This window comes from Chiloscyllium plagiosum, unplaced genomic scaffold (assembly GCF_037043375.1).
Source record: "Chiloscyllium plagiosum isolate Xiang-an unplaced genomic scaffold, Cpla_swu_hap1 HiC_scaffold_1, whole genome shotgun sequence".
NCBI classification, from domain to species: Eukaryota; Metazoa; Chordata; class Chondrichthyes; order Orectolobiformes; family Hemiscylliidae; genus Chiloscyllium; species Chiloscyllium plagiosum.
In genome coordinates, this window is record NW_028270139.1 from 10,062,622 (window position 1) to 10,188,541 (window position 125,920).

General features: G+C 41.6%; 1 protein-coding gene, 1 long non-coding RNA gene and 1 pseudogene across 2 annotated transcripts; 2 read left to right on the forward strand and 1 right to left on the reverse strand.

Annotated features, from left to right (window-relative positions):
* Nucleotides 1-1,341: 1,341 nt before the first annotated feature.
* On the reverse strand, nucleotides 1,342-12,000 carry LOC148152066 (uncharacterized). Its single transcript, XR_015751854.1, has 3 exons — nucleotides 11,879-12,000; nucleotides 7,728-7,912; nucleotides 1,342-2,259 (listed from the first exon to the last, which is right to left on the reverse strand). It is a non-coding gene; the product is annotated as an uncharacterized LOC148152066 (long non-coding RNA).
* Nucleotides 12,001-12,147: 147 nt separating this feature from the next.
* otud4 (OTU deubiquitinase 4) lies at nucleotides 12,148-120,549 on the forward strand. Its single transcript, XM_043699024.2, has 18 exons — nucleotides 12,148-12,465; nucleotides 38,014-38,097; nucleotides 44,826-44,876; nucleotides 51,436-51,482; nucleotides 60,893-60,965; nucleotides 64,806-64,887; nucleotides 72,160-72,310; nucleotides 75,310-75,376; nucleotides 77,027-77,147; nucleotides 77,238-77,302; nucleotides 82,295-82,392; nucleotides 99,243-99,352; nucleotides 100,695-100,893; nucleotides 105,556-105,703; nucleotides 109,915-110,071; nucleotides 111,346-111,570; nucleotides 114,691-114,731; nucleotides 116,023-120,549. The coding sequence occupies exons 1-18, from the start codon at nucleotides 12,274-12,276 to the stop codon at nucleotides 117,646-117,648; spliced, it is 3,537 nt and encodes a 1,178-aa protein (XP_043554959.2). The 5' UTR covers nucleotides 12,148-12,273; the 3' UTR covers nucleotides 117,649-120,549.
* LOC148152067 (centrosomal protein cep57l1-like) lies at nucleotides 96,841-98,235 on the forward strand (annotated as a pseudogene).
* Nucleotides 120,550-125,920: the final 5,371 nt, after the last annotated feature.

Sequence of the window (125,920 nt, forward strand, 5' to 3'; positions counted from 1 at the left end):
CGCAGAAGATGCTGACAAAGTTCTACTGTGCTGGGTCTGTGATTAAATGTGGACTAGTGCAGTCATGGACTAGTGTGCCTTTTCATCTGATGGCAACTTTCTGCTTTTAGGTCCTGCGTGGAGGACCTAATGGAGAGAGAGAGAGAGCCATATATATACACAAGGGTTCAAACAAATTATTCCAGAGGTATTGTTAAATTTGTTCTGAGCAACCTCTAACCTTTCTGATTTTCCCTAATGACCCAACTCATCTTTTTCTACGGTATGAAACCCACTTCTCACCAGTTCCAAAGAAGTCATTTTGGATTTGAAGTTCTGCCTCTTACACCTTTGTTGCTGCTAGATTTGCTTAGTTTCTCTAACACTTTATTTCCAGCATCTGCAAATCTTTGCTTTTGTACAAATATTAAATTATCCATTTTGATATCTTACTTATTTAATATCACTTAAAAAGTTGTTCCTTCCAGTGACAGCCTGACTTTTTTTTCCTGTGAACTCATGCAGAAGCTAGCACATATCCATCACATATAGTAATTAACAGAAGCCAATCTGGTAACTTAACTCCCTAACTTAATGACAACTAAGGCAATTTTGACTCTCTTACTAGCACCCTAACTGATTTTAATTCAACACACACTGGATTGAATCAGTACCTTTACTTACTCCATCATTCACCTAGATAAATTGAGATATCTGGAGTACCATAGAATTAATTACATTTAAAAATTGCTGTTGATCACATTTCTGTAAGGAAGCATTTTTTTAATTGGATGAGGTGTTACATCACAATACATTAAGTCTTCAAGACACACTAAGCACTTTGGGAGAATATCTCATCTCCAGCGTGTGTGATGGGATTTACTAGACAGAAAACACATTGGGTTAGAGGTGCTCAGTTACATATGACAGCACCAAAGATCATGGAACCAAGCTTGACCATAAGGCCACTTAGCGTATTTGTGAACATTAATTACTGCTAAGCCTGAAGTCACTGTCACTTTACAGCAGGATCTTGAGATATTCTATGACACAGTTCTCAATGAGCACTTTGAACATAGATAATAGTTGAGGGAAATTATAAAGATGTATTATAGGGAAAGATAATTTGATCACGTTGGATGAAGAGTTGAGATGGAGGTTTATGTGGAGTACGAATAATGGAATCGACTAATTACACAAACTATTGTCAACACTTTGTAATTCTTAGTCCAAAAATGTGGCGCTGGAAAATCACAGCAAGTCAGGCAGCATCCAAGGAGCAGGAGAGTCGACATTTCAGGCATAAGCCCTTCATCAAGAATTCCACATTCCTGATGAAGGGCTTATGCTTGAAACATCGACTCTCCTGCTCCTCGGATGCTGCCTCACCTGCTATGCTTTTCCAGCACCACACTTTTCAACTCTGACTCTCCAGCATCTGCAGTCCTCACTTCCCGATGTAATTCTTATTTAAGTTCAGGGTTACTTCCATGTTCTTGTGTTTTGTGATCGTGGAAGTTCGAGGAGGGGGACTCCATTGGTCTCAGAGCTTCAAGACATGATTATAACCAACTTGTCTAAACCTGACATAAGCCAGTTAGTGGTTGAATGGTAGGAGCCCATGAGAGGTTCCTTAAGGTAGAAGGACAGGTGGATAATGTAGTCAAGAAAGAATATGGGATATTTGCCTTTATTACCTAATGCATTAAGAGCAAACAGGTTATGATAGAACTGGATAAATCTTTGGTCAGGTCATAGGTAGCATTATAGGAAGGATTGTTTGCACTGGAGAAGCTGCAGAAGAGATTTACCAGGATGCTGTTTGGACTGGAGAGATTTCCTTAAGGAGCGGTTAGATAGACTGGGATTGGTTTCCTTGGGGCAGAAGAGACTGAGGCGGGCAGGATGTCATTGGCAAGTATAGAATTATGAAGGGCATAGACACGGTTGATAGGAAGGAACTTTTCCTTTGGTGAAGGGATCAATAACCAAAGGCATAGATTTTAAACAAGTGGCAGAAGTGGCTCTACAGTTACATTCTGATAGATTTCATCTCAGACAGGCGTCTTATGGGGTCGGGAGCGTTTTATGTCAGTTCTCCTTCCTGGGGCAGGTCTCTCAGGTTTCTCCATTTTCCGGTAGGCCCCAAGCCTGGGGCTCGTGTAGGCTGCCTCTAGCTGGCCTGGCCTTCTTCTGGGGTGGTCAGATGGGTCGTGGGCAACACATGGTCTGCTGCCTTCATCCAGTAAGCTGGCTTGGAGGATCGGAGGAGCTTCAAACCTGTGAGTTTAGATAAAACATAGTTAATAGTAATTTTAAGAAGTATGCTATTAAGTTTAAGGAGTGTAGAACGGTTGCAGGAGATAGGAAACTTAGATCTGCACGCAGGAGCTCGCAAGGAGTCGACCATATCAGGCGTCATCTTGCATTAACCGGTGATGTCAGCACTCCGGTTCTGTCCAGAATCGGCTGACTGGGCCATGTTTGGACAGTCTGCAGGTACATTGGATAAGTACACCACCACCGTCACAGACTTTATCAGCAAGTACGTGGAGGACTGCATACCAAGGAAGTCAATCGAGGAAGTGTTCCCCAACAGGAAACCCAGGATTAATCAGGACGTACTGAACCTGCTAACAACCAGGGGTGAGACCTTCAGATCAGGAGACCCACTCAAATATAAGGAATCGAAGTATGACCTTCGCAGAGCCATTAAGACAGCCAAGGACCAATACCGATCCAAACTAGAGACCCAGACAGACACCCAGCGACTATGGCAAGGACTGAATGACATCACAGATTCTAAAAAGAGACAGTGCAAGATAGCAGGCAATGACACATCCCTCCCAGATTGTCTCAACACCTTCTATGCTCTCTTTGAGCAGAATTTCAGTGGAGAGGTAACACCTATTCTGACAAGTCCTGACGAACCTATCCCAACAGTCAGATCAGTTTTCCTTCGTGTGAATCCAAGGAAAGCAGTGGGACCAGACGGAGTACCAGGCTGTGTACTCAGAGCATGCGCAAATCAACTGGTAGAGGTCTTCTTGGACATCGTCGACCTCTCCCTGCAGCAGATTACGGTCCCTGCCTGTTTCAAGAGGGCCAACATCATCCCTGTGCCTAAGAAGGCTCATGCAGCATGTCTCAATGACTACTGCCCAGTGGCCCTAACTTTGGTGGTCATGAAGTGCTTTGAAAGGCTGGTCATGGCATTAATCAACTCCAGCCTCCCCACTACTCTTGAGCACTTTAATTTGCCTATTGGGCCAACTGATCCACATTAGATGCCGTATCACTTGCTCATCACTCCTCCCTCCTCATCACTCCTCCCTCATCACTCCGTAAGAATCCTACTCAGTTCAGCCTTCAACACTATTATCCCCTCGAGATTAAATACCAAACTTAGTGATCTCGGACTTAGTGATCCTACTCTCTGCAACTGGATCCTCAGTTTCCTGACTCACAGGCAACAATCAGTGAAGACTGGGGACAATATTTCAATCCTAACTCTCAACACTGGAGACCCTCAGGGGTGTGTACTCTGCCCTCTACTATACTTACTGTATACCCATGACTGCATCTCCAAATATCAGACTAATGCTATTTACAAATTCGCTGATGACACCACCAGTTGGTTGAATCTCAGATGGACTGAAGGGTCTGTTTCCATGCTGTACATCTCTATGAGTCTATACTCAACCAAGGACTGCATACCTTCAAAAGGTCTCAAAAGGAAAATGCAAATTTTATTGAGGCTTGTCCAGAATTTTCTAAGGAAGCTCTTCCCCAATATAAACACTTTGAACTAGCTATGGCCACATTACTAGAATTGAAAAGACAGAAGTGGGAAAAATGATTTTCCTCTTCATTTAATTTTGAGGGTTTGTGATTACAATTAACTAATATAAGTATTCGGCCATTTGTAAGCAATTTTTGGATAGTTTATGCAATTTAATCAACAGTTTAGGTATGATATGTTAGTTATTTAGAGGAAGAAAATACACAACTGTTACAGTTGGGAATGGCTCACTATAGCAGTGAACGGCACGTGCGGCACGGTGGCACAGTGGTTAGCACTGCTGCCTCACAGCGCCAGAGATCCGGGTTCAATTCCCACCTCAGGCGACTGACTGTGTGGAGTTTGCACGTTCTCCCCGTGTCTGCGTGGGTTTCCTCCGGGTGCTCCGGTTTCCTCCCACAGTCCAAAGATGTGCAGGGTCAGGTGAATTGGCCATGCTAAATTGCCCGTAGTGTTAGGTAAGGGGTAAATATAGGGGTATGGGTGGTTGCGCTTCGGCGGGTCGGTGTGGACTTGTTGGGCCGAAGGGCCTGTTTCCACACTGTAAGTAATCTAATCTAATCTAATCTAATCTAATCTAATGAACAAATTGGCAGAATTTGTCAGTCTTGCTAAAGTTGCAAAGGAAACATACTGCTCTCTAGCCAAACTGTTAAGGAACTCTTCTCCAGATATTCTTCCTTCTCTCTGGCCCATCTTCCACCTGGAGAAAACAGCTCCCTGTCGAGGACTGCTACCTACACGAATTGCCTGATGAGGATCCCCTTTGCCCATAATATTTGTTGACATACCCTATTGCAAGATGGCTAGTAGCTTACACAGTGTCAATTGTCTGAATTCTTTTGGTCAATGGCCATGGGCAAGTTACTCATAATGCTAGATAACCATTGTTCCCTTGCTCACCTCCATTTGAAAGTTTCCATTTCTTCTAGGAACGAAGGCTGTTTATTTTAGAAATCACAGTATTCATAATAGGATATAGTGTGGTAGAGATAACTCTTTTGTTTACACTTGTATAAGGCTAATTACTACTGGAACAATTGACTGATGACTTATGCTACACAGGAAATACTAGGTATGAAATACGAAATGGAGACCCTAAATTTGCAACACTTACTTGGTCTGTTCCCTAAAAATCTATTTTGACCCACAGATTTAATTTTGGAAATTAAATGTAATGTTTTATGAACATTCTTGTCAGAAAGTTGCAGATAATTTGCTGTTGATGCTACTTTGTTCAGAAAATGGTGAAAACAATTCATGAAAGGGGTCGCTGATGAATTGCTGGATTCCTGCAAGTATTCATCCATGGCAAGATCCTACTTGTTATCTGAAACAAAAGCAAAGCTCTGTTAAGTGAGGAACAGAGTTAACATTTCAAGTCCAGTGACCCTTTGTCAGAACTGGAAGCAGATGGGAAAGAGTGGTATTTATGCTGATCACAGGAATGTGGTGCAGCAAAAGGCACTTGGGGAAAGATTGAATAGAATACATGAAGACAGTGTCCCAAGTGGAAGTTTTGGCATGGGCATTAGATTACTTACAGTGTGGAAGCAGGCCCTTCGGCCCAACAAGTCCACACCAACCCGCCGAAGTGCAACCCACCCAGACCCATTCCCCTACATTTACCCCTTCACCTAACACTAGGGGCAATTTAGCATGGCCAATTCACCTAACCTGCACATTTTTGGACTGTGGGAGGAAACCGGAGCACCCGGAGGAAACCCACGCAGACACAGGGAGAATATGCAAACTCCACACAGTCAGTACCTGAGGACTGGAGGATTGCAAATGTTGTGCCCTTGTTCAAGAAGGGCAGCAGAGATAACCCAGGTAATTATAGACCAGTGAGCCTTACATCTGTTGTCAGAAAGGTTTTGGAAAGGATTATAAGAGATAAGATTTATAATCATCTAGCAAGCAACAATTTGATTTCAGATAGTCAACATGATTTCGTCAAGGGCAGGTTGTGTCTCAAAAACCTCATTGAGTTTTTTGAGAAGGTGACCAAGCATGTAGATGAGGGTAGGGCAGTTGACGTGGTATACATGGACTTCAGTAAAGCATTTGATAAGGTTCCACATGGTAGGCTGTTGGAGAAAATGCAGAGGCATGGAATTGAGGCTGATTTAGCAGTTTGGATTAGAAACTGGCTTTCTGGAAGAAGGCAGCGAGTGGTGGTTGATGGAAAATATTCAGTCTGGAGTCCAGTTACTAGTGGTGTTCCACAAGGATCTATTTTGGGACCACTGCTGCTTGTCATTTTTATAAATGCCTTAGACACAGGCATAGGTGGATGGATTAGTAAATTTGCAGACGACACTAAAGTTGGTGGAGTATTGGACAGTTTGGAAGAATGTTGCAGGAGGATTTGGATAAACCGCAGAATTGGGCTGAGAGGTGACAAATGGAGTTCAATGCAGCTAAATGTGAGGTGATGCACTTTGGGAAGATTAACAGGATGGCAGAGTACTTGGTCAATGGAAAGATTCTTGGTAGTGTGGATGTGCAGAGGGATCTTGGAGTCCATGTGCATAGATCCCTGAAAGTTGCCACCCAGGTGGATAGTGCTGTTAAGAAGGCATACGGCGTGTTAGGTTTCATTGGTAGAGGGATTGAGTTCCGGAACAGCAATATCATGCTGCAACTATACAAAACGCTGGTGCAGCCACACTTGGACTATTGCGTATAGTTCTGGTCGCCCCATTACAGGAAGGATGTGGAAGCATTGGAAAAGGTGCAGAGGAGATTTACCAGGGTGTTGCCTAGTCTGGAGGGAAGGTCTTATGAGGAAAGGCTGAGAGACTGGGTCTTTTCTCATTGGAAAAAAGGCTAAGGGGGGATTTGATAGAGACATACAAGGTAATCAGAGGATTAGATAGGATAGACAGTGAAAGTCTTTTTCCTAGTGTGATGACGTTAGCTTGTACGAGAGGGCATAACTACAAATTGAGGGGTGATAGATTTAAGACTGATGTCAGAAGCAAGTTCTTTACACAGAGAATGGTAAGGGCGTGGAGCGCCCTACTTGCTGAGGTAGTCAACTCAGTCACATTAGGGAGATTTAAACAATCCTCTGATAAGCTCATGGATGATTTTGGGATAGTGTATGGGGACAAGCTGAGAAAGGTCCACAGGTCGGCGCAACATCGAGGGCCGAAGGGCCTGGTCTGCACTGTATTGTTGTATGTTCTATACCCATGGCCGCACTTTGATCTGAAGAAAGTGAGAAGAGTTAAAAGGAGAAGTTGTTCAAAGTGAGGATGAATTTGGCCAAGCATAAGAGGGTGGAGATGGATGAGGACAGTTCATACTTTCTTTCAAGGAAGAAGCAGAAAGACCTCAGATCATCCTGATGAGGGATGAACATGTTGACAGATTGCATTTCCATGATGAAGAGGAGGCGGCTGGTCCCAGCAAACTGGAAATGTTAAAACCGACGTGAAGCATCAGAAGAATCGTGATTCCAAGTGGGAAGGACTGACAAGGGGAGAAAAAATACATTGAGTCAAGATAAGAAGAAATAGGGAGTGAAAGCAGAGTTAATGTTTTACAGAGTGACTGTAGCTAGAAAAAGATGTTCCCTGGTCAACATCTGTGTCTTGGGCTTGCTGCAGTGGTTCAGTGAAGCTCAGCGTAAACTGGAAGAACAGCACCTAATTTCACACATGGGAACCTTGCAGCCTTCTAGACTCAATATTGAGTCCTTATTCCAACTCCTACACACAAAGCCTTGTCATTCCTTGAGCTGCCACCAACGACCTACTGTCAGCCACGAATGGTTCCCATTAGTAGTTATTCACATTCCCAGGCTGGCTTCTACACATTTTTTTGACTACCCACCTGTTTTCCTGAGTGGGCTCCATCACCACTGATCATGTACTTCGTCAAGCCCACTCCCACCCATCCCACACCCTACCTTTCGCCAACGTCCCTCTATACAAACCGTTTCCTATGAACAATCATTTCTGAAGGAGGATCACTGGACCCAAAACTTTAACTCTGCTTTCTCTTCATCCATGCTGCAAGGCCTGCTGAGTTTTTCAAGCAATTTTTGTTTCTGATTTCCAGCATTCACAGTTCTTTGTTTTCTTTTTGTTAAGAAGGAATTTTTCTGTGGGGCAGGAACATCTGAAAAATTCAATATAATATTTATGAAAATACAGTGAGATGTGTATAAGTCACCACAACTAGGCACCATTTTAATTATGGAAATAATTGAGATAAATTATGACAAAGTTTGTCTTTTGTTCACTCCGTGGCTCCTGGTTATCTACAGTGGCAATGGGATGGTGTCATCGAAGCTGCCTGAGGCTGCCAAAGCAAGGATTTCTGGACTGGACCCACCATGCTCTCACCAACATGAAGTCACTGTATTGTCACCATAGCAAGGAGGGGCAGACCAGGCTCACCCAGTTGCTGACGCTAAAGCCATTGCCAACCAAAGAACCAAATTGCTGCCATAGTCATGAGGAAATGAGGAATGGACCAAAACCACCATGCCACCACTATAGACTCTGCTGAATCTGCTGCAATGCTGCCAGGAGGAATGGACCAGACCCACTTGTAATGAAGCCTCTGATAAAGCTGCGGCCACAATGGCCATGAGAAATGGATGTTCAGATTCACCGCGCTGCTGGCGTAGCAGGTCCTCACAACTGCCCTTCTGCACCGCAGCTGCAGAAAAGATGAAAAGGTGAACTTTGATACTAAAGCGAAATTAAGAAAGAAACAAAAAAAAACACAAAGAAGAATGTGGCTGGCCAAGTGAGTGGCAGCATAAGGGTACAGAGCCTGAACATCTACTCTGCTGCCGCACCAACAAAGGGTCTGCTCACCCCTTCAGGATTTTGGGAGGAAGAGAGAAACAGGCTGTATAGGGTTAGGGGACTATGATATGGGAAGTTATGGGAGGGGAGATTTCCAGATGAGATTAGTAATCATTACAGAAACAACAGTTTGATGATCAATGAAGGGATCATGGTCAAGGCGAGGAAGGAGAGGGTGACGGAGATCTGGCTCTCATCCTCTGCATGGTAGATGTTAGTACACCTGACAACAACAGCACCATCCTTGTAGACAGATTCCAAGACAAAGTCAGTTTGGATCTAAGTGCACAGAGATGAGCAGGTTCACAGGAAGATAGGTCAGAATGGGTGAGGAGAGCAGAGAATTAAGGAGACTGATGTTAAGTTGACAGCTGTCAATGAACAGGTCAAGTGCATATAAGAGACCAGAAGGAGCAGTCCAGGTATAAAGAGAGTGTTAAAGGCATCTGTGCAATGGGAAGAGGATTCCTGTCCAATGGCAACAGAAGAAGCATTGTTACATCATATTGTGACTGAAATTCATTGATAAGAGGGCGAAAAGGAATAAAATTAAGTCCATTGTTGACTACAAATTGTTAAGAGACCATAAGGTCAGAAGGAATGGTGAACACCTGGTAAGAGTTGGGGTTAAAGGAAGAGATGTATTGAGAGGGATTGGGAGGGGAGGAAGATTCCAGAGGAATGTGAATATCACTGAATTGTTGCAGCTTGCATTCCTTAAAAGGAACTGAGAAGGTTTCTTGTTAATACTTTGAACTAGGCCAAAGAATGAAGTGGAACGCAGCAGGATGGCTTTGAGTTGGTGTGAGGCTGTGGTAATGGAGAGAGTTGAGAAAGTGCCACGCACCGCCACACGTAGAGTGTGTGTGTCAGGATGCAGCTACAACAGCTGTCAGAGAAGGGCTGTACATCATGGAGATACCCATGATCCTGGATGGGTTTAAAACAGGAAGGGCAAAGTTTTATTTGGAATTCAAATAGGGTATGTCTCAGCTGCAGGTAGTCATTGAGGAAGAGCTGCGGCTATGAAAGAGAGTTTTGGCAAATATTTTGACAACACTAGGAAGGAAGGCAAACATAATGGTGGTCAAGAAGAAGAAAAATTCAAATGGAAGTCTTCTTGGTGAGAGGAGCAGAACTTCTTTGAGGTGGGCATACCTGGAAATATACTTAAGTGAATTAAACAATAAAAATAAAGCAATGAACTGCAGATGGTGGAAATCCAAAAAAAAACACAAGTGCCAACATTTCTGTAATCAGGCCTGTTGCAGTGAAACTCAATGCAAGCTGAAAGAACATATCTTTTGCCAAGATACTTCACAGTCTTCAGAACTCAATATTGAGTTTCATAATTTCAGAATGTGAACACTCTCCTCCATGTTCGTCATCCACCCCCACACTTTAGGTTTTTTCGCATCGGTTTCTTCCAGCACACTTCTCAATAGCAATCTACTCAGCATTAATCTCCTTCTTTGTTTATCGTCAGCAATCTCTTTGTTTGCCTCCTCTTTTTTTCTTTCAGCACCATCTATAAGTATTCCATTCACTCCTTTCCTAATCCCACTCTGCTGCTTACCCCCTCCCCCCCCCTCATCAGCATAAATACCACTCTTTATAACAGAAGGTCTCTTGCCTCCAAACATTAACTCGGTTACTCATTCTACAAATGTTGCCAGACCTGTGGAGTTTCTCCAATGTTTTCTGTTTTTGTTAAAGATTTCCAGCATCTGCAGTTCTTTGTTTTATCCTGTTTGTTATTCCTTGATGACATCATAAGTAATGTCAGCTTTCATTCTCATTCTGTTGGCATCCTACTCAACCTCATCATCACTTTTTTGCTTTGTCAGACACTGCAACTGATATTGAGTTTTTGATAAAATATAATTTTCTCCAATTAAACATTGGGAAGCATAACTATACTTTTAGGCCCCAACATAAATTGTGTTACAACACCACCAATCCCAGTGCTCTCCAGGGCTACGGTGACATAATTTGGTTAACTGATCACAACATGTGTTGTATTTTAGCTTGAACTGAACCATAACCTCATTATATCAGACCAGCTACTTCTATCTTCGAAATATATCTGACATTTACCCCTGCCGTAGGCTCCTTTGTTGCCAAAAACCTCCTCCACACTTGACAATGCCAATTAATATTGGATTAATTTTCTATTTTTCATGCTGTGTTGAATGCACCCAAATATCATTGTAACCCATTTAACGAGCCTCCATGGTTCCCTTGACTGACAACAGATTTTAAATTTCTTTTTTTTTTGTTGCACATTGCCATGCACATCTCTTTTCCATCTGTTCAGATGAATTGTGACACAGAGTCATAGAGATGTACAGCAAGGAAACAATAAAAAATAATCGACCTAGCAAAGGGAGAGGCTGAATAGGCTGGGGCTGTTTTCCCTGGACTGTCGGAGGTTGAGGGGTGACCTTATAAAATCATGAGGGTCATGGTTAAAAATCACACAACACCAGGTTATAGCCCAACAGGTTTACTTGAAAGCACTAGCTTTTGGAGCACTGCTCCTTCATCAGGTGGTTGGACTATAACGTGGTGTTGTGTGATTTTTAACTTTGTACACCCCAGTCCAACACCGGCATCTCCAAATCATGAGGGACATGGACGGGGTAAATTGATAAGGTCTTTTCCTTGGGGTGGGGGAGTCCAGAACTAGAGCACATAGGTTTAGGGAGAGTGGGGCAAGATATAAAAGACAACGTTTTCACACAGAGGGCACTGCGTGTATGGAATGAGCTGTGTGTGGAGGCTGGCACAATTACACATCTGTAATTTAAACCGTACTAAGTGGCACAAAGGGAGGGGCACATCCTCCAGGAAGCCCATCCCTTTCTTTACAACTTGCTCCAGCCGCTGAAAACCCTGCGTTCCGTCAATGTTGGCCGATTGTGAACCCTCCATTTTCTATTACTCCACCTTTCGGGGCGGGGTGGGGGTACACCTCACCTAAAGGATCTTCCTTGCCCCAAGCCTCGCATTTCTCTAATTTAGTCTCTGGGCACCTTAACTCCAAGGCTCAGCTTGAGGTCACTTGTACTATCAGCCCGTTTGGCTTTGGGACGACACTGCCAGGTTTTGTTTTGGTTGGAAGGATTTACATCAACCTAAAGCTTCAATCGTGACATTTACCTCCCCATTAAAACACAATCCTGATGTCAAACACTTGTCCTGATGAGGGGATTTTTGACCGAAAAGTCGATTTTTTTTTCCCCCAGCTCCTCGGATGCTGCCTGACCTGCTGTGTTTTTCCAGCACCACTCTAACCGAGACTCTGATTTCCAACATCTGCAGTCCCCACTTTTTGATTATTCCAACACTTGCGTTTACTTCGACGCCGCTGAAAGGGACAACTTCCGGCTGTCCCCGCGCGACAGCTTCCGGCCAGCGACCTCGCGACGCGCTCCGCGGGCCTTGTAGTCCTTTCCTCACCCGGCGCCTGCGCGGTAGGGCAAGAGCGCGACTACATCGTCCAGAATGCATTCTGTCAAAACAAATGGCCGCGCGAGCAGGGTCTCCCGCTCCGGGATAATTGGATCTCGAGCTGTGGAGCGCGGCGCTGGAGAGGGAGCGCGCGGTGAGGAGCCGGTGTAACCATGTGCTCGGAGAGCGGGCGCGAGGCGGCCACTTGAGATGGAGAGGGGCGGTGCTGCTGCTGCTGCTGCTGCTGCTGGCAATGGCAAAAGCCACCAGGCCGTGGAGCGTTGCAATAGCACTGCTCATCCCAACGAACTTCTGCTTGATGAGTACCTGAGGAGTCAGGGTCTGTGTCGAAAGAGAATTGCTAAGGATGGATCTTGCCTCTTCAGAGCTGTTTCTGAACAGGTATGCAGCACGCCTGGGGGGACCCCCCTCATTATACATGGTTAGAATTGAATAATATTATTTGCTATATGCAATCAAGGTCTCCAATAACAGCTCATATTATCTCACTTGCCTTGCGCGATCGGTTGCCACTCCTGTCTAGAAAAATATGCTGGCCACATTTTGCTTTGCGGTTCTACCCAAGACTTGAAGGGTGATTGGTTGTAAAGCAACTCGTTGGTGATCTGTTGAGAAATTGAACATTTTTACTGTCATGCAGACGTGTTAGTGATATGATTGTTTCTTTGACTTTTTAATGTTTGCCACTGATCTTGAACGTAATGAAAACGTAGTTATATTCAGGTTTTTAATATCTGGTGTAACATGCTGTTGCTAGACTGCCTGCAAATTGTGCTCAACTTCTGCATTGTAACTGGCTGGAGGTTTGGACTTGTAATGGTGTGTCAAGGGGAAAGTCACATCTGGGACATCCAGTCAATGATTTATCTACTTAAGAAACAAGATTTAAGGATTGAGAAAAAGAACAAGAGTGATAAAGGCTAAATCAGAGTCAAGTAAAGTACCAAATAGAAAGAAAAAGGATTGGGAGGCAAAGAAAAAAGAGTTAAACACGAGAAGTTCATTTATTAGTTTTGACATTTTTAAGAAATATAGCAATTGACTACACAGCGGAACAGGAATATAAAAGTTGGTTACAGCACACTTAAATCATTTTCCTTTTGAGTCAGGTGATTGATGTTAAAATGTCATTACAGTGAAGAAAGTTTGCTGCAGTTTGACAAAACATTAATTGGACCACATCTAGAATACTGTGCAGAATTCTGGACAGCATACATTAACAAAGATATCTTGCAGAGCCTTCTGTGGCAAGATTTACTAAAAGAAATCCTTTCCATCAAGGAATGGGAAATGTGGAACCTCATGAAGTTCTTTGTGACAAATGCAATCTGTCAAATGGCAGGCTTTGAACTACACAGAGTTGTTCTTGCTTAATATGTTTGAACAGTTCAGGGCCCCTGAGCAGCCAAGTTCTGCTGTTGGAACAAATCCTATTTACAGTTGGAGAAGCCTCGAGTAGTGCGGAGGAATGTCCCCTGTACAGTCTCGGTGATGGATTAAATAATTTTAGTTCAGTAAATGAGGCTTAGTTTTGGGGATTTATATTTGCTAAATAAATAAAAATCAATGTTATAAATGCATCAAGAATTAAATAATAAACCATGGAATATAGAATATTACAGGATGATTATGGTTAAGGTTTTGAAAAAAAATTATAAGATTGTTGAGAGCTTTCTGTTTGGCTTATTCCTTAAAATTAGGCAATGACTATTTAAGAGAAAAAAATAGGAAAGCTGTTTTCACACAAGATATGTTAGAAATGTCAGACTTATAGCCAGTGTATTTTATAAGCTATTCCATAATTCAAAGACACAGTGGCTTTCATTGAAAGTAAGCATATGTTGTATGTGTACCATAGTTAGTTATGGGTATAAATAATCATTACCGAATACAATAACGCAATTAGGTCCACAATTCTGATCTAGTATAAAGGGAATTTAATCTTGTATGGTCTGGAGCATGGAGCTTGAGATGAGCAGAAAAAGGTTTCTTGAAGTCTGAAGTAACTATTCTAACATGCATCCCCCCATAACTAATATATTTCTTCTCTTGTGTACCCCATCTTGTCATGCAATTATTGACTTCAGTGTTGTAACAAATAAAGCTCTTATACGTTATCAAGGACTCATGTTGCCCAAATTCCCCAGCAGTGTTCTTGGAAGAGTTGCCATCTGATTGAGAAAAGGTAACATGTAGCTTCTGCTGCCCTGTATTTGCTTTATGCGGGAAATGAAACTGAAACCTACAATTCAACCTTTCAAAAAAACCGTTCAGAAGAAGAATCATACCAGACTCAAATTGTTAACTCTGTATTTTCTCTCTATCTGTTGAGTTTCTTCAGCATTCTATTTGTTACAGATTTCCAGCATTCACAGTAATTTGCTTTTGGTTGAACATAGTATTGCAGCTATGCAAAGAGCAGACACAATTTCAACATCGCCATCTTTTAATTTGTAGGTCAAAGCCCTCCAGTAATCACCACACTGGAACTTGCCTGAGAACATTGAGCTCGTAGCTTCATGACATTTGTGCCAAGTACATAATGATTTTATGCCATCTATTTACGGCAAAATAAATAATATCTGTTGAAGAATAACTTGTTGCATCCTGAGCCATCCATATTTTTTCACAAAGTAAAACATTGTAATTAATGTCTCAGATATATTTAATTGAGATTTGAAATTGAGGCTTTTTGGCTTGAATTCACCAGAACTAGGTTGCAAGAAACAGACTTAGAAAAAGAGACATCATGTTATATAGCATGAAAAGAGGAAGGTGATTGGTTGGGCTGTGTTCGAGTGGGAATGCAGCAGGAAAAGCTAACTTAATTCTCACAAAAGGCAGGTAGTTCTGATTGGGTGTTGCTGTGGGAAAGCAGCAGAGCTTGACATGCCCAATGACCCCTTTTGGTTTTGAGAAACGTACAACACGGACAAATTATTTTTGTTGTTGTAAACCATGGTTCTGAATATTTTTATATGTAACTTATACCACGTGCAAATGCGTCACATTGCCAGCTGCTCAAATTGATATTGAGCTGCATCAAGCAACACATGCCATTGAATGTCGCAGCGAGCGGCATGCTGCTTGTACTCAACCAGCCCATGCTGGCAAGTCTCAGAAAAGTATATCTACCGTTAGATGTGATTCTGTTATTGAACATCATTTGTTAAATAATCTGGACTGTGCTAACGGATACAGGAATATTAATTTAAGATCACTGGCTGGGCTAGCGGTGTGATACCTATGTGCATAAATACCCTGTTTTTTGTAGACACATGAATTGAGACATTTTTTTTCCACAAAAAAGAGATTGTGGAGGCAGTCAGATTTTGCATCTCCATGACAATATCTTGACCAATTAGAATCTACCGGCCTGGTCTAAGAATTAAGATTGACATTTTGATGTTCTTGTAGCCAAGCCAATGACTGCTTAAGCAATCAGCACCCTCCCTCTTTCTGCATAAAATTATGTGCATTTTTTCTAGCCTCCTAGTTCTGATAAGTGCAATTCAAAGTTTTCAACTTCTAATCTTTTTAGCATGCTTTACAGTCTGTATTACCAAATATTTAATGAATGATTTGGCAGGCAGTTTTGTACAGTTATGCAGACAAAGAGGCCCTGGCCTGGGTTTTGCATTCATCAGTAATTGTGGTTGATCTTAAAAAAGAATTAATCCAATAAGGTTTAGGAATCTTTGTTGTGAGGGTTTCAATTTTCTCAATATTCGATTCTGGCACCAGAATTGGGGGAATACAAGGTAATAGCTATAACATGAATCAAGCAAAACAGTTAATTACCCTGAAGGATTCTCATTCATATTTATGGATTTTCAAGGGTAAAATAAAGATCAAGACCAATGGCTATAAAGTCAAAGTGAAAATATGATAATCAGTTTAAAACAAATCAAATTTGAGCCAATATTTAAAATAATGTGGCAATTTTACAAATTTATTAGTTTTTCAGGGCCTTTGAGGTTGTTCAAAAGTGGATATGGCTTAGGACGTCACAAAAACCGAACTAGACCTTATTCACTAATGTGTAACTTATTTGAGGGATTTTAAATAGTGTCATTGCATTGTGGAAAGGGAAATTCATATTGGTTCAAGTGATTTTCTTTGTATCTGCAGAGACTTCAACAGTGTATTCACTGACAGTAACTTCTGGAATTCACTGCTCCGTTCCTTAATTGAAATGACTGATCAATGACAGTTTTGCCACCTTGTACAAGCACAATATGGGCTTCTGTTTTTCAATATTGTTTTTGAGTATTTTTTCAAAATACTCTGAAAACAGTTTTCTATACCTTCATAAAATGTTTCTAATGGTGGCTTAGACTTTGATGTCTCTACCATATAACATGAAATATTCCACAATATTCTGAAATTACTGTGATATTTACTTTTTATGAGCTATATCTTTTTTTTTCAAAAGTATCTTAAAACTGAGTTTGATCATATCAATATTTGGAAAAAGGTTCATGTGGTCTTTGCTGTAAGTCATATTTGTTTTGCAAAGAAATAAATACATATAGACTTATGATATAATAACCTCAGGATGTCTCAGAGCTCATTACAACTGATGAGTTACTTTTGAAGTGTAGTCACTTGGAATATAGAAAATCTGCAATAAATGTGTGCAGAACATCTGCAAATTTAATGAGCAGATTGTCAGTTTTAGTGATATTGATTGAGGGATAAATATTGGCCAAGACCATTGGAAAATCCTATCTTTTTATGTACTATAGTGTTACGGAATCTCTTCATCTACTCGAGATGGTCATTGGAGCCTGTATTCAAACTTTGGAGACATCTATCCATTCAAAAGACTGTTAACAGTAGGGAGGAACAGATTTAAGAACAGTTTCCTAAGTGCTTTCAAAATGTACCTGTGTACATGCTGAAGAGGGACTGTTTGACATAGCCAACAAAGAGGCAGGCGTAGCTAGAATCCATGCGAGTGCCCATGGCCACCCACTGGATTTGGAGGAAATGGGAGGAGTTGAAGGAAAAGTCATTGAGGAAGAGGACTAATTCGACAAAGTGGAGGAGTGTATTGGCGGAGGGGGACTGGATGGGTCTGTTGGAGAGGAAGCAACTGAGGGCAGTCATTGTGTGGAATGGACGTGTATAAGGACTGCCCGTCCATAGTGAAGATTAAGTGCTGGGGTCCAGGGAGCTGGAAGTTTACAAAGATGTGGAGGGCATGGTCAATGTCCCAGATGTAGGTGGGAAGTGCCTGGACTAAGAATGGAGTTGAGTGAGGAATAAATGAGTGCAGTGGGGCAGGAGCATGCCGAGACGATGGGTTGGTCGAAATGGTTGGGCCTGTGGATCTTGGGAGCAGGTAGAACTGGGCAGTGCAGGGCTGGCGCACTCTGAGGCTGGAGGCGGTGGAGGGGAGATCACTGGAGGCAATGCAGTCATGGACCACATGGGCATTGGTGGCTGGATGGGTCATGGCGATGTCGTGGTCAAGGGGGAGGTAGGACATGGTGTCGGAGAGCTGACATTCAGCCTCTGTGACATAAAGGTCCGACTTCCAGACTACCACCGCCCTGCCATTGTCAGCGGGTTTGATGGTGAAATAGCGATTGGTGCGGAGGGAATGGAGCACTGCACGTTCGGAGGGGTGAGGTTGGGGTGAGTGAGTGGGGTGGAGAAATTGAGGCAGCTGATATCAACTTGACAGTCAGCAATAAAGACGACTAAGGCAGCTAAGAGGCTGGGATGGGGTGTCCAAGTGGAAAGTAAGGTTGGTGGGGGGAGAAGAAGGGAGTTTGGGAGTCTTTGTCAAAACAAAGTGGTGCAGAGGTGGTGGGAGAAGAGCTCCACGTTGTGGCGGGTACAAACCTCATTGAGGTGGGGGCAGAGGGGCACGAATGTGAGCCCTTTACTGAGGACAGACCGTTTGGCCTCAGAGTTGGAGGTCAGGGGGATGGTGAATATGAGGCAAGGTTTGGGTGGGGTTTCGGGTTTTGGGCGGGGGGCAACTTTCAGAATCTCAGCATCACTCCAGGGTCCTGCTGCCGATCTACAGCACTCCTTTCCCTCATCGTTTGTCCAAGCCCATTTATGGGAAGCCTTCAAAAATGAGATAACGAGAGTCCAGAGAGAGTATGTTCCTGTTAGGGCGAAAGGCGAGGCTGGTGGGTGTAGGGAATGCTGATGACTAGAGAAATTGAGGGTTTGGTCAAGAGAAAAAAGGAAGCATATGTCAGGTATAGACAGGAGAGATCGAGTGAATCCTTAGAAGAACGTAAGGGCAGTAGGAGCACAAGTTAGAAGGAAATCAGGAGGGCAAAAAGGGGACTTGCGATAGATTTGGCAAATAGTGTGAAGGAGAATCCAAAGGGATTTTGTAAATACATTAAGGTCAAAAGGGTAACTAGGGAGGGAATAGGGCCCCTCAAAGATCAGCAAGGCAGTCTGTGTGCAACCGCAAGAGATGGGGGAGACACTAAATAAGTATTTTGCATCAGTGTTTACTGTGGAGAAGGATATGGAAGATATAGAATGTGAGGAAATAGATGGTAACATCATGAAAAATGTCCATATTACAGAGGAGGAGGTGCTGAATGTCTTGAAATGCATAAAAGTGGATAAATCCCCAGAACCTGATCAGGTATACCCTAGAACTCTGTGAGAAGCGAGAGAAGTGATTGCTGGGCCTCTTGCTGAGATATTTGTGTCATTTGATGGCCACAGGTGAGGTGCCGGAAGACTGGAGGTTGGCTAACGTGGTGCCACTGTTTAAGAAAGGATCTTAAAGACAAGCCAGGGAACTATCGACCAGTGAGCCTAACGTCGGTGGTGGGCAAGTTGTTGGAGGGAATCCTGAGGGACAGGATTTGCATTATTTGGAAAGGCAAGGACTGATTAGGGATAATTAGCATGGTTTTGTGCTTGGGGAATCGTGTTTCCTGAACTCGATTGATTTTTTTTTTAAGAAGTAATAATGAGGGAGACTCGGCAAGATGGCGGCGATTCTGTAGAACTGCTGTGGACAGCTCTGCCTAACAGCCAAGGTATACTGGTGTTTTTTGCCATCCCTGGCCAACTTATGTGGTGGAATTATTAGTTTAAAACCTTATAGAATTCATATTTGTTAATATTTGGGAGTGGGAAGGATGCCAAAGGGAAAAGGAGCAAGCAAACAGCAGCAGGGAGGACACTCCCCTGCAGCACCCACCACACCAGAGACTGCAGCAGCAGCCTCTCCTGAACCCCTCGGGGACCTGACAGACTCACAGGAATTGGCTGCGGTGATGGAGAGATTTACCTTGAAAGTTGGGGCTGCGATTGAGGAAATCCGTGGGGAGATTCGTGCCCAAGTCCAACCTATCACATCTATGCTGCAGAAGCATGAGCAGAAGATCCAGGGCCTCGGGGAGAGGCTGGAGGAGGTGGAGGGTCGAACTAAGGCCTCGGAAGCTGCGATGGAGTCCTCATCCAGTCGGATCCAGTTCCTGGAGCGAGAGGTTGTGGGTCTTGAGACCATATCGACGACCTCAAAAATAGAGGTCGGAGGGTAAATCTCCGAATTGTCGGGCTCCCTGAAGGTGGGGAAGGTCAGCAGCCAGTCAGCTTCTTTGAAAGCTGGCTGCCGAAGTTTTTGGGCCTTCACATCGAGTCCAGCAGGCTGCAAGTTGAAAGGGCTTATTGGGTTACAGGGCACAGGTCAGGCCCAATGCAGTGCCACCCTGCTCGGTCCGAGTGCACTTTTATTCTCTGCAGCTTTAGTTTTAAAGAGGAATCCTAGGCTGAAATTAAAAAGAGGCTGAAGACCCTGGGCACCCAGTACTCCATGAGATTTCCCGCAGTGCTCCATTTCAGCCACGAGGACTCAGTTTATACATCTGACTCAGCGGATAAAGCTAAAAACTTTGTGGACACTTTAAAATAGATGGTTTGGCCTGAAGAATACAGTTAATGTTTGTTCTCTTTTCTATCTTTCCCCATGTTTCCCTTTTTTTTTGTTCCTTTCTTTCTCCCTAATAATTTCTTTTTTGGAAAGGGGGGAAAAGACTTTGGAATAAGTTGTTCCTTTTTTTTAATAACTGGATTTTCTGATGGGAAATTTTGTGGATATTCTTTGTTGTCTTACCCCCTTTTTTTTGTTTGTTCTGCTTCTCTTTTAGTCACAATTATTGGTGACATGAAGCCAGGGAGGGGTGGAGTGCTCATCCTGACTGTCTTTTTTTCTGTTGATTTAAGAATCAACTCCTTGTTTTTCTTTCTGGCCTAAGGCTGGGGCACAATCTGGGTTTGAAGGAGCTGTGAAGGAGGAGATGGGTAGGATGAGTGCCCCCTATGGGCAGGGGGAAGAGTCTTCCATTCAAGGTTTAATAGTTGGTTTTCTTTGTAGTTTTTTGGTAGTAATAGTTGTTTATAGTTATGATAGAGTAGTTTTTGTAGAAATAGTTTTTCGAATCTATTAGTCTTCATTTACTGATGCTCGGCACTTTGTAAGCAGGGTTCTTCCTCCCAGGGGTACAAGGGCGTCTGAAAGGGGATATGGCTAAGTGTCTTATTAAATGGTGCGCCTGGAATATTAAGGGAAGTCATCACCTGTTAAAAGTAAAAAAGTGCTTTCTAGCCTTAAGAGGGAAAGGGTTGATATCGCTTTGTTGCAGGAAACCCATCTTGATGATGGGGAACACCTGAAATTACAACAGGGGGTTTATGACTGGGTCTTCTTTTCATCCTTTACTACTAAAAGTAGGGGAGTGGCGGTACTTATTCAGAAAAATCTTCCGTTCACATTATTAGAGCAGGTGAAAGGTGAGCAGGGACAGTTTGTGATACTTAAAGCCCTGATACATGGGGAGGAATATGGCATTTTAAACGTCTACTGTCCTCCGGCGCATCCCCTCAAATTTTTGATTAGTGCTTTCTCTAAGTTGAGTGCTTTTGGAACACGGCACATTATTATAGGAGGGGATTTTAATTGTCTTTTGGATCTGACAGTGGGCAAGTTGCCTTGTGGGCCCCCAAATATTTCTTCGCAGGCCAAGCAGGTGGTTGACTTATGCGAGGAGTTGGGGTTGGTGGATATTTGGAGATGTCTTCGCCCTACCTTCATCTTTTTTTTCAAAACCACATAAATGTCACACAAGGATTGACTTCTTTCTGGCTCCCTCAGCCCTTCTAGATTCGATTATGGGTTGTAAAATTGGGAATATAGCTATCTCCGATCACGCGGCGGTATATTTGGAGGTGAAGGCCAAGAGTGAGGGGCTAGGTTTGCGGCACTGGCGTTTGGACTCTTTTTCTCCTTAAGGATTCCAAATTTGTGGAATACTTTTTGAAGGAGTTTCAGGAATTCTTGACTATCAACTCAGGCACGGCTAGTAGTCCATCTATGGTATGGGAGACTGCTAAGGCCTTTGCTAGGGGATTAGCTATATCTTATTCGACTAGCCGGAAATGACAGAAGGAAGAACAGCAGCGTCTACTTGAGACGCGGTTGAAAGCCGCGGAGGCGGCACATTTTGTGTGGCCTTCGGTGACTAAGTTACAGCGGATCACGGCCCTCCAGGCTGCCTTGAATTCAATACTGACACAACATGCGAAGAAAGAACTTGCTTTTGCTAGACAAAGGCTGTTTGAATATGGGGATAGGCCAGGGAAGTATTTAGCATACCTGACTAGGAAAAAGCGTGCTCTCCAATCCATTACTGCAATCAGAGACAGCGCCGGGGTCCTTACGATGCTAAGAAGATTAATGAGGCTTGTCGGAGCTTTTACTCTGAATTGTATTGGTCTGAAGGCTGTCTGGACAGGAGGGCTAAAATGGAGATCTTTTTTAAGAACCTGGACCCCCCCCCAGGGGTAACCTTGGAACAGGCCTCTCTCCTTAATGCCCCCTTGACAGTTCAGGAAATACATGAGGCAGCTAGGCAACTTCAGAGTGGGAAAGTGCCTGGCCCTGATGGTCTCCCGGGTGAGCTTTATAAGGAGTTTATAGGGATTCTGTCAGGGTCGATGTTGGAAATGTACAATCACTCCTATATACATGAATGCCTACCACCATCTTTGAGAGAAGCTAATATTTCCTTAATTCTTAAGATGGGGAAGGTTCCTGAGGATTGTGCCTCATACAGGTTGTGGTGTAAAATGAATGTGGTGAAACGGTTAAAAATTATGTCCCAATACATGTGTGAATCTAACCGGAATGGAGGTGTTGCTTAGTCCCGTGTGAATCTTATTACACACCTCCCCGTGTGAATCTTCTTATCTGTATGTAACCAGAATGGAATGTGTTTTTTAGCCTTGCTCTGCTGTTCACATGAATGTTTATATCTGGAAAAGAGTATATCAGCTGGAAAAGTCTCCAGTTCGGTGAGTCTGCTCCGGGGTTACGTTTAACCGCCGAGCGTGGGTTGTTGGCAACCGCTCTACGAGAACTGACGGCTCCCAGTTCCGGTAACATGTAGAGTGAGTAAAAACCAGACCCGTTGTGCCGACGCTGCGGGGAATAAAATGCCCATATTCTAGCAGACTCGCCTCTTGGTCGTTTGTTCTGTGTCAGACTACTCTCCTACGAACCTGACCTTGAGAATTTTTTAAAACACAGGCCCATCTCTATTAAATTCAGATTTCAAGATTCTGTCCAAGATCCTGGCACTGAGATTGGAAAGGGTGTTGCCCCATATTGTTAAAGTGGACCAGACAGGCTTTATAAGGGACTGTAGGTCCTGTAATAATATTAGAAGGTTGCTGAATATGGTCCAAGTTTGTCAGCAACGATCGATTCAGGGGTTAGTGATTTCCTTGGGTGCAGAGAAAGCATTTGACTGAGTGGAATGGCTGTTTTTTTTTTATGTCTTAGAACAGTTTGGGTTGGGTGGAGTCTTTGTTAGGTAGGTGGAGGTTTTATATCGCCACCCTCTGGCCGTTCCGCCCAGTCAAATGCTTTCTCTGCACCTAAGGAAATCACCAACCCCTGAATCGATTGTTGCTGACAAACTTGGACCATATTCACCAACCTTCTTATCCCGTGAGTATGCTCCCGAAAATGTTTACGAGGTCAATGCTACGGAAGCTTATGGAATGGTTTGATTCCTTTGGCATTGTGGGCGGCCCCTCATCAAGCTTACGAAATTTCAGTTGCTACAATGAGGGGGAGGAGTTGACTTCCCAGATATCAGGAGGTATCATTGAGTTCCCTGCTCTCCTTTGTCTGTGATTGAGGGTAGGTAGTGATCCAAACTCAGTATGGCTGGATATATTGAGGCCTCCCAGGCCAAGTGACCTCTCATTAACCTGTTGTTCATGAATAAGATGAGGACAGTTATGGACCATTGCCGGAACCCCATTGTCATTCGTATAGTCAAGGCATGGAGAGCGAGGCGTCAGAGTGAGGGTTGTTTATCCAAGACTTCGCCACTTACACCTAAGGTGTCATGCCAGGGTTCCAACCAGGGATGATGGACTCGGGGTTCAAATTATGGGCAGTGAGAAGAGTTTCTAGTTTGGGAGACTTGTTTGAGGGGGAGATCATGATGTCTTTTGAGCAACTGAGCCGCAAATACAGGTTGTCTAGTAGAGATCTTTTCCGTTTTTTTCAGGTTAGGGATTTCATCCAGAAGAAGATTACGCTTCTCATTAAGCCCTAGAAGCCCGAGACGGAAAGGCTGTTGCTACGTCCCACAAGCACCCTTTTGGTTAGTGCCCTCTATCGTCTGCTGGGTGGCAGGGCCTGGCAGGATATTAACCAGTTATGCGAGGTCTGGGAGCAAGAGCTAGGAGTGGAGATCTCTTCTGAAACATGGGAAAACATATGGGAGAATGCTCGAAAGATCTTAATCTGTAATAGGACCTGCGTTACGCAGTTAAAAGTCCTACACAGGGCTCATCTGGCACCAGACTGTCTGGCCAAGTTTAAAAAAGGGGCATCTTCAGTGTGTCCCAAATGTAAAATAAGTGTAGGTACTCTTACCCATTGCTTCTGGACATGCCATAGGCTCCATGTTTATTGGAGCACTGTGGTGGGAGGGATTTGGAGGGTATTGAGGACTGAAGTCAAAGTAGACCCGATATCTCTCCTCTTAGGTCTACCAAATTTACCATCTTTAGATGGGTATGGGAAGAAACTATTTAATATTCTTGCAAACTGTGCACAGAAGAATATACTGATGAACTGAGTCTCTGACAACCCGCTGGGCTTGCTGGGATGGCGGAAATTAATTATGGAGCACATTCCCGTAGACTTTTTTTACAAACATGGTACAAACACACCGAACACAACTAAATAAAGTTGAGGAGTCGAAGAACTATATATACAAACATGGCGCACCACACAACAGACCATTTTTATAAGACATGGCAGCCCTACTTGAGTTATTTGGAAATAGATTTGTCAGTTATCTTAACTAGGGTGTTTGTTTAACCAGGATGGTTAGATTTTCAAGCCCTGGGCCCTGGAGCGGGTCTCCTGAGTTAATACGGGTATATATGCAATGCTCCCGTTCCTTTGTTTGGGAGCTTTGCGCTAAGCATAGCTGTTCTGTACTTTGTGGGCTCTTTTGTTTTCTTTTGCTTTACTTTTTTTTTTGGTGTTGCTTTGCACAGTGTTAAGGTTTGTTTTATATTAGAGGGTAGCTTAATAGTTAGGAGACAGTAGTTGTATTGTAATTTGTGTTTTTTTTTCTTATACTGATATTTGTTATTGATTTGTAGTTTTCAATCATTTTATATGTTTGTGAAGTTAAAAAAATTTTTCTAATAAATATATTTACACAAAAAACAGAAGTAACAAAGAGTATTGATGAGGGTAGAGTGGTGGACGTGATCTGTACATACTTCAGCAAGACGTTCGACAAGATTCCTCGTGGTAGACTGGTTAGCAAGGTTAGATCTCATGGAATACAGGGAGGGGAGCCATTTGGATACAGAATTAGCTCAAAGGTAGAAGATAGAGGGTGGTGGTGGAGGCCGACCTGTAGTCCCATTTCCCTGTCCCCACATCGGACGAAGCAAAACGCTCGGAGACACAGTTTTCTTCTATCTTCCTTTATTCCGGGCCCTGGAGGGAGAGAGAACGATACCCATGTGCATGGGGGAATGAGTTCTTGATCTTGTCTGGAACAACAGATTCTTAATGAATTATATAGCCATTTTACAGGGTGCAATATCCAAATAAGGCAACATACATTATTGATTGGGTGATGTTGCAAACAGCGAGTGTCAATGGTAAAGATTAAGCCATCTGGCGTTATACAATGAATGTTCTTAACCTTGTTAACTGGTTTCACATAATGAATGCTTCTTCATCTTGTTAAATGGCTTTACATAATGAATGCTTTTTCACCCTGTTAAATCACTACCCTTGCCTCCAATATCTCATTGTTTATGCAAGTTCTTACCTGATCCACGTCATGCGAGCTGAGCCTTTCTCTCACACGACGCAAAATTTAACCCTTTCCCTACCTGTTCATAACAACTAGGAGAAAATGAGGACTGCAGATGCTGGGGATCAGAGCTTAACAATTTGTTGCTGGAAAAGCGCAGCAGGTCAGGCAGCATCTAAGGAGGAGGAGAAGGAGAATCGACGTTTCGGGCATAAGCCCTTCTTCAGGAATGAGGAGGGTGTGCCAAGCAGGCTAAGATAAAAGGTAGGGAGGAGGGACTTGGGGGAGGGGCATTGGGAATGGGATAGGTGGAAGGAGGTTAAGGCGAGAGTGATAGGCCGGAGAGGGGGTGGGGGCGGAGAGGTCGGGAAGAAGATTGCAGGTCAAGAAGGCGGTGCTGAGTCTGAGGGTTGGGACTGAGATAAGGTGGGGGGAGGGGAGATGAGGAAGCTGGAGAAATCTGAGTTCATCCCTTGTGGTTGGAGGGTTCCTAGGCGGAAGATGAGGCGCTCTTCCTCCAGGCGTCATGTTGCCATGGTCTGGCGATGGAGGAGGCCAAGGACCTGCATGTCCTTAGCGGAGTGGGAGGGGGAGTTAAAGTGTTCAGCCACGGGGCGGTTGGGTTGGTTGGTGAGGGTGTTCCAGAGGTGTTCTCTGAAATGTTCCGCAAGTAGGCGGCCGGTCTCCCAAATGTATAGGAGGCCACATCGGGTGCAGCGGATGCAGTAAATGATGTGTGTGGAGTGCAGGTGAATTTCTGATGGATATTGAAGGATCCCTTGGGGCCTTGGAGGGAAGTGAGGAGGGAGGTGTGGGTGCAAGTTTTGCATTTTTTGCGGTTGCAGGGGAAGGTGCCGGGTGTGGAGGTTGGGTTGGTGGGGGGTGTGGATCTGACAAGAGAGTCGGGGAGGGAGTGGTCTTTCCGGAACGCTGATAGGGGTGGGGAGGGAAATATATCCTTGGTGGTGGGGTCCGTTTGGAGGTGGCAGAAATGACGAAGGATGATCCGATGTATCTGGAGATTGATGGGGTGGTAGGTGAGGACTGGTGGGGTTCTGTCCTGGTGGCGGTTGGAGGGGCGGGGTTCAAGGGCGGAGGAGCGGGAAGTGGAGGAGATGCATTGGAGAGCATCGCCAACCACGTCTGAGGGGAAATTGCGGTCTTTGAAGAAGGAGGCCATCTGGGTTGTTCGGTATTGGAATTGGTCCTCCTGGGAGCAGATGCGGCGAAGGTGAAGGAATTGGGAATATGGGATGGCATTTTTACAGGGGGCAGGGTGGGAGGAGGTGTAATCTGGGTGGCTGTGGGAGTCAGTCGGTTTATAGTATACGTCCGTGTTGAGTCGGTCGTCCAAGATAGAGATGTAGAGTTCTAGGAAGGGGAGGGAGGAGTCTGAGACGGTCCTGGTAAATTTGAGGTCGGGGAGGAAGGTATTAGTAAAGTGGATGAACTGTTCAACCACCTCGTGGGAGCACGAGGTAGCTCCGATACAGTCATTGATGTAGCAGAGGAAAATGTGGAGGGTGGTGCCAGTGTAGCTGTGGAAGATGGACTGTTCCACATATCCAACGAAGAGGCAGGCATAGCTGGGGCCCATGCGGGTGCCCATGGCTACTCCTTTCGTTTGGAGGAAGTGGGAGGATTGGAAGAAGAAGTTGTTCAGAGTGAGGACCAGTTCAGTCAGTCGAAGGAGGGTGTCAGTGGAAGGGTACTGGTTGGTACGGCGGGAAAGGAAGAAGCTGAGGGCTTTGAGGCCTTTGTGATGGAAGTGTATAGGGACTGGATGTCCATGGTAAAGATAAGGCGTTGTGGGCCGGGGTAGCGAAAATCATGGAGGAGGTGGAGGGCGTGGGTGGTGTCCGGAACGTAGGTGGGGAATTCTTGGACTAATGGGGACAGGACCGTGTCAAGGTATGTAGAGATGAGTTCGATGGGGCAGGAGCAGGCTGAGACGATGGGTCGGCCGGGGCAGTCAGGTTTGTGGATTTTGGGCAGGAGGTAGAAACGGGCGGTGCAGGGTTGTGGGACTATGAGGTTGGAGGCGGTGGATGGGAGATCCCCTGAGGTGATGAGGTTATGGATGGTCTAGGAGATGGCCAAACTACCACCGCACACCGATCTTTATATTTCTGAGGCTAAACGCCAGCTAGCGGACACCTCCTCTGACTGCCCCCTTGACCATGACCCCACCTCCCGCCACCAAACCATCATCTCCCAGACCAGAGGTTGAACAGTTCATCCACTTTACTAACACCTTCTACCCCGACCTCAAATTTACCTCGACCGTCTCAGACTCCTCCCTCCCCTTCCTAGACCTCTCCATCTCTATCTCGGACGACCGACTCAACACGGATGTATACTATAAACCGACTGACTCCCACAGCTACCTAGGTTACACCCCTTCCCACCCTGCCCCCTGTAAAAACGTCATTCCATGTTCCCAATTCCTTCGCCTTCGCCGCATCTTCTCCCAGGAGGACCAATTCCAATACCGAACAACCCAGATGGCCTCCTTCTTCAAAGACCTCAATTTCCCCTCAGACGTGGTTGACGATGCTCTCCACTGGATCTCTTCCACTTCCCCATATCCGCCCTTGAACCCCGCCCCTCCAATCGCCACCAGGACAGAACCCCACCAACCTCCAGATACATCGGATCATCCTTCGTCATTTCCGCCACCTCCAAACAGACCCCATCACCAAGGATATATTTCCCTCCCCACCCCTATCAGCATTCCGGAAAGACCACTCCCTCCGCGACTCCCTTGTCAGATCCACACCCCCCACCAACTCAACCTCCACTCCCAGCACCTTCCTCTGCAACCGCAAAAAATGCAAAACTTGCGCCCACACCTCCCTCCTCACTTCCCTCCAAGGCCCCAAGGGATCCTTCAATATCCATCAGAAATTCACCTGCACCTCCACACACATCATTTACTGCATCTGCTGCACCCGATGTGGCCTCCTATACATTTGGGAGACAGGCCGCCTACTTGCGGAACGTTTCAGAGAATACCTCTGGGACACCCGCACCAACCAACCCAACCGCCCCGTGGCTGAACACTTTAACTCCCTCTCCCACTCCGCCAAGGACATGCAGGTCCTTAGGCTCCTCCATCGCCAGACCACGGCAACACGATGCCTGGAGGAAGAGCGCCTCATCTTCCGCCTAGGAACCCTCCACCCACAAGAGATGAACTCAGATTTCTCCAGCTTCCTCATCTCCCCTCCCCCCACCTTATCTCAGTCCCAACCCTCAGACTCAGCACCGCCTTCTTGACCTGCAATCTTTTTCCCGACCTCTCCGCCCCCACCCCCTCTCAGGCCTATCACTCTCGCTTTAACCTCCTTCCACCTATTGCATTCCCAACGCCCCTCCCCCAAGTCCCTCCTCCCTACCTTTTATCTTAGCCAGCTTGGCACACCCTCCTCATTCCTGAAGAAGGGCTCTTGCCCGAAATGTCAATTCTCCTTCTCCTTAGATGCTGTCTGACCTGCTGCGCTTTTCCAGCAACACATTTTTAACCCCTACCTGTGCATACCTTTATATGCTTTCTCATGCCTTTCAGACTTGAGGCCCCTGACCAGTGGGGTGCCACAAGGATAGGTGCTGGGTCCACTACTTTTCGTTATTTATAGGTTACCTCCAAGTACAACAGGATCTTGATCAAATGGTCCGATCGGCTGAGGAGTGCCAGATGAAGTTTAATTTAGATAAATGCGAGGTGCTGCATTTTGGAAAAGCAAATCAGAGCAGGACTTGCAAACTTCATGCTAAGGTCCTGGAGAGTTTTGCTGAAAAAAAGATTGCAGGTTCATGGTTCCTTGAAAGTGAAGTCGCAGGTAGATAGGATATTGAAGAAGGTGTTTGGTATGCTTTGCTTTATTGGTCAGGGTATTAAGTACAGGAGTTGGGAGGTCATGTTGCGGCTGTACAAGACATTGGGTAGGCCACTTTTGGAATATTGTGTGCAGTTTTGGTCTCCTTATCGGAAGGATGTTGTGAAACTTGAAAGGGTTCAGAAAAGATTTACAAGCATGTTGCCAGAGTTGGAGGGTTTGAGCTATAGGGAGAGGCTGAATAGGCTGGGGGTGTTCTCCCTGGAGCATTGGAGGCTGAGAGATGACCTCATGGAAGTTTATCAAATCATGAGGGGCATGTGTAGGATAAATAGACAAGGTCTTTTCCCTGGTCCAGAACTAGAGGACGTAGGTTTAGGGTGAGAGGGGAAAGATTTAAAAGGATGTAAGGGGCAAGTTTTTTGCATGCAGATGGTGTGTGTATGGAATGAGCTGCCAGAGGAAGTGGTGGAGGCTGGTACAATTACAACATTTAAAAGGCGTCTGGATGGGTATATGAATAAGAAGGGTTTAGAGGGATATGGGCCAAGTGCTGGAAAATGGGATTAGATTAGGTTAGGATATGTGGACGATTTGGACTGAAGGGTGTGTTTCCATGCTGTGCATCTCTGTGACTCTGTGACCCGACTGTTCCACCTCTCTTCCCTCTTTACCTCAAACACACCCCCCCCAACCCACTCCCCCATCCCATTCGTCAGACCACCCTTCCTTACTTTCCTTTCCCTCCTACAACTACTCTTTCCCTCCCCGCCCACCACATCCAACCCTCATCCATCACATGCTATTGCCGCTCTCTCTGTCCCTCTACCCTCCCCTCCCCACCCACCAACCATTAGCCTCCTGGAGACCACCCCCACAAACCCCACCCTGAGCTACACCTGCCTCTTTGTTGGCTACATTGAACGGTCTCTCTTCAGTATATATACAGGTAGTGCTCTCTAACACTTCTGCTGTTAAACCAATGCCGAATCATGCAGCCAGGCTGAACTGGAGCAGTTCATGGACTTCGCCAACAACTTCCACCCTACCTTCGGATGCACTTGGTGTAGCTCAGATATCTCCCTCCCCTTTATTGACCTCACCATTTTCATTTCTGGGGAGAGTTTATGGATTGACATCTACTTTGCATCTGCTCTGACGAGGAGACGTTCCACTCCCAAGCATCCCAAATGACTGACACACCCCACACAACACCTTGCCCCTACCTCACCTCCATCCAGGGCCCCAGACAGCCCTTCCAGGTGAAACAGAGGTTCATCTGCCTCTCTTCCAACCTAGGCTACCGTATCCAGTGCACCCGATGTGGCCTTCTCTACATTGATGCAATCAAACATAAACTTAGAGAATGTTTCGCCACGTATCTCAGCTGGGCCCATATGGGCCAGCCTGACCTCCCAGTCACCGCCCTCTCCAACATATCCATCCTCTGCCTCCTCTATTGCCGCAGTGAATCAGATCGCAACTTGGAAGAACAATACTTTTATCTTTCTGCTTGGGCAGCCTACAACCCGGAGGATTCAACGTTGCGTTCTTCAATTTCAAATTACCTTCCCATCCTTTCCCAGTACCCTTTCCAGCCCCCATCCTTCCTCCCATTCCATCGACTAACCTTTCCTTCCAGCTACCAAACAGATTCATCCCTCCCATCAACCAACCAGGTCATACCTACCAATTGTGTTCACCTCATCACTCCTCTCCTCTCCTCTCTGCCCTCCCAAAACCCTCCGTACCTCTCTTTATCTGCATCTCCGCCTTCCCTCACCTCCATTCCTGGAGAACCCAAATCATCAACTTCTCCACCTCCTGATGCTGCCTGACTTGCTGTGTTCTTTCAGCCTCCTGTTTGTCTACTTTAGATTCCAGCATCTGCAGTTTTATACATCTCTAACTGCTTGCTTACTGTCATTCCTGCCAATCCATTTGCTCCGTTCTCTGTAACTAAGTCAATGCTCATTTCATCATAATTCTGTTTATTTAAGTGAAACACAGCTGTTTTCAACCCAAGATTCTGAGTCTTGAACTGAATTAAATTCGGTTCTGCCTCTGGGACTCTTGATCCTGGCCCCACGGAACTGTGTCTATTCTCCTGATTATGCTGTTGCTGATTACAGCTACATTTCTCTTTTAGTTTCTCTCTGCATCATGATGCTGTGTTCGGTTTGCTCAATCTCTCTGGAGCCCCCCCTCTCATCAACAAAAGGAACAAGAATCTCAGCCCTATTCGTTAAACTCAAGGGCTTGAGCTCCTGCAAGACTACTTCCTGGAGCCTTCTTCCTGCCTCACTTGTAGTCAAACCCTCCTGTCCCTGGCCACTGACCAGATTGGAGATAGTTAATCTAAGGGATGTGGCTGCCTCCTGAATCGGTGTTGGGTAACTCTCCACCCTGATGTGTGACAGTGTTCGAAGCTCAGGCTCCCACTCATCATCTTTGAGCTGGATTTTCTCAAGCAACATTTGTTGTGGATGTGGTCACTACGAATTGCAACGAGGTCAACCAGCTCCCACGTCCTGCAAGTATAACACGCAGCCTCCCCCTGCATGTGTTTTCTTTACTTTGTTCTTAATTTGTTGCTTTTAAATTTCCAACTGTCGTTTAGTTTTTAATATGTATCTCCTATTTACCTTTTAATCTGAAAGTAACCTCTAATAGTCAGATTAGCAGTTAGAGTTGGTGCTGGTATAATGCGTGTTTCTTCAACACCAATTGGTATTAACGCAGTTGAAGAATTTAGACCGTTGCTTGTCGAACGTAAACTTTCCTTACCTATCCTGGCTATAATGTGACTCGATCCCATTAAATTAGATTGCGCAGCTATTGCACAATTTTTTTATAATGCGAGATCGCATGAGAACAGAACTATCGCATCTTATCAGAACCGACTGTATTACAAATAATCAAACTAATGGCTTTCCTATGATGTTATCTTTGCTTTGTGCTGAGTCCCCAGGCCTGTGTTTCAATTTATCCTATTAAAAAGGCCTTACAAAGTATGAACTGATGAAAGCAAGCAAAACGAATTCCCAAGTTTTAAATACTTACATTCTTCTAATATTTTTATATGCTCCACTATTAGCGCCTGTGTTTTCAACTGCAAATGATTTAAATCCTGGAGTTCCCTCCTACACTTCTCCACCTCTCTGCCTTACTCTTTCAAACTTGCCTCTTTGACCAAGCTTTTGATCATCTACTTTAATCTCACTATATATAAAAAAATTGATTGACGATCACTTCTCTAGAGTGCCTTATTGTCTTTAGTTGGTATATATGTGCAAGTTGTTTTCCTACATTCCACAATGATTCAGTGCACTGCCAGTAGCATCTAGATTGCTCGATTGTCTGACCTCTATATTTTATTTTAAATTTGCCTCTTCTCCAATAATAAACTCGACGGTCTTGCTGTTGTAGTGAAAAATAATCTTTTGACTTTCTGTGTAAGTGCTCTGAGCCTTGAAGTTTTGAAAAGTTATTGTAGCCACTTCATTTTGTCTGTTGTAATTGTGCATTGTTTGTTTTCATATGGAGTCTGGCCACTGTAGCTTCCTAATGGATAAACTGGAATATTCTCATTGCCACAGCTTTTGGAGGACTGTGCATTGACTCACTGTGTGAACTTGCTGAATTTCTAGGGTTGGTATGTTATTGGCAGTGGCCATCATTTACCAGTACTTTTGTGAGTTTCGTGAAAGAGCAGAGTGAATTGGGAAGCATGGGAACCCTGCTGTTGTAACAGTTTGCCAACTCTCCTGTCCTATTTGACCCTTCCCGATGAAGGGCTCCTGCTCGAAACGTAGATTTTCCTGCTCCTCGGATGCTGCCTGACCTGCTGTGCTTTTCCAGCACCACTCTAATCCTGACTCTGATCTCCAGCATCTGTAGTCCTCACTTCCACCTGTTTGTGAGAGGGTCCAGGCGAGAGATTTCAGAAATACCACAGTAGGGAAGAATCGATTAAATTAGATTAGATTACTTACTGTGTGGAAACAGGCCCTTCGGCCCAACAAGTCCACACCGACCCGCCGAAGCGCATCCCACCCAGACCCCCATTCGTCTACATTTACCCCTTCACCTAACACTATGGGCAATTTAGCCAGGCTAATTCACCTAACCTGCACATTTCTGGACTGTGGGAGGAAACCCACACAGGCACAGGGAGAATGTGCAAACTCCACACAGAGAGTCGCCTGAGGCAGGAATTGAACCCGGGTCTCTGGCGCTGTGAGGCAGCAGTGCTAACCACTGTGCCACCCACTTTTCTTATCAACAGTTTTTTTTATTTGAAAAATTCACTACTCCGAGTGGCATAAGGTTAATTCCACTTGTCGTTGCTTTGGTACCTCTTTTTTAAAAAAAAGACATATTTTGGATTCTGTTTTGTTTATATTATGGTTAAGAGTAACAACTTCCAGCATGTAAAATGTGTGTGAAGGGAGTCTTTGTTTTTGTGTGCGCGTGTGAACCTGCATGTATTCTTTCACTTTCATTCAAATTTGCGCCGAAAAGATATAGATGGAATTGATGTTCTTCTGAATTAAGAATTCTCAGTGCATCAGTGGTAGGTACATGTTTTATCAGGTGATCTCTGGGTTGTTCTTGGATCAGTTATTGGCTTCTTAACTTCATTAGTGTAATGGACAAGTTGGAATAATATGTGGATGTCATGGAGGGGTCAAGCTCCGATCCTGCACTAATGCAACTTGAGGTCAAAGTAGCTGTATTGAAGTTCAGATGTAAGGAGGCAGCTTGTAACTATGGGCTGATATATGACCAGAGAGTTGCCCTCCTGGGAGTAAAATAAAAAGACTGGACTGAAAGTCACAGTTGCATCCCGGGCAAGCTATATTGGGAGTTCTCTGTATTGAACTATCATCCTACAAATATTCAGTGTCATATTGGTGTGCTTTTAATTAATTGACCTCTTTCTGAGTTTCTGTTTGGTTAAGATGTGGTCAGTACGGCTACAACGAGAGCTGATTATTATTTTAGAAAAGGTGAGATTTATGGGTGGCACGGTAGCACAGTGGTTAGCACTGCTGCCTCAGCGCCAGGGATCCGGGTTCAATTCGCGCCTCAGGCGACTCTCTCTGTGGAGTTTGCACATTCTCCCCGTATCTGCGTGGGTTTACTCCGGGTGCTCCGGTTTCCTCCCACCATCCAAAAATGTGCAGGTTAGGTGAATTGGGAATTAGGTGTAGGTGTAGGGGAATGGGTCTGGGTGGGTTGCGCTTTGACGGGTCGGTGTGGACTTGTTGGGCCGAAGGGCCTGTTTCCGCACTGTAAGTAATCTTAAAAAAAACCCCTCCATAACACTAATATTGCTAAATGTAACTATCTAGAATGTGACAGTGGATGCGTCAGCAAATCTATTGGCATTTCTAAGGTTGGGACTAGAGTTTTAAAGCTGTATAGCATGGAAACAAATCCTTTGGTCCAACTCTTCCATGCCATCCACATATCATAAATTAATCTAGTCCCATTTGCCAACATTTGACCCATATCCCTCTAAACTCTTCCTATTCATTTACCCTTCCAGATGCCTCTTAAATGTTGTAATTGTACCACTTCTTTTGGCAGCTAATTCCATACACGCACCACCCTCTGTGAAAAGTTTGCCTCTTTATGTCCCTTATAAATCTTTTGCCCCTCACCTTAAACCTCAGCCCTCTAGTTCTGGATTCCCCTACCCTGGGGAAGAGACCTTGGCTATTCACCCAGTCCATGCCCCTCATGATTTTATACACCTTACTGAAGTCAGTATAGATCATGTTCACTACTCCGCCTTCATCAATCCTCTTTGTTACTTCTTCAAAAAAACTCAGTCTTGTTAGCGAGACATGATTTCCCGTGCGCAAAATCCTAGTCAGCCCTGATAAAGGGCTTATGCCTGAAATGTCGATTCTCCTACTCCTCGGATGCTGCCTGATTTGTGCTTTTCCAGCATCACACTCTTGACTCTGATCTCCAGCATCTGCATTTACTCCTTTCAATCACTTGTAAATCCTGTCACTCAGGATCTCCTCTGGCAACTTGCCCACCACTGATGTCAGGCTCACTGGCCTTCAGTTCCCTGGATTTTCCTTACCAGTAGTAAGAGATGAGAGTCTCTTCATTGCATTTGGTAAAATGAGCTGTCTGTCGCTGGGCGTAGAATTGCTTAACTTACAGTGCATGCATGAATTCTTTTGATTTGAAACTTGAGTTCAAATGAAGTAAAATTTGACACTGAAAGCAAAAAATGCTGGAAATCACGGCAGCTCAGGCAGCATCCATGGAGAGAGAGAGAGAGAGAGATAATGTTTCACATCTTTTTCTGCCCTTGACTTTTTTTGTTTCCTATCCCACCAGTTGAGAAAGTAATCAGTTGCTGTGATTTTTTTTTTGAATATTCCAACCCTTGCTGGGCCTGGGTAGTTGGGAGTGTAGAGGTGGTGTTACCTCCTTCATGCATCCTGTTGCATTGCACTTGGACCGTATCAGGACTGCTGACAATACTTGTTCTTTTTAGTCAAATTGTCCATGTCCATGCAGGAAGAATGACCACACTGAGAAATGCAAGTTTACGTTACAGTTCTCTCCTGGACAGGATTGGGAATGGCTGATATTCTGAGCATATTTCAAAGTGTTGTGGTCTATCTCCAAACTTGTATCTCCGTACTTAGATTTGTACGTAATTCTCAGTCTAGATTAGAGTGGTGCTGGAAAAGCAGGTCAGGCAGCATCCGAGGAGCAGGAGGATCTCCTCTACATTGGGGAAACTGAACACCTTCTCGCAGAGCGCTTTAGAGAACATCTCCGGGACACCGCACCAATCAACCCCACCACCCCTTGGCCCAACATTTCAACTCCCCCTCCCACTCTGCCGAGGACATGCAGGTCCTGGGCCTCCTTCACTGCCGCTCCCTCACCACCAGACGCCTGGAGGAAGAACGCCTCATCTTCCGTCTAGGAACATTTCAACCCCAGGGCATCAATGTGGATTTCACCAGTTTCCTCATTTCTCCTCTCCCCACCTTACCCCAGTTTCAACCTTCCAGCTCAGCACAATCCTCATGATCTGTCCTATCTGCCAAACTTCCTTCCCAACTATCCACTCCACCCTCCTCGCTGACCTATCACCTTCATCCTCACTCCCATCCACCCATTGTACTCTTTGCTACCTTCCCCCACCTTCCTCTCTGACTTATCACCTCCATCCCCACCCCCATTCACCTATTGTACCCTTTGCTATCTTCTTCCCAACCGCACCCCCCTCCCATTTATCTCTCCACCCGGAGGCTCCTACCTTCATTCCTGTTGAAGGGCTTTTGCCTGAAACGTCGATTTTCCTGCTCCTCGGATGCTGCCTGACCTGTTGTGCTTTTCCAGCACCACTCTAATCTAGACTCTGATTTCCAGCATCTGCAGTCCTCACTTTCGCCTACGTAATTCTCAGTGCAAGTACAGAAACCGATGTTCCTGTTGGTATGATGATGTTTTAAATGATTCTGTCTTGCTGAACAGTGTAAAAACAGTTCTGAATTTCTGTTGCAACCCACGGTTCCAGTTTTGGGGAAAAACAAAGTGGAATTTTTATGCGTTCCCACTCGCTGGCAATGAATAAGTCTCGATAAGCAGTGTTTGTTCTCCTCCAGTTGAAACTTTATTGCTGGAACAGCATAGCAGGTCAGGCAGCATCCAGGGAACAGGAGATTCGACGTTTCGGGCACAGGCCCTTCTTCCTGAAGAAGGGCCTGTGCCCGAAACGTCGAATCTCCTGTTCCCTGGATGCTGCCTGACCTGCTGTGCTGTTCCAGCAATAAAGTTTCAACTTTGATCTCCAGCATCCGCAGACCTCACTTTCTCCTTGTTCTCCTCCAGGACTTGCTAACTTAAAATCCATTCTTTATAAATAGCATTTGTGGAAAAGTACCTCTGGAAATTTTGAAGCAGTAACAATGACCTGAATCTGTATGCTTACACCATTTCTTTCTCATTTTCCACAACTCCATCGATCAAAATCGAGATTGTCACTCCTGCCTTTCAGAGATGCTGAACTGAGACTCCATCTGCATTTTTGGATGGATGTAGAAGAACTCCCAGGAATACTATGAAGAACACCAGGGGAGTTCACCCTGGTCAGTAGCTATTGCTGAGTACATGAAAAGACCGATTATCTGATCAGATCACATTAGTGTTTGCAGAACCTTGTGTGTGAATTGGCTGCAGTGTCTCTGCTATTACAAAAAGTACAACACTTCATAAGCACTTCCTTGGCTATAGAGTACTTTGGCACAACTTGAGACATAGAAAGTAAGGGCAAATTATTGTAGATGCTGGAATCTGTATTGAAAACAACAAATGCTGGAGATCACAACAGGTCAGATAGCATCCATGAAGAGAGAGAACCTAATGTTTTGAGTCTAGCTGACTCTTCATCAGAGCTGAAGCGATGAAGAGTCATCTAGAGTTGAAATATTAGCTTGCTGTCTCACCATGGATGCTGTCTTATCCACTGTGATCTCCAGCATTTCTTTTCAGTTGAGACATTGAAAGTCGATTTATAAATCCGTGTTCTTTATCCGTGTTCTTTATTTGAACATTAACTTAACAAGGTAAGGGTAGATTAAATGTTAGTGTCAGCACCTCAATTTATGTCAACAAAGCTGTAAGTAATTTGATTTCAAATAATCTTTTGAACAACATCACAGGAACTATCAATCTGTTATCTTTTACAGGTATTCCACACACAATCGAAACATCTTGAAGTGAGGAGAGCCTGTGTTTCTTACCTGAGGAGGAACCGTGATAAGTTTGAAGCGGTGTGTTCTCTTTGAGGTTTAAAACTAAATTGAATTAATTTTTTATTTTTATATTTAGCTGCATTTTTATCATCTAGCCGAGAAGTGTTGTGAATGGTATTGGCTCCGAATTGAGCCCTGACCAGTCTGCTGATGTTACAGTTTCTGGATGGAGCATCAGTTTTATTCTGGTGTGTTCCCCGATAGAGGAATACACATCTCCTACTTATTTGTAATAATATGTATAAGAATTAGTTAATGTGTACATAGTTACTGGCTCAGTGTTTAGCACTGCTGCCTCACAGCACCAGGGTCCCAGGGTTGATTCCAGCCTCGGGCGACTGTCTGTGTGGAGTTTGCACATTCTCCCTGTGTCTGCGTGGGTTTCCTCCGGGTGCTCCGGTTTCCTCCCACAGTCCACAGATGTGCAGGTTAGGTGAATTGGCCATGCTAAATTGCCCATAGTGTTAGGGGCATTAGTCAGAGGAAAATGGGTCTGGGTGGATTACTTGTCAGATGGTCGGTGTGGACTGGTTGGGCCGAAGGGCCTGTTTCCACACTGTAGGGAATCTAATCTAAATCTAATCTAAAATATGTAATACACTACATGGTGTTATGTAAGAAAAGCTTCTGCTGAGACTTACTAATGATATATGCTTCACATCAGGCTACTGAAGAGCCCCTTTAAGTAGCATGAGAAGAATAATTGGTGGCAGCATTATATCCCAATCACAAGCTGTCAGCTTACTGATAGCCATATCATGTACTATAACAAGGTGAAGTGTGGTGTCGATGCCTGATAGCTGCCTTGTATAACTTGTTGGCAGTAGCATACGCTTGTGCAAAGTCCTGACGCGATCAACATCAAAGAAAAGCTAGAAGAACCTGAAGGAAACGAAGCTTCATTTTTATCAACAAGTATGTTAGAAACTCTTAAGAGTTTTAAGAAATGCTCAGTTAATCAGTCAGCAGCTGAACCCTTTTGAAAGGTATTAGTCAGCACTGGCTCACCGAAGCAGAAATTGCTTGATAGTTGTACTCCACCAGGGAGGCGAAGTAACCAGACGTGGAGGATCCAAAAGGACAATGAAGCCAGTGTGGGCTGCAGGCAGTCACAGCTGGGCAGAAGGAAGCAAATTTGAGTTGGGATTTGGCTGCAGAATGACTTGACACATGGGCCTCCCGCAGTATATTAGATTTCTAAGGATAAATGGTACAATGCTTCCTACTGCCAGGAAGTGCGTGTGTTGGAGGTGTGTGAGAAAAGCCAGAACATCGTCCCAACGAGAAAACGGCATGAATTCTCAATTTGATTTTTTAAAAAGTGAGAAACTTCCCAAAAAGAAGCACAAAAAGGTGGAAATCCTCCATTTTGTTTCCTAAAACTAGGAAGATTATCCGACTAACTCAAAAAGGATGCCATTTAAGAACATTTACACCTTTTGAAATGCTTAAAATAATTTTAAGCTTTAGTAGAGTATTGCTATAAGCACAGAATTTTAAAAGTCTAAACAATTGTAAAAACGGAAGGGTTTTATAAGAAAAAAAACCGAAAGCTGGAAGTTGAAAATCACTACTGAACAACAGTAACTACAAATCCAAATACTATGATTAGAAGAATTTGATACAGTTCGACAGTGATACAGAATTAACAGACCGGTAAAGGAAAAAAAAGCTGCAAAGACACGAGCAAACATAGTGATTTAAAATTAAAATATATTCCTGAATACAAGAAGTCAAGCTTACTGAACATCAGATTTAAAGCAGTATTGAAATTGTACAGATTTGAAATTATACAAATTTAAACAATCTCTAAAGTAGAAGATTGATGGAAAACATTAAGAAGAAATGAAAAAAGTCATAATACTTCTGAGCAGATTCAAAGTCAGAGATGGTCCTAACAGCACAAGATTGGACTTCATGGGGGACAAAATTCCTGAAGGTACAGAATTGCTTCCAAGTTAAATCAGAAGCAGAGCCTGTTAACACACTAATAGGCCCTATAGCAGAGGATGTAACAAATCGCGACAAGATAAAATGCTGCCACTTTTGATCATGTTACAAAAGCTTTTGCTAATTACATTAAGTTCAGAACAAATATAATTCCTGTGAGTAAGATTCAGCAGAAGATTATAACTTCAAGGAGAATTTAATACATATGAGTTCAAACCTGTGAATATGGCAGACATATTGAATTATTACCATGCCTCAGTATTTACAGTAGAAGAGGAGGTTATAATGCTGGAAGTCTTGAAGAACTAATAGTGGATCGGGAATGGACCTCACACTTACTTACTTTGAACTCCATCTGCCCTAGTTTTCATTTAGCATAAAATTACAAAAGCATATTGATAGTCTATCAACTACACTATTCACAATGTTGCCAGAGAAAGAGAGACGCTGGTGGTGGTTTAACCTGAAGGTCACCTTGCCTCCGGTGTGGGGAGAGGTTGAGGACGAGAGTTCTTCATGGTAATCTCAGACAGTGCTGGAATTGAACCCACGCTAATGGCATTACTCTGCATTGCAAACCAGTCCAGCTGACTGACTCCCAATGTTAATAATAGTTCAGGCACTCCTATCAAAATAATATGCCAAAAGACAGATACTTCCTGTATTAAATATTAGACTTTCTTTCACAAGTAGGGCAGCAAACTTGCTACTGCATACCTAATAGTCAGCTCAAGGTTGTTTCTGTTATAAGTCAAAGCATGTCACCTGTTCACCTTTCTGTTATAAAATTACTTGATGCCTGGGTACCAACCACTTTTTTTGTGGTAGAATCTTTCTTCTTAGTTGAGTCTTAGGGGCTGTTCAGTAGTTTGTGGTGGAGGATGGATCAAGAACAAGTTTCAGGAGGGGCTGTTGTCTTAAATAAAATTATGTAGTTTATTGCATCTCAGTAACTATATATATGTTACAAATAGTATTACTAACAAGAGGTAGAGAAAATGGGTAACAGCAACTCTTTTACATCATTGCCTTATATAACATCTCTCCTCAAGTATTTTTCCAACCTTGTATAATCAGCTCTGAAGAATAGTCACTGGACTCAAAATGCTAACTGTTTTCTCTCTACAGAATTTGCCATATCTGTTAAGTTTCTCCAACAAGTTCTGTTTTTGTGTGGTACAATATTGTATACTTGTCTGTTATATTTGCTAAAACGACCCTCTTCCAAACATTCTCTCTCTCTCGCTCTCTCTCTCTCTCTCTTTCCCCCCTGCCAATCTCATACATTCAAGCAGTGTAGAGGTTTCACAATTCTTCTGCATTGTGTTTGTTTTAGACTTTGATTGGTATTGTGTTTGGCGTGAGAACAGTTGAACTCTATTCTGATATTTATCTTGAATAGTCTGTGAACTATTATGCTCTTGACTGTCTTCATTGAGTTTGTCACAATGAAACATGAGTGGAAAATAGTTGCACAGTGAAACAAGGTCCCTGTAGTTTCTCCTTCCAATTCCACCATTGGGAAGATGTGAAACCAGTTGGTCTACCACACACCATTCCTGTGGAGGTCCCATCTCCATACATGTTGGCTTTGGTCCAGCTGTGGAAGTGCCCTACTACTGTAGTAGTAGTCTGCTGCTATTGATAAGACTGCCCCTTGTTCGAAACATTTTTAGAGTTTTGTACACACTGTGAAAACTAGCCTCTTTATAAAGCTTAGGAGCTGAGTTTTCAGTTTATTCCCCATCAGTAACTCTAACACATTGGAGTGAGATAGATGAGTAATTTTAACAAGGCCCTGTGAAAGTTAGCATTTTTTTCCAAAAGCGATTTGATTGCTTGTATTGTATGCTCTACATATCCATTTGACTGCGCATATCTTGGTGAGCTGATTATATATATATATATATATATATATATATAGAGAGAGAGAGAGAGAGAGAGAGAGAAATGCAGTTGTGGCTGAAAGACTCATTAGCAGGCCAGTACAATGGCTCACTGCTGCCTCACAGCACCAGGGCCTCTGCTTCAGTTACACATTGAACTGTCTGTGTGGAGCAGCACACTCCGGGTGGTTCAGTTTCCTCCCACAGTCCCTATATGTGCACGTTAGGCAGGTTCGCCCTGCTGAATTGCCCATTGTGTCCAGGGTTGTGTAGGCTAGGTGGATTAACCATGGGAAATGCAAGGTTACAGGGACAGCATAAGGGGTGGGCCTGTGAGTGATGCTCTTTGGAGGGTCCATGTGGAAAAGGCATCTGGATGGAAACATGAATAGGAAGGGTTTAGAGGGGTATGGGTCAATTGCTGGCAAATGGGACTAGATTAATTTAGGATATCTGGTCAGCATGGACAAGTTGGACCAAAGTGTCTATTTCTGTGCTAAACATCTCCATGGTTCTGTAAATCGATGGGCCGAATGGCCTGCTTCCAGACCATAGGAATTCTATGTTCCAAACTGTTGTCCAAAATACAAGACCCTTGCAAATGCATCTTTGATTGAAAGGGCATCCTTCTCTAGCACTTTGTCTTTTGTGTCCATATCTAACAATACCTGAAGATATTATACAACAATTTCCAACATCCAGTTGATGGCTCCTCAAACAGGACTGCTTCAATGCCCAAAGTTGGAGAATCCACAAGAATAATTATTCAGAGGGGTGAATCTGAAATGGACTAGGACTCCATGAATGTCAGCATTATCTTGATCTTTTGGAAGGCATTTTCCTGATGCAATTCCCAACGCCATCCTTGTGTCTTCTGAGTCGGCATCTCAAGCGTTCAATTATCACTGTCAAGTGAGGGAAGGATTTTGCCAGTTCATTAGGAACATAGGACTTATGAACGTAAGAACATAGGAACAGAAATAGGCCTTACAGCGCTTTGCACCTATACCATCATTGAATGAAAATATGGCCAATCTCTGGTCTAATTCCATATAAATGCCTTTTGTCCATATCCCTCAATATCTTTGCTTAACAAAATACATCAAACTCAAACGTGAAATTAACTGATCCATCATCCACTGCCAATTGTGGAAGAGCGTTCCAAACATATTCCACCCTTTGTGAGGAGAAGGATTTCCTAACATCTCTTTTGAATAATCTGACTCTAATTCTCAGACTATGGCCCCTAGTTCTAGAATCCCCAACCAGAGGAAATAGTTTTTTTATTTTTATCAATCCTGTCTTTTTCTGTTAATATTTCAAACACCTCAGTCAGATCACCCCTTCTCCACCCACCCCCCCCCCCCCCCCCCCCCCTCCCAATCCCCACACACCTTCCAAATTCTAGAGAAAACAGGAATGATTTGTATAATTTCTCCTCATAACTTATGAAGTCCAGGTATAATTCTTGTAAACTTACATTGTACTTCCTCCAAGGTCAATATATCTATCCTAAAAAGTGGTGCCCAGATCTGCCCATGGTTCTCCAAGAAGGGTCCAACCAGGGTTCTGTACGACTGTAGCATAACCTCTGCGTCCTTGTCCTCCCATCCTCTAGACAGAAATCCCATTACCTTTTTTGATTATTTTCTGCAACTGTTCACGGCATTTTAAAGACCTATGCACTTGAATTGGAAAGCCTCTTTTGACATGCACTGGATTTATTTTCATACCATCTATAAAGTACCCTGAACTAAATTTTGTTTTCTGGCCAAAATGGTTAACCTCACACTTGCTTAAATTAAACTCCATCTGCCAAAGTTTTGCCATTTCACTTGGCATAAAATTACAAAGGGATGTTGATAGTCTATCAACTACACTGCCAACATTGCTGCCTAAGTTTGTCATCAGTAAATTTGGATACATGACTTTCTGTGCCATTATCCAGGTCATTAATAGACAATGTGAATAATTGAGTGCCGAGCACAGATCCTTGTGGGACACCACTGGTCACATGCTGACAATTTGAGCACCTAGCCATTTACTTCCTGTTGCTTGCCAAGCAACCAAAATTTCCCATCCGTGTCAGTAATCTGCCCTCAATTCTGTGGCATCTACCTAAGTTAATAACCTCTTATGTGGAACTTTATCAAATGCCTTTGGGAAGTCCATATATATATATATTAAAAAAAAATCCCTGTCCACTACCTTAGTCACCTCTTCAAAAGTTTCAGTGAAGTTTGTCAGACATGACCTTCCTGTCATGAATCCATGCTGGCTTCCACGATTAAGTGAAAATTTTCTAGAATGTTCAGTGACACCATTCTTATTTATACAGTCCCAACAATTTCCACACCACAGATGTTAAGGTAACTGATCTGTAATTCCCTGGTTTTGCACTTTCACCCTGCTTAAAAAGGGGAGTATCATGCAGTTTCCTAATCCAGAGGGACAACTCCTGTTTCTAAGGAACTCTGGAATATTATAGTTAGGACATATACAACGTGTGCCCCTACTTCCTTTAACAGCCTCAGAGAAAACCATTAGAGCCCAGGGATTTGCCACTCTTTAATTTTAAAACTTTCCTCATTACTGACAGTTTACTTTAATTTTAGCATTTGGTAAAGTTCCACATAAGAAACTAACTAAGGTCGATGCCACAGAATTCTCCTCCTCCTCAATCTCTCCCCAAGCCTGAGGCATGGTGACCCTCAGGTTAAATCACCACCAGCCTCTCTCGCTCCCTCTCCACTCTTACCTAACAAAACTCCACCAGGCCACCTTAGAATTAAGATACAAATTAATAACTATTTTGTTGAATGGTGTAACAAGTCTGAAAGTAGCTTACATTTATCTGATGTATTTGTTGCATAATTTGTAATATTTCATTTTTTTACATCATTATTACAGTTCATCGAAGGATCATTTGATGAATATTTAAAACATCTTGAAAAACCACAGGTATGACATTGATATTTTATATATTTTTATGAAAGCAAAATGTTATCTGAGCTCTCAGTGAATGGTATCCAAATTAATTCCTGGAAACTTTGTGAAGCTAAATGTTCTGATCCTAAGTGATATTCAGAAGAAAACTTGTGAAATGTCACATTAAGTTTACTCTTAATTCAACAGGTCACTTGCCTGATAATTAAATATTTTTAAGCACTGTGTTCCCAATTTGCAACATTACACTGTTTCATTCACATTGCTGGGTGATTCAATTTTTTTTGTATGTACTGACGAGCTCTAAAGCAAAGGTTAGAATAACTGGGGGATGACTTGAAATTTTTTGTGAATTGGAAATTACATAGAATTAGGTGCAGTGCTACTTTTACAAACCAATTGACTTAACTGCCATGGACTTCTCAAATACTCTATTGGCTCTGTTATGAGAAGTGTGGGCGCTGGAAAAGCACAGCAGGTCAGGCAGCATCCAAGGAAGAGGAGAGTTGACGTTTCAGCATAAGCCCTTCATCAGGAATGTGAAGGGGAAAGGGGACTGAGAGATAAATGGGGAGGTGGGGGTGGAGCTGGGGGTAAGGTAGGTGGGATGGCGATAGGTAGATGCAGGTGGGAGGTAATAGTGATAGGTCGGTGGGGAGGGTGGAATAGATAGGTGGGAATTTGTAAATCTCTCCTTTTCCCCACCTCATCCCAGATCCAACGCGCCAACTCAGAGCCGCCCTCTTGACCTGTCCATCTTCCTTCCCATCTATCAATGAAGATTCAGCAAATAACTTTTAACACCTCCAAATTAGCCTCCTATATCCTGGGAAGCAGAAGGCTGCATTATTTACCACATTTAAATTATATGTTCCAACTCTTAGAACTTGATCTTCTATTTGCCACATTGATCCACTTGCATAGTGAGCATGGAGGCTCACTATGGAGGCTAGTGATAAGATGTAATTCTGCTGAAGCCTTGCCCCCTCTTGACACCATTAACTGAAGATACACACCATTTGTGGTTTGTCCTCAGTGTAATGACAAGTGAGTGTTCATAATGAATGTAAATATCTTTGATTAATTTTCAAATCTGGCTCTCCAACTGACTTTGCTTGGCGCTGTTCTCCTAATATTGATGGGTGTAATGGGGCAGGATTGGAAGGGAGGAGGCATAGAAGTGTTTTTGCCATGATTAGTACAACAAGTTCGGCGTCAGTGTATTTCCGTCATTCATAATAGTTTTGCAAACCTGTTACAGCATAATATGAGAGTCGACCCAGAAAAGCTCAGTTCCCTCGTTCACGAATTTTGTAATCGGGGTCGTGCAATTCTGATGCCTCCCGGCGTGTTAAATATGGTTTCTAAAACAGTTTCCCCAAGCAAGCTGACTGACCTCTTCAACAAGACGGCGAAAGTCAGTCTGCTTGGCTAGAAGGTTTATCTGCTTTGGATATGAGGTTGGTTAGCATAATTCACTGGATCGAGAGAGTGGTGCTGGAAAAGCACAGCTGGTCAGGCAGCATCTGAGGAGCAGGAAAATTGACGTTTTGTCAGGAATGAAACAGTTCACTGGATGGTCAGTCTCCAGTGAAAGTTGATGCCAACTGCGTGGGTTCAATTCCTGCACTTTCTGAGGATATCAAGAGGGAATTTACTTCTTAAACTCTTCCCTCACCCGAGAGAGCAACCTTTGGTTCGGTAGGATTATAGTGACTGAGCAAAGAGGAGAGCACCAGTGGGAGGTATTGCTAAACGTAGTTTGGGTGTCACTTTTGTAATTTGGCTTTTTGTAATGGCTGTTTCAATGTAGCACTTAAAGAAATTTGAATTAAAGATTTTTAATGTTAGATATTTTAAAGTGATAAAGTGAAAGATAGAAGGTTTGGAGAGGATTTGAGGATAAACATTTTGATCCAGAGTATGGTGGGGGTCTGGAATACACTGCCTGAGAAGGTAGTTGAGGCAGTAACCTCACAACCTTTTAAAAAGTACTTGGATGACCATTTGAAGTGTCCAAGGGCCAAGTGCTGGGAGGTGGGATTAGGGTAGTAATAATTATTTCTGATAGTATAGATGGGCCAAAGGGCCCCTTCTATACAATACGATTCTATGATTTTTTTGTGGTATTGCCCATCTTAATTCAGATATATTATGGTCATGCAACGTATTGGGATTTTTGTCTGTGCCTTGAGGGTTTCATCTCATGTCTTTGCCCATGATTCTGTGAAAATCAACATTACATTCTCTATTTCTTGAATCACGACTGGATATGGACTGATTTCTGAGGAACAAATTGGAATTATAATTTGTTCCTCAGAACTAAGTCCATATCCAGCAGCGATTCAATGCTATATTGACCCCCTGGCAAATTTTAACCATGTTAAAACTTTTCAAGAATTCATGTACATGCACTCTTCCTGGAACTATCCTGTACATTATTATATTAAAACATGCAACAAGAAATAGAGAATGTAATTTTGACAGTTCAATTGTGAATTGTGTTCTTTTAACTGTTTTCAATGTTTGAAGCGTGTAAAGGATCCTGCATAATTCATTAAGAAAATTATGGACACAACTCCTCTTTAGTGTTCATTCTGGACAAAAACTCTGGACCACTTTTGTTTGTAGCTCAAGGTCCAGTTCAATGAATTTTCAATTTGGTTGTTTAAGAGAAGGAAAAATCGTATGAACTACAATAGATTGCCATGGGTTCTTTCCTCAGTTTTTAGATCTTGATGTAGTTTATTTCAGTGTTAGGCAGCTACATCTACATTATGGATATGAAGTCTGTGACGTCCTTTAATTGAATTAATTGTTTATTCAGTGCCCAAGTAGGATATAGAGTCATAGAGATCTACAGCACAATCAAGGCTGTTCGGCCCATTGCATCCATGCTGATCAAAAATAACCACCAAACTATTTTAATCCCATTGTCAGTATTTTTTTGTATGCTTTTCCAGCCTTGTATGCTTCAGCATCTCAAGTGCACATCGAAATACTACTAAAATGTTCAGAGGGTTTCTGCCTCAATGACGCTCCCAGGTTTGGAGTACAGAGTATAAAACCTAAAGGGTAACTTTTTCATTTGGAAACAACTGTTTTAAATTATTTGAATACAAACTGAACTGTGAATTCAGGACAGAATGAAGGTGGGTTGAGTGGAAAGAATGTCACTCGAGTGTTTTTTAAATTTTCAATGTGGCTTTTTTATAACAAACAAAACCTCTTTGAAGGAAATATATAAACATATAAAATATAGGAGCAGGAGTAGCACACTCAGCCCTTATGAACCTTCTTTGCTATTCAGAATGATCATGGCTGATCATTCAACTCCAAACCTGCATTCTGCCTGTACCCTTTAATCTTTTTAACCCTAAGAACTATGTCTAACTCCTCGAAAACATTGAATGTTTTGGCTTCAACTACTTTCTGTGGCAGAATATTCCACAGGCTCGCTACTCTCTGGGTGAAGAAGCTTCTCCTCATCTCAATCCTAAATGGCCGACCTGGAATCCTGAGATCCTACTTTTGGACTTCCTGGTCATCAGGAACATTTTTCCTTCATTTATATTGTCCAGATTGTTAGCATTTGATGGGTTTCTATGAGATCCCCTGTCATTCTTCTAAACTCCAGTGAATGAGGTTGGAAGTGTCAAGAGAGTGTCCTTTGCCTTTCACTTCCTGGCAATGAACGGGAAGTAGTTGAAGATATGAACATGTTGTTAGTGTTAATAGGCGAGAAAGGTGCAGGGGTTAAGATAGGGAAAACGTGGGCAATGGAAATGGTGTGATTATCCATAACACAGCGTGCACTCCGTGCATTGGCAGATGTGGCCAGTGACATCACTTGCCTGTGACAGGTGAAGCGTAGAAAGTGTCCGTACTTGTGCAATGTCACCATGTGTGTGCAGTGGCCTCGCCCTGTATGAACGCACTGTTGATGAGGGGTTGGGCAAGCTTTGGGCAGAAGGGGTGGGGGTATGGGAGGTGGGGGTTGTGGTGGAGGAGATGAAGATGCCGATGCTTCATAGCCATGCTCACCTGCCACTATCTGGCCACCTGCCCTCTCCAGCTACCCTTCGTCAGCTGGGAGGCTGTGCTTCTGATGTTGCATGCCTGGACAAGGAAGTTGAGACCATAAGAGTAGATTGTTTGGCCTGCTCCACCATTCATTTGGATCATGGCTGCTCTGAGTTGACCACTTTCCTGAGATTTCCCCGTAACTGTTGATTTCCCTTCTCATCAAGAATCTACCTATTTAGTTATACACAGGACTCTACCCATAAACCCTCTGTGAGAAGGAGAGAAGAAATTTCTCCTCAGCTCAGTTTTAGATTGATGCCCCTTTATTCTGAGATTATACCTGTGCTTCTAGACTCTTTCCAAGAAAGGAAACATCCTCTCAGCATTTACCCTGTGAAACCCCTTAGGAATCCTATGTCTCAATGAGATTACCCCTCTTTCTTCCAAGTTCCAATGGTCCAGACAACCCCACCATACCAGGGTTCATCCTGTTGAGCCTTAGATAAATTGTCTCCAATGAAATAATATTTTTCCTTGAATAAAGTGACCGAAACTTCTCTCAGTACTCCAGTTGTGGGCTCACCAACACCTTGTACAGTTGCAGAAAGACTTCCCTACTTTTAAACTGCAACCCCTTTGAAATAAGACTCCCACAGCTACCTGGACTACACCTCCTCCCACCCCGCCCCCTGTAAAAACGCCATCCCATTCTCCCAATTCCTTCGTCTCCGCCGCATCTGCTCCCAGGAGGACCAGTTCAAAATACGCACAACACAGACGGCCTCCTTCTTCAAGGACCGCAATTTCCCCCCCAACGTGATCGACGATGCCCTCCACCGCATCTCCTCCACTTCCCGCTCCTCCGCCCTTGAGCCCCGCCCCTCCAACCGCCACCAGGACAGAACCCCACTGGTCCTCACCTACCACCCCACCAATCTCCATGTACAGCGCATCATCCGCCGTCACTTCCGCCACCTCCAAACGGACCCCACCACCAAGGATATATTTCCCTCCCCTCCTCTATCAGCTTTCCGTAGAGACCACTCCCTCCGCGACTCCCTTGTCAGATCCATACCCCCCACCAACCCAACCTCCACTCCCGGCACCTTCCCTTGCAACCGCAGGAGGTGCAACACTTGCGCCCACACTTCCCCCCTCACTTCTCTCCAAGGCCCCAAAGGAAACTTCCATATCCGCCACAGATTCACCTGCACCTCCACCCACATTATCTACTGCATCCGCTGCAGCCGGTGTGGCCTCCTCTATATTGGGGAGACAGGCCGCCTACTTGCGGAGCGATTCAGAGAGCACCTCTGGGCCACCCGGACGAACCAACCCAATCACCCTGTAGCACAGCATTTCAACTCCCCCTCCCACTCCACCGAGGATATGCAGGTCATTGGACTCATCCACCGCCAAACCACAACAACGCGACGGTCGGAGGAGGAGCGTCTTATCTTCCGACTGGGAACCCTCCAACCACAGGGGATGAACTTGGACTTCACCAGTTTCTTCATCCCCCCTCCCCCCACCTTGTCTCAGCCGAATCCCTCCAGCCCGGCACCGCCTTCCTGACCTGCAGTCTTCTTCTTGACCTCTCCGCCTCCACCCTACTCCGACCTATCACCCTCACCTTGACCTCTTTCCACCTATCACATTTCCAACGCCCCTCCTCCAAGTCCCTCCTCCCTACCTTTTATCTTCTCCTGCTGAACACTCTCTGCTCATTCCTGAAGAAGGGCATGTGCCCGAAACGTCGAATCTTCTGTTCCCTAGATGCTGCCTGACCTGCTGTGCTGTTCCAGCAATAAAGTTTCAACTTTGATCTCCAGCGTCTGCAGACCTCACTTTCTCCTCCAACATTCCATTAGCTATCTTGATTACCTGCTGCACCTGGGTGCTAGTGTTCTGTGTTTTGTGCATTGGTTGCGGGGTGAGTGTGGGTTCAGCGGCATCAGTGAAGTGGGCCCAGTGGTGAAGTGCTGGCATTTTAGCTGGGCAGCGTCTACATTGGTAGGTCTGGTGCAGGTGGTGGTGAGGCAGTTGAGGGCTCCCTTGAGGTTAGGTGCTGGCACGAATGGGATCCGAAAGACTGATACTCTGAACTTTCTAACAATAATTTTTCTAATTTGACCTATAATCCTGGACTATTTATTTCTTTACTTTTTTTTTGTTTCCTCAGAATTTGATCTTGCATATCAGTATCTAACATGGTGCAGTAATGCGGTGACTGTAAATTTTTAAATGCACTCATTTGAGTACATGTGACATTAAAGTTAATTCAATTCAGTACTGGTGCTAATGCGCTTAATAGCTCACCATTTCTGACCTAGTCCCCACCCTTTCGCTTACATTGTAGAGGTTTTGTTTGGTGTTATGTGCATGTTGACCCAGCTCGTGATTAAACAAAATAACATATGTCTGCGTTTGGGTACAGAACTGCACTCCTTGATGTGTTAGAACTATACTTCTAATAGTATTTGAAATATTTAAGTCTCATTAAATTTTAATGAGCAACTTCTAACTTTGATTTCTTTTCCAAATGCAGGAATGGGTTGGACAAGTGGAAATCAGTGCTCTTTCACTCTTGTACAAGTAAGTTCACCACGGATGTTAATTCTATTGAATGCGCTTATATTTTTTACCTTAGAGTTGTGCATCGTTGCTGTCATTCTGATCCTCTCAATTTGCTTCCTAATATCTTGGAAACGTATCAAAAGGGGGAAAAAAACACTCTTGCATCTATAGTGCATTTCATTTTCTAAAGTATGTTGCAACCACTTAATACTGAAGAGGGTCTCGATTTGATCCCTAATTCAAAAGGTAGTATCTCTCTCAATGAAGTATTCCCTTTGTTAGGTTCTTTTCCTGAGGTTTCAAACATGAGATGCAATTCACACATGCCAACTTCTGCAAACAGTTACAGTTTATTAAAGCCTGTACAAACTAGGTGAGCTCCTTTTTGAGCCTCTTTGCAGGTGTGCGACGTAGGGTCAAAAGAGGCCCTGAACAAAGAAAACACATCCCCCTTTATACAGGTCAGTTGGCCATGCTTATGGAAGCTCTGGCCACTCTCCCATTGTCACGTGCCACTCGCGACAAGCCCCAGCTACTCCCTCACAGTCACATCTTACCCCAGGTTCGATAAGATCATCCTCGGAGATAATGTAAATGTGAATGCCCTAATCCTGGGGAATCATTGTGCAAATGATTTTCTGACTCAGTGATTCCCCAAGACAATGCAGGTGCGGCTCCCCTAGCTTCAGGAGATGGCTGCGAAAGCATTTCTGAATGGAAGAGATTACATGATAGTTTAATTTGAAATAGTAGGGGAGTAGTAGCAAATGACTGTTTAATTCGAATGGGAGTCATTCGCATTCCTGCAGTCATTCGCATACTTCCAGAATGTTCACTGTGTAGTTTAACCCTTTAATGTTACATTCATGTCCAGAGAGATATTCCTATTTTAATCTTTTAACATTACACCTTAGCATTAGTAAGGTGACATACTAGACTTTATTTTGAATCTTGCAGTGATACTCAAACACCCAGTGAAAAAAGATTTATTCTGTCTAACCAGCTTTTTCTACGTTAGATTACTTGAACAGTTTATTCTTCCGTTAGCAACACACAAGTGTAATGGTACGCTGATCAAGATGGATGCAATCAAACTGATAATCAGATCAAAGCCTTTTAAAGATAGACTAAATTTCACTTTGTCAGGGCCTCTTTATGTCAGTGAATAAATAAGAAATGATCATATAGCCTCTTGCAACATTTAAATGGACTGAAATTTGATCACTTTTCAATACAGTGAATTTTAAAATATTTCAACCATTGCCACTATATCTATGACCATTTCCTTTTAAATCCCTTGGGTGTGAGCTATCCAATCTTGGTGACACATCTGCTTTTAGTATAAAGACTTTTAAAATAATTTCTCCCTGTCTTTAGTTATCTGCAACTGGTTCCTAAAACTTCCTAATCCTCTGGCCCACCACTGCCCTGAATGCCTAGTTTTGATTTGAATACTCTGTTCGGTTGCCTTTCGTAACCATTGGTGGTTCATTCTTCTTGTTGAGTCTTCCTCTTTGACAAGAATAACGTTTTGCTGAGCATTATAGTATATCTATATAAATGCCTGCATTGCACATGCAGTGTTTTTCCATTAATGTACCTTCTTGTCTGCTTTAGACAGCTCTTTCTTCATACCTCTGTAATTGCCCTAATGTAAGTTGAGGGCACTGATTTAAGACCTGAGTTGTTCTGTCTCTCAAACTGAATTCAAAATTTGATTGCTAATCCTTAGAGAATCCTTATCTATGGTTTCTTTTACTAATCCTACTTTATTACACATTACCTTATTAATATAACCTGTTCCCAAGTAGGTTTTGCAATACATTGCTCCTGATGCACTCTACGGATTTAACTTTTGTGTTACCCTTGCCTGTTGGATTTGTCTAATCAATATGCAAGTTAAAATCAGCTGTTTAAATTGTCATGCTCTTCTTGCATGTCTTCATTGCTTTACGATTTAGAATTGATCTCCAATGGGGCAACTTTTCAAAGGCCTGTGGACAACTCCCAGCCGTAACTTCTTGCTCTTGTTGATCCTTATTTCAACCTAAAATTATGTCAGAGCACAATCTATTGCGTCTATATCACTATTCACCACTGAATGAATCACATCCTTTGTTGACAAAGCTATCCCACATCCTTCGACTTTTTGCTTATTCTTCTGAAATACAGAATACCCTTCATATTGAGTTCCTTGTCTTGGTCACCCTGCAATTGTGTCTTTGCAATAGCTACGAAGGAATATTTATTTATTTCTATTTGAAATAACTCCACAGTGATCTGTATCCCATCACCAAGTAACACTTTGGTTACATGTGGAATGACCTTTACAATGATCCAGCTCCCTAAGAACCAACTCTGTGTCAGTATGTCTGACACTTCTGTTCTTAAGTTAGCCAGGGCTCCATGATTGGACCAGATTAACAGCCCCACTCAGGGAATCTTCTTTGAGGGTAACCTAGCTGACGTCGTTACGTTATTAAATCCCTCCCATCACCGAGTCCGAGGACATAGGCTATTTCTTTTCCTTGTAGCTCCTCCTGGGGTGTCTTAACACCAGGGCAGGTTCTTCCGACTCTGCCTCGGAAACTGGCAGCATGTAACGCAATAGCTTGCCTCTTGCATCTGGAGCATCTTGTAAGAAATTCATTCTCTTCAGTGGCGAAAACATTGATACGGGGACATCCGCTGTGCCAATTTCAAATTCTTTCATATGGTCCACATGCTTGCTCAGGACCAATGCACCTACCCACACCATGTATGTCAGTGGACCTGAACTTGCGTCGACCAGGCCTACCATCCATGCAGGGTCATTCTGCGGTTCAAATTTTGTTACTTTGAAGTAAACCGCCTCTCTTGCAGTAAACCATCTCTCTTGATTAGCAGAGTCTTGCGTCCAGCATTGGTGTTCCTGATGCTGTTTCACGCTCTAGGAAGATCAGATTTAACCTGCTGCTGAGTCTTCTCCCCATTAGCAACTCTGGAGCTCTCCCTGTTGTTGCATGAGAGAGAGTCCTATAATCAAATAGGAACCGGGACAGTTTGGCATCTAATGAAGCTGTAGGCTGTTTCTTTAAGCCTGCCTTCCATATTTGGACTGCTCTTTCTGCCAGACCATTGGATGATGCTGTCTTAATATGTCAAATGTCATAGAACTTTAAGAAATACTCAAATTTCCTGCTGATTATCTGTGACTGATATTTTCGGGAGGTTGTGTGTTGCAAACATCTCTGTGATGGACGAATGAACTCTGCACATCAACAGTTTGAGTGGGCATCCACAATGACTAAGAACATTGAGCCTGTGAATGGACCTGCATAGTCAACATGTAACCAAGTCTAGGGTTTAAGGAACAATCCCAGAAAGGTGGGGGAGCTGCAAGTAGAAATGTTTATCCTTATTGGCAGCTATGTAAGCATCCAATCCTGACCACCCGACATAATTTCCCGCCAACATTATCATTTTGGAAACCCCTGGATGACCCTGGTGGAATTCAGCCAATATCTGGCAGCGACCTTTGCTTGGGACAATCACTGTTATTCCCCATAATAATATTTCAACCTCTGCTGTGATCTGGTCTGCCCAAGTCCAGAAAGGTTTCAGTTCTGATTGTGACAGTGTTTTGGTTTCCCTCATCACCTCTGGTTTTGCCAGGACTGGATCTTTCTGCATCCAGAGTCTGATATTGTCAGCTGTGACCGGAAGTGTGTCCAGAAAATTTGGAACTATTCCAGACTTTTCCAGTGGCTGTACCACTGGTGGTGTATCTGCCAGTAGGAGGTGACTCAGTGCATCTGCGTTCACTACTTGGCCTCCTAGATGGTGTTCAAACTTGATTTATCCACACTTAGTGTTAGAGTCCACCGCTGAATTTGAACTGAAGCAATGGGTGGGCACTGCCTTGTCCTCTTTAGGTGGACCAAGTAGGGGCTTTTGGTCCGTCATTACAAATTTATGTCCGTAAAGGTATTGGTGGAATCTCCTGACTCCAAATACGATTGCCAAATCCCCCTCTCAATCTGGGCGTACTTACACTCTGCGTTAGGCAAAGTCCTGGCTGCGTATGCTTCTGTTTGTTCTTTTCCATTGGGCCACCTTTGAGCTAATACTATCCTGATGCAGTATGGAGAGGCATTGCATGCCACTACCAGATCACGCTTGGCATCGTAGTGTGCTAACACCATGGAGGATGATAGCTGTTTCTTCCCTAAAAGCTATGGTTTGGCCACGTGACCATTTTCAAGGCTTAGCCTTTTTTTTAGGAGTTGGTACAAAGGTGTCAGGAAGAAAGGCGGGTTATGAATGAACTTTCCGTCACAAGTCATCAGCTCAAGAAAAGACCTAAGCTCCAGTACAGACGTGAGAGCCAGGGCACCTTTGATCACCCTCACTTTATCTTCCAATGGGTATAATCCGGTCTTCTTGACTCTGTATCCCAAGTAGGTCACTTGGGGTGCTTAAGATATAGAATCCCTACAGTGTGGAAACAGGCCCTTTTGGCCCAACAAGTCCCCACCAACCTTCTGAAGAGTAATCCACCCAGACCCATGCCCCAACATCTACCCCAGACTAATACACCAAACTTACACATCCATGAAGATCATGGGCAACTTAGCATGGCCAATTTACCCAACCTGCACATCTTTGGATTGTACAAAGAAATCGGAGCACCCAGAGGAAACCCACACAGACACTGGGAGAATGTGCAAACTCCACACAGACAGTCGCCGGAGGCTGGAATCGAACCTGGGTTCCTGGCACTGTGAGGCAACAGTGCTAACCACTGAGCCATTGTGCTGCTAATGCAGCACAGACATTGTTCCCTTCTAAGGTGTATGTCTGCTTGGGAGAAATATCTAAGGACTAAGTCCAAATTCTCTAACTGCTCCTTATTCGTCTTCCCTGTTGTAAGCACATCATCCAGATAAATGGTGACTTGGGGTAGACCTTGTAAAATGTTCTCCGTCATCCTTTGCTGGCAAATCGCAGTCTCGTGTATTTGGTACAAAAATTATGTAGCGTACTTCTTGGAATTGTCATCTAACCTCAATTGCAAGTATGCATGACTCGTGTCCAGTTTTGTTAAGGACGACCCCCCTGCCGGATTTGTGTATCAATCTTTTATGCGAGTGATTGGGTAATTATCCAGCTGCGAAGAGCAGTTTACTGTTTGTTTAAATCCCACAAAGGTGAACCAACCTGTCGGGCTTCACAATCATTACAACCGGTGCTGCCCATTCCATAAACTGGACTGGTTTGATGATGCCTCTGCTATCCAGCCTTCTGATTTCTGCCTCTACTCGTGCACACAAGGCGCATGGCTCTGTGCGGGCGTTGCAGAATTGTCAAATTGCTTCCTGGTCAGCAAACAAGATGGACTTTGTTCTTTTGATCTAGTCTCAAGATCTACCTGAAAAATGTCCTGGTATTTAATTAGGACTTCATTCAGGCAGCCATTTTCTAATTGATAATGAACCAGAGGTCATAGAGTAATAGAAATATCTGGCATGGAAACGGACCCTTCGGTCCAACTCATCCATGCCGACCAGCTATCCTAAATTAATCTAGTCCAATTTGCCAGCATTTGGCCCATATCCCTCTAAACCCTTCCTATTCATATATCCATCCATATGCCTTTCAAATGCTGTAATTTTACCAGCTTCCACCACTTCCTCTGGCAGCTTGTTCCATACATGCACCACCCTGTGCGAGAAAAAGTTGCCTCTTAGGTTCCTTTTAAATCTTTCCCGTCTCACTTTAAACTTATACCCTGTACTTTTGAACTCACCCCCCCCCAGTGAAAAGACCTTATCTACTTGGACCCGATCCATGCCTGTCATGATTTTATAAATCTTTAAGGTCACCTCTCAGCCCCTGACACTCCAGCGAAAATAACCCCAGCCTATTCAGCTGTCCCTATAGCTCAAACCCTCCAACCCTGGCAACATCCTTTTCTGAACCATTTCAAGTTTCGCAACACCCTTTCTATAGACGGGAATTGCATGCAATATTCCAAAAGTGGCCTAACCAGTGTCCTGTACAGCTGCAACATGACCTCCCAACTCCTGTACTCGCTGACCAATAAGGGCAAGCATGCCAACATCTTCACTATCCTATCTACCTGTGACTCCACTTTCAAGGAGCTATGAACCTGCACTCCAAGGTCTCTTTGTTCAGTAACACTCCCCAGGACCTTACCATTCAGTGTCTAAGTCCTGCTCTGATTTGCCTTTCCAAAATGCAGCATCTCACTTTTATCTGAATTAAACTCCCATCTGCCACTTCTTAGCCCATTGGCCCATCTGATCAAGATTCCGTTGTACTCTGAGATAACCTTCTTCGCTATCCACTACACCTTCGATTTTGGTGTCATCTGCAAACTTATTAACAATATCTCCTATCTTCACATCCAAATCATTTCTATAAATGATGAAAAGCAGTGGACCCAGCACTGATTCTTGTGGCACACCACTGGTCACAGGCCTCCAGTCTGAAAAGCAACCCTCCAACATCACCTCTGCCTTCTATCTTTTGAGCCAGTTCAGTATCCAAATGCTGGTTCTCTCTGTATTCCATGTAATCTAACTTTGCTGACCAGTCTATCATAAGGAACCTTGTCGAATGCCTAACTGAAGTTACATCTACTGCTCTGTCTTCATCAGTCCTCTTCGTTACTTCTTCAGAAATCTCAATCAAGTTCATGAGACATGATTTTCTAAGCACAAAGCCATGTTGGCTATCCTTAATTAGTCTTTGCCTTTCCAAATACATGTAAATCCAGTCTCTCAGTATTCCTCCAACAACTTGCCCATCATTATGTCAGGCTCACTGGTCTATAGTTCCCTGGCTTGTCCTTACCGCCCTTCTTAAATAGTGGCACCTCATTAGCCAATCTCCAGTCTTCCGGTACCTCACCTGTGACTATCGATGACACAGATGTCTCAGCAAAACGCTCAGTAATCACTTCTCTAGCTTCCCGCAGAGTTCTAGGGTACACCTGATCAGGTCCTTGGGATTTATCCACCTTTATGCATTTTGAGACGACCAGCACTTCCTCCTCTGTAATTTGGATATTTTTCAAGATATCACCATCTATTTCCCCACATTCTGTATCTTCGATGTCCTTCTCCACAGTAAACACTGATGCAAAATAAAGGTGTACCCTTAATCTATAAAGATTCCCCAGTATAGGTTCTCAGTCTGTCTGAGATCTTGTGTAAACCTAAGGTTGAAGTCCAGAGCAAATTTTGTTAAAGACTGGTTCTATGATCGTTGAAACAGCTGTTTCACTGTTGACCTGCATTTGAGCCAGATGTTTGTTTTGATTTTGGTGTTGCAAAGCAATTCAGCTGTTACAAACCAGGTATAGATGCTTTTGCATGATTATGTTATTAATCCAGTATACCAAATGATGTCTCAGCATCTCATTAAGGGTTAAACCAAAGTCCTATGCCTCTGCCAGTGGTCTTAACCTCGTCAAAAATTCCGATATAGATTGCTGTTGTTCTCAAATTGCTGAGTAAAAATGTTAGTGACTCAGAATTAGAGGGGGCTTAGGTCCATAATATTCCTTCACTAGATCTGTCAACTCTTGAAAGGTTTTAGTATCTGGTGCCTCAGGGAAAGTTAGGCTCCAAAATCTCTGCGGGTCCACATGCTGTCAGGAGAAATTCTCGTTGCTTTTCATCTGCCTCCGTCTCATTTGCCTGGAAAAATAATGGATTCTTTCCACAGACTGCCCACTCTTTGGCAGAATCGAACGTGTCAAGCTTCGCGAATAATGGCAGGATGCCAGAAATGCTTACCCTAACTCCCTCAGTCCAAAGATATGCAAATTAGTTGGCTGTACTAAATTGCCCATACTATCAAGGGATGTGTAGGCGAGGTGGATTAGCCATGGGATTTGCAGGGTCACAGAGATAGGTGGGTCTGTGTGGGATTAATCCTGAGATGATTACCGTTTGCGGTTCTGCTTTACAATGTATTCCTCAGCAAAATCTCTTTATTTGTCATACCTATGTCGTTTGTAGCTAAATGGACTACAACAACTGGATCCTCCTCTCTCCAGTCCCACCCACACCCCACCCCTATCCAAGTCCCTCTCCAGCCCAGAAGAAATATCTTGCCTTGACACCAGGTAGGCAGTACAGCCGTTGGGACTGTTTTTGCTGTGGTGAACATTTATCTATTCCCCTAACAATGCTTTCCGATATTACTGCTACATTTCTCTCTTAGTGGGGTATTTGAATGACACGTTAGACCACAGTGCTGTGGTCAGTACACTGAACCTCCCTGCCACCTTTGCCCTTGCCCACACTAGAGACAAGAACATTGTGTTTGTTTTTGGGCAAGCACATTGGATGAGGCTTCTCCTGCTGGACACTTTATCTTTCACTGTATAGAATGCAGGCTCTAAAATTCCTTTTCTAAATTTCTCCATCCCTTTAGTTCCCCACCTATCTCTCCTCTCTCCGCATACCCCCCCAGCCCACTTTGGTTACTTGCCCTAATCTCTGGCCGTCTTCGTTAGCTGTCAGTTTTTACCTGATTAGACTCCTGTAAAGTACCATGGGCCCATTAGTGCAAGTGGCTGTTGATCAGTTTGGAGGGGGAGAATTTATTTGTTTTGTAAGTGTACCATGTAGTTTCTCTCTCTCAGGATTTTCATTTGGGGAGTTTAAATTTAAATGGGCTGGGGGTATCCTGGATTGTAAGCATTAAATACCAATCTGTACTTGTTGGATGTGTCTCTGGGATGACCATTGTTTGCAAATCTACAGTTACCTTCTCCTATTACCTCCTCTTCATTGGATATTGAGCTCAGCATTTATACCTACACTACTGCAAGATTGTCAATTGGAAAGTGTGATCTAGTGTCATTGTTCTAATACTTTGTTTCTTGTTAAGTCTGTATTGACCGTTGTCTCACACACTCTTTGTTTCTGTTTCTGACTCTCTCTGTGACTCTCCTCCCCCACCCCAACCATTTCCTGATATTCATTTTTCTATTCCCCTCCTGAAAAATAGTGTAGAAATATAGTTGTCCCATCTGATACAAACACAACATATGGGTGCTGAGCTCCATCCAGTACTGTGGTCAGTTCCCATGTTAGTTTTAGCAGATATTAGGAGAGTCTTGGCTTGACCTGATCTGATCAGATGACGATATCCATGTGAATGTTTGACAGTAGCCAACTGAGTGAGATTTTTGCTGCTCATGGTTTGGACCAGAAAGTATGGTGTTAATTGATACTGATCCTCCACTCGGCCCAGCTGACTATACCTAGGACCTTCTGGTTTCCGTGGCTTGAAACAGTTAAGTTGTAATGACTGTTATCTCTTGGTTTGTACAGTAAGATAGAATATGATTAGTTTTTTCGTGGTTGCTCCAATATAGTTTCTAATCTGTTATTTTTTTTCTTTCACAGACGAGATTTTATAATTTACCAGGAACCAAATAGACCACCTGCCCGTGTTACTGAAAATGGATTCCCTGACACAGTAAGTTCTCAGAAAAACTGGTGAAGTCATTTGCAGTGATTCTAAATGGAGATACAAGAAAATTACATCGTAAATCAACTCCAGAGATATGAGCATATATTCAAAGTTGTTGTCCTTTGGATAAGGTGTTAAAACTGTTATCCCTTCTCTCTTTTGAACACGTGTGAAAGATTCAGTGACATTGTTTTATGAAGACCAGTAGAATTTACCTCAGTATCCTGGCAAATGTTTATCTAAAATCATTTGAAACCGATTTATATGGTTATGAACTCATAGTTGTTTTTACAAGTTTACAGTATTCCAACTGACAGTTGCATGTCAGAAATGTGTCATTGCTTCAGAAATATATACTTTTGGCTGTAAAGTGCTTTGAAAGTTCCTGAGTTTGTGCAAGACCCCTAGGCAGATATAATTACGTTATTTCCAAATATTTACTGCTTAGAAGTCAGTTTTAAAAAAACGTTTGCGTTATTGAGACAATTGAAGTATCAGTGATTTGTACAGCTGCGACCGAATACAACACTCGAAAGCTGTACTTTTCTTTAAACTACTGAACTAAAGTATTACTGTATCACAAGCTTGATCTCCCATTTGATTGTTTGCAGAGCTTCCCATCGCATACCTTAAAACCATGTCGATAACTAACATCATCCATCTCCATCCCTGCCTTAGCTTGTCTGTTGTTGAAACCCTCATCCACGCCTTTGTTATCTCTCAACATGATTTTTAAATATTATTCTGATCAGCCTTCTGCCATCTACCCTCCGCAACCTTGAGCTCATTCAAATTCCTACAGACCGTTTCCAAACTTGCACCAAGACAGCCTGTGTGTGGAGCTGCAGGAGATGGGGGGAGATACAAAATGAGTATGTTTGCATCAATGTTTACTGTGGAGAAAGACATGGAAGATATAATGTGGGGAAATAGATGGTGACATCTTGAGAAATGTCCATATTACAGAGGAGGAGGTGCTGGATGTCTTGAAACGCATAAATCCCCAGGACCTTATCAGATGTACCCTAGAACTGGGTGGGAAGATAGCAAAGTGGTTGGTGGGCCTCTTGCTGAGATGTTTGTATCATCGATAATCAAAGCTGAAGTACCAGAAGCCTGGAGGTTAGCTAATGTGGTGCCACTATTTAAGAAAGGTGGTAAGGAAAAGCCGGGAACTATGGACTGGTGAGCCTGTCATTGGTTGGTGGGCAAGTTGTTGGAGGGAATCGTGAGGGACAGGATTTACATGAATTTGGAAGGGCAAGGACTGATTAGGGATAGTCATTGTGACTTTGTGCGTGGGAAATCATGTTTCATGAACTTGATTGGGTTTTTTGTAGAAGTAACAGAGGATTGGTGAGGGCGGAGCGGTGGATGTGATCTATGTGGACTTCAGTAAGGCATTCAACAAGGTTCCTCATGGTAGACTGGTGAACAAGGCTAGATCTCATGGAATATAGGGAGAACTAGCCATTTGGATACAGAACTGACGCGTAGGTAGAAGACAAACGGTGGTAGTGGAGGAGGGTTGTTTTTCAGACTGGAGGCCTGTGACCAGTGGTGTGCCACAAGGATCAGTGCTGGGTCGACTGTTTTTTGTCATTTATGTAAATGATTTGGATGTGAACATAGATGGTGTAGTAAGTAAGTTGCGGATGACACCAAAAAGGTGTAGTGAACAGCGAAGAAGGGTTACTTCAGAGTACAACGGGATCTTGATCAGATGGGCCATTGGGCTGAGGTGTGGCAGATGGAGTTTAATTTAGATAAATGTGAGGTGCGGCATTTTGGAAAAGCAAATTGTAGCAGCATTTATACACCTAATAGTAAGGTCTTGGGGAGTGTTGCTGACCAAAGAGACCTTGGAGTACAGATTCATAGTTCCTTGAAGGTGGAGTCGCAGTTAGAAAGGATAGTGAAGAAGCATTTGGTATGCTTTCTTTCATTGGTCAGAGTATTGAGTACAGGAGTTGGGAGGTCATGTTGCGGCTGTACAGGACATTGGTTAGGCCACTGTTGGAATATTATGTGAAATTCTGGTCTCCTTCCTATTGGAAAGATGTTGTGAAACTTGAAAGGGTTCAGAAAAGATTGACAAGGATGTTGCCGGGGTTGGAGGATTTGAGCTACAGGGAGAGGCTGAACAGGCTGGGGCTGTTTTCCCTGGAGCGTCAGAGTTTGAGGGGTGACCTTATCGAGGTTTATAAAATCATGAGGGGCATGGGTAGCGTAGGTAGACTCGGTCTTTTCCCTGGGGTGGGCAAGTTCAGAACCAGATGGCATAGATTTTGGGTGAGAGGGGAAAGATTTAAAAGGGACCTAAGGGGCAACTTCTTCACACACAGAGTGGTACGTGTATGGAATGGGCTGCCATGGGAAGTGGTGGAGGCTGGTACAATTTCAGCATTTAAAAGGCATCTGGATGGGTATATTTATAAGAAGGGTTTGGAGGGATATGGGCCAAGTGCTGGCAAATGGGACTCGATTAGGTTAGAATATCTGGTCGGCATGGATGAGTTGAAATCGAAGGGCCTGTTTCATGCTGTACATCTCTACGACTGAGTAAGGGATTCCATGATCCTGTGAAGTTCTTTTCACCCAACATCTCTGTACTTACTAGTCTACCTTGGTTGTACAATGCTCGATTTAAATATTTTTAGCCTTGTTTCCAAACCTGTAATAGATCACCAACTAGATCTCCAAACTGTATGTTTTCGATTCTTATACAGTCCAGATTTTCATTGCACAAATTTGAAATGACTTGCTGCTCACTGTTCTAGTCTTAGTATCTGGGACAAAGACAGAAGTTGCTGGGAAAGCTTGGAAGGTTTGGCAGCATCTGTGAAGGGAAATCAAAGTTAATGGTTCAGGTCTGGTGACCCTTCCTCCGATCCTTTTCCAGTAACTTCTGTTTTTGTTTCTGATTTACAGCATCCGCAGCTCTTTCGGTTTTTATTTTCCTAGTATCTGGAATTTGCTCCAGGCGTCTGTGTGGCTTACTTTCCTCCTTTTTAAAGATTCTCTTTAAAAGCTGCTTCTTGAACCAAGCTACGTTTGATCATCTGACCTTAGATTTGGTCAGACCTTTGTGAATTACCAGAGGTGAAATTTTAAATGTTTTGACATTGTTACATCCTGCACCAGAATGCTTTTGTACTCTGTCCTGACCTCTAACACTTTAAAGAAATGTCTGGAAGTAATTGAATGGTGAGTATCTTCTGTTGAGAGAAGCCCCTCCACAAATAACTATGATAGCTATAAACTTATCTATTACAGGTTTTAATGTAAATAATACGTTTAAACACAATCTGTCATTTCATATATACTTTCTTCAGTGGCTGGAACCAATGTTATCAATGATCTGGCTTTATTTGTTCAGTAATGAAGAGATGCTGAATGATTCACTGGAGGTCGGGGTCTCAGCTTGAATCTGGTTTCAGGGTTGCTGCTCAAGCGAATAGACATAAAACTCGAAGCATCTCTGAAAGATGGTAGATTTTGGATTGTAGCAGGAAATCACAATTCAAATAAAAATAAACAATACATTCCTGGAATGGTATTATCACTTAGCTTTTGGTATTGTGCACTAAACTGTAAAACTAACCTAAACTTAACCTTTTAAGTGCCCCATATGCAAAGCATTTTATAAACCCAAGGACAAGAGTTTTTTGGGTGGCAGTGTTTTCCACTCTGCTAGTCCAAAAGTTGAATATGAACTCATTCCAGTTGTGGCAGTCCCAAGGAGCATTAGTTGACTGGATTTGGACATCGATAGCAACCTGCTGATGTCCAAAGATGATAATAGTAAGACTAACTGGACCATTTATTTTCTCAACTTCCATTTAGATCCTTTTATGCTTTTCAAATGGAAATCATTATGATAGTGTCTATCCTAAGACATTTGTGGATGCTGCAGCCATTTGCCAGTGTAAGTATTCTGATTTTAATTTGCAAATTCATTTTATTGTCTATAATTTGCAACAGGGCGAAAGTGAGTACTACAGATGGTGGAGATTACAGTCGAGAGTGTGGTGCTGGAAAAGTACAGCAGGTCAGGCAGCATCTGAGGAGCAGGAAAATCGGCATTTCGGGCAAAAGCCCTTCATTCCTGATGAAGGGCTTTTGCCTGAAACGCCGATTTTTCTTGCTCCTTGGATGTTGCCTGACCTGCTGTGCTTTTCCAGCACTATACTCAACTATAATTTGCAACAGACTATTCAAAACTGCCGATGTTACATCACTTTTTAAAAATGTGCAAGATTTTTTGAAATGTCTCATTTAAATGGAGTTTTAGCTTTTGCATATGTATCCTTCCCTCCAACTGATTCTCTAGATTGTTAGAGACAGAGTGAGAAAGAACTGCCGAAATGCTTACCTCCTTCACAGCTGCCCATAACCAGAGAATTTTAAGATGTGTCTGTGTGTTTTCACTCCTGAGTGTGATGATTTGAATAACCAGCTTTTCTTTTTATGAAAAATATTGTCTGTGAAGCTTAATTAATTGAAACCAAAAAAAGATGAATAATTAACTGAACCAAAAAAAAATTAATGATTCATGAGTCTATCTTGTTTTGTAAGAGGTTCATTGTAAATCTAATGATGGAAATTTGTTATCTCACCTGAAGTGCAGCTGGGTGAACTGAAGATCTGAAGCCATATGCTTCTTGATGAGAGAGACTTTATGTAGGTCACTGTCATTTTCTTAGGGTCTCATCACCAAAGGACTGTTTAGCTGTTTGCTGGACTCAAAAGACAGTAGAAACGGTGACTTTATGATTTTTAAATCTTCAGATCTTTCTAAGAGACAAAAAAACCCTGCAGATGCTGGAATCCAAAACAGACAGGCAGGAGGCTGGGAGAACACGGCAAGCCAGGCAGCATCAGGAGGTGGAGAAGTGGACGTTTCTAGTGTAACCCTTCAGGACTCTGAAAAAGGGTTACGTCGACTTCTTCACCTCCTGATGCTGCCTGGCTTGCTGTGTTCTCCCAGACTCTTGCCTGTCAGATCTTTCTAAGGCACAGATGTTGCTACCACTTGGTTTTCTGTAACAGGCCTTATTAAATCACAAATAATTGGTATGTAGTGAACAAATGATAGGAAAGGCACATGGAATGTTGTGATTTAGTGCAACGGGAAAGGATGTTTTGATACAATTATATAATGTGTTGATGTGGCCATATCTAGAGTTGGGCCTGTAACCATTGGGGTTTAGAAGAATGAGAGGTGATCTTATTGAATCATGCTAGTCCTTGAGGAGACCTGACAGGATTGATGCTGAAAGAATGTTTTCCCTGTATGAGAGACTAGTATTAGAGGTCCACATAAGGTGGAAATGAGGAAAAATTTGTCTTTTTGACTGGAAAGCAGTGGAGGCCAAATCATTGAATATTTTTGAGGTAGAGACCATTAAATCCTTAACTAACAATGGAGTCATAAGACATCAGCGGTAGGTAAGAAGTGGAGTTGAGGGCACAGTCAGATGAGCAATGATGTTATTAAGTGGCAGAACCGACTTGAATGTGTTTAAAAAAAAATCTTGTTCCTAATTCCCTTATTTGTATGTTATAAAAATTGCCTCTTTCAAAGATGGCTGCAATTGCATAGTCAGTACAGCTCTCTTCGTGACCAAATTCTGTTTCTCAAAGTGCAAACCCAAATTCCAATGTTTTCTCTTTAACCTGTTTTTCTAATCAACCTACTCAGAGATGTTATCTCACACCTCTGGAGTTGGTGGGATTTGAACCCAAGCTTTCCCGTCCAGGAGTAGCGACACTATCACTGTGCTACAAGAGGGCCCAGGTTAGCTGTGTTAATTTTTAAAAAAAATTATCGAACCTATTTTCTAATCAACCTGTTCAGAGATGTATTACCTACCTCTGGAGTAGGTATGTGTTGAACCCAGGTCTGGGGAGCCAGGAGTAGAAAGACTTTTTCGCAAAAGGGCCCTGCAAACCTACATTAATTGATTCTCTCAGTGACTTAAGTAGTTGATTAGCTTGTTGGCATAGCTTCATCCACAGTTTTGTTTTTGGGATGTGTAGCTAACACCTTTGAGTGGAATGCATTTTTAGCACAAAGCCAGACATTGAGTCAGTTCTTTGGTTAGTTTCTTGAATACATAGAACAGGTCATCTGGCTGCTAGTGGTCATCTCTTTGGAGCACTTTGGATTGACTACTTCATTGGAAAATGGATGAAGACTCATACTGAATAAAGTTTTTGATTTAAAAGTTTTGAATTTGACATGCCTTTTAAAGGGAATAACAGTATAGAGTCATAGCGTCACACAGTGCGGAAACAGATCCTTTGGTTCAACTAGTCCACCCCCACCAGTTCCCAAACTAAACTAGTGCCACTTTCCTGCTTTTGGGCCATATCCCTCAAAACCTTTTGTATTCATGTACTTATCCAAATATCTTATAAACGTAACTGAACCTACATCCAGCACTCCCTCTGGCAGGTCATTCCACACACCAATCATTCTCTGTGTTTTTTAAAAAAAGGTTGCCCTTTATATCCTTTTTAAAACTTTCTCCTCTCCCATAAGGGACCTCCATAAGGTCACCCCTCAACCTCCAACGCTCCAGGGAAAGGAGTCCCAGGCTTTCCAGCCTGTTTTCATAACTGAGACTCTCCATTCCTGGCAACATCCTGGTAAATCTTTTCTGAACCCTCTCCAATTTAATAACATCCTTCCCATAGCGTGGTGACTAGAACTGCACACAGTACTCCAGAAGAGGCCTCACCAGTGCCCAGCACAACCTGTATACTCCTATATTTAAAGGTCTAAGCAATGAAGGCAAGCATGCTAAATGTCTTCTTAACCACACTCTCTATCTGTGACACAAATTTCAAAGAATTATGTACCCGAACCCCTAGGTCTTTGTTCTAAACAGCACTACCCAAGGCCTTACCATTAATTGTATAACTGCCCCCTTGTTTGTTTTAACTAAATGCAATACCTCGCATGTATCCAAATTAAACTCCATTTTCCATTAAACTCCTTAGCCCATTGACCTAATTGATCACGATCTCTTTGTAATCTTAGATAACCTTGTTCATAGTCCACTATACCACCAATTTTGGTGTCATTCGCAAACCTACTATCCCATGCCTTCTATATTTTCATCAAAATTGTTTATATAAATGACAGACAGAAGTGGATCCGTTACCATTCTCTGTGGAGTACTCCTGGTCACAGGCTTCCAGTCTGAAAAACAACTCGCCCCTGTCTCTGACCGTGAAGCCAAGTTTGTATCCAATTGGCAAGCTCGCCCTGAATCCCATATGATCTAACTTTATTAATTAGAACCATTTGACAAAGGCTTTATTGAAGTCCATGTAAACAACATCTACGCTCTGAAATCATCAACCTGTTTGGTTACTTGCTCAAAAACACAATCAAGTTTGTGAGACATGATTTCCCTCACAAAATCATGCTGACTATCCCTAATCAGTCCATGTCGCTCCAATGCATGTAAATCCAATCTTTCCGAATCGCTTCCAATAACTTACCCACACCAATGTCAGGATTGTTCCTAGTCTTCTCTTTACATCCTTGCTTAAGTAAAGGTACAACATTAGCCACCCTTCAGTCCTCTGACATCTCACCCGTGGTTATAGATGAAACAAATATTTCTGCTAGGGGCACCGCAATTTCTACCCAACTTCCCATAACATCCTGGGATATACCTGATCAGGTCCCATAGTTTAATCCACCTTTTCTGCTTTCTAAGACTTCATCTTCTGTAATGTTAAACTGTTTTCAAAATATTAATATTTATTTTCCTGAGTTCTCTAGCCTCTATTTCTTTCTCCAAAGTAAAAACTGATGCAAAATATTTATTTAGTATCTTTGCCATCTCCTGAGGTTCAGCACATAGAAGACTTTGTTGATCTTTAGGGGACCCTATTCGCTGTCTCGTTGCACTTTTGCTCTTAAAGTACTTGCAGAATTTCTCCGGATTATTATTATTAACCTTATCTGCCAAGGCAATCTCTTTGCCCTCCTACAATGTCCCTACAATCTTTATACTCTTCAAAAGATTAACTTCATCCTAGTTGTCTCTGTCTAATATATGATTCTTTCTTATTCTTGACAAGAACCTCAATGTATTCATCCATTGTTCCCTATTCTTACCAACCTTACCCCTTTACTCTAACAGGAACATAATGCGTCTGAACTCTTTATCACACTTTTGAAAACCTGCCACTTGTCAGTTGTCCCTTTACCTGTGAACAGTTTACTCAATCAACATTTGCAAGTTCTTGTCTCATACTATTAAAACTTGTCTGACTCCAAGTAAGAACTTTAACTTTTATGGAAGGCTTGTCCTTTTCCATAGCTCTTTTAAAACTAATAGAATTATGATCACTCGTCCCAAAGTGCTCCTACTAACACTTCAGTCACTTTGCCCTTTGATACCTTTTGTTTCTTCATTTAGATAGCCTGCTTAGAAAACTGGTTGCGCATTGCAAGTGACCACAAAGTATCAATATATGGTTCAAGGAAAGGAATCTTGCTCTGTTACTTGATGCGCGAAAAAGGTATCTGTTACGTAACTGGTCACAGAGTATATTAATTCTGATGACCGTGATGCCGAGTAAAAGCAGGTCACATTTGGAACTTCAAACAACTTTAAATCTTAAAAATGACATGAAAAGGCTGGAAAGGATGGCTCCCCAAGGTCAGCAGACTGTCGTGAATTAGAACCTGTCTCTTGGAGATGGAAAAAGCAGGCTGAAGTGAGTTGGTAACTTTCCCTGAAACTAATCAAAAACGAGTTTTGAGAAGATTTGTAGCTCTGGTTGAGGTTTTGGATGTAGGTTTGCTCACTGAGCTGAAAATTCCTGCTTTCTATATATATGTTTGGGTTTCTTTGGATTGGTGATGTCATTTCCTGTGGTGGAAAAATAGAAAGCAGGAATTTTCAGCATTGCTTCTCATGAGGCCCACTGAAGATGTTACCTAGTAAGGTAACAAAACGTCTGGAAATGAACCTTTCAGCTCAGTGAGCAAACCTACATCCAAAACTAATAGCTGATTTGACTCTCTAATTCCAAAGCAAATACACTACAAAAACCCACAACAAATTGTAGAACCTGAGTGAATCTAATTCCTTATTCGGAAAGGAGCTTAAATGTATGGAAATTCACAGATTGAGATTGCCGTGTTTTTATCTGTTTTTTATAAATAATAAAGGACCATATTTCTTTGTCAGGACTATAAATTGCAGTGGAAGTTGGACTACTATTTGGTTGAGATACCAGAAGAGCTTTGCAACTTGAAAATCAGCCCCTGCATTTTTTTGTGTTGTGTAATGAAGTTTTGCTTTTTTTGAAGCAGTGAGATAGTGAATTTGAGACTGAGTGCCACTGTGAGGGTTTGTGTTAAGGAAATTCTGCCTGTAGGCAGAGTGTTAATAGCTGTAAGTGCCAGGCAAGCAGCGAGCGGAACATCCAAAGTCTGCTATTAGAAAGCTTCCATCATTTTCTTGCACATTCCCTCCTGCGCTGTACCTCTCATGCTCTCTCTCTGTCTGATGAAAAAGGCAGAAAGACCAAGAAAGCTTGAGAGAGTCATAGAGATGTACAGCACGGAAACAGACCCTTTGGTCCAACACGTCCGTGCCGACTAGATATCCTCACCTAATCTAGTCCCATTTGCCAGCACTTGGCCCACATCCCTCTAAACCCTTCCTACTCAATGCTGCAATTGTGCCAATCTCCACCACTATCTCTGGCAGCTCATTCCATACACACACCACCCTCTGTGAAAATGCTGCCCCTTAAGTGCCTTTCAAATCTTTCCCCTCTCACCCAAAACCTATGCCCTCTAGTTCTGGACTCCCCCCACCCCAGGGAAAAGACCTTGTTTATTTACCCTATCCATTCCCCTCAGGATTTTATAAACCTCTATAGGGTCACCCCTCAGCTTCCAACACTCCAAGGATAACAGCCCCAGCCTGTTCAGCCTGTTCAGCCTCTCCCTATAGCTCAAATCCTCCAACCCTGGCAACATCCTTGTAAATCTTTTCTGAACCCTTTCAAGTTTCACAACATCCTTCCGAAAGGAAGGAGCTCAGAATTGCATACAGTATTCCAAAAGTGGCCTAACCAATGTCCTGTACAGCTGCAACATGACCTCCCAACTCTTGTACTTAATGCTCTGACCAATAGAGGAAAGCATACCAAGCACCTTCTTCACTAGCCTGTCTACCTGGGACTCCATGTTCAAGGAGCTATGAACTGCACTCCAAGGTCTCTTTGTTCAGCAATACTCCCAGGACCTTACCATTAATTGTACAAATCCTACCCCGATTTGCCTTTCCAAAATCCAGCACCTCACATTTATCTAAACTAAACTCCATCTGCCACTCCTTGGCCCATTGGCTCATCTGATCAAGATCCCGTTGTACTCTGAGGTAACCTTCTTCGCTGTCCACGATACCTTCGGTTTTGGTGTCATCTGCAAGCTTACTAACTATACCTGCTATGTTCACATCAAACATAATTTTTGATTGAGAGAGACAATTCTGAGGTAGTAAAAGACCAAGATTGAAATGAAGAAGCAGCAGCAGCACCCTACAGGCAACAGTACGTCATTGCTGAAATCCAAATGACTGTGAGAAAATAACTTCCATAGTTGTAGGCTGGACTTTTGATCTTTTGAAATTTTGTTCATCCTCACTATGTCCTTTTTCCAGTCTGCCTTGTCCATGTGTTTGGGTTTTTGAGGGGTATGGTAGTGTGTTAAAAATCCCTTTTACTGCTCTTGTTAAAGTCATGTATTTAACAATAAATAGTTTTTATGTTTCTGTTGAAACATGGTGTGAATTGCTTTTGTCCTGAGTAGCAGTTCTGCAAATTGGTTATTTCGATGGTCTCATTGGGACTCTGTAAAAAATTGGGGCACAGTTACCAGCACACTGTTCCTGGTTAAGTTGTGACAAAATCAGCTAAGAGCTGTTTGCAGTTCGTCATGTGTCACGAGTTAGATAGAGAACCAGACTGTAGCTGCGGTTCGGGCATGTCTGCCTCATAAATAGTCACAACCACTTACTTCACGAATTCTACAAACTTTGGCAGGGTCATCTGGCTGGTGGACACTAGTCGGCCCAATTGTATAACTTCAGGATTTCATATAATTTCAGGATATTATATGTGAAAGAGTAAACTAAAACCTGACTTTGTTTTGCAGCCATTTTATATGAAATGCTTTATCAGAACGTATTTAAGGTTGACATTCGTGCAATAATGCCTGCAGTGCTGGATGCAAACAGTGAAATCAATGAGGAACACTTCAATGACAGTGAAAATTCGGATTCTGATGTAGAAATAGAAATGATTGGGTAAGCCATCAAATTTTACACTAGTTTTACTGTCAACTCCATGAATTCTGTCCAATGGAAGGAAAATCAGACAGTGATACAAGCATATGTGCAAAACCTGAAATCAGAACCAAATTTTGTTACCAGATGGAAATCAATACAGTGGGCCAAATTACAGCATTTTTTGAATAAAATTTGAAATTCTTTCTTGTGCTGCATTTTCTTCGGTTTCATTTGACAGCGTTGAACCCAGATGGTAGGAAATGGTTAATGGTGATTGCATTCTAGTTCTCTCTGTTGTGTTCTCCTACTCTTCCCTTCTTCTCTCAACACAAGCTCCACCACTCCCTGACAGATTAGATTAGTTTAGATTACTTAGTGTGGAATTAGGCCCTTCGGCCCAACAAGTCCACACCGACCCTCCGAAGAGGAACCCACCCAGACCCATTCCCCTACATTTACCCCTTCACCTAACATTATGGGCAATTTAGCATGACCAATTCACCTAACCTGCACATTTTTGGACTGTGGGAGGAAACCGGAGCACCCGGAGGAAACCCAAGCAGAATGTGCAAACTCCACACAGACACTTGCAGTTCATTCTCTCCCTTCCACCCCTTTTTTCTCTCTCTCTCAATGGAAATGTGTGTCTCTCTCTCTCGCTGTGTGTGTCTCTCTCTCCTCCCACACCCTCTCTCTCTCCTCCCACACCCTCTCTTTTCCCCCTTCCCCCTCTCTTGCCTCCCCTCTGTTGCCCCTTTGCCTCCCCTCCCCCCCCCCTCCCTACCTCTCCCTCACACTCTGAGTTCAGGACATATGCACAAAACCCAGCACTCTGAGATGCCATAATCTGGTTGAGCTTTCAAAATTAGCATCCTGCCTGCACAAGTAATCTTGAAGAAGAGCAGGGCATTATCCCTCAACAGCATTACAAATACAGATTATGTGATCACGTTGCTGTTTGTAGGAACTTTTATTGCACATCTTGGCTGCAGTTTTTCCTAGGTTACAACAACGATACACTGCAAAAATACTTCACTGCATAAAATGCTTTCTAATGTCTGGTGGTTGTGAAAACTGCCATATAAATGCAAGTCTTCTTTCATTGACCTGTTCCCAAATTTCATTCCATTTGGTTTCACCATATCTGCATCTTTTGTGAATGACGTTATCAGGAGTGGTACATGGTGAGCTAGATGGAGTCTTGTCTTATTTCTTCTAAAAGTTCTTATTTTAAATCTACTGGTTGCAACTTTATACCTCCTAGATATCAGGCTAGTTCTGAATCCACTGAAGCAGACTCTCACTAATTAATAATATTCCTTTTTTTTTTCCCCTGGAGAAATCTTCTGTGGTTATGCTTTAGTTAATTTCGCATCCCAAAATCTATCTCTGCAGTAAAACACAGATGATTTGATTTTAAAACTTCTGAAGTCCTGTGTGCCCATCTGAGGTGGACTCTGCTCTGAGTTTTATGTTTGACAAAAGAATCGGGAGGAAACCTCAATAATCTTGTGTGAGCTGGATTCTAGAAGCCAGAAGGAAAAAAAATTGCATGCTAGTTCCTGGCTTTACTCACTTTTAGATTTGGACTTTAATCTTTGTCTTGATTACTGATTTTCTGCAATTGTACGTCAATCTTTTCCTTAGTCTCGTTTTCTTGGAAAGATTACTTAATGTCACTCGCACTCTATGTCCATGTAATTCTCATTGTTTAATTTAAAAACGTAGAGAATGAATAAAATATGCTTGATTAAAGACAGGACTATGACACATGCTGGTTTAACATAAAGACCCTTTGGGGTTAACAATACATATACCTCCTTAATTGGGAATGAAGCATGCTGGCGCTTTTTTCATTAAATTAATTGCCAGTGAGAATCAAAAGAGAAAATTTCAAAGCTGATTTGCAAAAAAATACCTTACAGATTCTTTTTTAACATCTCATACATAGGTAGAGATGGTTACTTGTTATTTACAGTTCATTGCTTTAATGTTGATTTCCTGCACAATAAGAGCTATTAGCTTGCATTTCTAACAGAATTGTTACTATAGTGACCGTTATTTCAACCTTGTTAACCTGTGAGCTTTAGTTTGAAAAGCCCAGTATCCATGGCAGCTCATTAGGAACTATCACCTACAGATCCTGTTAATGGGCAAGAACACCCTGATTCATGGAAGGTGATCATATGGAAGCTAATTAGATTCTCATACTTTTTTTAAAAAAAACTGTCTTCTTTACTTGAAAGAGTGTTAATGCAACAGCTTTTTGCAATTTAACATTGACTTAAAAATAAATCTTGGGGAGTCCTCTTGTGGCATGGCGGTGATGTTACTATCCATGGACTGAGAGATCTTGGATTCAAGTCTCATCTGTTCCAGGACTGCGTAATAACATCTTTGAATAGGTTGATTAGAAAAATAAGTCAATGTTTTAAAAAAAAAAGCAATCCGGCTGGTTGGATGATATTGGTAGATCCAACCTTTTTGCAATGATTTTGATTAGATTCCCTACAGTATGGAAACAGGCCCTTCAGCCCAACATGTCCACACCGACCCTCCGAAGAGTAACCCACCCAGACCCATTCCCCGACCCTGACTAATGCACCTAATGCTATGAGCAATTTAGCATGGCCAATTCACCTGGCCTGCAAATCTTTGGACTGTGGGAGGAAACCGGAGCACCTAGAGGAAACCCATGCAGACATGGGGAGAATGTGCAAACTCCACACAGACAGTTGCCCGGGTCCCTGGCATTGTGAGGCAGCATTGCTAACCACTGAGCCAGCATGCTGCCCTTGGTGCTTTGCCATGGTGATACTTCGTGAAAGAGTGAACACCAGCATTGTACAAATGTGTTTACTTGTAGACTTTCAATATCTTTTTAAAAATTAAATCTTCCATGGTCTCAGTTTTAATATTTCCCAGATCATTCCCGTGTAATTTTGCTGCTGTCTTATGATTCAAAGATATCTAGATTATGGCATAACTGTACACTTCATTTTCACATCTTTTAACAGGGGCAAAACTGCCAATGAGCGTGATGTGACTGGATTCAAGTCCCAGTCATGTAATAAAGTCCTAAAGGTAATCTATAAATGATGGGATATTGAAAATGTTGATGTGTGTAAACATGTAATGCTTACCTGAAATAAGTGCATACATCTGTAGGGATGCCTGAACACAGAAACTTCTAACCCAGTGACGTGGATGTATCTGAGGCAGCGAGACAATTGTATACATGCCTGGACAGTTTTAACTTGTGTAAATGCTTTTTTGTTTTAAACCAGAAATCTTTTACTCCTCACTGAGGGAACACATTCAGATCATATATGTTAGTAAATACCGTCAAATGACATTATTACAAAATTGGCAACAGACAAGTTGGTTTTGTTAAGGTTCTTAATGTATGCAATCTCTGTCTGAAACAGGAAGGCAGATTGTTATGACTTTATTTGTAATAACCACTATGTGGTCAATGAATTGGAAAATGTATTCCACCAAAACTTTAAGAGGGCCATTCTTTTGGCATGTCCAGAGACCTCAACAAACTGACGTAAAGTTCTAATCTTCCTTTGTTAGACATGATCAGCAGCAAATTGTTTTTGGTTAAGATTGACTGTCACTTGTTGGTTTCTTTTGTCCCTTGTACAAAGTGCAGACCAGTGAATGGATATGTGCCTCCATCTTTGCTATTATCTTGGCTGACACAGCTAACTTTAGCCTGATCTGAGTTCTAAATGCAACTTGTGTCAGGAAAGCGTTGTGTCAAGGTTGTACCAATCTCTGGCAATTGATGGATGTGTGGTTACTTTAATAATTTAGCAATGGCAGTGGGGGGGGGGGTGTGGAAGAAGTGTCAGCCAAGATAATAGCAAAGATGGAGGCACACTTAAACATGCAATGCAGATTATTTTGAGGCTTCTAGCCAGATTAAAATACCAGACTGGGATCAGGTTGGCAGGTTCTATCTGACTTAAATCCTGGCAATTTGTGGATTGGCACTCATTTCCTGATGCCATTACTTTTTTTTCTTGCTCATCTCCTTCCCCCACCATGTTAAAAAATCACTCTAATGGGAACATAATCCCAACAGTCCTACAATACAATGCAGAGTGAATCCTAACCACCCTGATCAGGAAGGAGAAGTTGTTTGGAAATCAGTGTGCCATTCCTGTGGGCGTTTCAGAATAACTGTCAAAAGCTTGATGTTGGAAATTCTCCGATCAGGAATTTATGAAATCAGAACTGTTGAAGTGGATAGCACAGATACATTTAAGGGGGAAATGGTTCAATGCATATGGGGAAATAAATAGTAGAACATGCTAATAGGATGAGAACAGGTTCAAGTGGTCTCTAACATTGGCACAGATCAGTTGGGTGGTATGGCTTTTGACAACGTAAGACAAAACTAATGAGCAACCTTTTGAAAGATTGTTTTGTTGCCTAATTTTTAACCAAATGATAGAAAGTAAGCAGATGATGGATGAGATTCTCCTCCAATGCTGAGGTAAAACAAATGATATCCGATCAGCTGTTGTGTACAGCATTTGATTTTTTTTTGTGTGTGTTTGCAATGGAACTAAATACTGGCTGCTGCAGAGAACAGACAGCTCGTGTACTTATTATCAACTTTGTGTCATCACCCACGATAAATTTCTATAAAGCTACAAGCTTTAATGTGCAGACAGACCTTTGAAGCATTGCAAACGTGTGTTTATTATCTTTTGTTCTCAGAAACAGCAAATGAAAAGTGAAAGTTCTACCCATGTGACCCTTCCAAGAAAGGTCCTCCAAGCATTCAACCCAAACATTTATAGAAATATTGAGTATGAAGTTTGGCAGAAAATGGAGCAAGGTGAGTGGCTTACGTCATATTCAACTTTTTCATTGAGTTGGCTAGTTCATTGCTGTCATTAATGATTTATATTCAAACTGTACTTTGCAGCACAGCAGAAGAAAGATTATTCTATTGCTGCTGGGATGCAGTATGCTGTTGGGGACAAATGTAAGGTAAGCATTGCTGCATCATGATTATTTTTGTTTTAGCTTTGTTACTCAAGAATTATGGCGATACTGTTTAACACTGTACCTTTTGCCATCTCACTGGGACAGAAAGTCTGTGTCACGGGTATCATCAATGTGTGCCTGGAAGTGGCACCCATTTCACCAGGTAGTTTATTGTGTTGCTGCTGATATCATCAATGTGTACCCAACCCCATTCCTTGTTTTCTTACTGCCATCCTACCCACTACCTTACTGGCCTGCTCCTGACTTATTGCTGCCCTCTACTGCTCAGCATCCTGCTCCATAGAGTCATAGTCACAGAGGTATACAGAACAGAAACTGTCCTTCCAGCCTATCAAGTTTGTGTCAGTCAAACCCAATGACATAACTATTCTAATCTCATTTTCCAGTTCTTAGCTCATAGCCTTGCGTGCCTTGGCATCACAAGTGCACGTCTGAGTACTTCCCAAATGTTATGAGAGTGTCCTCCTCTACCACCCTTATGAACAGTTCTTGGCTTATGGGGGTAATAGATGTTGATGGAGCAGGAATGGGGAGGCTAGCAAATCATACTTGCACACCCAGGATTTTAAATTTGGAATCCAATGTTCTGGGAAAACTACATTCTTTACATGTTATTAGGCTATCATAGTGTGTTCATAAAACATTGAAGGCATTGGAGAAATATTTGAGAACAGCAAGTTTATTTGTGTGTTGCACTTGTTAAAATGTCTTCACCTTGCTCAGTGGTTTGGGTGGACCTATTCCTTGATGAAGGGCTTATGCTCGGAACGTCGATTCTCCTGCTCCTTGGACGCTGCCTGTCCGGCTGAGCTTTTCCAGCAACACACTCTTGCTTCTGATCTTCAGCATCTGCAGTCCTCACTTTCTCCTATTCCTTGATATAGCAGGTTTCGTGCCAATGAGGTCACAGGCACCGCAACATAATGTGTGATTGGTGTGTCCCCTGCAGTTTCTTTAATGTGTGTCAAATTTGTTGTTTTGTCTTGACCTTTTGAAACCTTCCACATCATCTGATGTATGTATATTTGTGGATCGACCTTTGCCATTTTCTCCACTTCCAGTGTGATGATGCGACTGTCAAACACCTTTTCCTCTCCTTTCACCATTTTGAAGGGACTGTTCCTTCTGTAATACTCTGATCCAACCTTACTCATCTTACCATACGCTGCTCTTGTTTGACATTTCAGACTTTGCAAAGTTCTAATACCTATTGACATGAAATGTTGACTTTAATGTTAACACTCTACAAAGTTGCTGCCTCACCTGCTGAGTGTTTACCTCCTATTTTCCCACTTTTGGTTCAGGTTTCCAATATCTGCAGGGTTTTTTGTCAGTGTTCTCTTTTTTCCATCTTTTTCTACATTACTGATTTTGTCTTTCCTCACCTGCTCCTTTATCTTTCTTGCTCTCCTTTTCTTTTTCCTCTCTCCTCTTTCTTTTGTCCTCTTCCCCCTCGCTCCCTCTCTTGCTCTTCCTTTGCTCGCTGAGCTGGTAGGTTTGTTCTCGGACGTTTTGTCACCATGGTAGGTAACATCATTGGTGAGCCTCTGGTGAAGAGTTGGTGTTCTGACTTGCTTGCTATTTTAGTATCTTGGTCTGTTGTGGTGGGTGATGTCACTTCCAGTTCTGTTTTTGAGAGGTTGATAAATGGGGTCCAAACCAATGTATTTGTTAATGAAATGCCAGACCTCTAGGGATTCCCATGTGCATTCTGTCCCAGGATGGATGCATTGTCCCAATCGAACCAGTGTCCCTCTTCATCTGTGTGTATGGATACTCGTGATCGTTGATTGTGTCTTTTGGTGGCTAGTTGGTGCTCATGTATCCTGGTGGCTAGGTTCCTGCCCGTCTGTCCAGTGTAATGTTTGTTCCAGCCCTTGCAGGGTATTTTGTATATGACGTTCGTTCTGGTGGTCATTGTTACGATTTAACAAAGGTACATAAACAAGGGGCCCTCCTCAGACCCATAGTCTCATTTCCTGGTACACCAACTTAGACTAGCAAAGGAACTGCAATGCGAACTGAAACACTCAGTAGATGACTCAAGCCACTCCATCCACTCCACCCAGGAATTCCTGAACACTTATGAAAGACACCAAGGTAGAGAACAACGAGGTCATGGTTTCCTTCAACATGTTGGCCCTATTCACATCAATAAACATCACCCAAGCCAAAGAAACACTGGCCTCACTGCTCGATGAACCAAGGACACAAACACCTGACAGCACCAATTCCATCAGCAAGAATAGCATCCTCAAACTACTACAACTGTGCCTCACAACCCACTTCACCTTCAATTACAAGATCTATAAACAAATCAATGGGACGCCTATGGGATCACCAATATCAGGACTCTTAGCAGAAGCAGTTATGCAGAGGCTAGGACGAACAGCCATTCCCACGATCCAGCACAAGCTTTGGGTCCGCAACAAGTTAGATGATACCCACAAACACATAAACAACGTCCTTACTGGTATAAAGCTTACCAAAACAGTAGAGAACAACAACAGACTCCCCTTCTGAGATGTCACGGTAGAATGAAAAGCCAATGGAGAGCTGCAGACCAGTGTTTTCAGGAAAGCCACACACTCTGACCAGGTACTCAACTACAGGAATAACCATCCTAACGCCCACAAATGAAACTGTATCAGGACATTATTTAAATGAGCCACAACACAATGCAACAGCCAGGAACTACAAGAAGCCTAGGAAACGCACCTATACAACATATTCAGGAACAACGGGTACCCGATAAGCGCAGTCTGCCAATTCCTACACAACAGATTTAAACAAAAAGACACAACGTGCCCAGAAACCCCAACCACCATGCCATACATTAAAGACATCTCAGAGGTGATGATCACGCTACTCTAGCCCCTAGGCATCATGGTAGCCTACAAACCTATCACCACACTGAAGCAGCTCCAGATTAATTTAAAGGACCCCATACCAACAACCAATAGAACAAACGTCATATACGAAATACTCTGCAAGGACTGCAACAAACATTACATTGGACAGACAGGCAGAAAACTAGCCACCAGGATACATGTGCACCAACTAGCCACCAAAAGACATGACCAATTATCACTGGTATCCATACACTCAGACAAAGAGGGCACCAGTTTGACTGGGACAATACATCCATCCTGGGACAGGCTAAACAAAGTTGAAAAATGTGGTGCTGGAAAAACACAGCAGGCCAGACAGCATCCGAGGAGCAGGAGAATCGAAGTTTCGGACATAAGCCCTTCTTCAGGAGTGAGGCCTGTGTGACAAGCAGGCTGAGATAAAACGTAGGGGGGGGGGAATTTGGGGGAGGGGTGCTGGGAATACAATAGGTGGAAGGAGGTGAGGGTGAGGGTGATAGGCCGGAGAGGGGGTGGGGGCGGAGAGGTCAAGAAGAAGATTGCAGGTCAAGAGGGCGGTGCTGAACCTGGGGGTTGGGATTGAGATAAGGTGGGGGGAGTGGAAATCACTTGCACCTCCATACACATCATTTACTGTATCCGCTGCACCCGATGTGGTCTCCTCTACATTGGGGAGACAGGCCGCCTACTGTGGAACGTTTCAGGGAACACCTCTGGGACACCCGCACCAACCGCCCCGTGGCTGAACACTTTAACTCCCCCTCCCACTCCGCCAAGGACATGAAGGTCCTTGGCCTCCTCCATCGCCAGACCCTGGCCACACGACACTGGAGGAAGAGCGCCTCATCTTCCGCCTAGGAACCCTCCAACTACACGGGATGAATGTAGACTTCTCCAGCTTCCTCACTTCCCCTCCCCCCATCTTATCTCAGTCCCAACCCTCGGATTCAGCACCGCCCTCTTGACCTGCAATCTTCTTCCCGACATCTCCGCCCCCACCCCCTCTCCGGCCTATCACCCTCACAGTCACCTCCTTCCACCTATCGTATTCCCAGCGCCCCTCCCCCAAATTAACTCCCCCCTACCTTTTATCTCAGCGCGCTTGGCACACCAGCCTCATTCCTGAAGAAGGGCTTATGTCCGAAACGTCGATTCTCCTGCTCCTTGGATGCTGCCTGGCCTGCTGTGTTTTTCCAGCACCACATTTTTCAACTCTGGTCTCCAGCATCTGCAGTCCTCACTTTCTAAAGGCTAAACAAAGACATGCATGGGAATTCCTAGAGGCCTGGCATTCAAACTTGAACTCCATTATCATACACATCAATTTGGACCCCATTCACCAATCTCTCAGAACCAGAAGTGATATCACCCACTACAACAGACCAAGACACACAAATAGCAAGTGGGATAGAAGACCAATGCTTCATCTGAGTCTCGCTGATGATGTTACCTAGCATGGTGACGAAACGTTCGAGAACAAATCTACCAACTCAGCAAGCAAACTTATAACCTGACTGTACAAATTAATCAAGATAGAGATGTCGTAACAAGTTGGGAATCCACTGTGAGTACTTTCATTGGATCACTGCAAATTTGTAGCTTTTTTTTCCGGTAATTAACTATTGCTTATGATTGGATAATTACTGAGAAATTAAAGGATGTAATTTACAATAATTTTCTTCATTCTAAACCCATTTCACCTGAAGGCACTGACTCATCTGAAGATAAAGCATGATTACGAAAAGGAATGTTACACTCACTTCTTTAATCTCTTAAAAGAAATACTCCTGAAATTAAAATATTCCAGAATATTCTTCGGTTCGCCTATCTTCACTAGAGCAGACTGTCATCTACAGGCGACACTAACACCTAGCCCCCTCCTGCAGATGGTTAACACATCGTCTGAAGTATTTCATTATTCAGTTCATGCCTTTTGCTGTTTCTTCATGCCTTACTGTGGTGTATATCACTGAAAAACCTGGATGGATTGCTGCTTTCTAACAAACTTGGATCGGTTTGTTTTTTTGGGATGCATTATGTAAGCAATAAAACTGTTAGAAAGTTTATATACATTTTTTAAAAATATGGTTTCATTACCCCTTAGGTATTCCTGGATGATGGTAGATATTACAATGCTCATATTCAGGCAGTCGATCCTGATGATGGACCGGTTGTTGTTTATGTGGAAGAACTAGGAGAAAAGTAAGTTTAATTATTTTAACTAACATTGTGCCTTGTGCATGGTGTCTATTTAATAAAATTAGAGAATCTTTTACGTATTAGTCTAGATTCAGGATTATCAGTAAAAGCCAAATACCATGCTGGAAGTTTGAAATAAAAAGCTGGAAATACTCTGGTCTGATAGCACCTGTGGAGACGAACAGAATTAGCATTTTAGTTTAAAAAAATTATGAATATGCAAAGCAGTGGTCATTGCTGCACTAGCATTAATTGAAGTGCGCGTATAGAGGGAAAATAGATCTCAAATTTCCCAACTCATGTACCTGAGGCTAGAACTGGGAAACTACTTAAACATGGAGAGTAGAGGCTATCATTGCTTCTCCTGAGAACTAGATTCAGATTAAAAAAAACAAAAATGTCTTGAGGGTTGTGAGAAGGATACAGATAAATAGTTTACCCTGATAGCTTAGTTGCTTTGTACGTTTTATTTTTAGTAAGAATTTGATAACGTGGTCCCAAGATGATCTTCAGAATTAATTGAGTTAGCTAGTTTCCACCAAGCTGGTGTTGGGGTCATGGACTATATTAGATTGGGGGAACATCTAGCAGAAGTCTACTATTGATTTCCCACCACTGAATCCCACCGAAATGTGAGTATATTTGACTGTCAGATGATAATAGAATCGGGCAATGCTATATAACTCAATGATTGGAATAATTATCAAATGCGCACTGACTAGCTTCATAGAGTCATACAGTACAGTGTCAGACCCTTTGGTCCAACCTGTCCATGCTGAACATAATCCCAAACTATACTAGTCCCACCTGCTTGCTCCTGGCTCATATCTTTCCAAACCTTTCCTATTCATGTACTTAATTAAGTGTCCTTTAAACATTGTAACAGTGCCCATATCCACTATTTCCTCAGGAAATTCATTCCACACATGAACCACGCTCTGTGTAAAACAAAAAAAAAACTGCCTCCGTGTCTTTTTTTAAATCTCTGTCCTCTTACCTTAAAAATGTGCTGCCTAGTCATGAAATCTTCCATAGTAAGGAAAAGACCATATACACTTACCTTATCTCTACCGCTCATGATTTCACCCCTCAACCTCCTAAACCCCAGTGAAAAAAGTCCCAGCCTATCCAGTCTTTCTTTATAACTCAAGCTTTCCGTCCCTGGCAACATTCTGAAAAATCTGTTTTAAAGCCTCTCTAGCTTAATAATATCCTTCCTATATAAGTTGATCTGCTATAACGTGTGTTTCATCAGTGCGCATTGGCTATAATGCAATTAATGAATAATGAACATTGTTTGGAGAACGCAAACTTTCTACTGAACGGGTATAGCAATTTCCTATTAGCGATCTTTTACAGTGTGATTTTCTATAGTGGTTTTCTGTAGTGTGATTTTCTATAGCACAAAATTGTAAAGGAGCATGACTGTTGCCTTATAGTAGAACAACCTGTAGCTGCATAACCAGAACTGAACACAGTCCTCCAGGACAGGCCTCATCAGTGTCCTGTACAACCTCAACCATTATGATGGACTACTGGAGGGTGGCCAGCAACTGATACTCCAATGTGGTCCAAGGTTCATTGGAGAGTAGGGAAGGAAAATATTTTTCCACTTAAACTCTGTGAATGGTGTTGTAAACTAAACACTTCTGTGGCAATTTTGCTGTCTCATAATACATCCTGTTGGTTTTCCTTGTTCGTGCATGTTGAGGTTTTAAACATTTTTTGCCCTCAAAGTTGCTGTAAATGTATGCTGTTATAGGAGAATCTGTGATTTTGGTGAAAAAGTACAAACAGTGTGGACATGCTTAATCAATGAGGTGCAAGAATCAAAAAAAAAATGAGATGAGTGTGCGATCTCAGTGTTAAGTCAGGGAAAGAATGGTGCAATTGACAAGAAAAAAACTCACATTTTAAAAATTAAACTTAAACATTTTTCGAATAGACTGTGTTTGCTGACACCTAGGATCGTGCATTGTAGCAGCAGCAAAATCTCCAGAAGAATGGGACTCTCCTTCTTAAAATGTTGATGAACAGTTTAAAGAAAAACAGAAGATTCAATGGATTCTAGGATGGTCCAGTAGGTTAGAAGGTAGCAAATTTAATACGACTATTCAAAACAGGAGAGAGAGAGAAAAAGGAAACTACAGGTCAGTTAGCCTGACATCAAATTTTAACCATTTTTTATCATTTATTATTAAGGTATTAACAAGGCATTAGATAGAGTCTGCATGGTTTAATAAAAAAGTCATGACTGTCAAAATTTTTTAGATCCTTTCGGGATGTGACTTGCACAGTTGATAAAAATGCATATAGTGTATAATGTAAACACTTGGAAAACATGAAAATTTATTACAAAAGACAAGGCCTCTTGGGATTCAGGGCATAAAGGACTAGATAATGGACAGGAAACATCAGGAATATAAAAAGGGCATTTTCAGGTTGGCAGGCTGTAACTAGTACGGAGGCAGTAGGGTTAGTGCTGGAACCTCAACTAATTAATGACTTAGGTGCTGTTGTCAATTTGAATCCCACCAAACTTGTGATCAGATCCACCTCATTTGCCACATAATACAATAAAACTTGTTGCAACATAAAAGGTTATTCAGCCCAGCATGTCTGCACCAGCTCACTGAATGAGCAGTTTCCTTACTGCCATTCTTCAGTGGTTTCCCTATAACCTGCATTGCTTTTCAGATAATAGTTTAATACTGTTCTGGCTATCTCAGTGTTTTTGTCCTAGTTTTTTTTTGGCATCTCTCGCAATTACTGTACTTGAAATTTGTGTCTTTTCATTCTCAGTCATTTTGAGAGGGTAGTGAGATTTTAGAACTGCCTGCTCACAAGGCATTGGAGATTTGGTCATTGCGAGGGAATCATTGCAAAGGTTGTTAGGGTAGATGGGAATATAAGTAGATCAACCATGATCTTACTGAGTGATTATGTGTGTGAGGAATTCCACTTTTTTACTTTTATCTCGTGATCAAAATAAAAGCAATATTAATAAAACAAACTCATTACCTTTTGAAATGAGGTTTAACGTTTTAAACCATTATCGCTCAATCTTGATACACTCCCTGCCAGAACTAGGAAAACAATTTCAGAAGTCTTTTGCAATCCAGCTGTTCACAAGTCTATCCTATATGTTGTATACGCTTTGAAAAAGTGATGATAATCTGTTAAATGTAGGATGCTGTTTCTGACTGTGTTCTTTACTTTGTTTCGAAATTACATCAAGAGCAAACTGCCACTCATTGACCATATTTGCTCAATGAGTGGGGATGGAAAAGAATCAAAAACTTTATATATTACTTCTGTGCTCTGACTTTTGCCTTTTACGTTTGTTGTTTGCCACGTTCACACATTTGGTAGAATTTTGGCTCATGGCCAACCTCCTGTAATTTCTCCCGTGATATCAATAGTCCCCTATTCCTTTCAACCACTTCTTTCAGCAGATTTATTCACCTTGCCGAAATTGCAGGCTCCACCCTCCTTGGCAGCTCTTTCTAATTCAGGAATTTTGGGAAAACTACCAATTAACCAAAACTCAGTTCCTCAGTCACATGGGGGATGCTGATTGCATTCCCCAAGATAATCTTGGGAAGAGTTGAACCACTTTTCTTTCCAAAGGCTAGTCAGGCTCTAATTTGTACTCTCATTTACATAGCGAATTGAACAGGAGGAGGCCATCATGATCATGACTGATTGTCCAATCAATAAGGTAAAAACAATGACTGCAGATGCTGGAAACCAGATTCTGGATTAGTGGTGATGGAAGAGCACAACAGTTCAATCAATAGCCTAATTCTGCATTCTCCCCATAACCTTTGTGGGCGGCACGGTGGCACAGTGGTTAGCACTGCTGCCTCGCAGCGCCAGAGACCCGGGTTCAATTCCCGACTCAGGCGACTGACTGTGTGGAGTTTGCACGTTCTCCCCGTGTCTGCGTGGGTTTCCTCCGGGGGCTCCGGTTTCCTCCCACAGTCCAAAGATGTGCAAGTCAGGTGAATTGGCCATGCTAAATTGCCCGTAGTGTTAGGTAAAGGGGTAAATGTAGCGGTATGGGTGGGTTACGCTTCGGCGGGTCGGTGTGGACTTGTTGGGCCGAAGGGCCTGTTTCCACACTGTAAGTAATCTAAAAAAAAACCTCTGATTCCATTCGCCTCAAGTGCAATATCTAGCTGCCTCCTGATTACATTCAATGTTTTGCATCAACCACTTCCTGTGGTAATGAATTCCACAGACTCATCACTCTTTGGGTGAAGAGATGTCTCCTCATTGCCATCCTCAATGGTCCATCTTGAATCGTCAGATTGTGACCTTTAGTTCTGGCCACACCCATCATTGGGAACATCCTCCCTGCACCTACCCTGTCCAGTCTTGTTAGAATTTAATAAGTCTCTATGAAATCCCTCCCCTCACTCATCTGAATTCCAGTGAAACAATCCTAACTTAGTCAACTTCTCCTTATACGTCAGTCCCACCATCCCCGGAATCAGCCTGGTAAACCTTCACTGCACTCCCTCGAGAGCAAGAGCATCCTTCCCCAGAAAAGGAGACCCAAACTGCACACAATATTCTAGGTGTGGCCTCACCAAGGCCCTGTATAACTGCAACAATGCATCCCTGCTCCTGTACTCGAAACGTCTCGCAGTGAAGGTCGACATACCAGTTGCCTTCTTTACTGCCAGCTGCAACTGCATGTCTGCCTTCAGCGACTGGTGCAAAAGGACCCCCAGGTCCTGCTACATACTCCCCTCTCCTAATTTACAGCCTTTCAGGTAGTAATCTGCCTCCCTGTTTTTGCTTCCAAAGTGAATAACCTCACATTTATCCAAATTATATTGCATCTGCCATTGATTTGCCTGCTCACCAACCTGTCCAGATCATGCTGAAGGACCTCTAGATCCTCGTTACAGTTCACCTTTCCACCCCCAACTTGGTTTCACCTGCAAACTTTGAGATGTTCCATTTTGTTCCCTCATCCAAATTTTTAATATATACTGTGAATAGCTAGGATCCGAGCACCGATTCCTGTGGCACCCCACTAGTTACTGCCTGCCAATTTGAAAATGACCCATTAATTCCTACCCTGTCTTTGCCAACCAGTTTTTTATACATCTCAATACACTTCGCCCAATCCCATGCGCTTTAATCTTGCACAATAATTTCTTATGTGGGTCCTTGTCAAATGCTTTCTGAAAGTCCAAATATATCACATCGACTGACTCCTCTTGTCAATTCTACTAGTTACATTTTCATGGAATTCCAACAGATTTGTCAAGTATGGTTTCCCAGATGAAGCCGGAGAGAATAGAAATAGAGATGGTAACAAATTGCAGACTAATTTTCTTGTTTTACTTGAGCAGATGGCTCTTCAGCTTCCAGATCACCACATATCTAACAACTAAACTAGATTCTGATAAATATATGCTGAAAATGTGTTGCTGGAAAAGCGCAGCAGGTCAGGCAGCATCCAAGGAACAGGAGAATCGACGTTTCGGGCATAAGCCCTTCTTCAGGAAGCCCTCTCTGATAAATATATCCACTGTCTGGCCAATATGTGGCTTTTGTTTAACAAAACATGCTCTATTCTTTGCTACTTTAGGGGTGAGCAACAAATAGTGGCCTAGGACAATATACCTATTGTTGTGGTTCTGTTCGCCGAGCTGGGAATTTGTGTTGCAGAGTTTCGTCCCCTGTCTAGGTGACATCCTCAGTGCTTGGGAGCTGGAACTGACAACCGGAAGCGACAGATTCAAACCACTACAAATGCCGGAGGAAAGATCACAGAAGCGCTTCACAGGAGGCTCCCAAGCACTGAGGATGTCACCTAGACAGGGGACGAAACGTCTGCAACACAAATTCCCAGCTCGGCGAACAGAATCACAACAACGAGCACCCGAGCTACAAATCTTCTCACAAACTTTGTACAATATACCTATACTCCTACTATGCTGCAACTTTTAACACAATGCAATATTGTGTGGGTTTAAAAATGAAACAGCATCAATTCATCACATATCTGAACCTCATTCACCATATGTAGTAAGGATATAGGACAACTCTTAGATGAAGGCATCAAGAGTACAATGCAAAGCTAGTTGGGAGAGTAAGTTTTGGGAAGTCAAGATACAGTGTAGTTCTTCTATAATGTTACTTTTGTGTTTTTGTGCAACCCTGCATTATAGAAAATTTGCGCTTTAGCAACAGCGCTTAAAGTGTTGGGGTTGTAATCTCATTACAGCCAACACATGCTTTAAAAGTTTGTGCTGTAGAAACAGTGTCCCCAATTAATCAATTGTGTTACAGCTAATTCGCGTTAACAAAACGCATGTTATAGCAGAATGACCTGTACTGTAAAAGTGTTATCAAGAAGTCTGTGAGGCAGCAATAAGAACATATGGCAGATGGAGAATAATATGGGAAAATGAGACATTATTCACTTTGACAGAAAGTATAGAAAATCAGATTTTTAAAAATTGTTGATATTCAGAAGGATTAAGATGTCCTAACAAGAAGCACAAATTTAGCATGCAAGTTCAGCAATAGTTAAGTAGACAGATGGTATATTGCTGTTCTTTTTTAATATGGGTTTTTTAGTGCAAGAGTGAGGAAGACTAGCTAGACCTGCATAAGCCTTTGTGTTGAGACCACACTTGTGCGCGCACAGTTTTGGTCTCGAAGGCGCAATACGTATTCACGAGAGGTGATGCAGCAAAGATCAGCTATATTTATTCTTGGCTTGAGAGTTTGTCCTGTAACTTTGAATAAAATAGCCTGATAGTTTCTGAGCTTTGTTTATTCATCCATTGGACATGGGCATCATTGGCTAGGCCAGCAATTATTGCCAATCCCTAATTGCCCTGGACGAAATAGTGGTGAACTGCTGCCTAGAATTGCTGTGGTCTCTGGGGTCTAGAATGAGGTCTAAGCAGAGAATTATGCAGGACTTTGACATAATCTCAAGATCGCTTAAGACTGAGATGAAGAGGAATTTCCCCACTCATTGGGTTATGATCTTTGGATTTGTTGATGCTGGAGGCTATGGATGCTTCCTCATTGAATATATTCGAGGCTGAAATCATTGAAACTTCGGGACACTAGCCATATTACTTTTTCTCTCGTTGGGTAAGAAGTGAAATTAGGGTCAAAGGTTGTCCTTGATCTTATTGAGTTGCTGAGGGTTCACAAAGCCTACTTCTGCCCCTATTTATTTTCTGACTTTTATTTATGTTTATATGTTAATTGCTGGACTTAACTTTCTATCACAAGACTGAAGGACAACATAAAGTTAATGTAATCCCATTTTAGTAAAATTAAAAACAGAGCACCACAAACCAGCCCAGAACTTGTGGCTTTGCAATTCATAAGGTTTCTCCTCTTGTTATAGGTTATTGCTGACTTTCACACAATGCCATTGTTGTTCAGGCATCATTATTTTCTCAGCAAATCCTGAACCAGTGTTTCGCAGTTTACCTTTATGATGAGCTACAACCTGCTAATTAATTTGTTGAATGTTTGTTATACAACAAATCCAAAGCAAATTAACAATAAGTTCGTTAATGCATTTTAGAAATGTCTATGTATGGTTGGAATAATCGATAATAGTTTGAAATGTGTGTTTAGTAATGGTCAAGCTGTTTATAAAGAGTTGATGCTGGATCAGAAACTGCAAAATGCTTCTTCGGTTTCATGGTAATACGTTATTGCTCAGTCGCAGGGCTGTTATGTTAATTGCGGTAGACATATCTTTCTTACTTAGAACCCCTTAAAAGCACATGCAGAAGGTTTCTGGTGTGATTAAATTTATCATACTACAAGCTGCAATTTGATGTAACAGGACCTTGGAGAAATAAATTAGCTGGTCAACTAATTTCCGTAGGGCTGGAAAATTTGCACCTTGAAAGATTATACTTTTAACACATTCAAAGATGACTCATCAATTCAGTGCCTGTATTTTCTAATTTTTTTTAAGCAAGTATACAGATCAAGTTGTCTTGCAGCTTTTAGTTGTAGCACTTAATTGGTTATGACCATGAAATCTGGCTTCCTGACATCATGAAGAATATACTTGGCAGTGTAATTGTACTGAAGGTTACATACGGCTAATATGGGCTCATGTTTGTCTGTATTTTCAATGAACTTAAATGTCAGATGGTGTCCCACTAAATTGTTATATCTCTATTGAAACAGATTATTTATAGTGCATATGGAAATTGAGGTTGAGTGTACAACTTGCAGCCTTCACCGCTAGCAATTAAGGAGCTAGTGCTTTTGCATGTATATAGCCTATAGTTTTATGAAATCCTTAATTTCCAATTTATTTTGTTTTCTTACTTTCTTTTGTGAACGTGAGTGGTAAGCCTTGGGTGTATTACTTAAGCACCTTTTTTATATCAAGTCCTGAGAAAATTGGTCCAAACCATTATGCTGATTCTGTTCTGCACATCTTTTACATTTAACATGAGCTAGACTTTACAGCACAGAAATCATTTAAATAATTATGTACATGGTGACTGTTCACGAGCATAGTTTAAAATAAAAATAATGCTCCATATCTGCTCAAAGCACTGTATCCTCTTCTGTTTTAAAGACCTATTTACATTTCCCTAAAAAGTACAGGTGTACTACATTTCTGTGGCAAAGTATTTGTAGCTCTAGTCATCATCTGTGTAAACATTTGTTGTTTTTGGTCTTTGCGACAGTTTTTAATTGTTGAGCTCTTGTCATTGACTCCTCAATCAGAGAAAAGATCGTCTGTTTACCTGTTATCATTAATTTTAATAACTTCATTCTCTTCTTCTTTCTCTACTTTCTCTACTCTATGGAAAATAATTCCAGGTTAATTGTATAGTTTTTTTTTAGTCTATCCCATTATTCTAGTTTATCCATGATGTCTGAACACTAGAAAGGTCAAATGAGTAGACATAGCCTAGATGAGGATATCCTAGGAATTTTTCAGGGCAGTTTCTTAGAATAGCATGTTCTGGAGCTGATTAGACGGCATCTGTACTAGATCTGGTAAAGGTTATTCTGCTATAATCGTGCGTTTCGTCAACACAAATTTGTTGCAATGCGACTGGTGAATTGGGGATGCTGTTTCTAAAGCGCAAACTTTTAATAAGTGTGTTGGCTGGAACACGATTACATTGCCAACACTTTAAGCGCTGTTTTTAAAGTGTGATTTTTCTATAATGTGGGGTTGCACAAGAACACAACCATTGCATTATAGAAGAACTGACTGTATCTTGTAAAGAGATAGGATTAATTGATGATCTTCTAGTGAAGACTTCCCTGTGTAGCAGTGACCATAATATGATTGAAATTTACATTCATCTTGACACAAAGAGAACTGACAATGAGACTTTTGCTATTAACATTGAAAGAGCTGGATGAAGTGAATTGGCAAATAACGACATGGAACATAGCATTCTGCACATTCATTAGAAACAAGAGGATAACAAGGAAGAAGGTAGGATCACTCCGGGATAAAGGAGGGAACTTGTTCATGGAGACAAAGGATGTGGGTGAGATCCTAAATGAGTATCTTGAGTCAGTATTCACCAGAAGGATGTGGAGGGTGGTGAGATTTGTATAGAGTATGCCAATATGCTACAGCATTTTGAGATCAAGAAAGAAGTGGTATTGGGTCTCGAAGAGCATTTAGGTGGATAGTTCCCAAGGCCAGATGGTATCTACGCAGGTTACTGAGAGGGGAAGAGAGGAGATTGCTGGGGCCTTGATCAAGATCTTTGCATCATCATTAGCCACTGGAGAGGTTCCAGATGACTGATGAGTAGCTAATGTTGTCCCTCTGTTCAAGAAGGGAAATAGGGATAATCCAGGAAACTGTAGACTAGTGAGTCTCACATCGATGGTTGGGAAGGTATTGGAGAGAATTCTTAGGGATAGGATTTATGCACATTTGGAAAAGCATGGGTTAATTAGGGACACTCACCGTGGCTTTGTGCAGGACAGGTCGTAGTCAAAAGGTGTGGTGCTGGAAAAGAAAGGCTGGTCAGGCAGCATCTGAGGAGCAGGAGAGTCAACATTTTGAGCATAAGCTCTTCGTCGTTCCTGATGAAGAGCTTATGCTCGAAACGTTAACACTCCTGCTCCTTGGATGCTGCCTGACTGGCTGTGCTTCTCCACAACAGCTTTTGACTCTGATCTCCAGCATGTGCAGTCCTCACTTTCTCCTAGCAGGGCTGATCGTGTCTTACTAACTTGTATGAATTTTTTGTGGCGGTGACAAAGGTGATTGAGGAGGATGGAGCAGTGGATGTTGTCTACATGGATTTCAGTAAAGCTTTCGACAAGGTCACTCATGATAGGCTCATCCAGAAGATGCAGATGCTTAGGATCCATGATGACTTGGCCATAAAAGGCAGAAGGTCGTGGGTGGAAGATTGTTTTTCAGGCTGGAGGTCCGTGACTATTGTGTTCTGCAAGGATCTTTACTAGAACCTCTGATGTTTGTGATATGGATGAAAATGTAGCTGGGTGGATTAGTAAGTTTGTAGATGATGCCAAGATCGGGGGAGTTGTGAACAATGTAGAAGGTTGTCACAGGATACAGTGGGATACAGATCAGTTGTGGATATGGGCGGAAAAATGGCAGATGGAGTTTAATGCCAGTAATTGTGAGGTGCTGCACTTTGGGAGATCAAACATTAAGGAAAAGTATACAGTTAATGGCAGGACCCTGAACAGCATTGATGTAGAAAGGGACCTTGGGGTTCAAGTCCATAGCTCCCTGAAAGTGGCTACTCAAGTAGATAGGGTGGTAAAGAGGGTGTATGTCATGCTTACCTTTTATTGTTTGGGGAGTTCAGTACAAGAGTCAGTATGTTATGTTGCACCTTTATAAGACTTTGGTTAGGCAAGTATTGCATTCAATTCTGGTCGCCACATTACAGGAAGGATGTGGAGGCTTTGCAGAGGAGGCTGCCTGAATCGGACGGTATGAACTATAAGGAGAGGCTTGAAAAATTTGAGTTGTTCTCTCTGGAGTGGCGGAGGCTGAGGGGAGACTTGATAGAATTAAAATTCTGTAAAATTATGAGGTGCACAGACAGGGCTGATGGTCAGAATCTTTTTCCCAGAGTTGAAATGTCTAAAGCATACATTTAATGTGAGAGGGGGAAAGTTCAAAGGAGATGTGAGGGGCAAGTTTTTTTACACAGAGTGGTAGGAGTCTGGAACGTACTGCCAGGGGTGGTGGTGGAAGCAGAAATGATAGGGGTGTTTAAGGAACTTTTAGATAAGCATATGAATATGCAAGGAGTGCAGGGATATGGATCAAGGGCTGGCAGAAGGGATTAGTTTAACCTGGCAGCATTGTGTGCTGAAGGGCCTATTTCTGTGCTGTACGGTTCTATATTCTAGGAACGGGAATATATTTGGTAAAATGCCACATCAAAGGTTACTGCAGAAAATTAAAATTCGTCGTGTAGGGGGTAGACATTGGCGTGGATAGAATGTTGGCTGGCTAACAAAACAGAGAATGTGCACAGGTGGGTCATTTTCTGGTTGGCAAAATGTAACAGCTGATGTGCCACAGGGTTTGGTGCTGGGCCCTTAACCTTCTACAATTTACAAAAGTGAATTGGATGAAGATATGGAAGATGCGGTTGCCAAGTTTGCTGATGACACAGATACGCAGAAAAGTAAGTTGTGATGTGGCTGCAAGGAGGCTGCAAAAAGATTTGGATAGGCTAAGTACGTGGTCAAAGAAGTGGTAAAAGGTGTATACTGTAGAAAAATTTGTAATTGTTCATTTTGGCAAGAAGAATAAAATGAAGCATATTATCTAAATGGTGCAGAGCACTGAGATTCAAAATGATCTGCATGTCCTAGTGTATGAATCATAAAAGATTCGTACTCAGGTGAAGCAAGTAATTAGGAAGGCTGATATAATATATTCTGTTCTCCTCAAGATAACTGTTGATAAAAATAATGGGGGTTATGCTTCAGTTATACAGGGCATTGGTGAGACATCTGGAGTACTGTAGACAGTATTGGTTGCTTTTCCTAAGGTAGATGCAAATGCGTGGGAAGCAGGTCAAAGGAGGTTTACCAGACTAATACCTGGCAATTAATGTGTTGTCTTGTTGAGGAAAGGTGGTACAGGCTAGGCTCGTACATGCTAGAGATTAGAAGAGTAGGAGGAAATCTGATGAAAGCATAAGATCCTCAGGGGTCTTGACAGGGTAAATGGAGGTGATGCTTCCTCTTCTGAGGGATTCTAGAATTGAAGTCACTGTTTAAAACTGACTTTTTTTCTCTCTGGGGGGTTATAAGTCTTCGGAGCTCTTTTGCTGAAATATTGGTCAAAATAAAGTCATAGAGTCAGAGATGTACAGCATGGAAACAGACCCTTCGGTCCAACCCGTCCATGCCGTCCAGATGTCCCACCCTAATCTAGTCCCACTTGCCAGCACCCGGTCCACATCCCTCCAAACCCTTTCTATTCATATACCCATCCAAATGCCTCTTAAATGTTGCAAGTGTACCAACCTCCACCACTTCCTCTGGCAGCTCATTCCATATACGTACCACCCTCTGCGTGAAAAAGTTGCTCATTATGTCCCTTTTATATCTTACCCCTCTCACCCTAAACCTATGCCCTTTAGTTCTGGACTCCCTGACCCCAGGGAAAAGACTGATAGATGGATTCTGTTAAACAAGGGAATGATGGGTTATCTGGGGTAATGTGGATTTAAAGTTACAAGTGAAAACAAAGTTTTGGAGAAATTCAGCAGGTCTGGCAACGTCTGTGGAGAGAAAATTGCAATATTATTTAAAGACTAATATGATGTTTTCAGAGAAGAGTAAACCTCCTGCTTAATTTAAACCAGCAACACAAAAAAGATTTATCCCATGCAGTAATCTGTGAAAATTCGAGAGGCCAAGAACTATTTAAAGTTCACAACTTTATTTCTTTAAAGTATACCAGAGAATACTTAATTAACCACTATTTACAGCTCCTTCCTCTAACCTATCTTTTACTTTCCCTTCTATAATACTAGTCTGATAAACCCCCATTAAGATTTACCAAAAATTCAAATTTTCAAAACCAACCAGATGGCGAAGGTACCTTTTAGAGAGCTAGTCTCCGGGCAGTCTGCAGATGCTGATGGCTTGGCAGTTCTCCTCCCAACTGTTCAGTTTTCCCCGGTCTTATATCCCCAAAGCCTCGGATTGTCATTGACTTTTAAGATTGTCATGACACTAAATTCAAACTTGATTGGAGTCTGGTATTTTTCGGGGTATAATTTAAACTGATTGGCCTAATTCGAATTTGTTTTGTTGTCTCCAAGCAACCAGCTAATCGAGTTGTTTGACCAGTTGTTACATTATATCTTGTTCAGAACATTTGATGCTGTGTCAGGTAGTTCTGCTAGCTTTTAACTCTCTTAAAGGTACAGTACACCCACATCTTCATAACAAGGGTGAAAGGTTAGCTCCCCTTCTCTTTCTGTAGATGCTGCCAGATCTGCTGAGTTTTTCTAGCCTGTCTGTTTTCTGGTTTTCTGAAGCAGTATTTTGCTTTTACTTGATTTACAATCAGATCACCATGAACTTATTGAGTGGCAGATCAAGCTGGAAGGGCCAAATGGCTGCCTCTTGCTTATTGTGTTGCTATTCCTACTTGCCAGTGATGTTAGAGGCAAAGGAGAATTTGGAAGTCTGTTGACTCAATTAGAAGCTTAAATATATACAATGAGTTCAAAACATTCCCAAATTCAAGACATGAATTCTTCTAAACTACCCTGATGGGATTTGTTTTTCTTCATTACAAACATATACATACAGTGGCTGCTTCCACGCTGTAGGGGATCTATGAAATATAGCAGAACAAGGAAGGGAATCGAGAAGGGAATATTTAATGAACTTGTGTTCGGCTGGCACATGTTGAATTGTATTAGCTTTATTGTCACAAGTACTCAGATGAGTACAGAGAAACGTTTACGAGTCGCCGCTTACAGTACCATCTTAGGTACAAATTCTTAGGGAAAAAGTAGAAAAACTAAGAAGTAAAATGTCCCGTATTACAGACTTGCGAAGTACAAATAATAAATTAGAAAAATAAAATTTTTTTTAAAAGTTGAGAATACTGGTCCTTCCCTGTTAATATACTAAAGGGGGAAAAAGAGGAATTTTTTAAAAAGGAGAATTTTAAGACGAAGTCCACTTAGTCCATTTCAGGAGTCCTCTGGGTTCAGAACTCACCCCTGCCCTGCCCCCACTGGAATCCTGGGCTGGATCCACCATAATGCTGAAAGAAAAAGCTGCACGGAGTTACAGACCAACTAAAGCTGTCAAAAGGAGACCCAGACTGATGCTGATGAAAACAGCCGCTGAAGCTGCCAATTAAAGAGTGCTGCTCACTTTTAGAGGAACAGTTAAAATACATGAGGGTGATGGTGGGCCATAAATACCTCTCTGCAGATGGATAGGCACTGGAACCAGGCAGAACTGCAATCAAAACTTGAGTAATTGGAAAGGCAAGACCAAGAGTGTCCAACCGTCAATGCTAAATAGACCAGAGCTGAAAAGAGAATTAGTGAACTAGAATAGAAACTTTGAAAAGAACATCAGCGTAAACTTATACAAGATAACACAGCTTAGCTTCAGACACCTGGACTTGAAATGAACAGAACACTTACGGAATTGTGCTCTGTAAAGAAGGACAAGAAAATCAAGAGGAGGAAAGACCTAGTGCATAATGAAAAGAGAAAACTGTTGCTTGCCTCATGTTTGGTCAGGCCATGCAGAATTTTTCATTTGTGCTTGCACATCCATTAGTTCCAGTAAGTCTGTCACGACAAATGTACATAATGCTTTCCATCTGATAGAGTTATAGAGATTTGCAGCACAGAAACAGACCCTTCAGTCCAACTCGTCCATGCTGACCAGATATTCCAACCCAATCTAGTCCCACCTACCAGCACCAAACCCTTCCTATTCATATACTCATCCAGATGCCTTTTAGATGCTGCAATTGTACCAGCCTCCACCACTTCCTCTGGCAGCTTATTCCATACATGTATCACCTTCTGTATGAAAAAGTTGTCACTTAGGTCTCTTTTATATCTTTCCCCTCTCGCCCTAAACCTATAACTTCCAGTTCTGGACTCCCCCCACCCCAGGGAAAAGACCTTGTCTATTTATCCTATCCATACCACTCATGATTTTATAAACCTCTATAAGGTCACCCCTCAGCCTCCGACGCTCCAAGGAAAACAGCCCCAGCCTATTCAACCTCTCCCTTTCGCTCAAATCCTCCAACCCTGGCAACATCCTTGTAAATCCTTTCTGAATCCTTACAAGTTTCACAACATCCTTTCGATAGGAAGGAGAACAGAATTGCACACAGCATTCCAAAAGTGGCCTAACCAATGTCCTGTACAGCCGTAACATGACCTCCCAACTCCTGTACTCAATACTCTGACACTATAACATAATGACATTTGATGGAAGACAGAAACTTCCTGTTCAAAGGGCTCTTAAGAATCCATAAAAAGTAACTTGTGATACCGACAGAGTGAGGAATGGGGATCACAATTTGTATCCTTTTCCATGTCCTCTTCACCAGCTGAGCTTTCTGAGCTTCTCTTGGAATTGCAGGATGCGCACAGCCAAATGAGCTTTGTGAGCATCAAGATCTGTTAAAACAAATACAAGCTGCTGAAAATATTGATGTCTGTGAAGATTTAGAATGTGAAGTTGACTGTCCAGTAAAACAACTGGAGAAGAATAGAGTGGAATAAATTGCTAAACTCCAAAAAGCACCAGGGCAGTGTTGAGATGAAGGTGAAAGCAAAAAAAAAGTATTGAGGGAGATACTCAATACTGGCGCGAAAGGAAGTGTCAGCTGCACCCAAGGGATGGTCTTGTTGAGAGAGAGAGAGAGAGAGAGAGAGAGAGAGAGATTTAAGATTGTCATCAACCTTTGTATATGTGTTATTTAATTTTTCATATTCAAATTAAAAACCCGCTTGGTCAAAAAAATAAAATGCGTGGCACAATGGCTCTGTGGTTAACACTGCTAGCCCTAACCCTAACCCAGTTCCCTCACAGCACCTGGGACCCGGGTCAATTCCAGCCTTGGGTTACTGTGTTTAATGGGAGTTTGCACCGGGGTTCTAGCTTCCTCCCGCAGTCTAAAGATGTGCAGTTTAGGTGGATTGGCCATGCCAAATTGCCCCATAGTGTTTGGGTTAGGTGGGTTAGCCAGGGTAAAGGCAAGGTTGCAGAGATAGGGTGGCGGGCTGGGTCTAGGTAGGATGTTCTTCGCAGGGTTGGTGCAGACTCGATGGCCTCTTGCTGCACTTTACGGATTCTATGATTCATTCTGAGAGTTGGTGGCCAATGCTCCATCTAGTGGCCCAATTACAAGTTATCATTGTCCATTAGGGTAATGCACAGTAACTGTGGGTGAGATCTGTCCATTGTTTTGTTGTGAATGTGCCAATTCTCACTCATTTCAAGTTACTTACATTTGCAAAATACCAAATGATTTATTTACTAAAAAGAAAATGCAGTCACAAGTAGCAGGTTACAGATAACAAGTAACTGGTGAATGCTGCATCGTTGTATTTTGTTCAGGCGCCCTTCTAATTTTATACTCGATTTATTGGGTTATGTTTGCTCTTACAGCAGCAGAACTGCAAAATCAGAAAGTGACAAATCTCAAAAACAGCACTAAAGGGCTGGACTGAATATTGAAAATATAAATGATACCAAAAACATGCAGGAGCTGCTTAAAGAAAACCATGAAGTAGGAATGTCATGACAAGCTGTATGCTTCTTCAAACGTATATGTATGTATTATTTCTGTTTAGATACAATGCCTCTCTCCAGAACCTTAGGCCACTTACACAGGTTTCTCGGGGCTCAAGCTGGAACAGAGTTCAGGGGAAAAGAGCTAAGAAGCCAATGAATATCAACTCTGGTAAAGACTTCTCTTTTTAATACATTCTTTGATTGTGGTGGAAGTCGAGATTTGTGATTTACAATATGACAGTAACAAAACAATGCTTAAATCTGTTTCTACAAACTGATATATATTAACTTGCCATTTATTTTATATATATCCATTTATAGTTTTATATCGTGATCATCAATACAAATGCAAGTAGATGATATGTAGTTTCTGATGTGTAACATTTCACTGTTACAAGGGTTCAGACTTGAATAGCAACACTGGCAAAGGTGTAGGATTATAAAGTTCTCAAACTACACTTCAAAATTATTGAATATAATTAGCATATTGATTGCTGATGGACGTTATGCAGGATCCTTCAATGAGTGATAAAACTTGTGAACTGATTGCTTTCAATTTTGTGAATATCCACAGAAATTGAATCCTCCCAGTCTAATTTGTCTGGTACCCTTTTAAACTGTAAGACACCTGGCCTCTTGTATCTATTTCCATCTTTAAAGTTAAACGATGAGATTAAAATTTTATCCATCTGGTTTCCAAATCATACCTAAAAAGTAGAATTATCCACCAAATCCTTAGCCTTGTCTCTCGATCTTTATTCCACAGAAGAAAAGGCTCTAGTATCTTTCACCTCAGCTGTAAATCCTTAATTCATAGAAAATGGACACTCCCTTCCAATTGCCCGCCTTAAACTTACCAAGAAGACTAAAAGGGTGACGTTCTCTAACCAGACTCTTAATATTTTAGTCCTGTGCACAGGTGGTGTACTGTTGGATGCTCAGGGAAAAGCAGAACCTCTTTTTGGCTGCACAATGAAAAAACAAAACAATGTCATACCTCTCTGGACATGGGTTCAGAAACTATGGTGATCAGAAATTAGTTACTAAATGCATGGTCAGTTCAATGTCATGTGAATGGCAATGCTATCCCTAATGGACAGAGTTCCTATGAACTGTTTCAAAATGCCTCTTTTGACTGTTATGAGACGTTCAATGTTCCACAGGCTTGATGGACATTGCAGCAGTGTTCCTTACTCTGCGTCAAAGTTCTCACATCTTTCAGTTTGAAGATAAAAATACTTTCAAAGTTCTTCCCACAGGTTTATTGATAACCCTAGCTCTGATAACTAAAGTTTCTTTGTCATTTTATTTCCCTTTGTCATCTTTTGCAACATTCTACACTGAAGTGAATTGACCATTTTACAGGCATTTCAGTCTGGGCTACAGGTATCACCTAGAACACCAAGTGTACCAAGAAGATGTTTTGTTGGTAGGTGATTCTGTTGTGCCATGCTATCATACACTCAGCCCAAAATACTGTACATAAAAGAATTGTGTATTTCACTTGGCAGAAGCTGACTTCAAGGGAGTGAAGAATTCAAGTAGTTTTGTAAATAAACCAAATCGATTACAGTCAAGCATTCCGCCACGTCTGCAACAAACAATGGGTGCCAGGCAGCAGTGCTCCACACAGCAGTCCCCAGGTCAACAACCCAAAAAATCATCAGCTGAGTATGTAGGACGAGACGAAGACTTTCCCAAACTCTCAAAGTGAGTATCGGGGAATCTCCCTTCGCTAGTTCTTTGGGTTTCACTATACATAACAAGGAGCTTTAGTGGGAGTAGTGCATTTGATACCGTCTAAATGGATCTTAGCGAGACTTTTGATATGGTCCCATGTGCAGATTAATCATGAAAAGTTGGACCTTGGGATCCAAGGCAAAGTGGTATTCTGGATTTAAAATTAGCTCAAAGGTGGGAAGCAAAATGTAATGATTGATGAACATTTTGTGATGTGAACTCTGTTTCTATTCAGGCTATACACCAGTATGAGGACTTTTGCTTTTTGTGATGAGTGTCAATGTTTTGAATTTGAATGTAATAGGGCATGATCAATAAGTTTAAATTCAATACAAACGTTTAATGTGGTTGATGATGAAAAAGGAACTTGCACACTGCAAGATATCAATGGACTAGGCATATGGTTGTAACAATGGCAATGAGATTTGGTCAGAAAAAGCCAAGTAATATGGAAGCCAAAAAGGAATAGACAATATATGGCATAATGCTGAGAAGTGTAGAGTAACAGAGGGACCTTAGAGAATATATCCTTAAGTCCTTGAACATGGCTGGACAATGGATAAGTTTGTTAAGATAACATGCAGAATGCTTCCCTTTATTGGGTGAGACTAAAATTTGGGTGGTTATGTTGGAACTTTATAAATGACAAGTTAGGCTACATCATTACAAATACAAGTAGATGATATGTAGTTTCTGATATGTAACATTTCACTGTTACAAGGGATTGTATAGTTCTAACATGTTATAGGAAAGATTGTGTTTGCACTGGACAAGATAAATAGGGAATGTATGAGAACGTTATCTGGATGGGAGCATTTGAGGAAAGATTGGAGAAGCTAGAGTTGTTTCTTGAAAGAGAGAAGGCTGAGGGGATAAAATCTACTTTAAGTGCGTAAAATTGAGGGATCTGGATTGAATGGTTAGGAAGGCTGTATTTATCTTGGTTGAGTTGATAACGAGGAGCATAGATTTAAGAGGTTTAGAGAGGATTCAAGGGAAAGTACCCAGAAAATCTGGAACTCACTGCTTGAAAGAAAGAAGATGGGATTAGGTTGGATAAGTTGTCATTTGGTATGGTATGACCACCATCCTGTAAATACGATCCATTGGGATTGTGAAAACACAGGCTCAAAACTTTCCATTGGTCTGGTCATTTGACTTATTTCACATTTCCCTCTCTCATTAGTTTGTTAGTGCAGAACTTGAGTAGTGCTGAAAAATGACACATTTTTTGAAACTTTGCATTTTGCTTTCATTTGGACAATATGCAATAAATGCCAATGTAAATAAAACACATCTTTTTACACTGAAAATGGATAAGGCACTTTGAGGAAAATACTGACTGGTTGGAAAGCGGACTCCTGGGTAGAGATGTTGCTATGAAGAATACACCAGTTATTTGTTAATTGACAGTAAACCGCTGAGCCTTGTTTAAATTTAAACCAAACAGTTTGACTCTGATTAATTAAGGCATTGCTGAAAAATGTGTTGCTGGAAAAGCGCAGCAGGTCAGGCAGCATCAAAGGAGCAGGAGAATCGACGTTTCAGGCATAAGCCCTTCTTCAGGAATGAGGAGGATGTGTCAAGCAGGTGGGCAGAGGAGATGACCTGGGGGGTGCAGTGAGAGAGGGACTCACTGAGATCCTTGTAGAGGGACGAGGAGAGCTTCTTCAAGGAAGGCATCCTTGCAAGAGGATTCGCAGAAGGTTAAAATCAACTAGGAGAAAGTGAGGACTGCAGATGCTGGAGACTAGGAGAATTAAGGCATTACCTTGAAAAATAAGTTTGAGAATGGCAGTGACCTATTTTGTTGAGTTTAAACAGGCACAATGTATATATGTGCTCTTTTGATGTGCAAAGAGTGCTTATTGTATAAAAATATATTAAACCAGAAAGGTTTCAAATCTTCGAGTGTGCGCAAATGTGGCACATTGTGAGTGTGACTGACTATTTAAATTCTTAGTGTAATTGAATTATATAGAAAATGCTGTCCAATGATGGAATCACGTCAGTGTATAGTGGACAGTGGTTTGGGCTTTGTAAGCACATACTGTTTGGGTGCAGTTATTACTTCTGCTTGTTGCAAACAACTTGAAGGTATATGTGATGGTGAGATGCTGTTTTGTATTGATTTTAAGCATCAGCAAGATGAGTAGTATTTATTATGATCAGCATACTGCCATTAAGCCAAAACAACAGTCTGCCAATCGCACAAATGAGTAAATGCAGTGGATGAAATTTGGGGCCAGTAGTAATGTTAAGGTGTGTAGACCGTATATCTTAATTACAGGTGGATTGACCAACCCGCGTATCCCTGGGCAGGTCACCCTGCTTCCCAAATGACAGTGGTTCTGCTTCACCCTCTGCATGAGCTGTTTTGTTTTTGACGTGCACTGCAACTCCTGGATTTCAGCATAAATAGCCTCCCAAAATGTTGCAGTGCTGTTGCAGCCTTTAATAAGACCTTAAAAAATAGGAGCAGGGGAGGCCATCTGATCCATTGAGTCTTCTCAGCCATTCACTAAGATCATGGGTGATCTTTTCGTGGACCCAGCTCCATGTATGTACCCGCTCACCATAACACTTAATTCCTTTACTGTTCAAAAATCTTATTTGTCTTTGCCTTAAAAATATTTGGTGAGGTAGCCTCAACTGTTCTAATTGGCAGAAAATTCCACAGATTCACAATCATTTGGCTGAAGAAGTTGCTAATGAACTCAGTCGTAAATCTGTTCCACCTTATTTTGAGGTTATGCCCCACTAGTTCTAGTTTCACCTGCCAGTGGAAACAACCTCCCTGTTTCCATCCTATCTATTCCTTTCATATATTTTATATATTTCTGTAAGTTTCTTTAATAGTTGTGAATTTTGTGGCATTCACCATTACTGGAGCCAAAGGATCCAAAGTAATGTGCTGGAAAAAAACAGAAGAAAATTACTATAAAAGCTACCAGGTTGTTTTAAAACTTAAGTTTTTCACCAGTATCCTTCAGGAGGGAAAGAAAACTGCTACCTGGTCAAGCCAACGCATTACTAGTTCAATAAAGTTAGCTTCTTAATTGACTACTCAGCTGCATTGCGGAAATGCTGTGACCAAGTGACTGCAGCAGACTATCAACACTGTAACAAATGAATTAGGAATAGTCTGTAATTACAATCTCACCTGTGTCTCCTAAATCCTGAAAATAAAGACAACTAAGATGAGCTTGGACATTCTCAATGTAATTTGCAATGGACACAACTCTCTAATAGAAAATTAGCAGTATATATTCAAACTCAGTTCTTCCTGTTTCTCATTCAGATGCACACAAGTACAGTTTGGTTTAACCTGCAGTGCAGGGCTGGAGTAGGCAAAGTACAGCCGTAGTGTGTAAGATGTTAACTGACAATTTCATCTTCGAAGTGAAGAATGGATTTCTCATTGATCTTATTTATTTATTTTTTGAATAATTTGGCATATGTTATGTTCATGCATTACAAATTACTCATGGTCAGTTTTTAGAAATTATGATCCTCAAGTCCATTTGCAGTTCCTCCACTATTTAATACATTGCATAGAAGGCTTAAAGATCCATGATGTGGAATTTCATACCCATCCGAGCACAGGTCCTGACTATCAATAAGATTCCAATTTGCAGTCAACAGTGGAGCAGCAATGCTTGAAGTGAAGTGCGAGCAATCCAATGTGATAGTCACAAAGCAATTTCCAGCACTCCAAACAAAGAATCAGTGCAGTTTTACTGTTGGGACCATAAACCTTGCTTTCCTTCTCTTTGTCTCCCCCAATATTTTAACCAATGAAGTGCCTGGGAGGGGTTGTGATGAACATGCTATGGTGTACAATTTAGTTTGTAGGTGTAATAGCAGAGAAGGAGTTCATTTATCTTAAGTCCATGCTAGCTCCTTGTAGAGTAGTCCTGTCAGTCTCATTCTTTCACTCTATCTGTGAAATCCTGCAAGTTTATTTCTTCCCCATCCCTATCCAACTTCCTTTTGAAATTTTGCATTGTTTTCTATTTCTACTAGCCTGATGCCAGCAAGTTTCAGTTAATTGCGTCTCCATGTAACAAAAAAAATGTTCTGTATCTCTTGTGCAAAACTTTGAATCCGTGTCTTTCAGTTCTTGCATCATCAGCTGAGAAAGCAAGTAAGGACTTGCATTTATATCAGGATTTTTAAGACGCTTTGAAATCTCAGAGCTCCATGACCTATTAAGTACATCTAGAAGCATAGTCACTGCTTAATGCAGAAAATGCAATATCCAACTTGCTCACACCATGCTCTCACATAAGGAGAAAGTTGAAGCCAATTAGCTTTTCAAAATTCACCCTTTTTGAAATGTCTCCAGAACCTGAAACATCAAAGATTAGACTGTCAAGCTGTAAGTCTAATTTGTGAGCTCTCCCTGGGTGTGTGTTCAACTGGAACTTATTTAAGTGAAGGATTGTTGTGCTCATCTGTCGACTGAGAGTTCATTGTATTTTGTTTGTGCTATGATCCACTGTCCTCTAAAGTGTGTTCTCTCACTGCTGCAGTGGAATTTTCTTGATCCATTTTTTTCCCAGAACACAAGAACAAAATTAAGTCCAACTATATTAAAACAAATTATTTGTTTAACTATCTGATTTGTAGAAAGCATGATCGAGACTTGGAATCGAACTACACAAATTCAGAATGTCAACACCTTGCTCCTTCAGTGACGGTGGAACCAGGAGCTAATGAGGCTCAAGCCCCAGACAAAATGCATCAGAGAGCTGAGCAACCCTTTGCTGCACTGCATGTGAGTACGTTGTCTACATTTTATTTAGTTTTATGTTACTGGGATTTCAGTGTCTGTGGGTCTTCAATGTACTTGATGGGACTTAATACACTTGATGAGAAAACTGCATAATGACAGATTCCAACATTCCAAGATTCTATCTGGAGATTGGTGAGTGCTCTTTAATTTGATAATTTTTTTAAGGGAACAAAGCAATGTTATTATACCATTAAAATGTTACATTGAGGAAAATATATCGGTTATCAATAACCAAACTATATAAAATCAGTTTCTAACTATAGAGAATGGGAAGAGTTTAATGATGTGTTGGAGGGATTTGGGGGTCAGAGAATGCAGAGCAAGATAAAGGGACGAAACATATTTGGGATTAGAAGACTAAGGAGAAGTACATCAAGACTATAAAACATGGACGTGTTTCTGTAATGGAGCAACATTTGGAAAGAGTGTAATTATTCAAAGAAGGTTGCATAAAATGAGTCCTGATGAAAGAAGATTGATGAACACCAGACTCATTGTGTCATTATTTTGTCCTGCAACCCTATTCCAACATTTTTTTTTCAAAGATGCTTGGTAAATGATGTAGTTATTAAGCTAAGTAACTTTGAGTGAAGTACAGTTATGTGCTAATTGTAATTTCTTTTCTCTGATCACGGTGGCAGTAGATCGCTGAAACATGTAAGAGTCCATAAGATTAACTAAGCTTATTAATAATGTCACTTCTTCAAAGATGCAATTTATATTATGAAATGTTTTAGCCCTCCTTGACCAAATCCACACTACATGGAGTACAATACAGATAAGCAGTTCGGAGGTTAATCATGTCTAAGCAAGATTCCACCCTCCTACTCCACCATTGGACAGATCTTTAGAACTAATCATCCTCCAAAACATTTTTAAAATTGGATTCGCATCAAGGAATGACCAGTTGTGTATGTGAACAACATATGACCTGTGAGAGGTCCATGTAGACACTCTTTCACTGATCTCCGGCAGTTAGTAGGAAGAGTAGTAGAGGCATAATGTAACCATACTTTTTATATATTGTCAGTGTCCTAAGAGGTCCTAAAGCTCTTAAAAATTAAGTGAAGCACAACAACAGCATTAACAGTGGAAGAATCTACATCCTATAGTCATATTATAGCCCAAACTTAAAACTGTGTGCATTTGTGTATGAGAGAGAGTGCTTCAGAAAGAACAATGACACTTTTCCATGATGTTGAGCATTGGATTATTATTGCCTTAGTTCTTACCATCTTAGAAATGGAGAAAATGCAACATTAGGCCATAGCATTCAAATTAATATTTGAATTTAATAAAGCATGGGGTTACGTTGAGTATGAAAGGGTCCAGTCAAGCAGCTGAACCAAGGATGGAATTGGAATGGGGACTATATTATAATATGTTTGAAGAAGGGTTGGATAAGCATTTGCTGGCTGGGGAGGTTTGATTAGTTCAGTTGACTAGAGATTGATGCAGAATTGCATCAACAGCATATGTTCAATCCCTCTACTTTCTCCTTGCCTTGCTGTACAGAGTAGTGTTTCTGAAGCTATATATAGCTAATTGTCTCTTGCAAATCAAGAGAGATTTTATGCAGACTTTGTATAATTACTTGATACCTATTGGCAGGGAGAGAGTTCCATAGAATCTTTACAGTGTTGAAGTGGGCCATTCGGCCCATCAAGTACACACCAATCCTCTGAACAGCATCCTACCCAGACAAACCCCCACCAGTGCCCCTTTATCCTCTCCCTCTAACCATTAATTTCCCATGGCTAATCCACCTAACCTGCACATTCCTGGACACTGGGAAATTTAGCATGGCCAAAGGCTAAATGAGTTGATACCAATAACTGAACACCAGGCCAAAATGAATAATAGATATTAAGAGGAGCCAGATAAATATGAATACACAAATAGTAGAAAATCACTAATGGTTATGAAGGAATTTGCAGTTGACATGGCTTTTGAGAGCCAATTCATGTGCTGCATGACATGAGAGCATGGGGATTTGGAGACTGCAGGACTTGATTTCAGCAAGAATTAGGTTACATCAGTTTGGTGATTTGAAGGTTGGGGAGGTTTACAGTAGGGAGACTAGGTAGTGAGCATTAGTGAAGTTTAGCTTAATAATTGAGGGGTTTCAGTGGGGCTTCAGTGGCAGGGTCAGGCATTGTTGCATAGCTGGGGAAAGTGGAGTTGGTACAGACCAGGTGTGGAAGAAGACTTTCGTAACACTATATTGTTTCACAAGATCCCATTGCTTGAGGTTTCGTCGATGTGTACCACAGTTCTTGTTTAGGTTCAAACTGTATCTGGAGACTCAAACATGTGACCTAAGCTGACACACCAGTGCAGTACAAAAGGAATGCTACACTGTCAGAGATAGTTCATCAATATTCAATCCTCCGACAAAAGCATGGAAGCAATCTTCAATCTGAAATCTTATATTTTTTTAGAAATAAATATTTTAGAATTCTCAATGAATTTGTAATTCAATGAGAAATAAAAGCAAAATTCTTCCTAAATCCTCCCCAGTGGCAAAAACAGGAAGGCAGATTATTATTCGAATGATGGCAGTTTAGGAAAAGGTCAGGTACAACGAGACCTGGGTGTCATGGTGGGACAATCACTGAAGGTTGGAATGCTGGTGCAGCAGGCAGTGAGGAAAGCACATTTCATGCTGGCCTTCATAGCATTTGCGATTTGAGTATAGCAATGTTTTGTTGCAATAATACAGGGCCTCGGTGAGGCCACACCTTGAGTATTGAGTGCAGTTTTGGTCTTCTAGTCTGAGGAAGGACATTCTTGTTATTGAGGGAGTCCAACAAAGGTTCACCAGACTGTTTCCCGGGATGGCAGGACTGACATGTGAAGAAAGACTGGATCGACTGGCCTTGTACTCTCTGGAATTTAGTAGAATGTGTGGGAATCTCATAGGATTTTATGTTTCTGATAGCTTAATTGTGAGAAGAATGTTCCCAATGTTGAGGAAGTCCAGAACTCGGGGTCACCGTCTAAGAATAAGGGGTAAGCTGTTCCGGACTGAAATGAGAAAGACATGGCCCTTGTGGCTAAAGAGATTAAGGGGCGTGGAGAGAAAGCGGGAGTGGGATGCTGAAATAGCACGATCAGCTGTAATTGTTACTGAATAGTGGCGCAGACCCAAAAGATTGAAGGGCCTATTTCTGCATGTATTTTCTGTGTTTCTATGTTTAATAGCAATTGATTCATGACCAACTAGAAGTTGATGCTAATACCAGAGTAAAAGAAGAGGATAACTAACGTTTTCAAGAAGAATCATGAGGTTGAGGATTGGCTGAGTTTCAGATAGCAGCAAAAAAAAATCAAAAACTCGAGATGATCAATAAGAGGATCTGAATTTTACAACCTGCACGAGACAGGAATAAGGAGGATGCCTGGTAAAATGGTGCAGAAGCACATTAGGCAGGATTTTTGGGTAATAAACACCATCAGCCAGCTCTCTGAGGGGAAGCAACCTGGTGGTTGTAAGTCAAAAGGAAAGGAATTGGGAAGGCTTGTTACATAACTAAGTAGATCAAGATTTTTAACAGGGAATTGTGATCTTACCCAGGGGCTTGCGTGAATCATGTAGAATCAGAGGTTTACCACTTTGAATTGAGGCGTTGAGACGGTCAATAGGGTCCAACAATCTGGAACTCACTGCTTGCCAGTGTAGCAGAGGCAGAAACCCCCAACATTTGGGAAGGATTTGGATGTGCCGGGAGGTAAGTTGGCAAACCTGCTTGCTCATCCATGCTAGGCTGCCCGATTTGGTGGTTTTGCAGAGGGAGAGGCCAAAGACGGTGGTTGTTCCTCAAAGGGGTTTGCAAGGTGAGAACACTCCACTGGATAGAAGATAAAGATGACTTGTAGTAAGTATGAAGTAAACGTTGCCCACACAAATTGTGGTTAGTTAACAGAGCTTTTAGTTTGTTAGAGTAAACATCCTAAAACACAACATTTTGTCGTGTAATCCATTCACCTACTGACAGGAGCTTGAGTTTCTTTCTGAAAATTCAGTCTCTACGGGTACCTCAACACAGGTAAAAGTTCAGGAAGTCCCACCAAGATGACGACAATCATTTTCTGATGCACTCCAATCATGTGTAGTTTGAGTACATGCAAATAGTATAATTATCAGATTAAAAATTCTGCATACTAATTTCATTTAAATGTCTGTTTTGAAGAATCCATTGGAGATTCCCCCTTGCCCTACAGCACAAAGAATGGATCCTGTCCTTCAGTCAGATATGAGCTCGTCACATCTTCCTTCATCAACACCATCATTGACTTCACCGGTGCTTTCAGTACATCCATCTGAGTCAGTCACTTGCCAATCAGCAGGTAATATGTTTAATTGGAGATTACTGATACAATTTAAAATATAGTTGCATATTGCATGGAGTATATTGTGTGCATTTCTGGAATCCACAGTATAGGAGGGGATGTGATTGCACTGGAGAGGTTACAGAGATTATTTATCAGGATGGTTTCTAGACTGGAGGCTTTTAATTATGAAGAGAGACTAGACAGACTGAGGTTATTTTCCTAGGAGCAGAGGTGATTGAAATGTATATAGAGGGATGTGGCCAGGAGGGAACTTTTCCCCTTGCTGGAGGGATTCGGTGACCGGGGCATGGATGAAAGGGAAGGTGCAGAGAGTTTTGAGGAGATGTGAGGAAATCCCCACATCACCGAAGTAACAAATGGCTTTACAAATGTTCAAAGATAGCATTCATTTTGTAACAAGAAATACTAGCATTTTCAAAAGTTGAATATAATTGTTGTTAATGTGATCCAGATTTATATATTAAATTTCTTAATCCCATGAGTATTGTGGAAATCTGGAACTCGTTGCCTATAAGGGTGGTAGAGGCAGAAATCCTCAACATTGAAGAAGTGTTAAGATATGTCTGAATCTGACTGTGGAGAGTTGTATATGCCAAGGTTTATAGGATATGGAAAATGGGATGAGAATAGTTAGATGATTGCATTTGCGCCAATCTGTAATATTTGTTCCAATGTAAAAATGCTTCACATTACATATTTAACCGTTATTTCACTCAGTTTTTAAGTTACCTGTCCTTACAAATTCTACCTCCCCATCTTCTGAATTATACACCTTTTAAATCAAATTATTTGTTCAGAGAAAAGTTCTCGATTTAATTTTGGGAATATTTCAGGTATACTTCATAGGTTTGTGCACTTAGAAAATTCTAGTGTGATTGCGCGTTGGAATTGATTTTTTTTTGTGTATTAAGAAACTTAATATATAAATCTGGACCACATTAATAACAATTATATTCAACTTTTGAAAATGCTAGTATTTCTTGTTACAAAATGAATGCTATCTTTGAACATTTGTAAAGTTACTTCGGTGATGTTAATAATGTCAAGGAATGTTTGCTTTCATGATAGCCCCATAGTTGGGAATCAAATGCTCAGTTATCTAACAATAAACACTTTTAAAACAATGAAGTTGAAGAATTCAGAATATGATTCACAGCTTCATTGCAATATTATTGTGTGACAGTTTTATTCTTAAGAATATTGAGGACAGCTTCTGTTGTTTGAGTGTTTGACACAGACATTCATTTCATCTTTATCTCCATCTTCAGAGATGTCCAGTCCAACTGTATCACAGCCTCAAGTGACCTCAGCATTTATAACCCCACTTTGTGCACCAATGCGTGGGGCTAATCTCCCACCAATGCCTGCAACTCACATCACAAGCTCTTACGATGATTTGTTATACCCTGGGTTTGCTGTGAATGAAAAGGGAGAGTACCTCACCAGTGCACCTGTATTTTCATACAACAAAAATGGAGCTGACCTTCCGAATGGTAAATAGCATGATCTTTTCTCAAAACTATCACAGGTTTTATTTTAATTTGTAAAATTACTGGGAATTCTTCTGTTAACCTGTATTATTCCATGGTCTTGCTGAACATGATTAACAAACACTGGTACTTTGGAATAATAATGGAACAGTCACAAATATTGCAAAATGCAAGTAATTCATTGTCTGAGGGGAAGATAGCCGGTAGAATGAAATTGTGTGCTGCACTTTCAACACCTGTGAAACTACATATTCTGTTTTTACTTCAGATTTGCAACATTTAGTATTTTCCTTTAATCTCTTTTAGTGGTGATTGTATGCCATTTTATTTTGTCAGTGTACCTGTAATTGAGCGTTTCCAAATTCATTTAATCTAGGATGTCTAGAGCCAACAAAATCCTGTCTAATTTGAACCAGTGTGTCAGACATAAAATGGCATGGCATTAACTGTTGCACTACTTAATCAAAAATTGCCTTTTCTATTCAGAAAAACACATTATATGACCTGCAATCAAATTACAGATAGACAATCCTTTATCTGAAATTCCAAAATCTGATAAGCTCCGAAATCCTAAGTTTTTTTCTCATTAATAAGGTTGTTTGGCGTGCAACGGCACACCCACTCAACCCACGTCACTCAGGTGTGACGTAGCTATATGGCCCAGCACTGGCAGGAGTTAATTCTGTCTCAGTGCTCGTAATAGTCACAGGTGGGTCTGCTGTTCGGTGATTTTAAAAAAATTTTACTATGAAAATGTCGTTTAATCCTTTGTCCGAAAAATTCCAAAACCTGAAAGACAGCTGGTCCTGAGTGATTCAGACAAAGGATTGTCTACTTGTACTTAAATTCAGAGTTATTCTACTATACCTCATCCTTCTCACTCAGAAGATCAGGGCACAGATAATAACATACTGTTACAGCTCACCCAATTCTGAAGCCTGTGTATGATGTCTCTACCCCATGAGAAATCATATAATCACGTAGAATGATATAGAACACAGAACAGTAAACTACATGAACAGACTCTCAGGTCCACTATGTCTGTGCCAACCACGATGCCATTCTAAACTAATCCATCTGTCTGCACATGGTCCGTATCTCTCTATTCTCTGCCTGTTCATGTATCTGTCGAAATGCCTCTTAAATGTTGCTATTGTATCTACTTTTCTACCAGCTCCTTTGGCAGCATGTTCCAGGCATGTACCTGCCCCTCTCAACTCCTTTAAAGTTTCACTCTTTCACCTTAAAACTATACCTCCTAATATTTGACAGTTCCATCCTGGGAAAAAGATTCTGACTATCTACCCTATCCATGCCTCTCATGATTTTATATATTTCTATCAGGTTATCTCTCAGCCTACAATGCTCTCGTGAAAACAATCTAAGTTTGACCAACTTTTCCTTTATACTTACTACACTCCAACACATCCTGGTAGGCCGACCTTGCACCCTCTCCAAAGCCTACCCATCCTTCCTACTTCAAACGTGGCCTGACTAAAGTTCTACACAGCTGCAACATGACTTGCCAATTTTTATACTCACTGCCCTGAACGTTGAAGGAAAGCATGCTATATGCCTTCCTTACCACTTTATCCACTTGTGTTGTCACTTTCCGGGAGCTATGGACTTGCACCTCAAGATCCCTTTGTATATCAGTGTTCTTAAGAGTCCTGTTGTTAACTGTATACTTTCCACTCACAATTGACCTCCTAAGATGCATCACCTCACACTCGTTCAAATTAAGCTCTACCTGCCATTTCTTCACCCAAATTTCCATCTGGTCTGTATCCTGCTGTATCCTTTGATAACTTTCACTATCCAGTACTCCAATAATTTTCATGAGAGATGTCTTTCCCCAAATAAAAACAAGCATTTCGAAGAATTAACATCTGTTCCCTATGATGGCAGCCTGTTCCAGTGGTCCACAGTTCACTGTGAACAGACCCACCTCTGACAATTCAGCAAAATCTAACATACTTCAACTTAAAATTGTGAATTGTCCTCTCTTAGTCTATTTAATTGGAACAAGCTGTCAAATTGAACATAATTTATTCCTATCATCATTTATACACTTCAGTTCAGTTGTTCCATGAGCCTTTGTTTGTTTAGGGTGCAGAGTCTCAGCTCTTTGAACCTTCATAAATGAGGTGTTTTATTATGTTAATAAGTCTCACTGCCCTCCTCTGCATCCTTTTCAAATCTCCGTGTCACCCATTATGAGTGAGACCAAGGCTAAAACCCGTACTGTGGCCTGACCAACAATTTATGCAGGGACAAAATGGTCAAGTTTGTTTTCTGATCAATTGTCCTGTAAATAAACCTCGATGCTCTATTTGCTGTTGATTTACAATTTGACCTTTGCAGCTTTAAACCTGAAGGTCTATTTCCCCGTCTATTTTAATTGATAAGTTCAAAATATAGTAGAAATAAATGTTTGCCTTTAAGACGTATTAAGAGAAACTGTGTTCTGCACATATTAAGCCTTTTAAAACTGACTAAAAATTACTTTTTAAAAATAAAATCAAACTGGCTGTTTATTTACAAGAAGTTATATTATGTGGATCAGATATTGCTCTTTCTCAACTACGGTGAAAATCCCTTTTGTATTTTCACCTGATAGTCAAAACTTGGTTTTACTGTTGCAAAACTGGCCATTTAAAATAATTCTGTTTTGCTAAGTTGTAGTTATAACAGGATTTGCACATTTGTTTAAAGAATTTGCCATGGTTAGGAGATGTACATTGGTGTGGAGAGGTGGAACATTCTTCTGTGTTCCATGCAGGAGTCAAGTTGTGAAACGAGCAGTCTATTCATAGGTTTTCTCTGCATAGATGCTGCCTAACCTGTTGAATACTTCCATTATTTTCTGTTTTTAGTTTATTTGAAATTTATGTTTTTGATCAATAAAGTGATACACAACACCAGGTTTAAAAATAGCCAGTTCCATAATTGCTTCCTTAACACTGTCTTAAATGTATTTTGTGAACTTGCTCTCTGATCTTCATACAAATTAGGCACATTGATAAATATAGTTTGAAGTCTTTCAGGATTATTGCACTTTTGGCAACTGTAGAAATAATAATGATTTCTACTTTGTTTTCTTGCCTTTTTTTCTTCAAATAGATAAAAGCATTCTACGTTTTTTCTACAATCTTGGTGTTAAGGTAGGCGATTTTTCTTGCCTTTTGAATAGCTGATCATGTCAGAGTATGAAAAGATTATTAACAACAGAAAGCTTGTCTTGCTGCATTGATTTACATTGTACATGGTCTTTGGTGAGAAACTTAATTACTGACCAATTGATTTTCTTAAAACTACATTCTACTATTAGATATCATGATGAACATTTTGACACACTGTAATCTATGCTCTTAAATGAAACTTATTGCTACTGTTGCTGTTTTGATGTCAAGATTTGGCATAGACGAGTTAGACCAAAGGGTCTGTTTCTTATGTATGAGTCATCTAGATTGTCTTGAGTTCATGAATATGGTCTAGTGCACCGATTCCAAGCAGTCCTGGAGAAGCTCTTCTGCTGCCTCTGACCAGCATTGTTTTACTTTCTGTTTCAGCTTCTGCTTGTAAGCTGAGAGGAGGAACACAGCTTTATGGTCTTGATTACCAGGATGAATAGAGAGCAAACGTTCCCCTTGGTTAGTCACGAGAGGGCATAGTTTTAACATAAAGGGGCGGGAGATTGAGGCAATTTAGGAAAAATCTTTTTCACTCAGCAAGTGGTGGGAATCTGCAGTGTGCTACCTGGGAAGGTAGTGGAAGTTGGAAACCTTATAATCTTTTTAAAAAAAAAATACTTGAGTACTTCAGATATTGTAACCTTCAAGGATATGGGACAAGTGCAGGAAATTGGGATTAATGCACTTTTAGTGGTGATAATGTTGGTGTAGAGTCAATGGGCTGAAGGGACTTAGCTATGCTGTATGAATCTATGATCTAATTGAATGGCAGATCGGACCTAAGGGGCTGGGTGGTCTACTTCACTTCCTGTTTTGTATGATGCTTCAATGTTTGGGGCATTTCCCATTATGGTTAGGAATTTCCTCATCTGGCAAATGCTATTTTGTGCCAAGGAGGTAGTGTGCAATCTTTGAGTGGAACAGCAGCAGCATCAGGCAAGGGGTGGAACTGGGATGTGTACGAACAGGCATAAAGCGACTGACATGATGGAGGTCTGCATGTTAACAGGAGAAAGTGAGGACTGCAGATGCTGGAGATCAGAGTCAAGAGTGTGGTGCTGGAAAAACACAGCAGGTCAGGCATCATCTGAGGAGCAGGAGAATTGACGTTTCGGGCACAAGGCCAGCTTACTGATGAAGGGCTTTCGTCTGCACATTAATAGTCTGGGAATTGCTGTATTTGAAGCCAGTGATTTATTACTTTGCATATAAATGATTTGTGCATTTTTATTATTGAAGTTCAATTTCTTTTTCCTTTCAGGCTTACAGTTTACCATTGTGGCCACCGTATTCATATCTATATCCACTGAACCAAGCTTATTTGAAAAGTTGTGGAATCTATCCAAGGAGCCCTGCACCAATATTTCACCCAAATCCTTGGTTCCATGCGACTGCTGGAGTAATGCAGAATGAGAATGTTATGAGTCCACCTCATCTATCCAGCCCTGCAGAGACCAATGCTCCTGATCATTCAGTACAGAGAGATATCAGTGATATTCACAGCCATTCACCATTGCCACAAGCTGCTACATTACTTTTGCCGCACAAAAGCAAACCAGTGCTAGACACACCAATTCCTGAGCAGTCACCTCAAAACCTTAATCCCTCGTTTCCACGGTATTTTCCTAATTTGATAGCAGATGGAACCCAACATTCTGGCTGGAGGCCACCTGTACCACAGGCATTATTTAGCCAGCAAGCACAAATGCACGCTTTCAGTTTTCACCCAATGTATATGGCTCTGCCAAGTCATGTATTTCCATTGCAGGTAAATAATGATCAGAAGGTTGGCGCACCAGATCTAGGTGAACCAATGTCAGACAACACACAGAGACGTGAAATGGAAGAGATGGGGAGACAGCCAAAATTATTGACCAGTGCTGAAGACGACAGGCTGACTAGGAGTCAGCCTGTCATTTTTGAAGGTTCTCGATTATTGGTAAAAGCTGGTGGTGGTATTGGTGATACATATCCCTTGGTTGAGGAACAATCAGTCTCTAGCCCTGGTGAAGGATGTGCAAAGCAACACTCAACCCTTAAAAGGGATAAAGAATCAGTATTGATAGAAAAGCTAAATCCAGCACCTGATAGTGGGTTTTCTGGTGTGGACACACAATCTTTTGAGGCTCACAAAGTTGCAGGAGCTGATGCAAATGAATTAGAAGTTGCTAGTCAACATCCTGAAGCGAAATCCAGAAGCGACTTAACTTTGCAGTGCATTAGTGAATCAAATGTTGATACTGTCGCACATGATGCAGAAGTCACCCTCTTGGATCACACCTCCGAGAATAATTACAAAATGCCTGCCATGTTAAATAATAACAAACCGGTGCAGTTTTACAGTCAGACTCTGGGAAAGGAAAGACATTATGTAAAGGAAGATAGTTCTTCAGAAAGGACCGTGTACAGACGTTCTCCTTATGTTCGCAAGAAGGGTGAAAAAGAAATGAGCAGGAAAAAATGGCAAGGGAAAACGTGGGCATCAAAAACCACATGTTGCCTACCCGATAGCCATGTTAACAATAGGGATGCAGCAGATAGCATTAAAAATGAGAGCAAGTCACCAACTAAAGCTGGCAGTGTTCAGGGTGTAAACAGTGTTGCACAGAATCCGGAAATACACATAGATCTTGGTACTGACAGGCATGAAAGCAAAAATGAAAATAAACAAGAAAAAGTGAAAAACCAAAAGTTTTCTATGCGCCAAAATAGACTGGATGAAGAAACTGGTCTTGGCATCAGGAGAAATCATGATGTAAAGGAATTTCAGAATCGGATGGATGTGGAAAATGTCAGTGGAATGTCATTTGAAGGAAAGCATAGTAGTTTTAAAAAACAGAGATATAGAGCAGGGGGGAAGCCTAATCCTGCTGTTAGAAAATACTGAGTAAATTTTGGAAAGCATTGACACAGAAACAGAACCATCACATTTAAACTGATCTTACAGCTATTTTTGCAAGAATTTAAACACTCTTGTTTTACAGCAGTTACAGATTTGTTAGAATATTAAAACCAGTAGGGAGGCCATTTGGCTCATTGTGCCTCTTCAGTTTAAAATAGCAATCCAGTTTAGTCACGTACCTGAGCCTTTTGCTTGTAACCTTGCAAATAATAAGTTGTCTTAATGTATATGCTCAAATGCATTTTTGAAAGCTCCCATGGAATACTTCTACCATGTCAGATGATGTGATTCTAGATTGTAATTACCCTTTACATGGGAGGGTGGGGGACCTTGCTGTTGCTTTGTCAGTTATTTTAAATGTTACCAAAAAAGAGAAAATGCTGGAAAATCTCAGCAAGTCTGGCAACACCTGTAAGGAGAGAAGAGCTGACGTTTCGAGTCTGACCCCTTGCCATTTTAAATGTTACCACTGGTGACTGAACCACTCTCCAGAGGGATCAGTTTGACACTTTTTTTCCTCCTCTATCAACCCCCTCCTCTCATAATTTTGGAAATCTGTGTTAGGTCTCCCCATATTGGAAGCAGGTTAATAGTGGGCGCCCTCAAAAATTGATTGTTGATGCCTCAGTTATTCGCTATTTATTAATTACTTAGATTCCTTGAGAGGGTCAAAGATACAAATTTACCAACGACAGAGATTGTAGATACATTAATTACATAAGTGAATTAAATGTGGCCAGTGGATTACATCCCATTTCAGTGTAAGATCATCTATTGTAGTCCATAAAGTAGATCAGAATAATATTTAAATGGTATAAAGTTAGGTCCAAAGTTATTTAGGGAGTCTGTGTACATGGATCACTATGTAAGGGATAAAACAAATCAAAGTGACTAATGGAATGTTACAGTACGAGAATATGAAGGGGTTAAATTTTACAATAGCTGCACAAACACCTACTTAGACATTTGGAGAGTGTGGATAGGAGTTTGGAGCAGTGGTAGGCAATACGGTACCAAATCTCCTCTCTCAATTGATCTACTAATCAGATTATGGCCTCAACTCTACTTTCCAATTCAAGCCCTTTGATCCCTTTATCAGTCAATAATCTATCTGGCTCAGCCTTAAAGTTATTCAATGCTATGTCTCTCTGAGGAGAACTCCACACACTTTACCTTCTGAGAAACAAAAAAATCTGTTGATCTCCATCTTACGTGCAAGGGGTCTTGGTTTTGAACTGTGCTCCCTAATTTTATTCTCTCCCATATGGAGTAACATCCTTTCAGAATCTACTTGTCAAATCCCCTCATGAACTTGTGTTTCAATAAGATCACACATATTCTTTTGAACTTTAATTTCTTTTGAGGCCTAATTTCTTTGTATTGCTGGAAATCAGAGAGTGAACCTTCTCTGCACTACTTATAATGCATGATTTCTTAAATAGGGATAGCAAAACCAAGCTCCAGATGTGGTCTTAATGCCCAATATGATTGTAGCAAACTTCCCCACTTAAACATTCCTTCCCACTTGCAATAAACTACAAAATTCCATTTGTCTTCCTAGTCATTTGCTATACTTCCTTACTAACTTTGTAAATCATGTACCAGGGCACTCAAATCCCTCTATACTGTTTTGCTGCTATCTCTCTCCATTTAAACGGTGTACTGTTTTTCTTCTTGCCAAAACAGGCAAGTTCACATTTTCCCACATTATACTCCATCTGCTAAATTTTCTGCACACTCATTTAATCTTTCAGTATCCCTCTACAAAGTCCTTGCATCTTTCTCCTTGTTTGTCATCAGGAAAAGTTAGCAACCATACATTGGATCACTTCATCCAAGTCAATGAAATAGATTTTAAGTAGTTTTGATAATGACCAAAACTTACCCCTGTGGTATGCCACTGATTATATTTAGCTAACCTAAAAATGACCTATTTATTCCTGCTTTCTTTTTCCTATTGGTTAATCAATCCTCTACATCCATCTTAATAAGCTCTTTTTTGTAAAGTATGTTTTGGAAAGTCAGGTATGTCCCATCTGCTGGTTTCCTTAATGCATATACTGTTAGGTCTTTAAGGAACTGTAATAAATATGTCAACACTATTTCCCTTGCATAAAACCATGTTAACTCTGCCTGATTGTGAGTTAAGATTTTCTAAGTAGTTTATCAGAATGATCTTAATAGATTGTGGTATTTTCCCTGTGATAGATGTTAAGCTAAGTGGCCTGTAGATCTGTTTTTCTTTCTTATCCCTCCTTTCTCAAATAGGAGTTCCATTCGTTTTTTTCCCTTAGCTGATGGAACCTTATCAGAACTAAGGGAATTTGGAAAACTAAAACCACGCATCTACTCCTTGCCCTGTTGATTGTAATTGTTTTAAGTTTTTCCTGGCATGTTATTTTTGTCTTTTACACTGAAGACAGATGCAAATAATTGTCGTTTCCTTACTTCCCATGATTTACAGCCTGGACAACCAACTCACTTGGTTACTCTCTTCCTTTTTTAGAACAATACCTGTAGCAACTCTCAGTATCCGTTTGTATATTTCTGTCTAGCTTTGTTCTTATGTGTCTTCATTATTTATGTTTGCTGATTTTTTTCTTATTCATCTAATCTTGTGACCTGTCAGCAAACTTTGTGAAATTTACACTTTCATTGTGTAGTACTTTATTTTTAACTGTAGTCACAAATGCTGACTATCTTCTCCTTGTTTTCTCAAGGAAAGTGTCTTTGCCCAGCGTTGTGAAATATCTCCTTAAATATCTACCACTTAATACCGAATTCAGTTTAACCAGCAGTGTCCTCATACTCTTAGAATTAAGTTTTAAACACTAATCTTAGTTAGTTTTCTCTCCCTCAAATTGAATGATGTTATGATCACTGCTCCCTGTGTTTTATGGGGATCATTAAGTAATCGTGCCTCATTGCACTTTACTTTGTCTGCTGTCTGGTCTGAATGTGCTGCTCTAAGATACCAATCCCAAAAATCCTTTGTGACCTCATCTTACAGGCTATGTTGCAATGACATTCATTCAATCTGTATCCAAATTAAAATCATCCATGATTATCCCTGCATCTTTCTCACAAATAACATTCCCTGTAAGCTGCATTGCCATGCAGTTGTTCCTGTGGTCTACATGTCGATCAATGTACAGACACAGTTCCAAGCACTGACTTCTGGATTTTGGAGTTATCATGCAATAACACAAGAGGTCTGAACAGGAAAAGAAATGAGGATTTGGGGCTCATTAATGTTTCCTGTACACCCCATGTTAAATGACTTTGTTTAAATGAGGATATAAAATAACAACACTGAGTCTACATCTTAATCTTTAGAACTAAGGCCATCTTTCACTAATATACTAATGTTGTCATCTTTAATTAACTACGCTGTACTTTTTTTGAACCTCCTATCCTCTGAAATGTCTTGGAGCCTTGAATTTTCAGATCTTGGGCAGTCATATTGCAGTCAGTTCTCTGCAATATGACATATTTCAATTTGAACTGACCATTAGTTTTCTCCTTGTCTTACCTCTTTATTATATTTTGTCTATTTTGTACAATTCTTCTGTTTCTCTTTGTGCAGTCTTTGTGCTGCCCAGTTTTCAACTGCATTCTGTATCTGACATTTGTCCTAAATCTCTGTCCAGTTTTATTTTACTCTTATTTTTGTCATCTAGATGGCCCATCTTTTCTCCCTTACTGGCTGCAGTAATCTATTTCTATCCTGAAAGCCTTGTTTTAATGCTCTTTTTCTAGCTTTTGTTTGTTACCAGCCCAATATGTAAATTTTAGTAACTGATATTAATACTGTTAGAGTTCTCAAGAAGGATATATATGTGAGGCATAAAACTCAACAGGCTGGCTTAGGAGTACAGGTGCACTTTTATCTGAAATCAAAAGACCTACCATAATGATAGGCCTCTTTCTTTCTTTCTTTTCCCAATAATGACTCCAACAGTTCTATTGTGAGGAAAGAAAGTGATACATGTGATAAACTATGAGGTTAAGTAATTTTTGTTTGTTTGTCTAGTATTTATTTCTTAAATTTTGAAGAGCAACGTCTTTTTTAAAACTTTAGATCAAAGAAATGTGCAAAAGGTGAAAGAACAAGACAAAAAAAATCCCTGGCCACAGTTCTGTCACCTTAAGAGGAATCGTTAACTTTATTAAGTTGTGTCAAGTGTCTGATGTTGAAAAATAAAGTGTATATTGTTTAGAACCTGTATACTGAATAGTTGAACTTAACTGTTTGAAACAATGTGAAAATACTTTTAAGAGATATTGTAGAAATTCAGCAGGTCTGGCAGCATCTGTGGAGAGAGAAGCTGAGTTAACATTTCAAGTCCAATATATTTGTTGTTAAATTTTGAAGTAATCCTATTGGATTCAAAGCATGTTTCTCTCTATAGATGCTGCTGGACTTGCTGTGTTTCTCCACATTTTGTCGGTTTCAGATTCCTAGCATCTACAGTATTTTGCTTTAATTCACATTGTTTGGCTTTTTATGGTTACTGTACTTTGCATGTTACTTAGTTCCAGATAATTTCAAAATTCTAGTCCTGATATGGTAATTTTATATTGTACATATATTTGGATAGGCAGAAACGCAATAGCCTGTTTGATTTCCATTAAATTGTCGATATAAACAGTGAGAGGGGTAATGGTTTGAGATTTAGGGTTTAATTGTGACCACTGATCAGTTAAAATCTGGACTTAAGTTTATTATCGGTAATAGCTTATAAATTTGTCCAGACAAAACACAAATGTCATATGATTAACAAACTAACAGGTTTTTAGCACAATAACAAAATTCTCCTTTCAAGTGAATACAGAGTACCTAACATGTGAAAGAAGAAATTATAGGACATTGTCATTTAAAGGAGATTTGCACTATATATTGTGGTTCGTGAATTTTATATTGCTCATACTTTTAAATCCAAGGTCTTATTTTGAATACTCTCCTCTCCTATTGCAACTGTCCTGATTTCTCACTTTAAAAACATTCACTTTTGTTTCCTTTGCAACAATCAGTGGAGATTTGTGGTAACAGTTGTAAAATTATTATAAGATTCTCAAGTGTTAACTTTTGCTTAGTGTCTACCACTTTTGTCAAGTCCTACTATGTGCCTTTGCATTGGGCTGCCTAGACCTACCTCAGATAACTTGGTACTGTTTAGTTTATGCCTTTTCTCTGCTTTAATATTTACATTGAATGTTGTATATTTCTGATTAATGCCCACAAGATTTGTTGACATATTTATTTTAAAATCACTGGCATAATCTAACAGCCCATGGGAGTGCTTCTATGCTGCAGTATTTCAATCAGATTTGAACATCTTCTCCCTTTTGTAGCAGTTACTTCATTACTTTGGTTATACTGTGTGTATAAAGCTTAAACAAATGAGGATAGAATGAAAATATCTAATTTTTAAAAATATAGTCTAATTATTTGAATGAAGTTCAATCTCTCAGAACTCCTGGCTTACCTTAGTCTTTGCTTCTTTTGGTATGTTGTCACAAGGAACTTTGATGCTGGTGTCTTACAAATGGTATTGATCTCTGCTCCGAGATCTAAAGGCGTTAGGAACAGATTGTGTACACAGTAGTGTAATGGGTGAAAAAGAATCAACTGATCAAAGCAGCTGGACAATGATTCAAAATGGTAGGTCCAACACTGAACTTGGAAGACAGTACACTTGTGCACATGGAGCACCCACTATGATTTCTTGTAAAACACTTGTTGACTCTCAAGCTTTTGCAATAAAATATTTTGTATGGTATTAAGTGGTCAGTGCGGTGAATATTCCATCACAGCTCTGACTTGAATGTTGTAGTTGATAATGGGGAAAAGTTTGAGTTCAAAAGAGTTGAGTGATTTATCACTGATTTTTCTGTGCTGTTCTTGTAATCACTGGATCCATGTCACTGGTACCAGTAAAAGCCTGGGCAAGAAAGTTGCACTTTATCAGCTAAAACATTAACTGGCAAATAGTAAAAATTAATTTTTAAATTCAAAATATTGTAAAGCAAACTTTGTCCATATGTTGTCCAGAGATGGACCTTTATTTGGTTTCTTTTGACAAATTTTTAAAAGTTTGACTGCAGCTTTTCACTATCCTGTGTACCCTGTAAACTTTTCTCAGATACTGTGCAATATAACCAAAGACATTTATGGCACAAAGAGGCCATTTGGATTAATTGTAACTGTTCCAACTATACTATGCTCTTTCATAGCCATGCATTATCTTCTGGTAGAGATTGCAATGCCTTTGAACTGAAAGCTATTACATTCATGAAGTGACTGTCTCAACTGACCTATTCTAAATATTGACTTTACATTCTATTTTACAAAAAGTTTCCTTTTGTGTACAGAAATGAAAACAAACCCTTTACTATTAACAACTTGTAATTCAAGTAGAAAAGAAGTCAGGTCAGACAGTATATGTAGAATGATTAAATAAAATATTCATGATTGAACAACCAAAGTTATTTTTACTCCTCCCTTTTCCTTAGCATAATTCTGATAAAGTTTATCAACTTGAAATATCAACTTTCTACAGATGCTGTCTAGCTTGTTTGCTAGTATCCACAGTATTTTGCTTTTGTAATTAAGTCGTATCTTTAAAAATCCCAGGACATGTTAGTGTAACTTGTCATGTGACTGTGGGATATTAGAGCAGGCAACCAGGTATTTGATCAGTGATAAATCCTGCAGATCATCTTTGAAGAGGGAAGAACGGTCAAGAAGTTAGGGAAGAAATTCCAGAATTTGAGGCATTACAGTTGAAGGGACAAATTTCAGTGGTTGAATGATAAATCAGTGATCAAGCAGATAGAATGCAGGCACACACATCTTTGAAGGTTGTTGGACAGGAGATTAGAAATAGGGACAATTTCAAATCAAGGGATTTAAAAATAAAGATGAGAATTTCAAAACAAACGTATTGCCTAACTGGATGTCAGTATAACCTGACACATTCAAATGTATCAGTGTAACCAGTTTACAATAAGTGTTGTAACCTTTTTATTGAAAAATGATTTGAAGTTAAATTGCTAATTGTGTTACATATCTTGACAGGGATTATACATTGCACTGGCACTTGTTAACATCAGGAAACCATTCACAATGTAATCATATGAGACAATGGAGATGTTTTAATTATGGTTATGCAATAAGACTATTACTGGAATGTCCAAATCAGGTGTTGAATCATTTCTCCCGTTTTAATGGGAGGATTGTGTCTACATATTTTTTCCCTGTTATCAACAAAAACACTGTTGGTTGCTCAATAGCCAAGTTACTTAAGACCTATATTCATTTATATTGGATTGTTTATTTACTTCTGAGAATGTGTTAATTGCAATGTGCTGATCTTAGTAGAGTATGTTTTACTGTGTAATGCATTAAGGGATGCAATATAATCTGAACTAGACTGGACTGTTTTATTTGGTTGTAAACTTTAACTGTTTTGTATCTTTTCTATTTTTCAGTGTGTAGTTCACATTGGTTGTGGAAATATGCTTCATTATTTTGTATTTATCTTAAGTACTTGTGAACAAAACATTAAAAACTGGTGCCTTGCATAGTAAATTAAGTGTGTGTCCTAGATTATGATACTCATTGCTCTTTAAGATAGTAAACAAGGGCAAGGAAGAGGTAAAAAGGATTTGATATGAACACAAATCAGTTGGACAGGAATTTACCCATTAATTGGAAATGCTTGTTAATGTTTAACACCCTTCACTATTGACACACTTTCTACCTTCACAAGTCAACTGTCGATTTAGGAATAGGGTTTTTACTATTCTTTTACCCCCGCTCAAGACCTCCCATGAGTTTGCTATGGCTGTCGGGTCCACTGGTGGCTGGATGGCAGAAAGGAGTCCTGAATCTCATGGTTGTGATGGCACCAGCCTTTAAACTGCTCAAAGATAACATGTAAAGGAAGAGTGGTTACTGCCAGGAATATAGGCATTCATATTTGCATGTTACACACCATCTACATACTGAACAAGTAAATCCCATGGTTCCTTTACCTGTCCCTATTTACATGTAGGGCCTCTTTCATTTTTATGCAATCTGTGGCTTTCTACACCCTGAATGTAATATTGATTGATTGTTTAATCACTGGTAAAAATTTAAACCAGTAACAATTGAGTGCAACAGTGACCTGGGTGGTCACTTGTAGCTTTGGCTTTGCCCCACAAACAGATGGTGGCACAGCTTAATGACCAATATGCTCAAGTGCAAATT

Bases quoted from the DNA above. Each gene is read 5' to 3' on its own strand.
- otud4 (XM_043699024.2), top strand. From the start codon at position 12,274: ATGGAGAGGGGCGGTGCTGCTGCTGCTGCTGCTGCTGCTGGCAATGGC. The intron at 51,483-60,892 runs GTAAGTTCACCA...TTTCTTTCACAG, and splicing joins GCTCTTTCACTCTTGTACAA to ACGAGATTTTATAATTTACC. The intron at 111,571-114,690 runs GTAAATAGCATG...TTCTTCAAATAG, and splicing joins TGGAGCTGACCTTCCGAATG to ATAAAAGCATTCTACGTTTT.